Raw genomic sequence first — 144179 nt, 5'->3', positions numbered from 1 at the left:
AACCAAGAATGTGAAAGGCCTATATAATGAAAACATAAAAATACTCAAGAAAGAAATTGAGTAGTTGAGAAGATGAAAAGTCCCCCATGGTCCTGGATAGGTAGACTTAATATTGTGAAAATGGCAATTCTACCAAAAGCAATATACAGATTTAATGCAATACCAATAAGAATACCAGCCCCATTCTTCAGAGCAATTGAAAAAAAAAAAAAAAGATCTCAAAATTCATATGGAGGGCTGGAGAGATGGCTTAGCGGTTAAGCACTTGCCTGTGAAGCCTAAGGACCCCGGTTCAAGGCTCGGTTCCCCAGGTCCCACGTTAGCCAGACGCACAAGGGGGCGCACGCGTCTGGAGTTCGTTTGCAGAGGCTGGAAGCCCTGGCGCGCCCATTCTCTCTCTCTCCCTCTATCTGTCTTTCTCTCTGTGTCTGTTGCTCTCAAATAAATAAATTTAAAAAAAAATTCATATGGAATGGCAGAGGGCCTCATATATCCAAATGTATCCTCACCAGAACAAAAAAAAAGAAAGAAAGAGAGAAAAATCTCTGGCAGTATCACCATACCTGATCAAAAGGTGTATTGTAAAGTCATAGTGACAAAAATAGGATGGCACTGGAATAAAAATAGAAACATAGACCAATGGAACAGAGTTAAAGACCTTAGGTCATGTAACTACAGATGCTTGATCTTTGAGCAACATGCCAATAATGTAGACTGGAGAACAGACAGCATTTTCAGCAATTGATGTTGGACAAATTGTAAGACCATATGTAGAGAAATGAAATTAGACCCATTCATTTTTCCATACACAAAATTCAAGTCTAAATGGATTAAAGACATCAATATAAAACCTGAAACTCTTCAACTACTGCAAGAAAAAATTGGAGGTACTTCCTACAATATAGGACTGAGAAAACACTTCCTGAACAAAACTCCAGTAGCCCAGGAAATTAAACAAGCACTCATCCAGTGGGATCTCATGAAGCTAAAAAGCTTTTTGCACAGACAATTATACCATAATCAGAGCCAGTAGATTACCCACTGAATAGCAGAAAATCTTTGTCTCCTATACCACGGACAGAAACCCAATATCTAGAGCCTACAAAGAACTCAAAGAACTAAACAATAAAAAAATCAAACATCCCACACCAAAAGTGGGGCAGAGAACTAAATAGGGAGTTCTCAGAGGAAGAATTACAGATGGCTAACACACACTTAATAAAATATTCAACATCACTAACCATTAAGGAAATGCAAATTAAAACAAACATAAGATTTCAACTTACCCAAGGAAGGATAGCAAACATTTTAAAAATCAAATGAAAACAAATGTCATTGAGGATGTGGAGAAATAGGTATACTCATTCACTGTTGGTAGGAATATAAGCTGGTAATACTACTATGGAAATCAATATGGAGACTCCTGAAAAGGATGAATATAGAGTTACCAACAGGCCCTATTATTCCCTTGTTGGGCATTTACCATAAAAGCTCCACATCTCAGTACAGATATATTTGCTCAAACAATTTTATAGCTGCTCATTTTATAAAAGCTAATAACTGGAATCAACCCATCATTAGATGAATGGATAACCACAATGTGGTATATCTACATGATAGAATTCTACACAGCAGTAAGAAAAAACTGACACAATGAAATTTGTAAAAAAAATGGTCGAACCTGGAACAGATCATTCCATGTGAACTCATACAATCACAGAAAGACAAATGTCACATGATCTCATTCATCTGTGGTTCCTAACCTGGACCAGCCTGAGTGGCTGACATACCTGAATGTCAGACATAGGCTGGGCCCTGGGTAAAAGCAAACTTGGTCTCATATGAAGACCCCAGGCTTGAGAGTGGTCTTAACAGTCTGAATGACAGGACAAACCTCAGGGCCCAGACCAGCAGGGGAGATCCTCCCCCATTCTCAGGGGTTGCAGTGAGCAATGATCCTCCCCCCAATTCTTGGGGGTTGCAGTGGCTGGAGGCCTTGCACACCCATTCTACCTCCCTCTCTCCCTTCCTCCCTCTCCCCCCCTTCTGCTGCCTCTTTCACTTTCTTGTTCTCTAAAATAAATAATTAATTAATTAAAAATATCAAGCCTTGAGATATTGCTTAGTGGTTGAGGATCTTCTCTGAAAAGTTAAATGACCAAGGTTCAGTTCCTCAGTACCCACATAAAGCCAGATCCACAAGGTGGCTACATGCTTCTAAAGCTCACTTACAGTGGCTGTAGACCCTAGTGCTCACTTGCACACATTCTCTCTCTCTGCCTGTTTCTTTCTCAAATAAATAATAAGCAAATAAATATTATTAAAGATGACACTTTTAGTCCAAACTAAGTCTAATAAAAAACATCAATGTTACAATGGTTCCTTACCCCCCACCACAAAAATTCTCTTTATTATCAAAACCTTCAACCCATGAATAAATCCTGTGGCATACAACATTCAATTCTTAATGTCCTTGTCCTTTCCCCCTTGGATTTATGAGTGAATATAAAACCCCTGAAAGGAATATTTCCACACCATCTATTCTATAATCCCCATCTTTGCAGTAAAATAACTTGTAGAATAACTCACCAAGACAATAATGTACAAAAACCCATTGCAAAGTGTGTCCAGTTTATGAAACCATTTAGTCCACTGCTGATAGAAAAAAAATGGAGATAGTCTGGGCATGGTGGTGTACATCTGTAATCCCAGTACTTGCTAGGCAGAAGTCAGAGGATCGTGGCCATGAATTTAAGGCCAGCCTAAGACAACATAATGAATTCCAAGTCTGCCTGGGTTAGAATGAGACCCTACCATTAAAAAACAAAACAAAACAGAAATTAGTATAAGATGAAGTACTCTATTAGTCATGGGCTTATTCAATTATTTTCAGTACCTGAGTGTGTTTTTCTTAATGTGTAATCACATGCTTTTCTTTGTTGTTGGTGGTGGTGTTTGAGGTAGACTCTTGCTCTGGCCCAGGCTGGAATTCACTCTTTAATTTCAGGAATTCACTCTTTAATTTCAGGGTGTTCTCCAATTCTAGGCAACCCCCTGATCTCTGCCTATCAAGTGCTGGGATTAAAGGCATGTACCACCATGCCTGGATTAATGTTATTTTTTACAAAAATAATTATTTATTTGACAGAGAAAGAGGGAGGAAGAGAGAGTGAGAATGGGCACACCAGGGCCTCCAGCCACTGCAAAAAAAACTCCAGACACATGCGCCCCCTTGTGCATCTGCCTACCATTGGTCTTGGATCATTGCACCTGGGTCCTTTGTCTTTGCAGGCAAACACCTTAACAGCTAAGGTCTTACTGTTCTTTTAAATAAATATTTATTTATTTAAAATAATTTTTAAAAAGACAAAAAGCTGGATCAGAGGGAGATGACCTACATCCTAATGGGAGGTCTTTATTTAAAGTCTCTTTCCCCCCATAATGTCAGCCAACTCCTCACTGCTAATTACTGCATCTAAAAGGTCACAGGGTCTCTTGTTGCTGAAGGGGTCTCCACAAAGATGGAAAAGAAAATACTCTTGTTTTCCCCAGGTTTTTGTTTTTCTGTTCAAGGGAACCCAGCCATCCATGGCAGACATGTGCATGTGCACATGTACATGTGTGAACACACACACACACACACAAACAGAGGAAGTTACAACAATGCATCATCCAGAACTGGAGAGATGGCTTTGCAATTAAAGTGCTTGCTTGCATAGCCTAAGGACCCATGTTGGAATTTCCAGATCCCACATAAACCACAGGCACAAAGGTGAGGCAAGGACAAGGTTGCACATGCCTATAGGTGGTGCATGTGTCTGGAGTTTGATTGCAGCAGCTGAAGCCCTGGTGCACCAATTTTCTCTGTTTCTTTCTTTTTCAAATAAAAATAATGCATCATCCATCCAATGCCACTCTAACTGTCAAAGCTACCCACTTCTAATGACACCTAATGACTAATTATGTCATGAGAAATTAAGCAAAAGTGATAGCAGAGATATTGCAAACAGACACCCTGGACAGGTTTTATGTGCACACCGAATAGATGCACATATAAGTGAAATAATAATTTTAAGAAATAGCCTTGTATATCTAGAAGTTCTCATTACCACCAGGCTTGGTGGGCCACTCCTTGAATCTCAGCAGATGGGAAGCATAGGTAGGAGGACTACATAGTGAATTCCAGGTCAGCCTGGGATAGAATGAGAACATACCTCAAAACAATAAAATCATGAAATGTTTATGGGGCTGAAGAGATGACTTACCAGTTAAGGCACTTGCTTATGAAGTCTGAAGACCCATATTTGACTCTCCAGGTCCCACATAAGCCAGATGCACAAGGTGATGCAAGTGCACCAGGTCACATATCTGTGTGATGCATGCGTCTGGAGCTCAATTATAGTGGCTAGAGGCCCTGATGCAACAATCCTCTTCTCTCTCTCTCTCTCCCACTCATAAAAAGGGAGCAGTCTTTTGGGCTTGCCTCAAAAAGTGAGTCATATACATACATGTATGTATGTGTATATATATATATACACACACACACATACATATATACATGTATGTGTGTATGTATGTATATATATATATATATATGTATGTGTATATATATATGTAAATATATGGATACAAAGAATATATATGCACATCTGTATGGGTAAAACCTGTATGTGTAATGTCAAGAAACCAAAATATGAATACATCACTGACACATGTATAAAATCAAGATACATGTTGGGCTCAGCTCAGCATTGTGGCACAGCCTTTAATCCCAGTATTTGGAAGAAGACAGAGTTAGGAGGATCACTGTGAGTTTGAGGCCAGCCTGAGACTACATATTGAAGTCCAGAATTCCAGGTGAGCCTGGGTAGAGTGAGACCCAGCTTGAAAAATCAAATAGAAAAATTGAGTCATATGTACATATATATGTGTGTGTGTGTACATATGTGCACATATATGTGTGTCATATATATGCATGTACATATGTGTGTGTATCTTTATAAATATATATGTAAGTTATATATTAATAAATTCATACACACACACACAGACATCAAGATATCTGTTGGTCCAGCACTTGGGAGGCAGAAGCAAGAGGATCACTGTGAGTTCAAGGCCATCTTGAGAGTACATAGTGAATTCTAGATCAGCCTGGACTCCAGCAATACCCTACCTAAAAAAAAATATATACAAATTGAGGATTCAGAGAAATAATAATAATAATAATAATAATTCTTCATTGCTTGGATATAAGTAAATTGAATCAGGCACATATGGGGAAGGATAGACTGTAATTGGCTTATGGCATCCACTCCCCATATCTCTGGGTCATGGTATGGCATGTTGATGCAGATGATCATCATAGTCAGCTAACTGGCATTTCCATCACTTCAAACACACATGATGTCATTATGTCATTGTTTTGGGGTCATTGAAAATTCTCTCTGCTAGCTATCTGGGGAAAAATGGAATTAATTGGCCAGTGAAATTGTCACAGCAGATGGATCATCACAAGCATGACCACACTCTTTTTTTCCCTCTCTCTCTCTCTCTCTCTCTCTCTCTCTCTCTCTCTCTCTCTTCCTTTCTACTTATTTACTGATTTATATATGAAAAAGAGAGAGATAATGGGAGTGCTAGAGCCTCTAGCCACTGCAAACAAACTCCAGATGATTGTCCCACCTGATGCATTTGGTTTTACATGGGTACTGGGGAATCAAACCTGGGTCCTTAGACTTCACAGGCAAGCTCCTAAACCACTGAGCCCAAAGTAAAACATTTCAAATGCTTTTAATTTCTTCTGAAACTACCAGATTTATTTTAAAAACATAGAAGCTACCTTCATTTTCTCCAACATCTGACATTTCATATGAAAGAGATTAAGCCTCATTCTTGCCACGCCCCCACACAACAAAACACAGTGAAAATATGAATTTTGAACAAGCTCATTTGTTCATCAAGGTAATCATTTTGTTCCATTTTCAGTGCTTCCTCCCTTTTATTGCTACTAAGAAATGAAAAACAAATAAGTATAGGAAAGAATTTAGTGTTCTCCACAACTTCACTTCCTAATTCTCAATGAATATAAGAATAAATAAATCAAGTTGGAAAATATAAAACGTTGAGCTCATTTCACTGATAATATGGCAATTTAAACAGTTCTTTTAAATGTCCAAAATATATTTATTTTATTTACTTTTCAGAGAGAGACAGAGACTATGGGTTTGCCAGGACTTCAAACCGCTGCCAATAAACTCCAGATACATGCACCACTTTAAGTGCCTGGCTGTGCATGGATACTGAGGAATTGAACCCTGGGCTGACAGGCTGTGCAAGCAAGTACCTTAAACTGCTGTGGCATCTGTCCAACAATGTTTTCATATATGGTGGGTGTTGCAGTCCGGTTCGCATTGCTGGTAGAAATCACCTAACCAAGAGCAGCTTCTGGGAAAAAGAGTTTTGTTTTGGCTTACAGGCTCGAGGGGAAGCTTCACGATGGCAGGGAAAAATGATGGCATGAGCAGAGGGTGGACATCACCCCCTGGCCAACATAAGATGGAATACAGCAACAGGAGGGTGTGCCAAACACTGGCATGGGGAAACTGGCTATAAATCCCATAAGCCCGCCCCCAACAATACACTCCCTCCAGGAGGCATTAATTCCCAAATCTCCATCAGCTGGGAACCTAGCATTCAGAACACCTAAGTTTATGGGGGACACCTGAATCAAACCACCACAGTGGGGCAAGTGCAAGGTCACACATGCCTGTTAGGTGGCACAAGCATGTGGTGTTTGACTGTGGTGACAGAAGCCCTGGAATTCCAATTCCCTCTCCCTCCTCCCATCCTCCTCCTCTCTCTCTCTCCCTCCCTCGGATTTTTTTTTTAATTTAAGAAAAGAATTTCTACAAAAAAGAGACCACATAATATGTGCTGAAAATGTATATAATTTTGCCTTGTCCATATGCTCTGGTCATGGTTGTGCAATGAGCCAGAAACATGTAGGAAAAAATGGGAATGGTAGTAGAAATATTACTCAGTGGATAAGGTGCTTACCTGTAAATCCTAAGAACCCAGGTTCAGGCCCCCAGTGCCCATGTAAAGCCAGATGTACAAAGTGAAGCATTCATCCAGACTTTGTTTGCAGCAGCTAGAAGCCCTGGTCATCCCTTTCTCTACACCATCGCCCCCCCACCCCCGCAACACCTTAGAAATAAAAACAAAAACTGAGACAGTTCAATGGTTACAGTGCTTGTTTGCAAAGCCAAAGGACCCAGGTTTGATTCCCAGGATGCACGTATGGCCAGATGCACAAGATGGTACATCTGGATTTTGTTTGCAGCAGCTGGAGGTCCTGGTGCAACTACTTGTTCTCTCTCTCTCTCTCTCTTTCTCTTTTTCTGTCTTTCCAATAAATAAAAATTAAATTCAAAAAGATGTGCACAATGGAATTCTGCTTTGTGGTAAGGAAAAATGAGATAGTGAAATGTGTAAGAAAATGGATGGAGTTGTTAAAAAAATCATTCTAAGTAAGGTCACACAGACACAGAAAGACAAACACATCATGTACTCTCTCATCTGGGTTCCTAACTGGGATGAGTTGGAGATGAGTTCAAATGTCATCAACAACCAGGAATATGGGCATAAAACTAGAATGAGTCCAGGGGAGAGAAGAAATAGGGAGAGAGGAGAGGAGGCATCATTTGGCAGGTTAGGGGGACAGATTATCAGAGGAGGGAAGACTTGGAGGGGTAGTGGGTAGAAAGGGTGGGGAGAAAACTACACAAAAGTTAATGCAACATGAATCAGTTCCATAAAAAGAGGCTAGCTTTATGTAAGATATACCATCAATAAAGATGGAGGGGACACACTCTGGACAAAAGGTATAAACTTCTTAACCTGATAACCATGGACTTGGTTAGTGACTCTGAAGCCAAGAATATGGTTTTCCCCCACAGAGAACTGTTAGCTAGGAAAACCCATGAAGTCCACAAAACAATGTAGACCATCGTCAAAGCACTTGTATACCTGCCAGAGCTAAAATGTAAGACATGACTGCTGAAGATACCACAGGTGGGGGTCACAGAACATTGTAATACCCTTTTGGAATGGAAAAGGAAATTACCTCCCTCCTGCCTAGTCCTTATAGTGCTGGAAAGTCCTATGGGAACTGCTGGAGGACAATGGTCACCAAAAGCATGACTAAGCAGGAGAGCCTGTGAAAGTATACACTTGGGCAGTAGTGGCACAAAGAGTCTGTGGGTAACTGTGGTGGTTTGAATAGAATAGATGGCTCCCAATATACTCAGTTCTTTATTGTTTGTTGTTTGCTGGCTACCTGGCTGGAAGCAATGTCACTGGGTGATCTTAAGGTGTGGTGGTGGGTTTCAGGTTTCAATCTCAAGATATGCAAAGTGTGCCTAGCAGGAGTGCCTGAAGTGTGCTGTGGCTTTTTAGCTTTTGGCTTGTACTTCTCTCTGTCTGCTTGGTTCTGTGAAGGCAGGCCAGCTTCTTCTGACATTATGGAACTTCCCCTGGATCTGTAAGCTTCAATAAATCCCTTCCTCCATAACTGTGCCTGATCTGGAAGTTCATCTCAGTGAACTGCCAGAGCCTGCAGCCTGAAAGGGTTCGAGACTGATGGGGAGTGAGGATTAAGGAAAGACAAAAGAAAGAGTGAAAGCATGGACTCCAGTCCAGGGCTGAAGCAAGGCCTCAAGCCAGGACTGAAGACATGGTTTATTTCACAGCATTCCTTTTTATATCTTTTTACAAACAGTTTTTCCATAGACAAAGATTTTATGAGCTTTACAAGTTCCTATCAAAAAACCTTCCTGTTACAGTTTTTGCATTTCAATCATTTCTCAGTACAAAGGACCAGCCAAATGGCTGAAGATACTAATCTTGCTTACAGGTAGGCTGCTATAGTTTTGCTAATACCTTGCTGCCAGACAGCTTCCTGACACTGAAGATACACAATCTTACTTGCAGGAAGGCTGCTATAGTTTTGCTAATGTCTTGCTGCCAGAAGCCCAGAGCTATGGATACAAGTCCAGCCAAAATGGCTCCCGACAGTGAACCTGAAGCTGTCTGCTGCAGAAAAGAACAGCTCTTTGACTGCACATGTGTCCCGCTCAGTGGGAGAAAACTCCTATATGGCACTGGAACCCAAGTCAGAATCTCTCACATAACTGTAAACCCTCTTTAACCCAAGCTCCCAAGCTGCTCTCATTCATGGTTGGAGAAGCTGCTTAATTTTACAGATGACAGAGAAAAGAGAGGAGAAAAAGATCTATTCATGAGACAAGAACATAGCTTACTCCTCAATGAGACATTCCATCTATACTACATCTGCCAGGGCCCAGAAGAAATTGTGGAGGAAGTGTCAAGAATATTGCTCTTACTGCTAGGGTGACATCTAGCTCCAGAGTAATGTTGGCAGACATGTTGATCATATCAAAGCAGAAATCCAGAGGCTACAGAAAACACAACCCTAAACTGGACTGCTAATGGGCCTTCCAAGGCTCAGGGAACATTGCAGATGAGGGGGATGGAAGATGGTAAAATCCACAGAATGGTTAGAAACATCCTGAGGCATTGTAGCCCCTACCCCACCCTACAGGGACTGACTGATACCTTCATGATCCACAGTGAATACCATACTCCCCCTGAGGAGTGGCCCAGGGTAATCACAGCAGGGAAAAGGGGTATGATAGCTGTTTTATTTAAGAGCTGATATTTTAAAAGTAAAAAAATAGTGGGCCTCAAATTTGACGTGATCATAAATGCTCTTGATATATCAACAAAATTGTGGTACATGCCTTTATTCTCAGCACTTGGGAGGAAGAAGTAGGAGGAGTGACATGACATCGAGGCCACACTGAAACTACATTGTGAATTCCAGGTAAGCCTGAGCTAGATGGAAACCCTACCTCAAAAATCATTTAAAAAATAGAAATCGAAAGTAAAACAGTGGTTTCTAAGAATAGAAAGGGAGGTAGCACACAAGGAGCTATTTGAGAAGCACAGATAGTCAGTTCAGAACAACAACAAAAAATGTTCTGGAGATGTATAGTAGCAATGGTTACATACAATGTTAATAAGCTTAATATCAGTGAATGATATACTTAAAATTTTTAAATGTAAAATTTTGTGTTATATATATTTTATCATAATTGTTAAATGGTATTTAATGCTACATATTTAACTTGATTCTTACAAATTGTATAATTTTGAGTTTTAAATAACAGTAGTCATTTCAGTTATATGACTTTCATAGTAGGAAATCTCAAGAAAACAAAGTTACAGACTAAAATAATAATCACAAATTTAAAAAAATGTACCAATGTAAAAATAGAATAAAAATAATTAACATTGTAACTGGTACTTTTTATGACATTCATTAAGAATTTAATGCTAGAACCAAGATGGTTCAGCAGTTAAATATGCTTACTTGCAAAGCATAATGGCTTAGGTTTCATACCCCAGAATGCACATAAAGTCAGTTGTACAAAGTGGTTCATACATTTGGAATTTATTTCTCTATCCCTTGCTCCTCGCTCCATAGTTCAATTTTTAAAATATATGTTTCAAAAGGATTTCAAGGCTGAGGACCTGGCTGAGTGAATAAGAGAATTTGCTACATAAACATGAGGACCTAGGTTTCATCCCAAGTGCCCACAAAAGCCAAATGTGGCCACAAATGTCTGTAGCTTCAGAGGGGCGGAGAGAGGAAAATTTCTAGGACTTTCTGGTCAGCCAGACTGACCTAAAAAGGGAAACTCTGAGCTCAGTGAAACCCTCCATTTCAATGAAATAAACTAGAAGAGTGATAGAGGAGGATACCAGATGTTCTCCTCTGGCCTCTGCACACATGCACACTGTACAAGCAGCACACACACACACATACACACACACACACACATACACACACATACACGAATTCATTAGACTCTTACAGTGTTCTGTCTTACATAAAAACATAAATTGAAGAAAATCCTCCACAGGAAATGGTGACACACACCTGTAAACACAACACTTGAGGATATTTAGAACTTAAGGTCATCTTCAGCTACATAATTCAAGGGCATCCTGGGATACAGGAGACCTTCCCTCAAAACAAACAATAACAATCAAATAAAACAACAAAAAGGACTACCAGGTATAGTGGCACCCATCTTTAATCACAACATTTAACATTTGGGAGGGAATGTTCTAAATGTGCACTGTACTGGTTGCCCCTGTGAAGAATAGGGCCACTAGACCAGAGTACATGGAAATATTTTCTAAAAATTCTAAGTCATTTCACCATTCTAAAGATAGGGATTTTTTCTTTTCCCATGTAGGTTTTGTGTTAGCGTAAGCATCTGGTATTCACTATGAAGCCCCAGAGAGGTCTCAAACTCACAGTAATCCTCTACCTCTGTCTCTTGAGTGCTGGATTAAAGGCATGAGCCACCGCACCTGGCCTGAGATCATTTTTTTAAATACCTGAATTTATTTGTTTACTTGAGAGAGTCATGCAAACATTGGGCATACCAGGGCATTCAGCCACTGCAAACAAACTCCAGGGGCATGTGCCACCTTGGGAATCTGGCTTACATAGGTCCTGGAGAATCAAAGCTGGGTTCTTTGGCTTTGCAGGCAAGTACCTTAACTGCTAATCCATCCTTCCACCCCAAGATCATTTTTTTCACAAATGGAGTGTGAGATGTTTACCTCTGTATAACAAAATTTGTTGTAACTGTTAGAATTTTATGCATTTATATTTATAAACGAAGGAATGCAGATCAACAATTATTATATTTCTTACATATGTAATACCTGCATAATTATTAATGAACACGGAGTCATTAAAGGGAGATACTATTCCTTATGAAAAAACTATATTCTACAGTATACAAAGTCCTGGATGGCTGATAGATGAAACAGGTGGAGCCAACGCTGCCCAGGCCAAGGAAACAAGGAGAGCAGTGTGCAGCTCTAAAGCATGCTCTTTCTCAGTGCAGTGACACAGTCTTCATAAGAAAACTGAAAGTAAGTCATTATGGCAGGATTTGGTGGCACACACTTTTAATACCAGAACTTATAGGGTAGAGGTAGGAAGATCACTGTCAGTTCAAGGTCATCCTGAGACTACATATTGAATTTCAGGTCTTTCTGCAGTAGAGTGAGACCCTACTTCAATCCTCACCCAAAAAAACAGAAGTCACTATCAATTAGGCATCAAACAAAAACAATTGACTAAAATAATGAACATTGCTTAAAACAAAATAGCAGAAACCTACATGTCCTTCAAAAGTTCTAACGTAAAAAATAATCAAACTTTTTGTGTATGATGGCCCTTGGAAAGTGGAGGATCATGAGCTCAGCATCATCCTTGATGACATAAGAAATTTTATGGCCAGCCTAGGCTACATAAGGCCCTATACTCCAACATAAGGGAGAGAGGGATGGGTCAGTGCTTAAGAGCACTTTCTATGTATGTACAGGGGCTGGACAAGGCCTGAGAGACCACTCGAGTTTGCATCCCATGACCCATATGAACAGCTAGGTCTGGGACACACACAACTATAGCCCTAGTCTAGCAGGGGGGCAGAGATTTAAGACTCACCAGAGCACAGGAAAAATGGTTCGCTCCAGGGTCAGTAAGAGACTCTGGCTCAAATCGGAACAAGCACATGGAGAAAGCCACCTAACATTCAATTCTGGCAACTGCAGGCAAGTGCACACCACCACAGGAGAACAATAGAACCCCACAAGGGCAGGCACAGATACACACATGTACCACATGCACAACCCCACCACACACACAGGAAAACCAAAAGCACCTCCTTTTTTCTCTCATATATAGAATCTTGATATGTGTGTGTGTGTGTGTGTGTGTGTGTGTGTGTGTGTGTGTGTGTGTGTGTAGGTCATGAACCTAGAAAGGGGAGGGAAGAAGACAAGGGAATACTTGTGACATAAAAACAGAAAGGACTAGTTGGGGAGAGGAAGAGCATCAGAAAATGGGGTTGAAGGGAGTAAAGACCGTGAAGGAAGAGGGTGAATAAAAATAAAAGAAAACTTAAGTACTTAAGTACTGAAGTCAATATTTGGACTAAATTTCTTAATGAAAAATTAAAAATGTACATTAATGGTTTTAATAATGAAACTTCAGTATCACAAAGGATACTGTGGAATGCCAGAATTGATTTTATATTCATAGCACAAACACAAGTATATGAGAAGCAAACACATAAACATGGTACTTGTTTTGATATTACTTTATATTATTGTACAAATATTGTATTTTTATGACAATTTCATTCATGTATATAATGTACTTTGATTGTATTCACACATAAACCTCTGCTGACCTCATCTTTATGATGATACCCTTCTTTTTCCAAAACGCCCTTACCTTTTCCTTTTTGAAAATATTTTTATGTATTTATTTTCAAGCGTAAGGAGAGAAGAGAGAGAAGGAGAGGGAGAGAGAGGAGAGAGAGAGAGAGAGGAGAGAGAGGGGAGAGGGGAGGGGAGGGGAGGGGAGGGGAGGAGAGGAGAGGAGAGGAGAGGAGAGGGGAGGAGAGGAGAGGAGAGGAGAGGGGAGGGGAGGAGAGGAGAGGGGAGGGGAGGAGAGGGGAGGAGAGGAGAGGCGAGGAGAGGGGAGGGGAGGGGAGGAGAGGAGAGGAGAGGAGAGGGGAGGGGAGGAGAGGAGAGGAGAGGAGAGGGGAGGAGAGGGAGAGAGAATCGACATGCAGGGTCTCTTGCCACTGCAAACATACTCAGACACATGTGTCACTATGTGCCTCTGGCTTACATGCATAGTGGGGAATCAAACCCAGGCCATCAGCACTTACAAGTAAGTGCCTTCACTGCCGAGCCATCTCTCTAGTGCCCCTTTTACATTTATGTTATATATCTTTGATTCAGTTTATGAGAAGCAACATGTGATATGTTTTGGCTCTGGCTTATTTCACTGAACACTGACTGATATCCAGTTTCACCCATTGTCCTGAAAATTACATAATTTTACTCTTTATGTAGCCAAACAAAACAACACTGTGTGTATTGACATTTTCTTTTCTCTGTTGCTGGACACCTAGGCTGATCCAGACCTTAGCTATGTACAACAGTTATAAACATGAATGCACACCATCTGTATTGTGCACTGTCATAGACTCTTTGGAGCATATATCCAGGAGTTGTACACCTGGTTCTAGAGCAGATTCATTTTGAACTTTCTAAGGAATCTCCATGCTTGTTCCTGTAATTTCTCAACTAATTTACATTCCTACCAGCAGTGAATAATGGTCCCTAACTATCCTCTCTACATTCTCCCCAGCATTTGTTAGTGTCTTGATAATCATATGTCTTATCTTGTTGAAATAGAATCTCCCTATAATTTACAGCTCCGTTTTCCTAATGGTAAAGATCACTGAACATTTTTTTCGTGAACTTATTGGTCAATGGTACTTCTTCATGGAACGTTTCATTTGCCCATTGTCTTGATTTTGGTGTTTAGTTTTTTGTTTGTTTTAATTTGAGGGACACTTTTTTTTTTTTTACAAGTTAAAAGTTTTAATAAAATATTTGAGTCTATTGGGGGAAATAAATTCAAACTACCACAGTATGATACCATGGTAAGAGTTTCTGTAAAAAAACAAACAAACTAAACTTTGTGAAATGATTTTCTAAAAAAAAAAGCTAAAATGTAAAACTATTGTAATTTATTAGTTTTCTATTCAGCAAATACAGGCAGTTTGGTACTATTATTAGGCTCATCCATGACCTACCCCCTACCCATTTAACCCTCCTTGTTGAGGTATATGGGTCATGCATTGTGGAGTTAGCCCACAGTTATTGGTACTATAATTGTCTCTGTATATCCTGACCCAACATGTGGCTCTGACATTCTTTCCGCCCCTCTTCCTCAAAATTTCCCTGAGCCATGTTGGGTTCATTTTTGGTCTGCATCAGTGATGAAGTGTTGGGGGCCTCTGGGGCTTTGGCTCTCTGATTTGGTAAAAGTTGATTTTTCTCTGTGTTGGTCTCCTTCCCCCTTGTGCTGGTATCCAGTTCATCAGGAAAACAGCACCCTTGCTTGTTTCACCAATTTTCCTTAGTTTCAGCTGGGGCCCTTTTGAGGTATAATGGGGTGGCTCTCTCCTTGGGATCTGCAACTATCTGAAAGAGAGAAGCAGATTATCCAATGCAGAGTAAGTTAGCTCCAGGACAAATGAAATAACCCTTACTTTTTTTTTTAATAGAGTGTTTAATAGGTGTAGGTTCTCTTGTACCCCATGACTGATGGTATCTTGATATTGGAGAGAGGGCTTATGTTTGGATATGATTCTGACTTGTTTCCCAGCTCCAGCTATGGATCCCGAACCCCTGAGGGGATCAGTTAGCCAAATCAAGAGCAGTTGGTTCCCCACCATGGCTGTGTACCACTATTGCACTTGTGTGGGCATCACACCAGGTTAATTGTAGGTTAGCCCATGAGATGCTTGGACAGATATTGGCCATTTTTCCCAGTAGTCCATTTAGGACCTTCTGGCACTAGATATGCTGAAAACCTGGGGACTGACTCTCTCCTGGCTTCCAGCCATGCCATTCCATTTTATGTGTCAGCAACATACAGTGTCTTCAGCAATAGGATCTTACCACTAACCTTTGGTGGGTCATCAAGTACTCTGACAGAAATCTGTCATTCTTTTAGAAAATCTTGTAGGTTTCTCTGATCAAAAGCTCATGCGGGTACCGGGAGTTACAGGTCAGTGCCCACTAAGAAAATGAGGAAAAAGATAACTAATATACAAGAGTTAGAGAGGAGATAGAGGGGGAGGGAGGGAGGGAGGGAAGATGTAGAAGGCTTAGGTTAGATTTGATCCTACCCTCTCCAGTGTCTTGTGGTTCAGGTGTTTCCTGTAATGGCCTGGTGAAGGTTCAACCATTTGGTCTGCCTTTTAGGAAGTAGAATTTTATGGTACCATTGCCATTTGGGTCTAGATTAGTGTTTTCCAGCCCTTCGATGCCCTCCCTCACTCCCATCCTAGTATCTATAGTCCATGAGATGCTTGCTGGGTATGTAAGATATCTTTGATAGATTCAGGTTAGTTGCTGTAGATGAGTGAGAGTATGTGGCAATTTTTTTTTTTTTTTTCTGTGATTGGGTAAGTTCACTGAGAATGATCTGTTCCAGGTTCACCCATTCTTCCTCAAATTTCTTTGTGTCATTTTTTCTTACTGTTGTATAGAATCCATTGTGTAGATATACCACATCGTAGTTATCCATTCTTCTAGTGATGGACATCTAGATTGATTCCAGCTCTTAGCTATTACGAATTGAGCCTCTACAATCATGGTCAAGCAAATGTCTCTGGCCTGTGGTTTGAAGGTTTTAGGGTAGATGCCCAGTAAGGGAATAACTGTGTCTGTTGGTATCTCTATAGTCAGCTTTTTCAGGAGTCTCCATATTGCTTTCCAAACTGGTTGTACCATCCTACATTCCCACCAACAGTGGATTTTCCACATCCACGCCTGCATTTATTTTCATTTGATTTTTTGATATTTGCTATCCTTATTGGGGTAAGGAGGAATCTCATAGTTGTTTTAATTAGCATTTCCCTGATGATTAGGCATGATGAACATTTTCTTAAGTGTGTGTTTGCCATTTGTGTTTCTTCGTCTGTGAACTGCCTGTTCAGCTCTTTGCCCCATTTTGTTAGTGGGGTGTTTGACTTCTTACTGTTTAGATTTTTGATTTCTTTGTAGATTCTAGACATTAGGCTTCTATCAGTTGGATAACTCGCAAAAATTTTTCCCATTTTGTGGGTAATCTTTTGGCTTTGCTTATTGTATGCTTGTCTGTAAAGAAACTCTTCAGGTTCACACATGGAACTGTTCATTTGCCCATTGTCTTGATTTTGGTGTTTATTGTTTTTGTTTGTTTTAATTTGAGGGACTCTTTAGATATCCTGGATATAAGTGCCCTGTCAGATGAAAATTTGGCAATGATTTTCTCCCACTCTGCAGAATGTGTCTTCACTCTGGTACTTGTTTCCTTCATGGTGCAGACGATGATCACATTCAGTACAATTTATTATTTCCTGTACTATTAACAGTCCCTTCAGATAACTCCTTGCCCATGCTTGCAAATAAAGAAATAAAAAAAAAATTTTAGGGCTGGAGAGATTTCTTAGTGGTTAACATGCTTGCCTGTAAAACCCAAAGACCCAGAATCTATTCCCTAGAACCAATGGGGAGATGGTTTAGCAATCAAGGCGCTTGCCTGCAAAGCCAAAGGATACAGGTTCAATTCCCTAGTACACACATAAGCCAGATGCAAAAGGTGGAGCATGCATTTGCACATTGTTTTCTATGAGAGACAAACATGACTATCCTCTCCTAGAAACCTTACCAATGAGTAAAACATGGAAATCACGTGGGTACTAAAGGGACAAAAGAAAGGTGTTATGTGTGGGATAAGAGAGAAGACTTGATGGTGTGGTAGCACATGTTTTTAAACCTAGCACATGGAGGACATGGAGGTAGGAAGGTTGCTGTGAGTTCAAGGCCAGCCTAAGACAGAATAGTGAATTCCAGGTCAGCCTGGAATAGAGTGAGACCCTACCTCAAGAAAGAAACAAACAAATGAAAAACAAATAGACAACAACAAAAAAAACAAAAAAAACAGACAGAAAATTAAGGGAAATAAAATAAAAAACATGATATGAAAGTGTCAAAAATGCAAACCAAATAATTGTGTTCAACAAAATGGCCAGGTGTGGTGGTATACATCTTTTATCCCAGCTCTGGGGAGGCAGGAAAAGGAGGATGGCTGTGAGTTGAGGTCAGCCAGCAACTACCTAGTAATGAATTTCAGGTTAGTCTGGGCTAGAGCAAGACCATTTGTCAAAAAATAAAATAAAGATATTAATTAAACTTTGACACATGTATGAAGAGGAAAAATTACAGTTCATAAAAGGGTACAAGCTTCAATTTTAGTTGTCTATTTTTAATGTAAAACATTTAACATTTTTGATCTATATATCTATGTATATCTATATCTGTATCTGTATCTATCTCTATCTCTGTCTCTATCTCTATCTATCTCTATCTCTAGCTATATCTATGTATACATTCACATATTTCCCTATGCATATATATATGTGTGTGTGTGTGTGTGTGTCTTAAGGCCTTAGCAGCCAAAAATACTGGGATAATTTTCAAGTTTCTAAATAGGGTAAGATCCTGAGGACTGAAGTTTGGAATCCCCAGAACTCAAATAAAACTGGATGGAATAAGGCTTGCATCTGTCATACAAAAGTACCTACACCAATGAGTGACAGAGTTAGGAGAAACCCGAAGCTTGAAGGGGTGGCTAGCTGGTGGGTACCACAAAAATCACATCTCTCGCTCTCAAAATTGGTGAATGATGAGGCCTGACATCCCAAGACTATCCTCTGGTTCTGAGTGCTAGCAGTCCCCCTCAGTGGCTGGAGGCCCTGGTGTGCTCATTTTCTGTCTCTCTATCTCTCAAACAAATAAATAAAATTTCAAAAAGAATTGAAAGGTGAGAAAATCAGACATTTATTTATACTTGTTCTCAGCCTCTAATACAGACTGAGATGACTTAGTGGTTAAGGCACTTGCCTGCAAAGCCTAAGGATCCAAGTTCAATTCCCCAGTAACCACATGAAGTACGATGCACACATGGGGTATTTGCCTGGAATTCATTTGCAGTAGCTGTAGGCCCTGGCATGCCCATTCTCTCTTTTTTTAAGTAAATAAACTAATTAATTAAAAAGGGCCTCAATGAGAAAAACTTGGTGCCAAGGTCAGAAAACTGAATAGCAGAGCAAAAGTGGAAGAACCTTAGGAACCAAGACTTGCAAAACAGAATTGTCAAGGTGAAATTTCAGTCTCCTTTTCTTCCTTACTATATTTTCCCCATATGAATTGCGTGGTAGGGTTGGAGAGATAACTCAGAGGTCAAGACACTTGCTTGCAAAGCCCAAGAATCTGAGTTTGATTCCCCAGTATTCAAGTAAAGCCATATTCAGAAGGAGGTGCTTGCATCTGGAGTTCATTTTCAGTGGCTGGAGGCCCTGGTGTGCTCATTTTATCTCTTTCTAGCTCTCAAACAAATAAATAAAGTTTTGAGAAAATCAGGCACTCATTTACTCTTGTTCTCAGCCACTATGAACTTTGAGATTAATTGAAGAGTGTGAGATGGGTTCTGACTTTATATGTGTTCACAGGTTGTAATGTCATGCTGTGTGTGTGTGTGTGTGTGTATGCACTCGTGCACAGATGTGCATGTGTGTGGACACATAAATGTGTCATGACCTACTCATCTCTTCCCTTATCAGGGACTAGATGTCAAGGTCAGGTGTGTGCCTCAGGGCCTCTTTGACCTATTCTTTGAAATGGGGCCTTTAACTGAACCTGGAGGTCATGAATGGAGGTAGATGATCTGGCCACTGGATACCAAGGATCCTTTTGTCTTCACCTCGCCCACATTGTGATGTCAAGGGTGCACCACCCTGCCTGGCTTCTTATATGAGTACTGGGGCTTTGAACTTACATTCTCATGGTTGCACAGCAAGTGCTTTCCCCCATTGAACCACCTTTCCAGCCCCAATATGCTAGTCACCTTTTTTGTTGTTGTTTTTGAAGTACTGTCTCTCTCTATCCCAGGCTGATCTAGAATTCACTCTGCAGCCTCAGGCAGGCCTTGAGCTCACAGCCATTATCCTCCTACATCTTCCTCACAAATGCTGGGATTCAAGGCATGAACAACACCACATCCCACTGGGCAGTGATTTTTAATACTGAATCTTGTACAAGACTTTGGCTCATTCATAGCCTGACTTCCACTTGGGGTCCTTTTCTCTTGGCCAACCTTCCCAGATGAGGGAGATCTTTCCAGATACCACTCCAAGTGAACTGGGGTAGAGCAAGAGATCATCCCAGCAGTGCACACAAGCTACTATTGGGAACCATGGGTACCTTGTCATTTGGACATCACCTCCAACACTGTGAAGTCTGCAGATGCTACAAAGATGCCTGTAAGTAGATGTGATTTCTCTTACAAATTCGGGTTCAGGTGAGCAGACTTGACTACCCTGAGGAAATATTTCACATCCAGAGACAACTGAGTACATGTCCCCATAAAATAAATCCTCACATATAGGGAAAAAGAACAGAAAGTGGAGAGATGGCTCAGAAGTTAAGGTGCTTTTCTATATACCCAAAGGATTCAGGTTCAAGTACCCAGGACCCACAGAAAGCCAAGTACAAGGTGGCACATGCTTCTGGAGTTTGTTTGCAATAGTAAGGGCCCTGGCATGCCCACATTCTCTTTCTCTAGTTGCCTTTTTTCCCTCAATCTTTCTCTCTCTCTCTCTCAACTAAATTAAAAATAAAAAAAGGAAAAAGAAAAAAGCCATTGACTGTTAACAACATAGATGTGTGACATCATTTTATCTAAAACTGGGTTTCTAGATAGTTGAACCTTTAGAAATTTTTGAAATTAATAAAGGATAAATCTGTATTTCCAGGTAGGAAACTGCAAAAGCTCTTCCTTATTTAAAATTATCTGGGGGAACTGGAGAGATTGCTGAATGGTTAGGGTGATTGCCTGCAAAACTGAATATTGGCATTTGATTATCCAGTACCCATGTAAAGCCAGATACACAAGGTGCATTGGGATATTGTTTGCAGCAGCTAGAGGCACTGGGGTGTCTCTTGCTCTCTCTCTCTCTCTCTCTCTTTCTCTCTCTCTCTCTCCTCTGCTTACATATAAATATATATATATTTTTTACAAATTATTTAGAGGACTAGAGAGATGGCGTAGTGGCTTAAATACTTGCCTAGGAAGCCTAAGGACTCATGTTCATCTCTCCAGATCTCACTAAGGCAGACACACAACGATGAGGCAAGCACAAGGTTGCACATGCCCAATATTGGTGCAAGCATGTGCAGTTTGATTTCTGTGGCTGAGGCCCTGGTATGCCAATTCTCTCTCTCATTCTCTCTCACTCTTACTAACAATTAAAAAACAACAGAGGACTTCCGACCAAGATGGTGACTGCCTAGCTGCACTGCAAATCCCAGGCAAGATATTAAGGGTTCACTGGGTCTTTTAGGGGAGAGCAATCTCCAATAGATTGTCAGTGGGAGGACACAGAGGGAGGAAAATAGGGAATCACGGATCCCCTCTCTGGCGGGTAGCGGAACCCTCCCCCCAAATAGCCGCCATGTCCACCACCACTGCCAACACGTGCTGATCGATCCCTACATGCAGAAGCTTAGACTGCTCTGCAACTCACCCACTTATTGCTCCAGCCACTGTGCATTCAGCAACTCCAGGCAATAACAGGGAATCACTGATTCCCTCAGGAGCGGGTAGCACACCCCTACCCGTATCCACAGCACAGCTGCGTGAAGATCGATCCCTAGTGTGGAAGTGTAGACTTCTCCGCCCACTCACTCACTTACTGCTCCCGCCACTGCACGTTCAGCAAGATCAGTCCCACAGCAACTGCCAAACAAACTCAGACTGTGTCTCTTGCCTGTGCCAGCTCAGGTGCCATCCCCTAACTGTCTGCGGCACAGGCCATCAGCAATTGTCCTGTGGCGGGTGAGCCCAGACTACTTCTGGGTCCCAGTGTTCCCAACCAGAGTTTGGGCTGCTTCAGTGCCTGGTACCTCAGTGTCCCTCCTAGCTTGAACACAGGCAGCTTTGGCACATTACTGCTTGAGAATTCAGGTGACTTTGGCATCCCAAACAGGAGATATGTGGCTTTGGCAAGTGAAAGCCAAAGGCCAGGCTGCTTGGCAACTGCCCCAGGCTGCCTCAGATTCCCATTTTACTTGAGCCCAGGCTGATCCACCCACCTACATGCCCATACACTGTCATGGGAAGACCAGAGCACAAAAGAAATAACATGAAAAATCAAATGCAAGAAAATCCAGTTAAATCACCCAGTCAGTCCTACAAAGAATACATCTAACTAAAACATAGAAGAGTCATTAGGATCAGAACATCAAATTGAAGCTATGAGCAATGCAATCCTGACCAACCTACTGGTAGAACTTGCAGGAAAGGAACAAAGGACTGATAATCATGTAGTTGCTACCATTACTAAACTAGAACTAATAGATAAGAAATTAGAAGGAGTTCAAAGACAGTTAAGAGATTTCAAGGAGAGTGAAAATAAAGAACCCCTTAAAAATCAGCTGGCCATGCTCAATGAAGACATAAAGAAAGGCCAGGATGAATTCCAAGAATCATCAAGAAAATCAGAAAAATTATGTGAAAAGGGACATTGACAAAGGGATGGAAATTATACATGGAAAAGTAGTAGAAAATGCAAACTTAAGTGAAAAAGTACAAAATTCTCTAGAAACTCTCAAGAATACTGTCAGCCAAGTGGAGGATAGAAACCCTGACCTGGAAGACAAGATGGAAGAAACAGTTCAAGAGTTCAAAAATTTCAATAACTTCAAAAGTTTCTATGACCAGAACATAAGGGAATTGTGGGATCCATGTAAATGTCCTAATATCAGAATCACTGGAATACCATAAGGAGAAGAATGTTAGTCCAAAGTCATGGAGAACTTATTTAACAAAATAATTGAAGAAAACTTCCCCAGTCTCTTAAGAGAAAGGCCATCAAGATACAAGAAGCCAACAGAACTCCAAACAGATTGGACAAACGAGAAATGCCCCAACATATTGTCATTAAGACTCTAAACATTGACACCAAAGAGAAAATCCTAAAAACAGCTAGGGAAAACAGCACACCACCTTCAAAGGTAACCCCATCAGAATTACTTCAGACTTCTCGATGGAAACCCTGAAAGCTAGAAGGGCCTGGAAAGAAACACTGCAAAGACTAAGAACCTATGGCTTCCAACCCAAACAACTCTACCCAGCAAAAGTATCCCTCATAATAGATAGTGAAAGAAAAACATTCCATGACAAAACTCAACTTTACAATTATGAACACAAATCCAAACCTACAGAGAGTATTGCAGGAACTTCTCCACAGAGAAGAAACAAATAATCAAACTCAAATACCTAGAAGAAGATCACAAAAACCAAACTCAGAGTAAGCACAAAAAACTTCAAAGTCCATGAAAACACCAACCCACATATACCAACACAATATGACAGGGATCAAATCAAATCTCAGTCATTACCCTAAATATTATATTAATGGCCTTAATTCACCCATCAAGACACACAAGCTAACAGGATGGATCAAAAAATTAGACCCCTCAATCTGTTGCTTTCAAGATACCCACCTCACCACTAAAGACAGACACCTCCTCAGGGTGAAAGGGTGGAAAACAATACTCCAAGCAAATGGGAATAAAAAACAAGCAGGCATAGCTATATTAATATGGGATAAAATAGACTTCAAATCAAAAAAGACAAAGAAAGCCACTTCCTACTTATTGAGGGGATGATCCATCAAAAGGATATTACAATCATAAATCTGTATGCACCAAACACAGGGACACAACAGTTCATAAAACAAAACCTACTGGACAATAAAACAGAAATATCCACCAACACCATCCTAACTGGGGACTTCAACACACCATTATCAGTAATAGAAAGATCATCCAAACAGAAACTCAACAGGGAAGTAAGAGTGCTCAAAAAACCATAGATCACTTAGACCTAACGGACATCTACAGAACTTTCCATCCCAAATCTACAGACTACACATTCTTCTCAGCAGCCCATGGAACATTCTCTAAAACAGACCATATACTGGGTCACAAAGACTGCCTCCACATATTTAGGAAGATTGACATAATTCCCTAAAATATATCAGATCACAATGCTACATTGCAAGAAATCAACAACAAAAGACCCACCAAGAATCTGAATGGCACCTGGAAACTGAACAGCACACTTTTAAACAACAAATGGATAGTGGATAAAATAAAAAATGAATTTGCAAAATTCCTGGAATTGAATGACAATGACAACACATCATACCAAAACTTATGGGACACAACGAAGGTGGTCATCAGGGGAAATTTCATAGCACTCAATGCCTTCATTAAAAAGACAGAAAGATCCCAACTCAATAACCTAACCATCCGCCTAAAGGCGCTGGAGAAACAAGAAAAATCCAATCCCAAAGAGCTCCAGAAGGAAAGAAAGAATTAAGATCAGAGCAGAAACTAATGAATTGGAAACCAAGGAAACAATTAAGACAATTAACAAAACAAACAACTGGTTCTTTGAAAAACTAAACAAGATTGACAAACCCCTGGCCAATTTGATCAATAAAAAAAAGGAGAAACATCAAATTAACAAAATTCAAAATGAAAACGGAGAGATTACAACAGACATAAGTGAAATTGGGGGAATCATCAGGACTTATTTCCAAAATCTCTACTCCACAAAACTGGATAATGTGGAGGAGATGGATAAATTCCTGGATTCATATCATCTATCAAAGCTAAAGTCGGAGCAGTTTAATCACTTCAATGAACCCATCACACTGATGGAGATTGAAAAAGTAATGAAAACCTCCCCCAAAACAAGAGTCCAGGACTAGATGGCTTCTCAGTGGAATAATTTCAAACATTCATGGTAGAACTAAAACCAATCTTCCTCAAAATGTGCCACACAATTGGAGAACATGGAAAGCTACCCAACTCCTTTTATGAAGCAAGTATCACCTTAATTCCAAAACCAGGCAAAGATGCCACAAGAAAAGAAAACTACCAACTTATTTCCCTGATGAACTTCGAAGGAAAGACCCTGAAAAAATCCTCGAAAACTGAATCCAACAACACATCAAAAGCATTATCCACCTTGGGCTGGAGAGATGGCTTAGCAGTTAAGCACTTGCCTGTGAAGCCTAAGGACCCAGTTCGAGGCTCGGTTCCCCAGGTCCCACGTTAGCCAGATGCACAAGGGGGCGCATACATCTGGAGTTTGCTTACAGAGGCTGGAAGCCCTGGTGCACCCATTCTCTCTCTCTCCTCTATCTGTCTTTCTCTCTGTGTCTGTCACTCTCAAATAAATAAGTTAAAAAAAAAAAAGCATTATCCACCTTGACCAAGTGGGATTCATCCCAGGAACACAGGGATGACTCAACATACAGAAATCTGTCAATGTAATATACCACATAAACAAGGTTAAACATAAAAACCACATGATCATTTCAATAGATGTAGAAAAGGCCTTTGGCAAGATACAACATCACTTCATGATCAAAACATTGGAGAGAATTGGCGTGGTTGGTTCATATCTTAACATAACAAAGGCAATATACAAAGCTCGTAAGGCCCAAATAATACTTAATGGAGACAGACTCGAGGAATTCCCATTAAGATCAGGAACAAGACAGGGTTGTCCTCTCTCACCTCTGCCTTTCAATATAGTACTTGAAGTTCTAGTTCAAGCAATAAGACAGGAGAAGGAAATAAAAGTGATACAATTTGGAAAGGAAGAAGTTAAGCTAACTGTATTTGCTAATGACGTGATTGTATATGTAAGAGACTCAAGAGTCTCCATCCCAAAACTCCTGAAGGTGATTAACTCCTATAGCAAAGTAGCAGGATACAAAATCAATGCACAAAAATCAGTAGCCTTTCTATATGCAAATGACAAAGGTACAGAGAAAGAAAGAAGAGACATAGTCCCATTTTCAATAGCAACAACAACAAAAAATACCTTGGAATAACATTAATCAAGGATGTGAAAGATCAATACAACGAAAACATAAAAACACTCAAAAAAAAAATTGAGGAGGACTTGAGAAAATGGAAAGACCTCCCATGAAGATGGGCAGAATTAACATTGTGAAGATGACAATCCTACCAAAGGCATTATACAGATGTAATGTAATCCCAATTAAAATCCCTACAGTGTTCTTCAGAGAGATAGAAATAATGATCTCAAATTTCATATGGAAAGGCAGAAGGCCTCGCATATCTAAACATCCTCAGCAAAAGAAATACCTCTGGAGGCATCACCATACTTAATCTAAAGCTACATTACAAAGCCATAGTAATAAAAACAACATGGTACTGGCATGAAAATAGGAGTATAGACCAATGGTATAGCCTTGAGGACCCAGACTTTGGGTCAAGCAACTATAGCTTCTTGGTATTTGACAAAGGCCTGAACAATATAGCCTGGAAAAAAGACAGTGTCTTCAACCAATGATGCTGGACAAACTGGATAACCATAAGCAGGAAACTGAAACTTGAACTACACATGTCACAATGCACTACACTCAAATGCAAATGGGTCAAAGACCTCAATATAAGACCAGAAACTTGGACACTACTGGAAGAAAATTTAGGAAGTACTTTCCATGATATAGGATGGAAAAAGACTTCCTGAACAAAATCCCAGTAGCTCACGATCTTAAACAGTCACTCAACCAATGGGATCACATGAAGCTGAAGAGTTTCTTTACAGACAATTATACAATAAGCAAAGCCAATAGATTACCCACAGAATGGGAGAAAATATTTGTAGGTAATGCAACTGATAGAGGCCTAATCTCTAGAATGTACAAAGCATTAAAAAATCTAAACTGTAAGAAGTCAAACACTCTACTCACAAAATGGAGCAAATAGCTGTTCAGACAGTTCACAGAGGAAGAAATACAAATGGCAAACACACACTTAAAATGTTCATCATCCCTAATCATCAGAGAAATGCAAATTAAAACTATGAGAATCCACCTTACCCCAATAAGGATAGCAAACATCAAAAAATCAAATGAAAATAAATGCTGGCGAGGATGTGGAGAAGTAGGAACACTCATCCACTCTTGGTGGGAATGTAGGATGGTACAACCAGTTTGGAAAGCAATATGGAGACTCCTGAGAAAGCTGACTATAGAGATACCAACAGACACAGTTATTCCCTTAGTGGGCATCTACCCTAAAACCTTCAAACTACAGGCCAGAGACATTTGCTTAACCATGTATGCAGCAGCTCAATTTGTAACAGCTAAGAGATGGAATCAACCCAAATGCCCATCACTAGAAGAATGGTGAACTAAGATGTGGTATATCTACACAATGGAATTCTACACAGCAGTAAGAAAAATTACACAATGAAATTTGAGGAGAAATGGTTGAGCCTGGAACAGATCATTCTCCGTGAACTTACCCAATCACAGAAAAAAAATCACCACATAATCTCACTCATCTACAGCACCTAACCTGAAGCTACCCAAGATGCCTTACATACCCAGCAAGCATCTTGTGGAATAGACACTAGGATGGTTATGGAGGGAGCGGAGGGTATCGAAAGGGTGGGAAACACAAATCTAGACCCAAACGGCAATGGAACCATAAAATTCTACTTCCTAAAAGGCAGACCAAATGGCTGAACCTTCACCAGACCCTCACAGGGAACCCCTGAACCACAAGACACTGGAGAGGGTAGGACCAAGGGTAACCTTAATCTTCTATATCTTCCCTCCCTCCCTCTCCCCCCTTTCCCTCTCTCACTCTCTCTCTTCTAATTCTTCTATATTAGTTATCTTTTTCCTCATTTTCTTAGTGGGCACTGACCTGTAACTCCCAGTACCAGCATGGGGCTATCATCCACAATGAGCTTTTGATCAGAGACACCTAAAGTTTTCCTAAAAGACAGACAGATTTCTGTCAGAGTACTTGATGACCCACCAAATGTTAGTGGTAAGACCCTACTGCTAGTGATACCATATGCCATTGGCATGTAAAATGGAATGGCATGGCTGGAAGCTAGAAGAGAATCAGTCCTCAGCGCGTCTATTGCCAGAAGGTGCGACATGGGCGGCTGGGGGAAACTGACCAATATCTATCCAAGCAACTCGTGGTCTAAGATACTTAGCAGCAAATAACATGTTGCGATGCCCACACAAGTGCAATAGTGGCACACAGCCATGGTGGGGAACCAACTGCTCTTGATTTGGCTAACTGATCCCCTCAGTGGTACGGGACCCATAGTTGGAGCTGGAAAACAAGTCAGAACCATATCCACACATAAGCCCAGTCTCCAATATCAAGCTACCATCAATCATGGGCTAAAAGAGGGCCTACACCTACTAAATTCTCTATAAAAAAGTAAGGCTTATCTCATTTGTCCTGGTGCTAACTTGAGAATCTGCTTCTCTTTTTAAGATAGATGTAGATACTAAGAGAGAGCCACCCCATCATACCTCAAAAGGACCCCGGCTGAAACTAAGAAAAATTGGTGAAACAAGCAAGGGTACTGTTTTCCTGATGAATTGGATACCAGCACAAGGGGAAGGAAATCAACACAGAGAAAAATCAACTCCTACCAAATCAGAGAGCCAGAGCCTCAGAGGCCCCCAACACCTCATCACTGAAGCAGACTGAAATGAATCCAATATGGCTCAGGGAAATTTGCAGAAGAGAGTTTAGAAAGAATGTCAGAGCCACATGTTGGGTCATGATATGCAGAGACATTTATCTTTCCCATAACTGTGGGATAACTCCACAATGCACGACCCATATACCTCAACAAGGACGGGCCAGTGGGGAGGGGGTAGGTCACGGATGAGCCTAATAATGGTACCAAACTGACTGTATTTGCTGAATACAAAACTAATTAATAAAAAAACTACAAAAGGTACAGATAATCTCAAGTACATTTTGAATTCAGGATATTGATACAGGAACATAGCTTCCATATATAATTTATTTATTTATGTATTATTAGTTTTTTTTTTTTTTGAGGTAGGGTCTTGTTTTAGGCAAGGCTCACCTGGAATTCACTATGTAGTCTCAATTTGGCCACAAAGTCATGGCCACGATCCTCCCACTTCTGTCTCTTGAGCGCTCGGATTAAAGGTGAGCTGTGCTACCACCCAGCTCAGGTGTAAAAGGCAAGTAACTCATTATAATATGTGACTGGTATTTACATTCCAAAAACTTATGCAGACCACTGGTAACACTACAGCATCTTAACCCGTACCCAAGTTGGCCCCTTTGTCCCACATGCAAAGGGAAAATATAAGAAGAATTTCAGTGTTGCAAATGTTACTGTAGTTTTCCTAATGGAAGGAAAAATAACCCATGATGGGCCAGGTTTAGATCTCCCCCAAGGTTTCTCTGGTTGAACTAGTTACCAACATTATTGTGTATTTCAATCCAAAGGTGGTTTTAAGAGGGGCAACCTTGAAAAGAAAATATTTTTATTTATTTATATATTGAAATGAGAGAGCAACAGAAAGAGAGAGAGAGAGAGAGAGAGAGAGAGAATGAGTGTGCTGGGGCTTCTAAACATTGCAAGTGAACACCAGGTGCATGTACCAACTTATGCATCTGGCTTACCTGGGTCTTGCGAAATTGAACCTGGGTCCTGAGGATTTGCAGGTGAGTGCCTTAACTGTTTCAGCCCTGCAGGGAGGCAGGAAGGGGAGGGAAATTTTACAGTGTGATCAGTAGGAGATAACATGCCATCAAGGAGGAATCCTGGTAGATTTATAAGCATGAGGAGGGATGATAACACACAAGTGCTTTATTGTCTCCCACCATGTGACTCATGGAAGTCAGGTGATCCTGAGGAACCTGACCACAGGAAAGTCACAAGCAGGTAGATTTCCAGCACCATGGTTACAATGCCCATGTAAAGTACCCATGTAAAGCCCAGTGCAAATGAAAACCAACCTCCCCTTCTAAAGTAAATTCAAACCATATATTAGAACAAAGTATAATACAGATAATTATCATGTTTAATACTTTTGAATAAATGATTTAGAGAATTTTAAATTTATGTTTAAACTACTTATCGTCAGTATAATCTACATTAAATTTGATTTTTATTTTTTTTAACAAAAGGACAGGACTAGCATTTACATTTAAGAAAGGGCTGTCACATACATTTTCTTCTGACTTTAACCTGAATGAGGTCCCTTTAATTCCTAAGTCTGCCTTTTTTTTTAATTATTTGGTTTATTTATTTCAGAGCGACAGACAGAGAGACAAAGGCAGATAGAGAGAGAGAATGGGCATGCCAGGGCCTCCAGCCACTGCAAAAGAACTCCAGAGATGTGTCCCCTTGTGCATCTGGCTAACATGGGTCTTGGGGAATCGAGCCTTGAACCAGAGTCCCAGAGTCCTTAGGTTTCACAGGCAGGTGCTTAACCACTAAGCAATCTCTAAAGCTCTTTAGTTTCTTTTTAAAAAAAATAGTTTTTCCTTATTTACTTACTTGAGAGAGAGGCATATAGAGAGAATGGGCATGCCAGAGCCTCCAGTCATTGCAAACAAACTCCAGACACAGGTACTACCTTGTGCATTTGGCTTGTGTGGGTACTAGGCATTCGAGATTGGGTCCTCAAGCTTTGAGCAAAGAGAGGGAATGGAGGTGGGATGAAGGACATAAGGAAGGGAGGAAAGAAGAGATGAAGAAAGTGAAGTAGGGAGTGGAAAAGAAATCTCATAATGCAATATAATCCCAAATGTCAGAATACTGATCATTGAACTGATCTACTCAGGAAAAAAAAAAAAATCAAACATGGGCCTTTCTCATAGTGATCCCAAAAGGCCAATAAATTTCAAAGGCTGTTCTAAAGAGAATATTCACATAGACTCCATGAAAACATGGCCTCATTATTTATTGAAAGAAAAATAATAATAATCCTATAAAGAATGGCTTACGTGAAATCTCAGAAACGAAATAACCATTATTTAAAGAACCACAAATAACAGTACCCCTTCTTAGATTCAACTCTACAACCCACAGTGACATTTGACATAATAAAAAAATGGGTCTGAGAGATGTGTCAACAACTAAGTGCTTGTCTCCAAAGTCTAACAATGCAGGTTCCATTACCCAGGACCTACATAAAGTCAGGTGCACAAGGTGGTGCATGTATCTACAATTTGTTTTCAGTGGCTAGAGGCCCTGACATGCCCATTCTGTTCTATCTCTCTGCATCCAAATAAATAAAATAAGTACATAAATAATAAATAAAATCAAATTTAAAAAGACAAATGAAAATTTATTTTCTCAAAAACAGTATCTCAAAGCCGGGCGTGGTGGCGCACGCCTTTAATCCCAGCACTCGGGAGGCAGAGGTAGGAGGATTGCCATGAGTTCGAGGCCACCCTGAGACTCCATAGTGAATTCCAGGTCAGCCTGGGCTACAGTGAGACCCTACCTTCAAAAAAATAAAAAAAAAAAAACAAAAAAAACAGTATCTCTGTGTGTTGTATGTATGTGTTTAATTGGTTTATTTCAGTTTTTTTCTTCCTTTATTGAAAATATTTCATACATGTATGTAGTATTTATCACAAGACTTACTACATATCCCAGGCCTCTAACATGTGGAGAATCTCCTGCCTCAGTCTCTTAAATATTGAGACCACAGCTGAGCACCTCCACATCCAGCCTAAATAGTACCTTTTAAATTTAATTATTTTTTATTTTTATTTTTTTAACATTTTTTAAAATTTTTATTAGCATTTTCCATGATTATAAAAAAAATCCCATGGTAATTCCCTCTCCCCCCCCCCACACACCTTCCCCTTTGAAATTCCATTCTCCATATTACCTCCCCATCACAATCATTGTACTTACATATATACAGTATCAACCTATTAAATACCCTCCTCCCTTCCTTTCTTTTCCCTTTATGTCTCCTTTTTTACTTACTGGCCTCTGCTACTAAGTATTTTCATTCTCACGCAGAAGCCCAATCATCTATTTTTTTATTTTTTATGAGAGAGAAAGAGAAAGAGAGAGAGAGAGAGAGAGAGAGAGAGGGAAAGAGAATGGGCACACCAGGGCCTCCAGCAACTACAAACAAACTCCAGGCACATGCACCACCTTGTGCATTTGGATTTAAGTGGGTACTAGGGAACTGAACCTGGGTCCTTTGGCTTTGCAAGCAAGCACCTTAACCACTAAACCATCTCTGAAGCCCTAAATAGTATCTTATACAACTATTTATTAACATATTAATTTTAGGGCTGGAGAAATTGCTTAGAGGTTAAGGCACTTGCCTGAAAAGCCCAAAGACCCATGTTCAACTCTTCCAATCCCATGCAAGCCAGACACACAAGGTGACACTAATTTGCAAGTTCATACATGTGCACAAGATGGTACAGATGTCTGGAGTTCAATTTCAGTGGCTAGAGACCCTGGAACACCCATTCTCTCTTTCTCTCCCTCCCTACCCCACCCTCTCTCTCTCTCTCTCTCTCTCTCTCTCTCTCTCTCTCTCACACACACACACACACACACACACACACAGGCCAGTCTGTTGGGCTTGACTCAAAACAAACAACAACAAAAAGATACTAATTATAGCCAGATAAGGTGGTGCATGCCTTTATTCTCAGCACTGAGGAGGCAGAGGTAGGAGGATCACTCTGAGTATGAGGCCAGCTTGAGACCACATAGTGAATTCCAGGTCACCCTGGGCTAGAATGAGACCTTACCTGAAAAATCAAAAGAAAAAAATTATCTGTGAGCATCTGTCCTGGTCAGCTTCATTTGCTAGGATGAATCTCCAGACCAGTATATGGGAAGAAGGGAATTCACTGAAGCTTACAGACTCAGTGGAAGTGCAATCATGGAGGAAGAAGCTGGGCTCACCTTCACAGATCCACACAGAGAGGGGAACAAAAGGCAACCACCACCAGCATTACAAAGAAGCACACTTCAGGAATTCCCTAATGACAGAATTCAAGCACTTTGCATAGCTTTAGCTGGAAATAGATCTGCTGCCAAACTGCCCCAAATATCCTGGACTCCAGGATCCACCCACAGTGACACCTCCTCCAGCATGCTGGCTGGAGATCAAAATTACAAGACTGAACAAAACTCTTGCATCTATTGGGGGACATCCATTCAAACCACCATAGCATTGAACCACAACTTTATCTTAATCTTCAATCCCAATTCAACAACAGACACCCCAAATTATTATATTTTATATTATTTTTATTTATATTATACATTTTATATTTTTATATATTTATATAATGTATAATATACAATTATTGTCCATTAATTTTATTGTCAGCCTACAGTTAGTCACCAATACCACAAGCAAAGGATAATATTCTGATTATTACAAAATTCTTTAAAGAAAAAAAGGATCAGTTTTGTGTTATGTAGTAGACAAGCTATGCACTGCACAAGACATTCAGAAGGTTTAATCTGTTGAAAAATCACTGGGGGGAATTTTTTATCCATCTGCACACAACAACTTTCACAGGAGGACTGGGGAGATTGCTCAGTGGTTAAAGGTGATTGCTTGCAAAGCCTAAGGACCCAGATTTGATTCCCTAGTACCCCATAAAGCCAGATGAATAAGGTGACACGTGTCTGGAGCTCAGTTTCAGTGGCTAGAGGCCATTGTGCACCCATTATGTCTGTTTGTCTGTCTGTCTCTCTCTCACAAAAAATAAAATATTAACACTGTAAATAAATAGGAAAGGAAAGACAGGAATACTGGTACATGCCTTTAATCCCAGCACTTGGGAGGCAGACATAGGAGGATTGCTGTGTGTGAGGCCAGCCTGTCACTACATAGTGAATTCCAAGTCAGTGGGGCTAGAGCAAGACATTAGCTCAAAAGAACAACAAAAAATTAAAATAAAAAATAAAATTATTGTCTGTGTGGTATCTATGGGGCAGGACATTTAGTCTAGATCTATTTATCAGGGTGGAAATCTCTATCATGGACTTATAAGAGGGACAGACAGACCCAGTCACAGACATTCATTACAACAAGAAGCATCTTCAACATAGTTTTGACAATATACTTTCTTTCCTTTTCCTGTTTCTAAGTCAGTTTGGAGCTCTTGTCAGTGAGAACACTGTCACCATACATCATCTCAGCCATCCACTTCCAAGTAAGATGAGTTAAACCTTTCTACTTTCTGTCACATCTGTCTGCGGTACTGTGTGATTGCACTAAGAAGACAGAGTGCTATCAGCCTGATGAACACATGCTCTCAGGTAATTCGAGCTGGAGAAGGCTGAGCAGTGGTTAGGGCAAAGTCTAGCAGCCGAAGTTCAATACCCCAAGACACACGTAAGCACAGATTCACAAGGTGGTGCATGCATATGGAGTTCATCTGCAACAGCTAGTAGCTGGGTGCGCACACACTCTCTCTGTCTCTCTTCAATCCCTCTCTGCTCACAAATAAATACATAACAGTTTTTAAAGCCAGTAGAAAGAATCAAATCATGTAATACTTCCAAAGTACTGAATTTTAATTCAGTATCTGCTCATCAAGAATGCAAGGGCATGGGCTGGACAGATGGCCTAGTGATTAGAGTACTTAACTACAAAGCCAAGTTCAATTCCCTAGAACCCACATAAAGCCAGATGTACAAAGTGGCCATCTGTCTGGAGTTTGTTTGCAGTGGCTGGAGGCCCTGTTGCACCCATTCTCTTTCCTTCTTAAATAAATAAATAAAATATTTTAAAATAAAAGAAAGAGTAAAGAATGCAAGGGCAGGAAGAAAAGTTGGCTAAGAGGCATGGGCAGTACTGCAGAAGGTGAAGATGCTGTCTAGAGAGTGTGTGTGGAAAGTGGCCACACATGAGTTCTAGGGGATGCACCATCGAAGACCCCCATTGCTGGTTCAGACACACCACAACAATTCTGGCTCAATCTCTTGCAACTGCTCAGGGACAGACAACCTTCACTGAGGACAAACAGACAGACATCAAGAGAGCAAGAAAGGCCATTGGGATGCAAGGGTCTTTTGTTTGAATGAAAAGAGGGGCTTGGAGAGATTGCTTAGTTTTTATGGCACTTGCCTGAAAAATCAAAGGTCCAAGGTTTGATTCCCCAGTACCCATGTGAAGCCAGTTGCAAAATGTGGCTCAGGCATCTGGAGTTTGCTTGCAGTGGCTGGAGGCCATTGAACACCCCTTCTCTCTCTGTGTCCCCCCCTCTCAAATAAATAAATTAAATATTTAAAAGTAAAGATGGAGGAAGTGCCTGACAGGAAAATAAAGAAATATGATTCTGTGACAGTGAACAGTTAGGTCCAAGTCCTCAGACAAGCACCTCCTGGAACACAGAACCAAAAGACCCTTGCATTCAAAGGCAGACAAATTTCTCTGCCCTGTTCTGTGCATGGATCCTCAGGACTTGGATTTTTTCTTAACTTTGCCTATCAGAAAGGCTTTGCACATGTGGATATGTCCATGATTTTGAAGTGGGTGGATGATGTTGGATGATCTGGATGTGCTGGAGTTCTTACCAAGTACAGGGAGGAGAGGAGATGGGGATGGAGTAGGGTTAGGGATGGATGAGGGTTAAGGATGGAGGAGGGTTAGGAATGGGGGGGGGTTATGAATGGAGGAGGACTAGGGATGTAGAGGATTAGGGATGGGTGGATTACAAGAGAAGACATGGTGAAGAGTCACAATAGAATTAGACATGGAGGAGAGTGACAAGAGTTTAGACATGAAGGAGAGTTATAAGAGAGACAAGGAGGAGAATCACAAGAGTTAGAAAGGAGGAGAGTTGGGAATGGAGGGAAGTACCAGTGGAGGACGAGTGGGGACGGTGTAGCCTGCATCAAATGACAAGGCCTGATGGTTCCTGTACAAGCTGGGGACATGACATAAAACAACTTTGCCCAAAGGTAACAACCCCCCCCTCCTCCAAGACTTCCTCCCTTGATTTAGCTACTGAAGATTCATTTCTAGCTCCACACATGTCCCTAGCCATGCAAGCTGTTGAAAGCAGTAAGTTGGAACTGCATTGCGGAATCACTACAATGAGTAGAATGGAAAATGAATTTTAACTACCAGTACTCCCTTCTGTTTTTGTGTTTTTTGAGGTAGGGTTTTGCTCTAGCCCCGGCTGACCTGGAATTTAGATGGTAGTCTCAGGGTGGCATTGAACCCACAGCCATGATCCTCCTAGATCTGCTTCCTTAATGCTGGCATTAAAAAAATGTGTCACCGTGCCTGCTTATGTATTTATGAGAGAGAAACAGGCAGATAAGGAGACACAGAGAATGGACGTGCCAGGGCCTCTAGCCACCGCAAATGAACTCCAGACATATGTTTATGATTGCTATAAATGACTGGACTGCTATGTGAGTAGGAATAAAACTCAGTAGTAGAGGCCAGTAAGCTAGAAAGGGGATATGAAGGGAAGAGAAATGAAGGGGGTGGTCTTAATAGGATGCTTTGTTTATTTGTAAGTAAAAGAACAGATTAATGGGGGTGAAAAGGCCTAAGTGAGGTCAGGGGAAGAGAGTGAGTAAAGGAAAGGTGGGGGAGAGCTAATCAAATCTAAGATTATATAAGTAAGTCATATGGAAACCTACTATTTTGGACAATCGAACACTCAAAAGCCATAGATTGTTGCTAGAATATTTTCAGTGCCTGGTATGGGATACCTTCCAGTGAGTTTTTGGCCAGGGAGATCACCAATAATCCCAAAACATTACAGGCTACTGGTGAGGCTCTTGGTTTCCCACCATGAATAGATGGTAAGACCCTATTGCTAAAGACTCCACATACTTGGGCTGCAAGGTCACTGAGAAATCCTGCTGGAGCTGAGCTGAAAACCTCCTTTATTTAGACCAGATGACATAAAGCTGGAAAAGTCTACATTGCATGGAGTTCGATGGGAGAGAGAAATCACCAGTGGAGATACTCAACAGTACACACTGGAAGCCTTACATTTGGCCACCCAGGCAAAATGAGCAAAGGGTGTGTTGCAGTCAGATTCACATTGCTGGCAGAAATCACCTAACCAAGACTATCTTGTGTGAAGAAAAGAGGTTCATTTTGGCTTACGGACTTGAAGGGATGCTCTACAATGACAGGGAAAATGGAGGCATGAGCACAGGATGGACATCACCTCCTGGCCAACATCATATAGAAAACAGGAAAAAGAAAATGTGTTAAATACTGGCAAGGGGAAACTGGCTATAATGCCCATAAGCCTGCCCACAACAGTACTACACTGCCTCTTAGAGGCATTAATTCCCAAATCTCCATCAGCTGGGAACCTAGAACTCAGAACACCTATATTTACTGGGGACATCTGAATCAAACCACGCCATTCTGCCCCTCACCCCCATAAACTGATAACCATACGTGACACAAAATGCAATGCATTCATCCAACTTTAAAAGTCTCCATAGTTTTTATCAACTCCAATAATGCTCATACATCCCCATTGTCCAAGGAATATTAAATGAGACATTATACCAGAATATTCCCTAAAAAAATATAATAGAACAGAATAAACATTCACTCTGCAAAACATGGAATTGGGCATAGCAAAGAAATATTCAACCAATATAAGGTTTAAAGAGGACTGTGGTGGTTTGATTCAGGTGTCCCCCAGAAACTTAAATGTTCTGAATGCTAGGTTCCCAGCTCATGGAGATTTGGGAATTAGAGTTTATGGGTGTTAAAGCCAGTTTCCTCATGCCAGTGTGTGGCACACTCTCCTATTGCTATTGTCCACCTTATGTTAGCTAGGGGGTGATGTCCACCCTCTGCTCATACCATCGTTTCCCCCTGCCATCGTGGAGCTTCCCTTCGAGCCTGTTGGTTGGGGGATTTCTACCAGAAATGTGAACCAGACTGCAACAAGGACAAACATCGAATGTGGTAGCTCCATGTTCAACAACAAATTTCCATGTCCAATAATTCCAATAAGATAGTTAGTAGCCAGGAGTGTTCATGCACACCTGTAGTCCCAGCACTCAGGAGGCCAACGTGGAATGATCATCATGAGTTCAAGTCCAGCCTGAGAATACATAGCAAATTCCAGGTCAGCCTGGGCTACAGCTTGGTCTTACCTCAAAAAACAAACAAACAAACAAACAAACAAACAAACAATTATATTGAGGGTTAGAGAGGTGATTCAGGGGTTAAGGTGCTTGCCTGCAAAGCCTAAGGACCCGGGGTTCAGGTTTTGATTCCCTAATAACCACATTAGCCAAAGGCACAAGGTGGCAAATGTGTCTGGAGTTTGTCTCTTTCTCTCTCAAATAAGTAAATAAATAAATTTTTTTTTTTTTCCTTTTGAGGTAGGGTGTCACTCTAGCTCAGGCTGATCTGGAATTCACTATGTAGTCTCAGGGTGGCCGTGAAATCTCAGTGATATTCCTACCTCTGCATCCTAGGTGCTGGGATTAAAGACATGCACCACCATGTCCAGCTTAAATACTTTTGAAAGATAGGAAGTCTCAGGATGGCCTTGAACTCATACTTAAAGGAGAACAGCACAGAAATTATTCAATCAACATATAGGTTTGGATCTTTAAAAGCAGACATGGGGGGGTGCAGAGATGGCTCAACCATTAGGGCACTTCCCTGCAAAGCCAGACGATTTGCTTTGATTCCCCAGGACCCATGTAAGCACAAGGCGGCACATGTCTCTGGGGTTTATTTGCAGTGGCTGGTGGCCCTGGCATGCCCATTATTTTTGTCTTTCTTCTCTCTTTCACACTCTGCTTGAAAATAAAGAATAAAAAAATATTTTTAGGCCTTAGGATTGCTTACTGGTTAACACACTTGCCTATGAAGCTAAGGACCCAGGTTCTCGTCCCCAGGACCAATGGAGAGATGGTTAAGTAATGAAGGTGCTTAGATGCAAAGCCAAAAGATCCAGGTCAGCCAGCAGCTACCTAGTAATGAATTACAAGTGAGTCTTGGCTACAGAGAGGCCTCAGGCCAAAAAAATAAAACAAAAATAAAGAAATTAATTAAACTTTGTCTGATACATGTATGGAGAGGAAAAAGTTCACTTCATATAAAGGCATTGTACCAGCTCCAATTTTAGTAGTCTATTTCTAGAGGTTTACATTTAACATTTTTGGATCATGACATATATATATATACACACACACACACACACACACACTTTCCTATGCATATGTGTGAATATATATATAAGGAGAGAGAGAGTCTTATAGCCTTAGCAGCCAAAAATACTGGGACAATTTTCAAGTTTCTTAATAGGGTAAGATCCTATGGATTGAAGTTTGGAAGCCCCAGAATCCACATAAAGCTGGATGGGATAGGCCTGCGTCTGTCATCCAAATTATCTACACCAATGGGTGACAGAATTAGGAGAAACCCAAAGCTTGCAGGTATGGTTAGCCGGTGGGTACAACAAAAAATCACATCTTTCGCTCTCTCTTTCTCAATCATGGTGAATGATGAGGCCCAACATCCCAAGACTGTCCTCTGAGCACTAAATACACACTGTGACATGTGCATTTCCCCTCACCACCACACACACACACACACAAACACAAACGCTGTACTCTTCAACTTATTTTACCCTTTTTTTTTTGAGGCAGTCTCCCTCTGGCACAGGCTGAGATGGATTAGTGGTTAGGGCACTTGCCTGCAAAGCCTAAGGATCCAAGTCCACTTCCCCAGTACCCAGCTGAAGTCAGATGCACACAATAATGCATGTGTCTGAAGTTAATTTTTAGTGGCTATAGTCCCTGACATGCCCATTATCTCTCCTCTCATAAATAAACTACTTAATTAAAAAGGGCTTCAGTGACAAAAACTTGGTACCAAGGTCAGGAAACTGAACAACAGAGCAGAAGTGACAGGAACTTAGGAACCAAGAATCACAAGGCAGAAGTGTCAAGGTGAAAGTTCAGTCTCCTCCTACTTCCTACTTACTATATTTTCCCCATATGAGTTGTGTGGTAGGGTTTGAGAGATGACAATGTGGTCAAAACACTTGCCTGCAAAGCCCATGGACCTGAGCTCAGTTTCCCAGTAACCACATAAATGCACAAGGTGGCACTTGCATTTGGAGTTCATTTGCAGTGGCTACGGCCCTCCTGTGCCCATCCTCTCTTTCTCTGTCTTTCTTTCTCTCAAAGAAATAAAACGTCCAAAAATTAGTGAATGGTGAGAAAATCAGACATTCATTTGTACTTGTTTTCATCCACCATGAACATTGAAATTAAGAGTATGGGATGGGTTCTGGGTGTATATGCTCACATGTCTTAATGTCATGCAATGTGTGTGTGTGTTCGTGTGTGTATGCACTTATGTGTGCATGTGTGTGGACTCATACGTGTGTTATGCACCTGCACATCTCTTCAAGTGTCACGGACCAGATGTCAAGGTCAGGTGTTTCCTTCAGGGCCTCTTTGACCTGTTCTTTGAAATGGGGCCTCTCAATGAACCTGGAGGCCATGGATTAAGCTAGATGATCTGGCCAGTGAGCACCAGGGATCCTCCTGTCTTCACTTCCACATACTGGGATGACAAGGGTGCACCACCCTGCCTGCCTTTTTACATGGGTACTGGGGCTTAGAACTCACATTCTCATGCTTGCACAGCAAGTGCTTTCTGCATTGAGCCATCTCTCCAGCCCCAATATGCCAGTCACTTTTTTTGTTTTCCTGAAGTAGAATCTCACTCTATCCCAGATGACCTAGAATTCACTTTGTAGTCTCAGGCTGACCTTGAGCTCAAAGCCATGATCCTCCTACCTCTTCCTTCCAAATGCTGTGATTCAAGGTATGAGCAACACCACGTCCCACTGGCCAGTCACTTTTAATACCATATCTTGTACAAGACTTTGGCTCACTCATAGCCTGACCTCCACTTGAGGGTCCCTTTTTCTTGGCCAAGAGAGATCTTTCCAGATACTTCTCTGAGTGAACTGGGATGGAGGAAGAGATCACCCCTGCAGTGCACACAAGCTACTACTGGGAACACTGGGGCCCCTGTCATTTGGACATCACCTCCAAGACTGTGAACACTGCAGATGCCACAAAGATCCCCGCATGTATATATGATTTCTCTTAAAATTCAGATTCAGATGAGCAGACTTGACCACTCTGAGGAAATACTTCAGATCCAGAGACATCAGAGTACATATTCCCATAAAATAAACCCACACATATAAGGAAAAAAAAGCAGGGGATGGAGAGATTGCTCAGTAGTTAGGTTCTTGCCTGTAAAGCCAAAGGATCCAGGTTCAAGTCCCCAGGACCCACAGAAAGCCAAGTACACAAGGTAGCACATGCTTCTGGAGTTTGTTTGCAGCAGTATGAGGTCCGTGCATGCCCATACTCTCTCTTTCTCTCTATTTGCCTTTCTTTCCCTCTCACTCTCAACTAAATTAAAAAGAAAAAACCATCAACTCTTTTATTTTATTTATTTATTTTGTTTTGTTTTTTAAGGTAGGGTCTCACTCTGGCCCAGGCTGACCTGGAATTCACTATGTAAACTATGGGTGGCCTCGAAGTAATGGTGAATCTCCTACCTCTGTCTACTGAGTGCTGGGATTAAAAGCATGCATCAACATGCCCTGCTCAATCACCAACTCTTAATAACTTAGATGTGGGACATCATCTCATTTAAAAATGGGTTTTTAGATAGTTGAACAATTGGGACATTTTAAAATTTAATAAAGTGTAAAGCTGTATTTCCAGGTAGGAAACTGCAAAAGCTCTGCCTTGTTTAAAATTATCTGGGGGAACTGGCGAGATTGCTCATTGGTTGGTGTCATGCCAACAAAGCCAAATGAATGGGGTTTCATTCCCTAGGTCCAAAATAAAGCCAGATGCACAAGGTGGTGCATGCTTTGGGATATTGTTAGTGGCAGCGAGAGGCACTGCGGTGGTCTCTCTCTCTCTCTCTCTCTCTCTCTCTCTCCCTCTCCTCTATGCTTGCATATAAATAAAAAGTCTTTTTAAAAACATCTAGAGAGCTGGGCATGGTGGTACACACCTTTAATCCCAGCACTTGGGAGGCAGAGGTAGGAGGATCACTGAGTTCAAGGGTACCCTGACACTATCTAGTGAATTCCACATCAGCCTAGATTAGAGTGAGACCCTACCTCAAAAAAACAACAAAATTATCTGGAGGACTAGAGTGACGGCTTAGTGGTTATGGTGCTTGCCTATGAAGGCTAAGAACCCATGTTCATCTCTCCACATTCCACATAAGGCACACACACAAAGGTGAGGCAAGTGCAAGGTTGCATATGCCCACTAAATGGGGAAAGAGTCTACACTTCAATTGTAGTGGCTAGAGACCTGACATGCCAATTCCGTCTCTCTGTCTCTCACTCTCTAAAATAATAATAATAAAAAAACACAAGAAGACACAGTTAATCTCAAATACTCTGAGAATTCAGCAAACTGAAAGGAAGAGAGCTTCCATATGTAATTTATTTATTTAGTTTTTTTGAGATAGGGTCTTATTTTAGGCCAAGCTGACTCTGCAGTTTTAGGGTGGCCACAAACTCATGGCCATGATCCTCCTACCTCTGTCTCTTGAAGGCTGGGATTAAAGGTGTGCTGTGCTACAGCCTCCAGCTCAGGTGTAAAATGTACAAGATGTGACTGGTAGTTACATTCAAAAATTTATGCAGGCCATTTGTAACCCTACACCCTCTGAACCCATACTCAACTTGTCCCCTTTGTCCCACTTGCAAAGGGAAAATGTAACAAGAATCTCAGTGTTGCAAATGTTACTGTACTTTTCCTAATGGAAGGAAAAACATCCCATGACGGGCCAGATTTGTTTTGCCTCCAAGGTTTCTCTGGTTGAACCAGTAATCAACATTGGTTATCTCAATACAAAGAGAGTTTTAAGAGGGGGCAACTTTAAAAGTAAAGATTATTTATTTATATATTGAAGAGAGGAAGAGAGAGAAAGAGAGAATGAGTGTGCAGTGGCCTCTAAGCATTGCAAGTGAACTCCATGTGCATGCACCAACTTATGCATCTGGCTTACCTGGGTCTTAGGAAATTGAACCTGGTTCCAGAAGCTGCGCAGGTGAGTGCCTTAACTGTTTCAGCCTTGCTGGGGGGAGAGAACTTTTACAATGTGGTCAGTAGGAGATAATATGCCCTCAAGGAAGAAATCTGGTAGATTTATAAGCATGAGGAGGGATGATAACACACAAGTGTTTTATTGTCTCTCACTATGTGACTCATGGAAGTCAGGTGATCCTGAGGAACCTGACCACAGGAAAGTCACAAGCAGGTAGACTTCTAGCACCATGGTTACAATGCCCATGTAAAGTACCCATGTAAAGCCCCAATCAAATGAAAACCAACCTCCCCTTCTGTTGCAGTCAGGTTCACATTGCTCTTATAAATGACCCAACTAAGAGCAGCTTCTAGGAACAGGAACTTTATTTTGTCTTACAGGCTCAAGGAGAAGCTCCATGATGGCAGGGGAAGATGATGGCATGAGCAGACAGTGGACATCATGCTCTGGCCAACATAAGGTGGACCATAGCAACAGGAGAGTGTGCCAAACACTGGCATGGGGAAACTGGCTATAGCATCCATAAACCAGCCCCCAACAATACACTCCTTCCAGGAGGCTTTAATTTCCAATTGCCTTCAGCTGGGGAAACTAGCATGCAGAACACCTAAATTTATGGGGGGCACCTGAATCAAAATACCACCTTCCACCTCTGGCCCCTATAAACTGATATCCATACATCATATAAAATACAATGCATTCAGTCCAACTTTGAAAGTCTCCATAGCTTTTATCAATCCCAATGATGTTCAAACATCCCCATAGTCCAATATCTTTATTTTTCTTTTCTTTTTTTAAATATTTTATTTTTATTTACTTATTTGAGAGAGAGAGAGAGATACAGAAATAGGCAGACAGAGAGAATGGCGCACCAGGGCTTCCAGCCACTGCAAATGAACTCCAGATGCATGCACCCTCTTGTGCATCTGGCTAACGTGTGTCCTGGGGAGTCAAGCCTTGAACCAAGGTCCTTTGGCTTCACAGGCAAGTGTTTAAATGCTAAACCATCTCTCCAGCCACCCCCCCCCCATAGTCCAATATCTTTTAACAGAGCCATAATACCAAAAAGTAGCCTCAAAAACCCCATAATGTACAGAATAAACATTCACATTGCAAAAGATGGCACTGGGCATAGCAAAGAAATATTCAACCAATACAAGATTCAAAAGAACCAGGGCAAACATCAAACTCTGTAGCTTCAAGTCCAACAACTGTAGGCAGTGACAAGTCTCCAAGTCTGATAATTCTAACCAGCAACAAGTCTTGGTATTCCAATTCTGCCCTTCCAGCTAGGCTGCTCATAGTCCTGGAAAACGTCATTGGGGCCAGCAGCTTTCCTTGGCAACCATGTTGTGGTCCCACTTGCATCTCCACTGCAATCCACGGTTCATCCTTATGGCCCTATGGGGGTCTCCATGCAGATATCCAGCAAACCTGCTTCACACTTTCCATGGCCATTTCCAAAACACAAGACCATGTTGCAAACTCAATGACTCTCCAGCATTTCTTACACTCCACAATACCAGGCAGGGTGCCAATTTGTTAATCCGGGCATAGGAATAAAGCAGACTTTAAAGAACAGGACACTTGAGAGCATTCAGGCCCCTTCAAAGGGGTCTATATTCTTCCTGTTGCCCCAGTGCAGGTCAGATAGCCTAATCTGGAAGGTTGTAATCTCTCAAACAATTTGCAAGTGAAGGGGCAGCAATTTAGGCCCAAAGATTTTTCTTTCTGTGCCATATCCCTCTACTCACACCAGTTCATTTCTACTCAAAGCAACCCAACACAACATCTCAGACACGGGCATAACAACAAGCCTCACACAACCTGCTAGCCCAGTCCAAGCAAAGCTCTTTCTCACCCTCATAAGCCAAACCTCACAGCCCATAGTTCTTACTGCACTTAGGTCTTTCAACTCTGACCAGAATAGTCCATCAATCTGTACTTACAGCACTGCAAGGCATCTCTTAGGCCAGGGTTTCAAATCCTTCCACATTCCTCTTGAAAATCAGATCCAAAAGGCCAAAGCCACACAGTCAGGTGTCTAGCAGCAATCCCACTCCTCAGTACCACTTTACTGTTGCAGTCAGGTTCGCATTGCTGGTAGAAATCACCCAACTAAGAGCAGCTTCTGGGAAAAAGAGATTTATTTTTGCTTACAGGCTTGAGAGGAAGCTCCATGATGGCAGGGGAAAACGATGGCATGAGCAGAGGGTGGATATCATGCCCTGGCCAACATAAGTTGGACCATGGCAACAGGAGAGAATGCCAAACACTGGCATGGGAAAACAGGCTATAACACCCATAAGCCCACCCCCAACAATACACTCCTTCAGGAAGCTTTCATTAACAATTGCCATCAGCTGGGGAATCTAACATTCAGAACACCTAAGTTTATGGGGGACACCTGAGTCAAACCACCACACCTTCTAAAGCAAATTCAAATCATATATTAGAAGAAAGCATAATTCAGACCATTACTATGTTTAATATTATTGAATAAATGATTTAGAGAATTTTAAGTTTCTGTTTAGAGTGTTTATCATCAGTTTAATTTGCATTGAATTTGATTTTTATTAAAAAAAAAAAGGTCAGGATGAACATTTACATATAATAAAGGCCTGTCATTTACATTTTCTTCTGAGTTTAACCTGAGTGAGGTCTCTTTAATTCCCAATTTTGCCTTTTGCTTTCCTTCCTTTTTTTAACAGAAATATTTATCCTGACCATTGTGGTGGCACATGCCTTTAATACCAGCACTCTGGAGGCAGAGTGGGAGGAACACCATGAGTTCGAGGCCACCCTTAAAGTACATAGTGAATTCCAGGTCAGCTTGACCTATAGTGAGACCCTACCTTGGAAAACCAATACACACACACACACACACACACACACACATACATGCATATACTTATTTCCTTACTTATTTGAGAGAGAGACAGATAGAGAGAATGGGCATGACAGGGCCTCCAGCCACTGCAAACGAGCTCCAGACACAGATGTCACCTTGTGCATCTGGCTTACATGGGTACTACGGAATGAGACTTGGGTCCTCAAGCGTTCAGAAGAGAGGGGAAATGGAGGTGGCAGGAAGGGAGAAAGGAAGAAAATAAGAAAGGGATGAAAGAAAGGATGAAGGAAGGGAAGGAAGGAGAAATCTCACAATGCAATATTCCAAATATCAGAATACTGATCACTGAACTAATCTGCTCAGAAAAAATAATAACAAATCAAACATGGGCCTTTCCTACAGTGATCCCACAAAGCCAATAAATTTCAAAGGCTATTCTAAAGAGAATATTCACATAGACTTCACAAAAACATGGGCTCATTATCTATTTTATGAAAGAAAATTAATAAAAATTCTATAAAGAATGGCTTGCATGAAATTTATAAACCAAACAACCACTATTTAAGGAACCACAAATAATAGTTCCTCTTAGATATATTAGATACAACTACACACACCCACAGTCACATCTGACATTAAAAAAACATGGGTTGGAAAGATGGTTCAGCAACTAAAGTGCTTTCCCACAAACCCTAACAAGGCAGTTTCAATTACCTAGGACCCACATAAACTCAGAGACACAAGGTAATGCATGTTTCTACAGTTTGTTGGCATTGGCTGGAGGTCCTGGCGTGCCCATTCTGTTCTATCACTCTCTGCTTCCAAATAAACAAACAAATGTTAAATAATTAAACCAAATTTAAAAGACAAATGAAAACTTATTTTCTCAAAATATAATCCTTACCAGTATCTCTGTATGTTATATGCATGTTTCATTGGTTGGTTTAATTCAGTGTTTTCTTCCTTTATTGAAAATATTTCATAAATGTATGCAATATTTATCACAAGTCTTACTACATAGCCCAGGTTGGCCTCAAAGCTGTGAAGAATCTCCTGACTTAGTCTCCTAAATACTGAGACTACAGTTGTGTGCCACCATATCCAGTCTAAATAGTACCTTTAAAATTAAATTTAATTTTTATTTATTTATGAGAGAGAGAGAGAAAGAAAGAAAGAGAGAGATAAGGAGAATGGGGGCTCAAGGGCCTTCAACCACTGCACACAAACTACAGATCCATGTACCACCTTGTGCATATGGCTTTAAGTGGGTATTGGGGAATCAAGCCTGGGTCCTTTGGCTTCAAGCAAGCACCTTAATCACTAAACCATCTTTCCAGCACTAAATAGTATATTATACAACTGTTTACTAACATATTAATTTTAGGACTGGAGAGATTGCTTAGTGGTTAAGGCACTTGCCTGAGACACCCAAAGACCCATGTTCAACTTTTCCAATCCCATGCAAGCCAGACACACAAAATGATGCAAATGCACAAGTCTGTACGTGTGCACAAGGCAATGCACATGTCTGGAGTTAAATTACTGTGGCTAGAGTGCCTGGAACACCCATTCTCTCTCTCTCTCTTACACCCCCCCCCAAACACACAAAGCCCAGTCTGACTGGATTGCCTTAAAAAAATAAAAAGATACTAATTTTAGCCAAGTGTGGGGGTGCATGCATTTAATCTCAGCATTCAGGAGGCAGAGGTAGGAGGACCACTCTGAGCATGAGGCCAGCCAGAGACCATATAGTGAATTCCAGGTCATTCTGGGCTACAGTGAGACCTTGCCTCAAAATACAAGAAAAAAATTTTTTAAAAGACTATCTGTAAGCATCTGTCACGGTCAGCTTCATTTGCTGGGATGAACCTCCAGACCAGGCATAGTGTATGGGAGGAAGGGAATTCACTGAAGCTTACAGACTCAGGGGAAGTGCCATCATGGTGGAAGAAGCTGGGCCCACCTTCACAGATCCACACAGAGAGGACAAAAAGGCAACTGCCACCAACATCACAAGCAAGCACACTTCAGGAATTCCCTAGTGACAGAATTCAAGCACTTTGCATTTATCTGAAAATAGATCTGCCCCAAACTGCCCCCAAACCTGCTGGAGCCTGGGATCCACCCACAGTGACACCTTCTCCAGCAAGCTGACTGGAGATCAAAATTACAAGCACCTATTGGGGGGACATCCATTCAAACCACCATAGCATCAAAACCACAACTTTATCTCAAACTTCCATCCCAATTCAACAGAGCCCCCCAAATTATTATACTATATGTTATTTTTATTTGTATCATATATCTTATATTTTTATTATATTTACATAATGTATAATTTACAATTATTCACCACTAATTTTATTGTCAGCATACAGTTAGCCATCAATAACACAAGCCAAAAATAATGTTGTAATTATTATGAAATTCTTTAAAGAAAAAAAGATCAGCTTTGCGCTACACTGTAGACAAGCTATGCAGTGCACAAGACCTTCAGAACGTTTTATCTCCTGAAAAATCACTGTGGGAATTTTTCTCTCTCTCTCTGCACACAAAAACGCTCATTTGAGGATTGGGGAGATTGCTCAGTGGTTAAAGATGATTGCCTGCAAAGCCTAAGAACCCAGGTTTGATTCCCCAGGACCCACCTACAGCCAGATACACAAGGTGGCACATGTGTCTGGAGTTAATTTGCAGTGGCCGGAGGCCATTGTGCACCCATTCTGTTTGTCTTTCTGTCTCTCTCTCGGTCTCTCACAAATAAAAAAAACAAATATTGAAGCCGTAAAAGAAAAAAAAATAGGAGAGAAAAGACAGGCGTAGTGGTAAACTCCCTTAATCCCAACATTTGGTAGGCAGACATAGGAGGGTTCCTGTGTGTTTGAGGCCAGCCTGACACTACATAGTAAATTCCAAGTCAGCCTGGGCTACAGTGAGAAATTACCTCAAAAAGTGAAAAAAAAAGTGAAAATTTAAAATAATAAAGTACTTATCTGTGGGGCATCTATGGGGTGGAAACTTTAGTCTAGATTAATTTATCAGGGTGGAAATCTCTATCGTGGACTTATAAGAGGGACAGGCAGACCCAGAACCAGACATTCAGTACAACAGGAAGCGTCTTCAATATATTTTTGTCAGTGTACTTCCTTTGCTTTTCCTGTTTCTAAGTCAACTTTGAACTCTTGTCAGTGAGAACACCATCACCATACATCATGCTCCGCATCCACTTCCCAGTAAGATGAGTTAAACCTTTCTTCTTTCTGTGGCATCCGTCTGTGGTACTGTGTGACAGCACTAAGAAGACAGACTTCTCCAAGCCTGAGGACCACATGCTCTCAGATAATTAGAGATACAGAGGGCCGGAGAGATGCTCAGGCATTGGGGCACTTGCCTGCAAAGCCTAACAACCCAAGTTTGATTCCACAGAACCCACATAAGTATAGATGCACAAGGTGGTGCATGCATATGGAGTTCATCTGCAGCAGCTAGAAGCTTGGTGCGCACACACACTCTCTGTCTTCAATCTCTCTTTGCTCACAAATAAGTACATAACATTTTTAAAAGCAGATAGAGAGAATCAAATCATGAAATACTTCCCAAGTACTGAATTTTTATTCAGTATCTGCTCATCAAGAATGCAAGGGCATGGGCTGGACAGACTGCCTAGTGATTAGGGCACTTAACTACAAAGCTAGGTTCAATTCCCTAGAAATCATGTAAAGCCAGATATACAAAGAGGCTATATGTCTGGAGTTTGTTTACATTCGCTGGAGGCCCTGTTGCACCCATTCTCTCCCCCTCATAAATAAGTAAATAAAATATTTTAAAATAATAGAGAAGGGCTGGAGAGATGGCTTAGCGGTTAAGCACTGCCCTGTGAAGCCTAAGGACCCCAGTTCAAGGCTCGGTTCCCCAGGTTCCACGTTAGCCAGATGCACAAGGGGGCGCATGCGTCTGGAGTTCGTTTGCAGTGGCTGGAAGCCCTGGCGCGTCCATTCTCTCTCTCTCCCTCTATCTGTCTTTCTCTCTGTGTCGCTCTCAAATAAATAAATAAAAAAATTTAAAAAAAGTGTTAATAAAATAATAAAGAAAAGAATGCAAGGGCAGGAAGAAAAGTTGGCCAAGAGGCATGGGCAGTACTGTAGACGGTGAAGATGCTGTCTAGAGTGTGTGTGTGGAAACTGGCTACACATGAGTTTTAGGGGATACACCATCTAAGACCCCATTCCTAGTTCAGACACACCACAACCATCCTGGCTCAATGTCTTGCAACTCTCAGGGACAGAAGAGCTTCACTGAGGACAGACAGACAGACATCAAGGGAGCAAGAAAGGCTGTTGTGATGCAAGTGTCATTTCTTTAAAAGAAAAGAGGGGACTGGAGACATGGCTTAGTGGTTAAGGCACTTGCCATCAAAGTCAAAGGACCTAGGTTTGATTCCCCAGTACCCACATGAAGCCAGTTGCACAAGGTGGCTCATGCATCTACAGTTCAGTTACAGTGGCTGGAGGCCATGGTGCACCTATTCTCCCTCTCTCCTCTCTCTCTCTCTCTCATATAAATAAATAAAATATTTAAAATGAAAGATGGAGAAAGGGCATGGGAGGAAAATAAAGAAATCAGGATCCTTGTGACAGTGTACAGTAAGGTCCAAGTCTTCAGACAAGCACCTTCTGTAACACAGAACCAAAAGACCCTTGCATTCAAAGGCAGACAAATTGCCCTACACTGTTCCATGCGTGGCTTCTCAGAACTGGGATTTTTTTCTCTACTTTTCCTATCAAAAAGGCTTTGCACATGTAGATATGCCCATGACTTTGAAGTGGGTGGATGACTTTGGATGATCTAGAAGTTCAGGAGTTCCTACCATGTACAAGCAGGAGAGGAGATAGAGATGGAGGAGGGTTAGGAATGGGGCAGGATTAAGGATGGAGCAGTTAGGGATGGGGAAGGTTTAGGGATGGAGGAGGGCTAGGGATGTAGAGGATTAGGGAAAGGAGAGGATTACGAAAGAATAAGACATGGAGGAGAGTCGTGAGAGAGTTAGAAATGGAGGAGAGTCACGAGAGAGTTCGACATCAAGCAGAGTCACGAGAGAGAGACATGAAGCAGAGTCACAAGAGACACATGGAGGAGAATCACAAGAGACTTAGAAAGGAAGAGAGTTGAGGATGGAGGGAGGCTAGGAGTGGAGGACAAGTGGGAATGGTGTAGCCTGCATTAAAAGTCAAGGCATGGGCTGGGGAAATGGCTTTTCAGTTAACAAGTTTGCCTGTGAAGGCTACAGACCCTGGTTCGATTCCTAAGACCCATGTAAGCCAGATGCACAAGAGGATGTATGTATCTGGAGTTTGTTTGCAGTGGCTGGAGGTCCTGGCACACCCATTTTATTTCTCTCTGACTCTTTATCTGTCTCTCTCTCTCTTAAATACATAAATGTTTTAAAAAGAAAATCAAGGCAAGATGGTAACTGTCCAGGTGAGGAACATGACATAAAACAATTTTGCCCACAGGCACCAACTCTTCTTCGCCAAGATCTCCTCTCTTGTCTTAGCTGCTTAAGACTCATTTATAGCTCCGTGCATGTCCCTAGCCATGCAAGCTGTTGAAAGCACTCAGTTGGAACTGTACCGGGAAATCACTACTCTAAGAATGAGTGAAAGGAAAATGAATTATAACCACTACTATCCCAGGCTGACCTGGAATTGACTTGGTAGTCTCAGGTGGCCTTGAACTCACAGCCATAATCCTCCTACCTCTGCCTCCTGAGTACTGGGATGAAAGGAATGTGTCACCACACCTGCTTATATTTTATTTACTTATGAGAAAGAAACAGGCAGGTAGACAGAGAGAATAGATATGCCAGGGACTCTAGCCACTGCAAACAAACTCCAGACATATGTGGATCCTAGCTACAAATGATTGGACTTCTATGTGAGTAGGAACAAAACTCAGTAGTAGAGACCAGTAAGCTATAAATGATATATATATGGAATAGGAAGGGAGAGGAGACTAAATAGGATGGTAGTGTATATATGTAAGTAGCATAACAGATCAATGTGGTGAAAAGGCCCAAGTGAAGTCAGGGGAAGAGATTGAGTAAAGGAAAGGTGGTGGCAGGGCTAATTAAAATCTAAGAGGATATAAGTAAGTCATAAAGAAATCTACATTTTTCAGACAATGGAACACTCAGAAGCTATAGACTGTTACTAGAAACTTTTCTTAATTTTCATTGTCAGGGTTGGGATATTTGCCAGCGGGTTGTTGGTCAGGGAGCTCACTGATACTCCCCAAACATTACAGCTACTGCAGAGGTTCTTGATTTCCTACCAGGAATAGATGGTAAGACCCTACTGCTGAATACTCCACATAGTTGGGCTGCAAGGTAACTGAGAAATCGTGTTGGAACTGAGATGAAAACCTCCTTCACGTAGACCAGATGACAGAAAGCTGGAAAAATCTACATTGTATGCAGTTCAATGACAGAGAGAAATCACCAGTGGAGATAATCACCAGTAGGCACTGAAAGCCTTACATTTGGCCACCCAGGCCAAATGAGATAATGGGTGTGTTGCAGTCAGGTCCACACCGCTGGCAGAAATCGCTAAGCCAAGAGGACATTGTTGGAAAAAAAGAGATTTATTTTGGTTTACAGACTTAAGTAGTGTTCCATGCTGGCGGGGAAAATAATGGCATGACTAGTGGGTGAACATCACCTCCTGCCCAACATCAGGTGGACAACAGGAAGAGCAGAGTGTGCCACATATTGTCAAGGGGAAAGTGGCTATAATGCCCACAAGCCTGCTACAACAATATACAGCCTCCAAGAGGCATTGATTCCCAATTTTCCATCATCTGGGAAACTAGCATTCAGTATACCTAAATGTAAGGGGAGCACCTGAATCAAACCACCACATCCCACCCCAACCCCCATAAACTGATAACCATACATGATTAAAATGCAATGCATCCATCCACCTTTAAAAGTCCCCATAGATTTTTTTTTTTTATCAATTCCAATTGTGTTCATACATTCTCATAATCCAAAGTCTATTGACTGAGTCATAACACCAAAAAACATACCCCCCAAACCCATAATGGCACAGAATAAACCATCACCCTGCAAAAAATGGCATAGGGCATAGCAAAGAAATATTCAACAATACAAGATTTAAAGAGGGCAAATATCAAATTCAGTAGCTCCGTATCTAACAACAAGTCTCCAAGACCAATAGCCAAACACAAGTCTTTGGAGCTCCCATTCAGCTCCTCGAAATAGGCTACTCACAGTCCTGGAAAACTTCATCTGGGACCAGCAGCTCTCCTTGGTGGCCATCTCATGATCCCAGCATCTCCACTGGGTCTCCATTGCAACCCACAGTTCATCCTCATGGCCCCATGGGGGTCTCAATGGAGGCATCCAGCAAACCTGCTTCATACTGCCCATAGCCATTTCCCAAACACATGATCATGTTGCAAACTCAGTGACCCTCTCTTTCCTAAATTTCTCATACTCCACAATGCCAATATGTTAACCCAGGAAATAATAAAGCAGACTTTAAAGAACAGGACACTCCTTGAGCACTCAGGCTCCTTCATTAGTCTATGTTCTCCCTGTTACCCAAGTGCAGGTAAGCTGGCCCAATCTCAAAGGTAATAATCTCTCAATTTAAGCTGAACAGGCAACAGTTTTGGACTAAATATTTCTTTCTGTGCCATATCCTTCTGCTCACACCAGTCCATTTCTACACAAAACAACCCTGCACAACTTCTCAGGACATGGGCACAACAGCAAGTATCTCATACAAACTGCTGGAACAGTCCAGACAAAGCTCTTTCTCACCAACATAAGCCAAACCTTACTGTCCATAGTTTTTATTGCATTCAGGTCTTTAACTTTGTGCATATCAATCTGTACTTAACAGCACTACAACGCATCCCTTAGGCCAGTGTTTCAAATCACTTCACATTCCTATTGAAAATCAGCTCCAAAAGGCCAAAGCCACATAGTCGGGTGTCTAGCAGCAATCTCACTCCTTGGTACCACTTTACTGTTGCAGGCACATTCACATTGCTGGTAGAAATAACCCATCCAAGAGCATCTTAAGGAGAAAAAAGAAGTTTATTTTGGCTTACAGACTCAAGGAGATGTTACATGATGGCAGAGAAAATGATGGCATAAGCAGAGGATGGACATCACCCCCTGACCAATATCAGGTGGACAATAGGAACAGGAGAGTATGCCAAACACTGGCAAGGGGAAACTGGCTATAATTCCCATATGCCTACCCCAGACAATACACTGCCTTTGAGAAGCATTAATCCCCAATCTCCATCAGCTGGGAACCTAGCATTTAGAGTACCTAAATTTATGGAGGACACCTGAATTAAACCACCACAGGGTGCAATAGGGGTATGTCTGTTATGGGAGAAATGAACTGCCATATAATTGGACTTGAAGCCCAATCCGTGGGAGAGAATACATCCCTGATACTGAAAACATACTACAGGGGTGGTCATGAGCCCTAGGGGTGTAACATCTGGTGGTGTCTGGGTAAATATACATATACTATGCTCATGAAACTGTCCAGTAAGCACTTCTCTTACTGTTCATACCCATAAATTAATGTTACTCTCCCTTTTCGTTGGAGGAACTCCTCTTTCCAAATGACATTGACCTTAGGATGACTCAGAAGTCACCAGATGCTAAGAAGTGACAGAGAAGTGTTCAGCACTGAAATATCTCAATCACATCTTTCAAGGCTCAGGATCCATTGCAGAAGAGATGGCAGAAAGAATGTCAGAACCACAGGAAGGGTAGGACTCTCAGTTTTTTAAAATATTATTTGCAACATGGTTCCCAGACTGCCTCAATTTCCATAATTGTATACAATATCCTATGGTAATTCCCTCCCTCCCTCACTTGCACCTTTGAAACTCCACTCTCCATCATAACACCGCCCTCTCCAAATCAGTCTCTTTTTTACTTTGATGTCATCATCTTTTCCTCATATTATGATGTTTGTGTGTAGGTAGTGTCAGGTACTGTGAGGTCATGGATATCCAGGCCATTTTGTGTCGGAGAAGCACATTGTAAAGAAACTCAGTCATTATATCACTGAATGGCATTTTAGATCTCTCATTTCAGTTTGTAAACCCTATACAGAAAGTTCAAGGGTATGGAGGCTCAAGCTTGTAATCAAAACACCCATAAGGCTGAGGGAGGAGGATGGAGAGTTTTAGGCAGCCTGGAAACCATGTATCAAATAATTTTTAAAAAATCAGGGCTGGAGAGATTGTTTAGTGGTAAAGGCACTTGCCCACAATGCCTAAGGATCCAGGTTCAGTTCTCCAGGACCCAGGTAAAAGCAGGTGCACAAGGTGGTGCATGCATCTGGTGTTCGTTTACAGTGGCTGGAGGTCCTGGCGTGCCTATTCTCTCTCTCTCTCTCTCTCTCTCTCTCTCAAGTAAATAAAATAAAACAAAAAATTCAAAGATATTTCCTGACTTTGTTCTTCCATGGTCCATACAGTTTTGTTTTGTTTTGTTTTGTTTTAGGTAGCATCTGGCTCTAGCACAGGCTGACCTGCAATTCACTCTGTTGTCTCAAGCTGGCCTCAAACTCACAATGATCTTCCTACATGTCTCTGGAGTGCTGATATTAAACATGTTTGATACCATGCCTGATGTAAATTGCAATTTTTAAATGTTTGCTTTGTGTTGAAAATCAATACTGGGGCCCAGGGAAGAGGCAGGGTGGGTTAAGACCTGGCTACACAGGAATGTGGATCTGAGTTTGAATATACAAGAACAATGTGAAATGCTAGGAGCATTGTTGCATATCTGTCATACAAGTGCTGGGGAAAGAAGGAATCCTGGTGTTCATAGGCCAGTGAGTCAAGGTGAAAGAATGAGCTCCAGGTTCAGAAGACACCCTGACAGTAAGAATAAGAATGTCAGAGAGATGGCCTAGCAGTCAAGCATTTGCCTGAGAAGCCTAAGGACCCTAGTTCAAGGTTTGACTCACAGTACCCATGTAAGCCAGATGAACAAGGTGGCACATGTGCCTGTACTTCCTTTGCAATGGCTAGAGGCATGGTTCACCCATTCTCATCCCCCCCATCTCTCTCTCTCTCATCAATAAGTACTGATTTCCTTCTCCTGACTATGCACTTGATATCCTGTATCCTATAGGATTTGTGAGAGGAGCTGTCACATTCGGAGCTGGGAACTGTGTTTGGAGCTGAACTCCATGCAATGTCTAGTTCAGGAACAGCTCATCAACCTCCCCCCCCCAACCTGTCATAAATAAATAAAGTCTATAAAGCATTTTAAAGAAGAATGTCAATCTCCAGCCTTCACTCATATGCATATCCCACATGGATGTGTGCAGCACACATCCAAGCTTGTGTACCACACACATATGTGAGCAATCCAAACAATCAAAAAAAGAACTAGAGCTTGAGAGATGACTCAGCACTTAAGGTGCTTGCCTGTGAACCATAAAGACCCAGGTTTGAATCCCTACGACCCATATAAGCCAGGTGCAGAATGTGGTGCATGCATCTGGAGTTTGTTTGCAGTGGCTGGAGTCCCTAGAATCCACATTTTCTCTGTCTCTCTGTCTCTTCTATCTTTCTCTGCTTGCAAATAAATAAATAGAATACTTTAGAAAAGAGAACTGGGCATGGAGAGATGGCTTACTGGTGAGGATCATTGCCTGTGAAGCTTAAGGACCCATTTTCAACTCTCCAGATAAAAAGGTGAGACAAGCACAAGGTCACACATGCCCACTAGGTGGTGTACTCATCTGGAGTTCAACTGTAGTGGCTGAGGCCCTCATGCACTAATATTCTCTCTCTAATTCTTTCTCTAATATAAAATAAATAAGAACTACACTTGATGTGTGATTTTAATTCTTGTTTAAATATTTAATTTATTTGAGAGGGGGGCAGATAGAGAGGGAGAGACAGAGAGAGAGAGAGAGAGAGAATGGGTGCATCAGGGCCTCTAGCCAAGGCAAACAAACTCCAGATTCACATGCCACCTTGTGCATCTGGCTTACATGGGTACTGGAGAAATGAACTTGGGTCCTTAAGAATTGAAGACAAGTTACTTAATGACTAAAGACATCTCTCCAGGCTATTATTATAATTTCAAATGTGAAAGGATGGGGACATTCAGTTAATGGTTTGTGGTACTTTCAAAGCTTGGTTCCTTAGACTGAGATATTTTTATTTATTTATCTTCAACCAGAGAGAGACAGAGAGAAGAGAGACACAAGTAGATGGAGAGGGGGAGCAGAGAAGGGGTATGCCAGAGTCTCTGGCCTCTGTAAACAAACTCCAGATGCATGTTTTACCTTGTGCATCTAGTTTTCTGTGTGTCCTGGTTAATCAAGCCTGGTCTTTGGTCTTTGCAGGCAAATGCCTTAAGTACTAAGCTATCTCTCCATCCCAACTCAGGAAATTTTATTAAACATCCTGCTAGAACCCCTAGCCTGTAGATCCCTGATACAGGGGTCATGTCACTGGGGTTGAACTGAGTTCAGCCCTAAGGTGTGTTTGGGGGCAGATATCCAGTTAAGCCTTCCTAGGTATGTGTACAGCCATTTGAGCTCTGGGGGTTCAAGCTTGCTTGTGGTAATGGCTGTTGGTGATGTCTCTCTGCTTGGATCTATGAAAGGAATCCAGGTTCTTGTACCACTGATGCTGTTCCCCTGGGCTCTATTAGCAAGAAATCAACCCCTTCCTCCTCTATACTGTGTCCTGTTGGATGTTCATCCCAGCATCATGGAACTATAAAAGAACAATATGCTAAGATTCACTTCAGGAGGTAGTATTGATGCACTGACTTTATGAACGCAACATGTTCATCACAAACCACCCTCCCATGCTCAAGACAGGATCAAACCTGCTCTGAAGAAGTGTCTCAGTTCTTGAAGGCATCTGATTTAAAAACTTGATGATCCATGTTTTATTTTCCAGTACAGACATAAAGCCAGATGCACAAAGTTTGCTACGAATGTTAAAGAGGGCTCGGTGTATTCATTCATTCATTATCTTTCTCTACTGAATAAAGGATTATTAGCCATACCTTGAGAAAGAACTTTCCAGGCACAGAGAGGATGGGAGCAGCTGCTCAGCCTTAAGGGCCATACAATTTCTGGAAAAATGACCTGGATGTTTGCAATTAAAACAAGTTTTGAGCTTGTCCCCCTGGGTAAAATCTTAAGGGCCACTCCTATGGCTAATCCAATGCTGTGGGATGCAGGGTCTACATCAGCACAGAATTTGATAAAGTCAGAAATATTTTTGCCATGGTGATGGGGGCATATAGCCGCTTGGCAGGCTGAGTTAGCATTCTGAAAGGCAAGATGTCTAACAAATTATCTGTTTCCTCCTTTCCCATGAGGCACTCAACAGCCTCTGTAAGACGGCCGATAAAATCACTACAAAGCTCTTGTGGACCCTTCTCAGTTTAGCATGAGAGGTGACAGCTGACCCTTTAGAGAGAAGGCTCTTCCAGGCTTTAAGAGCTGCATGTTGAATTTGTGTAAGTAATCCTGGAGGAAATTTGGTTTTTCATTCGTATAGTAAGGACAGTTGCCCAAAAGTTTATCTAGCGTCCAGGTTTTGGAGGAACCACCAGCGGCCAAATTACGGTCGGCAGCATCCTGGCACCCCTCAGTGTAATCAGCTTTCCATAGAAGAAAGTCACCCCTAGTTAAAGTAGCTTTAGTTAACATCACCCAATCATTACAGTAAGTAAGTCTTCACTTAGAGATTCTAACAGCGAGAGAGTGAAAGGAGCAATAGGACCATACAAACTAACTGCATTTTAAAACTCTTTTATATGTTTAAACTTAAGACAGCGATATCTCTCGGCTTTAATGAGTAGAGTTTCATCCCCTTCCTCATTCTCAGTGCTTTCTGACCCAGCAGGTTCCCTTGTCTCAGATTCTCCCTCTCCCTCTTCTGGGCTATCTGGATCCTGTGGCTCAGCCTCATTAGTTTTTCCTTCAATAGGTTTAACTTGGGAGCGAGTTACAGGAAAGGCATGGAGAGCTTTACTTTTGGTTTTAGTTTTCTGAACAGGGTGAGCGGAGGGGGAGCGTATTTCTACAAGATCGCGTAATTGCTTGAGCAGCTGCGACTTTCCCTTTTTGGCTTGGAGGAGTGTCTTAAGAGACTGTGTCTCCCAGGAAAGTTTAGTAATGGCTTGTCTAGTTATTTCTTCTAGATCAGAGGGAGCATCAAGCGCTGGGGCAGAAGAAGGGGATGCTACGTTATAGGGTGGTGACCGTATACCCAAAAGTGTCTCGGGGGGCCAATCAGGGTAATGATATTTAGTAGCTTCATCCTGCAATTCACCTTCTCCCTCAGCTTTATTTGCCTCTTTCTCAGGGGGAAAGGGAGTCTTCATTAGGATTGGTGGTTTGTAAGTTAGACAGAACTGGATCGATAGATTACGGGAGAGGGCTACTAGGCGGGGATGGGTTATTAGGTGGCGGATCATCAGCATTTTCTGGAATAGGAATGATAATAGAGGAGCAATTAGAGCCTTGAGAGAAAGGGCAGGTTTTTGGCCCACAGCACAGCATGGAGCGAGAGCCAGTGCAGGCGGGGTAGGGATTCTCTGGGACTTCATTCTTAGGGAGGGAGGTCTGACTACTGGTGAATTTATTTTTAAGGAAATTCTCATTATCTGTAACTACTTTTGAAACATCAGGGTGATAGGGGCAGAACTGTAATATGTCATTAATGAGATTCCAATAAGAAAACACCTGCACTGGAACCTTTTCAGGACCATAAGAATGGTAGTAGTCCTTTAGGCAGTCACCAACACGATGCCACCGCTTCTCATCTATAGTTCCTTCCTGGGGGAACCAGGGACAGACATCTTCTAAAAAGACAAAGAATTTCACTAAATCTTTTTTCTTAACCTGTATTCCAAGTGTCTTGAGAGAAGTTTTAAGCCCTTCAACAAACAATTCATGCTTACTTAATGCTTGTCCCATAATTGCATCGCTTTTCTTACCTCTCCAGATCTGTATCACAGGCGGGCACTCCTGCGGTGATCTGCATGCGGATCTTCACTCACTGATGAGGTGGTGATCCAATGGGTGTGATGACGTACACTTGAGCGACATCCAGATCACATTTTGTACCTCAAGCCCCACATTTGGGCGCCACTTCCCTGGCCAGCGAGGAGTTAAACAAGGACATGAGGGGAAAGTAACCTGGATGGGAGACAAGAGACACAAGAAGGAGACCAAGTCTCTATTCTGATCAAGGTCTCAGATTTATTCAGGCAAGCACAAGCTTATCTACAGAAAGTAAAACTTTCCAGACAGTGCCTACATGCCTAAAGTCTGCTCCACAAATGCCTCTCTTTCTGAAGACTGTTTGCCAAGGCCGTATGATGAGGTCTCTGTGCCCAGAGATCCCAAAACAGCTTCAGTTCTTATGGACAAAGAGCAGCTACAGCTCCCAACACTTTGTCTGTCTGTCTGTATGTATCGCTCTCTCCATAAAAGAAAAAAGAATAAATAAAATAAAATAGTTCTGGAGAGATTTCTCAGTGGATAAGGCACATGCCTGCAATGAAAAATGACCTGGGTTTGATTCTCCAGTACCCATGAACAGCCAGATGCACAAGGTGGCTTGAGACCCAGGCATAACCATTCTCTGTCTCTCTTCTCTTTATATCTTTCTGCTTGCAAATAAATTAATGATATTTTTTGGTGTTATCTGTGACCTTACTTCTAATAGTGTTTGTTTGATGAATTTGGGAGCCCCTGTGTTACGTGCATATATGTTTAGGATTGTAATGTTCTCCTGTTGGAGTGTGCCCTTAATCAATATAAAGTGACCTTCCTTATCTTTCTTGACTAATGTTGGACTAAAGTCTACCTTGTTAGATATTAGGATAGCAACCCCTGCTTTTTTTCTAGGCCCATTGGCTTGGAACACCATTTTCCAACCTTTCACCCTAAGATAATGTCTATCCTTTGTAGAAAGGTGAGTTTCTTGGAGACAACAAATTGTAGGATCCTGCTTTTTAATCCAGGCTACAAACCTGTCTTTTCATTGGGGCATTGAGGCCATTGATATTAAGAGATATTATTGAAAGGTATGCATTTATGTTTGCCTTTTTGTGTGTGTGTGTGTGGTTCCGGTTCTACCTGTGCTCTCTTGTGTTAACTAGTATTTGAGTATTGCTTGTTTTTCCTAGGTTCCTTATATGTGTGCTTTTCCTTTTCTTCAGCATGGAGGATTCTATCAAGTATTTTCTGTAGAGCTGGTTTTGTCTTCAAATACTCCTTTAGCCTACTTTTGTCATGCAATGTCCTTATTTTTCTGTCTATTTGAATGGATAGCTTTGCAGGATAAAGTAACCTTGGTTGACAGTTGTTATCTTTCAGAAGTTGGAATATATCATTCCAGGCCCTTCTGGCTTTTAAAGGTTGTGTTGAATAATCTCCTGTAATCCTGATGGGCTTACTTTTGTAGGTAACTTGATTTTTCTCTCTAACTGCTTTCAATATTTTTTCTTTGGTTTGTGTGTTTGGAAGTTTGATTATAATATGGTGAGGAGAGGTTCTTTCCAGGTTTTGTCTGGCTGGGGTTCTAAAGGCTTCCTGTATCTGCATTGGCACCTGTTTCCCAATTTAGGGGAAATTTTCTTCTATGATTTTGTTGAAGATGCCTACTATGCCTTTGGAGTGGAATTCTTCTCCTTTTACTATGCCCTGAATTCTTATATTTGATCTTTTATAGTGTCCCAAATATCTTGAAATTCCCACTCATACTTTTCTATAAGTTTATCTTTCTGTTTGTTGGACTGTATTAGATCTGCCACCTGGCCTTCTAGCTTAGATATTCTGTCCTCTCCTTCATCCATCCTACTGGTGAGATTTTCTACACAGTTTTTTTATTTCATTAACTGTGTTCTTCATTGCTAGTAATTCTGACTGGTTTTTCTTTATTATTTCTATTTCCTTATTAATGTCTTGTATTGCCTTCTTTATTTCATTAAATTGGTGTCTTGCATTTTCTTTGATTCTTTTGATTTCCTCCTTGATTTCCTCTTTGATTCTTTTGATTTGTTCTTTGACCTCTTTGAACATATTTACAGTCATTCTTTTGAAATCTTTCTCAGGCATTTCCTGTAACTCGTTCTCACTGGAGGTCATTTCTGATGCATTAATACTTTTAGGTGGATTTACATCGTCTTGCTTTTTAGAGTTTCTTGTGTTATAATGTATATATTTTTGCATGTTGGATTAAGTTAATGCTCGGATTTTCTAGCTAGCTGGGTATTCTTAGCTGTATCAATTGATATGATGTTATATATTTTCAGGGTAGGAGCTTAAGGTGTTAAGTGTGGCTCTTAAGACTCTCAGAGTATCTACAAAGGTGTCCCTAGGGGTTGAGTTTCCCTGCTGTGGGAGAATTCAAGTAGGTTGAGTGGAATAAAGTACAGGTAGATTCTAAAAGTTAACTAAACACTGTACACATTCAATCAAAAACAGCTCCAAGTATGTATGCAAGAGTAGTTATTATAATGACCAGATCCTCTATCAACAAAGAGATTAAGATTTCTGAGAGATGCAAGTCAGCTTGCGACCAAGTGAGACCCTTCCCTGGTGCAATCCCAGTTAGCTTGGATGATTTTGGTCTCAGTCAAGGTACTGCCTCGATCGTTGGGCTGCTGTTCTGATTTCTTGAGCTGGGCACTGGCTTTTCCTGTGGGGCAAACCATGCCTGACAAGTGTGGCCCTGCAGATCAGAACCCCCGCTGCTGGAACTGCTGCTGCAAAAGCTGCCACTGCTGGGTCTGTTGCCGCTGCTGCTGAAGCTGCTGCTGTTGGGTCCACCGCTGTTGCTGCCCCTGCTGCTGCTGCTGTAGCTGCCACTACTGGAGCCAAAGCTGATGCTGAAACTGCTGCTGCTGGGTCCACTGCCACTGCTGCCACTGAAGCTGCTGCTGCAAGATCTGCTGCTGATGCCTCTGCTGCTGCTGCTGCCACTACTGGATCTACTCTTGCGGGGGCTGCTGTTATCAGTGCCAGAGCTGCTGATGTTGCTGCCGGACTCTGCTCCTGCTTGGGTCCTGCTGTCAGCTCAAGTTGGCGGGGCCAGGTCCTGGGACCGCTGCTCTGTTCGCTGGAGCTGAGCTCAGGCAGTGGGGGAGGGGAGAGAACCGCAGCTGCTCTAGTTCTCTCGCTGTTCCATGTGTTCTTCTACCTCATGGTCTGCTCCTCCATTGCTCACTGCCGCGATCCCTTCATGTTTCCTGAGTTGCAGAAAGCTCTGGTGTTAGTGGATGCTCCCTTCACATGGCTTTTCCTACAGCTGGAGCTGAGCCTGGCAGCTTTCTGGCGTGGCGCCGCTGCCAAAGTTGGTGGAGCTGCCAGGGCCGCTTGTCCAGGCCTGTGCAGTTTCTGGATGCTCTGGATCTCTTCTACTTCTCTGCTGCTGCTTCAATTTCCTATACACCTCCCTTTTTAGTATAAGTGTGTATTTTGCTGAGGTTTTTTTGTCTTTTTCCCCCTTAGATTGCTTTGGCATGGTACCTACACCGCCATCTTAACCAGAAGTCCTAATGACATTTTTTAATATAAAAAATCATACAATAGGATAAAGGATGGATTGCCAAACATCCTTGCAAAGACTCAAATAATAAATAATTCATGCTCAGCTGACCATTCATTTCTCTGGAGCAAGCAGTGAATCCTGGCATTATAAAAGAACCGTAAATAAAAATGGTAATGGGGGACTGCAGAGATAGCTGGGCACTTAAGAAGCTTGCCTGCAAAGTCCAAGTACCAGTATTTGATTCCCCAGAACCCTTGTAAGGCTAGTTGCAAAAAGTTGCTCATGTGTCTGGAGTTTGTTTGCAGTAGCAGGAGGCCCTGTTGCTCCTATTCTACCTGCCTCTTACTCAATCTGTCTTAAATAAATAAATAGTTTAATAAATGGGAATGGAAGGGTGTGGTTGCTTTCCCAAACCATGTTATTAATACAAATGGGTTTGTAAACTTACTGGTCCAAACCACCTTTCCATTAAGTGGGGCATATATATGATATTGCTATTTAATAAAGGTTGACATTAAGTTTTGATGTTCAGAGTATCAACAAAATTAATTTATGCATAGATAATAAGGAATCAATAGAAGGTGGTACATTAGGGAGATACATCCCCCATCCTAGTATATAAAACCAACATAATTAAACCATGAATAAAGCGGAGACACTTCAATATATTATGGATTCAAGGTAAACATCAATTTTAGAAACATATGAATGGGGAAGGATGGTCATGCCTCTCCTATACAAATATCTACGTCCAGTGAACGTGGGACTGCAAAGTCATTTAAAAATTTCTGTATCTCAGCCAGGCGTGGTGGCACACGCCTTTAATCCCAGCACTGAGAGGCAGAGGTAGGAGGATCACCGCGAGTTCGAGGCCACCCTGAGACTCCATAGTGAATTCCAGGTCAGCCTGGACCAGAGTAAAACCTTATCTCGAAAAAACCTTTAAAAAAAAATTCTGTATCTCACTCTAGCACTGTGAAACTATATATACTCAGTCACAACTCATTCTCATCAGCTGTGCCATTCAGAGCTCAGAATAGATTGTTTTAATAAAAGCAGTGGAGACCATATTAACATTTCCAGGGGGCTTAGCAGCTAATTAACTCTTAAAAGGCAATGTTTTCATTAGGTGTGAAATAACTGGGTCACCGTTAGCAATATATTGCCCCCTTGTGTGAGGAAGCAGGAGGTTTTATTCTTCACTAGAAATTGAAAATAACTGACTTAATCTTTTCATCCTCACCTTCTTTCTTCCGTCCTCCCTCCCTTCTTCCTCCCCTTCACAAGAGTGGTTTAAAACATTAAATATTTCTTGAAATTTACAGATCAAGAAGAAGTTCCATAATGGCAGAAGCTAGCCTGCTTTCACAGGTCCAAACACAGAGAGAGAAGCCACAAGCCCCATAGTCACACAGCACACTTCAGGATCTGCAGGTACATATAGCCACTTTGAATATCTTTACACTGGAAGTTCAAACCAAGTACCACACCTTAGGGCTGGACCCTACTATCCACCCAGTGACACTGCCTCCTGCCAGGTGGCTGCAGATAGAAACAACAAACTAATAAAAACCTGAATATATTGGGGGCCATCTATTCAAACTATATATATATATATATATATATATATTTGTATATAAGATATACATTCACATACATATGTGAATATATATAATATATATAGAGAGAACAGAGTATATATACACACATATGCTATATACATGAATGTGTGTGTGTGTGTGTGTGTGCGTGTGTGTGTGTATCCATCCATCCCTGCATTTTGGAGACAAATGTAGGACAATCACCACAAATTCAAGTCTAGGCATATATATATTTCCTGTGAACAATAAATGTCTCCTTAACAAAAATATATAGGAACCATCATCAGTAAGCTTGCCCTTGTGAGAACACATACCTGGATCCCTCCAAGAAGGAGCTTCCAATCTAGAAGTTCTAGCTCTAGGAAGTAAGATCCTGGGGGAAGTGGAGAAAAGACAATGAGGCAGGAAGTGACCTCACAAAGCAGGGGAGTTGAAGTCTCACTTCCAAGAGCTTCTGAGATGTGTTTGAGGTGGGATACTACCCTCACTTCTGGAATTTTTATGCCCTTCTTTCTGACTTGACTGCACCATAGGTTCTACCACATAGATCAGTATTTCAGTGAGAGATTCCTTTCTATCTATTCACTTAAAAAATTTACTTGATTATTTAATTCATTAATTTATTGGAGAGATAAGATGGGCCTCCCAGGGCCTATACTTACTACAAGCAAACTCCAGTCACATGCTCCGCCTTGTTCATCTGGCTTTACATGGGTCCCGGGAAATCCCACCAGGGTCTTTAGGTTTGCAGTTAAGTGCCTTAACCACTCAACCATCTCTCCATCCAGCCTTGTGGGATTTTAACAGACCTAAGGGGAAAACTTGTTCAGCACAGCTATGACCTTCCATTGATATTAAACAACCTTTAACTTAAAGCATAATAAACAAAATGTAAGATAGATGGACTTTTGTTTTCAGTCAACTAAAAAAATGTCATGGATGTCAGGTGGGGTAACTCATGTCTATTATCCCAACACTGGGGAGAGTGAAGTAAGAGGATGGTCATGAGTTTCAGCCCAGCCTGGGCTTCAGAGTGAGTTTCAGGTCAGCCTGGGACATAGTGACATCTCCTCAAAAAACAAAACAAAACAAACAAAAAAAAAAAAACCAAAAAAATCACCGTTGCTTGTTTCACCATTTGTCCTTAGTTTAAGTTGGGCCCCTTTTGAGGTATGTTGGGGCAGCTCTCTCCATAGGATCTGCATCTATCTGAGAAAGAGAAGCAGATTCTCCAATGGAGAGTAAGTTAGCACCCAGAAAATTGAAATAACACTTACTTTTTTGATAGACAGTTTGTTAGGTGTAGGCCCTCTTGTACCCCATGATTGATGATAAGTTGATATTGTAGAGTGGGCTTGTGTTTGGGTATGGTTCTGACTTGTTTCCCAGCTCCAGCTATGGGTCTAGTACCACTGAGTGGATCAGATAGCCAAATCAAGAGTAAATGGTTCCTCACCATGGCTGTGTGCCACTGTTGCACTTGGATACTAGCACAAAGGGGAAGGAGACCAACGCAGAGAAAAATCAACTCCTACCAAATCAGAGAGCCAGAGCCTCAGAGGCCCCCAACACCTCAGCACTGAAGCAGACCAAAAATGAACCCAACGTGGCTCAGGGAAATTTTGCGGAAGAGGGGGCGGAAAGAATGTCAGAGTCACATGTTGGGTCATGATTTGCAGAGACATTTATCATACCAATAACTGGGGGCTAACTCCACAATGCACGACCCATTTACATCAACAAGGAGGGTCCAATGGGAGGGGGTAGATCATAGATGAGCCTAAACAATGGTACCAAAATGCCTGTATTTGATGAAAAGAAAACTAATAAATCAAATTTAAAAAGAAAAAAAAATCAGGGCTTGAGATATGGCTCAGAGGCTAAGAGTTTAAAAGCCAAAAGACCAAGGTTCAATTCCCCAATCCCCACGTAAAGCCCCATTCACAAGGTGGCTGCGTGCTTCTGAAGTTCACTTGCAGTGGCTGGTGGCCCTAGTGCTCACTCACTCCCACACATTCTCTTTCTCTACCTATTTCTCTCCTCAAATAAATAATAAACATATAAATTAGTCAGAACTAAGTTCAATAAAAAGAATGTCAATGTTACAATTGCTCCCTTCCCCTACTCCCACAAAATTATCTTTATTATCAGAACTTTCCACCCATGAGTAAGTCCTGTGGCATACAACACTCAATTCTTAATGCCCTTGTCCTTTCCCCCATGGATTTATGAGTGAATACAAAAACCTTGAAAGGAATATTTCCATGCCATCTATTTTGTAATCCTCAAGCCATCTTTGCAGTAAAATAACTTCTAGAATAACTCACCAAGACCATAAATATGCAAAAACCCTTATCAAAGTGTTGCTTTAACACAGGTTACGAGAACCTTTAGTACACTGCCAATACAAGAGTTGAAGATAGGCCAGGCATGGTGATGCACATCCTTAATCCCAACACTTGGAAGGCAGAAGTCAGAGGATTGTGGCCATGAGTTTGAGGCCAGCCTGAGACAACATAATTACAAGTGAGCCTGGGCTAGAGTGAGAGCCTACTTTACAAAAAGGTAAAGAAATTACTATAAGATGAAATACTCCATTAGTCATGTGTTTAATCAATTATTTCACTACTTGAGTATGTTTTATCTTAGTTTGTAATCAAATGCTTTTCTATTTGTTGTTGTTGTTGTTTGAGGTAGAGTCTCACTCTAGCCCAGGCTGACCTGAAATTCACTATTTAAATTCAGGATGGCCTTGACTCTAGGCAATCCTCCCTCCTCTGCCTCACAAGTTCTGGGATTAAGTGCATGTGCTACCATGCCTGGTTAATGTTCTTTTTTAACTTATTCATTTGACAGAGAGAGAGAGAGAGAGGAGGCATGCCAAGTCCTCCAGCCACTGAAAATGAACCCCAGACACATGCACCACTTTATGTGCCTGGCTTTATGTGGGTACTAAGAATTGAAACCTGGACTGACAGGCTGTGCAAGCTAGTACCTTTTAACTGCTGAGGCATCTGTCTGGCCTGTTTTCATATATGCCAGGTTGCACATGGCCACTAGGTGGTATAAGCATCTGACATTTGATTGTGGTGGCTAAGGCCCAGGCATGCCAATCCTCTCTCTCTTTCTCATTCTCTCTCTCTCTCTCTTGTGTGCTCTCTCTCAGTTATCTTAAATAAAATTTAAAAGAAAAGAATTTCTCCAAAAAAGACCATATATGTTTCTGCCTTGTCCATATGCCCTGGGCATGGTTGTGTCATGAGCTAGAAACTTGAAGACAAACCGGGAAGTGGTGGTGGAGAGAATACTCAGTGGTTAATGTGCTTGCCTTCAAAGCCTAAGAAACCAAGTTCAGTTCCTCAGTACCCATGTAAAGCCAGATGTACAAAGTGGTGCGTGCTTCTGACTTCATTCAGACTTTGTTGGCCGCAGCTAGAATCCCTGGTGAGCCCTTCAAAATAAAAACAAAAACTGGGCTGAAGAGAGAGTTCAGAGGACAATGTGCTTGCTTGCAAAGCCCAAGGACAAAGATTTGATTACCAAGGGTGTGCATACAGCCAGATGCACAAGATGGTGCATCTAGATTTTGTTTGCACTGGCTGGAGGCCCTGGTACACCTACTTGCGCTTGCGCCCTCTGTCCCTCCCCCCCCCTCTCTCTCTCTGTGTCTCAAATAAATAAAAATAAAATTATAAAAGATGTGCACAATGGAATTCTATTCTGTGGTAAAGAAAAAGGAGATAGTAAAAACTTAAGAATTTGGATGGAGTTGTAAATAAATCATTCAAGGAAGGTCACACAGACACAAAAAGACAAATAATTCATATGCTCTTTCATCTGTGGTTCCTAATGGGGATCATGTGGAGATGTGTTGAAATGGAAGCAAGCACCAGGAATGTGGGCATTAAACTAGGATGAGACCAGAAGAGAGAAGAAATAGGGAGAGAAGAGAGGATTGGCAGGTTGGGGGAGGGAGATTATCAGAAATGGGAGGACTTGGAGGGGTAGGGGATAGAAAGGGTAGGGAGGGAAATACACCAAAGAATCAGTTCCTTAGAAAGAGGTTAGCATTATATAACGTATAACCATCTATAAAGATTGAGGGGAGCCACTCTGGACAAAAGGTAGAAAAATCTTAACCTGAAAAACATGGACTTGGCCAGTGAATCCGAGGACAAGAATATGGTTGTCCCCTCCACAGAGCTGTTGGCTAGAGAGACCCATGAAGTCCACAAAACAAGGTAGACCATTGCCAAAGCACTTGATTGCCTACCAGAGCTAAAATGTAAGACCCAGCTGCTGAAGGTACCACAGGCTGTGGTCACAGAACATTGGAATACCCTGCTAGGAAAAGGAAAACTGCCTTCCTCCTGGCTAGTCCTCACAGTACTGGAAAGCCCTATGGAGCTGCTGGAGGACAATGGTCACCAAAAGCATGACTAATCAGGAGACCCTGCAGAAGTATACCCTTGTGCAATAGTGTACATAGTGTCTGTGGGTAAGCAATGGTTCTTTGACTGGACATTTCTCATACTCCACAATACCAGGTGAGGAGCCAGTTTGTTAATCGGGGGATGATAAAGCAGATTTTGAAGAACAGGGCAATCCTTGAGCATTCAGGTCCCTTCAAGACTACATTCTTCTTGTTTGTCAATGCAGTCAGCTAATCCAATTTCAAAGATTGTAATCTCTCATATAATTGCAGCTGAACAGGCAGAAGTTTCAGCCTAAAGATTTCATATTTACATGCCATATCCTTCTGCTCATAGAAGTCCATTCCTGTGTAAACCAACCCTGCTCAAGTTATTAGGACATGGGTATAACAGCAAGCCTCTCATACAAACTGTGTCTAGGCCAGTCCAGGCAAAGCTTTTTCTCACTGTTCAAGCCACACCTAACAGTCCTTAGTTCTTACTGCATTCATGTATTTCAACTCTTACCAGAATATTCCATCAAGTTGTATCTATTGCATTTCAAGGCATCTCTTATGCCAAGGTTTCAAGTCATTCCACATTCCTCTGGAAAATCAGCTACTAAAGGCCAAAGCCACACAGTCTGGCAGCAATGGTACTCTCAGTACCAACTTTACTGTTGTAGTCATGTTCACATTGCTGACTGGAATCACCCGACCAAGAGCTGCTGTGGGAGAAAAGTTTTATTTTGGCTTACAGACCCTGGGGGAAGCTCCATAATGGCAGGTGTTGCAGTCAGGTTCACATTGCAGGAAGAAATCACTTGATCAAGAGCAGTTTCCAGCCTTTCAAATTTATTTAGAGACAGGAAGTGAGAGAAAGACAGAGAAAAGTGGCACATGAGGGCTTCAGCCACTACAACCAAACTCCAGATGCTTGCAGTATATTGTTAGGGGCAGGCTTATGGATATTATAGCCAGTTTCCGCTTTCCAGTGTTTGGTGCACTCTCCTGTTCCCGTGGTACATCTGATGTTGGCCAAGAGGTAATGTCCACATGCTACTCATGCTATCGTTTACCCCTGTTGTTTTGGTTTGATTCAGTTGTGCCACAAACTTAGGTGTTCTGAATGCTAGGTTTCCCAGCTGAAGTCAGTTGAAAACTAAAGCCTCCTGGGAAGCAGTGTATTGTTGGATGTGAGCTCATGGGTGTTAAATCCAGCTTCCCTGTTCCAGTGTTTGGCACACTCTCTTGTTCTGGCTTTCCAACGTTGTTGGCCAGGGGGGTGATTTCCATCCTCTGCTCATGCCATCATTATCTCCTGCCATCATGGAGATTGTCCTCAAGTCTGTAAGTCGAAATAAACCCTTTTCCCCAAAAACTGCTCTTGGTCATGTGACTTCTTCCTGCAATGTGACTGCAACACCTGCCATTATGGAGCTTCCCCCAGGGTCTGTAAGCCAAAATAAAACTTTTCTCCCACAGCAGCTCTTGGTTGGGTGATTCCTGTCAGCAATGTGAACATGACTGACTACAACAGGAAAGTTGGTACTGAGAGTACCACTGCTGCTAGACACCTGACTGTGGGCTTTGGCCTTTAGTAGCTGATTTTGCAGAGGAATGTGGAATTACTTGAAACCTTGGCATAAGAGATGCCTTGAAATGCAATAGATACAACTTGATGGAATATTCTAGTAAGAGTTGAAATACATGAATGCAGTAAGAACTAAGGACTGTTAGGTGTGGCTTGAACAGTGAGAAAAAGCTTTGCCTAGACTGGCCTAGAAACAGTTTGTATGAGAGGCTTGCTGTTATACCCATGTCCTAATAACTTGAGCAGGGTTGGTTTACACAGGAATTGACTTCTATGGGCAAAGGAATATGGCATGTAAATATGAAATCTTTAGGCTGAAACTTCTGCCTATTCAGGTGCAATTATATGAGAGATTACAATCTTTGAGATTGGATTAGCTGACTGCATTGAGAAACAGGAAGAATGTAGTCTTTTGAAGGGACCTGAATGCTCAAGGATTGCCCTGTTCTTCAAAATCTTCTTTATCATCCCCCAATTAACAAACTGGCACCTCACCTGGTATTGTGGAGTATGAGAAATGTAAGAAAGAGAAGGTCACTGAATTTGCAATGTGGTCTTGTTTTGGAAAAAGCCTTTTCCAGTGTGAAGCAGGCTTGCTGGATGCCTGCATGGAGACCCAATGGAGCTGTGAGGGTTTCAGTGGAAACCCACTGGACATGTTTGGACTATGAGACGTTGTGCTAAGGAGAGCTGATAGCCATGGATGAAGTTTTACAGGACTGTGAGTAGCATAGCTGGAGGGGTGGAATGGAAACTCCAGTGACTTGATGCTGAGTAGGATTATTGGGTTTAAAGATTTGTCACAGACTAGAGTTCTTCAACCTGGTGCTACAGAGGTTGATGTTCACCTTGTTTAAATCTTGTGTTGGCTGAATTATTTTTTGTTATGCTCAGTGCCATCTTTTGCAGTTTGAGTCCTTATTCTGTAACATTATGTTTTTGGAGGAGTTTTGCTATTACAGCACTGTTAAAAGATCTTGGACTATGGGCATGCTTGAACATCATTGGAATTGACAAAATTGTGGAGACTTTTAAAGTTGGACTGAATGCATTGTATTTTATATCATGTATAGTTATCAGTTTATGGGGGCTATGGGCAGAATGTGATGGTTGGACTCAGGTGTCCCCCATAAGCTTACATATTCTGAATGCTAGGTTCCCTGCTGAGATTTGGAAATTAATGCCTCCTGGAATGTGTTGTTTGGGGAGGACTTATGGGTACAATAGCCTTAGGTAATTTCTGGCAGCAATATAAACCTGACTGCAACAAGCATATTGTTTCAAACTATCACACCTTATGAGCCAACCCTATAATGGTGGAATCTAGCCATACTGGTATCACAAGTGATATTTTGGATGTATTCTTGCATCTGTTTGGAAGGATTTTGTTTAAAACTTTTGCTTCTATGTTTAAGAGAATGGCCAGAAAATGTTACTGCTTGTTATAGACATGTTTAAATTAGTAGCAAAGTCTCTGTTTAAGACACTGGCTGGTTAAATATACCTATACCAAGTCTTGCCTTGAAGGCAGAGATCAGCAATTCAGCTAGACAATGTAAATAATCAGATCTAGGATTCCTTGTATCCTTCATTTTGTTAGAATTACACACATGGACAACCACAATAAGTATTGTGAAATGTTTCACACATTTACTTTTCATTTTTAAGGAGAAAGAGAGATACATATATAGATCGTGAATGGCAGGACCTTTATGAACTCAGGATGAATGTGACACTCTCCTTATGTCTTCATGTAGGTCCTGGGGAACAAAACATTGGTCACTGGGCTTTGCAGGCAATGCATTAATCACTGAGTAATTTTGCCAACCCCACAGCCATCATTTTTTCATGGGAAATGGGGATGCAAAGGCACTCTCTCATGTTTGTATGGTGTTCACATTACCCAATTAACCATCTCCCCAGTCCTTTAAATAATTTTTAGTAGTCATATATCAGATATTAGTCTTATGTTCATTACACATTACATCAATTACATACATTAAAATTTGAGTAACAGCTGGGCATAGTAATACATGCTTTTGATTCCACATTCAGAAAGCAGAGTTAGATGGATCAATGTGAATTGGGAGCTGGCCTTAGTGTACATAATGAGTTCTAGGTAAGCATGAATTGAAAAGAAACATAAGGCTAAAGGAGAAACACTGCATTCAAATATCCAAATTTTGATCCTAGACCCCATAAACCCATGACTATTTTATGATTACATAGGCATTCACTATGATGTAAAACTCTCCAGTCTTTAGCAAATAGAAAACTGCTAAAAATCCCAGCATCTCAACTGAGATACCAGAAAGTCTATTAATTTTGAGCTTTGTTAACTTACACTACAGTTACTATTTCCAACACATAGTAAACAATACATTACAAAAAGAAGATACACCAAGGAAATGGTGAAGCAATAGAATTAGAAAAAGACAGGACAAACTTCAACCCTTACACCGTTACCTAAGGAATCTGAGGGGGGAAAAAAACCACCTGTTCTCAAAATCTAACCCCTCCACCCCTGAAAGCTAGCTTTATGGGGAAGTTAAATAATGCCAGCATGAGCAGCATTCCTTACAAGCAATTCCCAGAAAATCTAAGCAGCTACACTGAAACATTTTTCATCCTCACAGCTCTATTTTTTGACATGATATGGTTTCCACACAGGAACTTGGACATCCCTTCATTGCAAAGTGGCAATGTGAAGGCTTTGTGTTCTTCCTGACTTCTCTTTCTTTCCTGTATTTATTCTACTTCCATAGCAATATAAATGGAGTCACCCAAACAGAACAGTAATATCCTTTAACATTGTCATTACAGACCTCTCCTATTTTCAGACTCATTCTGTTTTAATACATATCAGTATTCTGATCCTCAGACTGAAATCTCTGAAAGAGTTGCAGTTCAAACAAATGTTTCTATGTCTTGAAATTCAAAACTTCTAGAAATTTCCTCTGCAAGACAACAGATGACTGGTTTTATATTCAACATTCTTCAAGTTCCCAGGAACTGGTCAGAACACAGCAAGTAATCATCACAAAACACTACTGTCAAAATTTCTTATACCCATACTTCGTTCTGCTTTTAGTTTTCCAAACATCACAATTGGCCATTGAGATTTGTGTACATCACTGCATGGCTCTTCAAGTGCAAGTTCCTAAATCAACCCATATACTTCCCACAACCAAGTTAAAAAAGAAAACTGATATATTTTCAGAAATTCACTAGAGTATGACTTAAAGAACAAAATGCATGCTTTTCAGATTCATGAATATTATCTGCAAGTTCTCAACATTCATATGATTTCTAAGTTACATGAACTCCCTCATACATAGTAGTATAACATGAACAAATAAAAGCCTTTACACATTTCTTACATTTACATAGTTTTTCCATCTGTGTGAGTTCTCTGATGTACATTGATCTGTGACTGGGAGATGAATGTATTTCAACAATTACATCTACATAGATTCTGTTTTCCCTCCTATGTAAATCCTCAAATACAAAATTTGGTTTGACTTCTACAAGAAACCTTTTTTAATTTATTATATTAAACTTATTTCTCACCTGTGTGTGTTCTCTTATAATTCTTGACTTGTGACTTCAGTAAAAAGATTTTCTCACTTTTAGTATATTCCTTTGGCTTTTCACCTGTCTAAAGATGCACACTGAGTTGTGACTTCAGGCAGAAAGCGTTCTCACATCTTTTACATTAATACCCACTAGGAGTTGAATGTGTTTCCACATTCATTATATTTATATGGTTTTCCAGTGTGAGTTCTGTGATACATAGTATGCTGTGATTTGAAGAGGAAAACTTTACCACACTACTATATTCATATGGATTCTCACCTGGGTGTTCTGTAATGTTTAATAGCATTTGATTTAGCAATAAATTCATCATATAACTTCTCACCTTTATGAATTATCTGATGATTACAAAGATCTGACTTGGCAAGAAAAGCTCTACCACATTAAGCACACTCATATATCTTTAAACCTGTGAGTTCTCTAGTGCAGAGTGAGATTTGTCTTGAAGATGAAACTATTACCACACTTAAAATGGTCATGTGAATTATTTCATGGTTCGTAAGGTCTTACTTTACAAACAAAACTCTCCCTCATTCATTACATCGATAAGGGTTTTCACCTATATGAATTCTCTGATGAATTGTTAGCCATGACTTGGAGATGAAAGCTTTTGCACATTCAGTACATTCAAATGGCTTCTAACCTGTGTGAGTTCTCTGATGTTCTGTGAGATGTGACTTGGAGATGAAGGCTTTCCCACATTCAGATCAAGCACATGGCTTTTCACCTGTGAGTTCTCTGATGCCTATTAAGATGTGACTTGCTGATGAAAGCTTTCCCACAGTCAGTACATTCATATGGCTTCTCACCTGTGTGAATTCTCCGATGCCCATTAAGATGTGACTTGCAGAGGAAAGCTTTCCCACATTCAGTACATTTATATGGACTCTCACCTGTGTGAATTCTTTGATGATTTGTATGATCTGTCTTGTGGATGAAGCTTTTTTCACATTGAATACATTTATATGGTCTCTCACCTTTGTGTGTCCTCTGATGATTAGTGAGCTGTGACTTGGAGATGAAGGCTTTCCCACATTCAGGACATTCATACGGTTTCTCACCTGTGTGTGCTCTCTGATGCATAATAAGATGTGACTTGGTGATGAAAGCTTTCCCACAGTAAGTACATTCATATGGCTTCTCACCTGTGTGAATTCTCCGATGCCCATTAAGATGTGACTTGCAGAGGAAAGCTTTCCCACATTCAGTACACTTATATGGCTTCTCACCTGTGTGAATTCTCTGATGATTTGTAAGATCTGCCTTGCGGATGAAGCTTTTTTCACATTGAATACATTTATATGGTCTCTCACCTTTGTGAGTCCTCTGATGATTAGTGAGCTGTGACTTGGAGATGAAGGCTTTCCCACAGTCAGTACATTCATATGGCTTCTCACCTGTGTGCGTTCTCTGATGCTTGATAAGCTCTGACTTGCAGAGGAAAGCTTTCCCACAGTCAGTACATTCATATGGCTTCTCACCTGTGTGAATTTTCTGATGCCTATTAAGATGTGACTTGTAGATGAAAGCTTTCCCACATTCAGTACATACATATGGCTTCTCACCTGTGTGACTTCTCTGATGATTCGTGAGATGTGCCTTGCGGATGAAGCTTTTTAAACATTGAATACATTTATATGGTCTCTCACCATTGGGAGTCCTGTGATAATTAGTGAGGTATGAATTGGAGATGAAGGCTTTCCCACATTCAGGACATTCATATGGTTTCTCACCTGTGTTGGTTCTCTGATGCGTAATAAGATGTGACTTGCTGATGAAAGCTTTCCCACAGTCAGTACATTCATATGGCTTCATACCTGTGTGAGTTCTCTGATGCCCATTAAGCCGAGACTTGCAGATGAAAGCTTTCCCACACTCAGTACATTTATATGGCTTCTCACCTGTGTGAATTCTCTGATGTTTTGTGAGATCTGCCTTGTGGATGAAGCTTTTCCCACATTGAATACATTTATATGGTCTCTCACCTTTGTGAGTCCTCTGATGATTAGTGAACTGTGATCTGGAGATGAAGGCTTTCCCACATTCAGGACATTCATAGGGCTTTTCACCTGTATGAATTCTCCAATGAATCGTTAGGTATGATTTACAGCTGTAAGCTTTCTGACACTCAGTACACTCATAGGGCTTTCCACCTGTGTGAGTTCTCTGATGACTCATGAGATGTGACTTGGAGATGAAAGCTTTCCCACATTCAATACATTCATATGGCTTCTCACCTGTGTGAGTTCTCTGATGCGTAGTAAGAACTGACTTATAGAGGAAGCCGTTTCCGCATTCAGTGCATTTATATGGTTTCTCACCTGAGTGAGTTCTATCATGATTAGTTAACTGTGACTTGTGGAGGAAGCCTTTTCCGAATTCAGTACATTCATATGATTTCTCTTCTGTGTGAGTTATCTGATGATTAGTAAGTTGTGATATGGAGATGAAAGTTTTCCCACATTCAATGCATTCATAAGGGATCTCATATGTCTGATTTCTCTGATGCTTATTAGGATCTGAGTTTGTAATGCAGGCTTTCCCACATGCAGGACATTCATATGGCTTATTAAGATGTGACTTGGACAGGAAAGCTTTCCCACATTTGCTACATTCATATGGCTTATAACCTGTATGAGATTGATAATGCACAGTGAGTTGTGAGTGGGTGAGTTAAGCTTTTCCACACACATTACAGTCATAAGGTTTCTTACCTGCTTGAGTTCCCTGATGATTAGTGACGTGTGACTTAGAGATAAAGGTTGTCCTACATTCATACAGCCTGTCACCTGTGTTTGTTCCTTGATAACAAGTCTGATGTAACTTCTGGTAAACAGTATTCTGGCATTGTTTAAAATCATCAGTCTCTATCCAGTGCATTTTCTGTTGAGTTTTTAATTCTAAGAAATAAAAAGAAACTTAATATATTCAAAATACTAAAGAAAAATTTGACACACAAGGCTTCCTATTATTTGGGAAAGTATTACAATTTACAAAAAGATGCCACACAATAATTATATTAATACAGCTTTTCATTTGACTTATTTTATATTCCCTATGGAGAGTTTCTTGACATGGGGCATGTCTTACACAACAAAGTGCAAGCTCAGCAAATGCTTTCCTATTTACCAGAATTTATTAGAGAATTCTAAGCAAGATGACTTCTTTGTTGTTTGGTTTTCTTGCTTCCTCAATAAGATGTGGTCCAATTTTTTTTTGAAGACAGCAATTCTCTTGGATAAAGTTTCTTTAACAATTTAATTTTCAGAGAAATAACCTATTAGGTATAAAGAAAAGTTTTTCTTATTTTCCACTGGTGGTTAGTTGCCTAAGTGTTTACACATCATGTTAGTATATGTTGACTGGATGTTTTTCTCTATAGAAATTTGGTTTACTTACAAAGACTAGGGCCAAATTCTACTACAATAACATAAGGTATGATTTTTTGGTTGCAGTCTCTCTACTACCACCTTTCTCCATGGAACATATTCATGATTTTTATTATTATTTTTATATGTTTATATGTGAATATCTGTTTGTGAGTTTGGAAGTATGTGATCAAATGCTTGCTTTCTGATAACAAGTTAAGCTTGGGTGCCAGTCATTGCCTTTAACTTTGTTTAAAAATGCCTTCTGTTGTAAAATACTGCATAGGCAATAATTATGCCCTATGAGATTTAAGGGATTCTCAGTATTCAGGTTGATTCTGGGAATCTGAACTCATGATTATGCAAAAAGGATATTAACACACTGAGTGAGCTCCCCAGTGGACATGATTGTTTTATTTTTTAATACGAATACCTAATTATAATAGTAGATGGGTATGTTTTTCAATCATTATCGTTCTGAATGAAGGAGAAAACAAGAAGGAAGATGAAGAATTAGGATATAAAAGGAAAATAGCAATGAAAATAAAAATTAAGAGTAAAATATGAATATGAAAAGTGTCACAATATGAGTAAAATGAAAACAAAGATGTTAATGCCGAAAAACAGCTGAAAAATAAGGAGAAAAGAGCAAATTGGAGAAAAGCTATATTCATTCTACAAGTGGTTGTTGACAGAAGTCATGGTGGTTTAATCTGTAGACTGATACAGTCATTATGTGCTCACTGTTGATGTTGGTGGTATATATGCATTGATGGATGGACCCACAAGTAACATTAATGGCAGGTCTGCAGGCAAATAAAATTTTATTGTCATATAAAAAGCCACTAGAAAACCTTGAGATTGACATAACAGGAGGAGTCATTTATTCCACATACAGGCAAAAAAACAAGGTCTCTCCATTGTCAATCAGACAGTAAAAAACAAGAAACAAGGATTCTTAGTTGGGGATTTAAGTGCCCAAGCAAGAATCAAGTACATGCGGTAAGAAGAAGGATCCACTCAAATAATTGGCCCGGTTTTATAATTTTCAGAGTCATTTTACAGCTAAACATGTGACATTATAATGAATGTCTAAAGGCCAAACAAGATAATCAATACAGGCTTAACATTCCCTATACTGTGAACATCAATAAACAATATGGTTGACCAAACTCCAAAATTTCCCTCCTTGGAGTCTCTAATGCAAAACTTGATCAGCAATTCTCCATTTGATCCTTCAGATCATGTACTTTTTCTTCTATCCATCTCCCAAACATAAATATTTAATGTGTAAAGACTCCCTGGATTACGAATGTTTTTAAGTTTCAAAAATTTCAAATGATTAATTCTAGCATTTATCTAGTGAGAGTCTTCAGTTACAGAGTGAGTGATAGCCATACTGATCTGAATATCTAGACTTAACAACTGCAAGAAACACATATTTCTAATAACACTACAGATACCACTCTTGACATAAGAGCTCTTTGTACCGTCTGTTCTGATGTTGTACCTGTGGCTTTAAATTTTATTTTCATCTAGAACATGACAATGGACTATTTCTTACTTTTATTTGTATTGTCATTTAAATTTTCCTTCTTCAAGGTCCCAAATGTTTATTTATAAATCCCTGACACTCTTCCTATATTTCACAAATCTAATATATTTTTGTCACCCACATTCTCATGCCCATTGCACAGACACGTTCTAATTTCTTTTTTTTTTTTTAATATTCTTTTTGTTCATTTTTTTATTTATTTATCTGAGAGTGACAGACACAGAGAGAAAGACAGGTAGAGGGAGAGAGAGAATGGGCGCGCCAGGGTTTCCAGCCTCTGCAAATGAACTCCAGGCGCGTGCGCCCCCTTGTGCATCTGGCTAACGTGGGACCTGGGGAACCGAGCCTCGAACCGGGGTCCTTAGGCTTCACAGGCAAGCGCTTAACCGCTAAGCCATCTCTCCAGCCCACGTTCTAATTTCTTATCGTGGGATCTCTGATGCTATCTTTTCTCAGTTACTTCTAAATTTCATAGGCAATAGTAAATGTAATTAGGTTAAACACTTTCTTTGTGTCAACACTGTAAGCAAAACCACCATTACAGAATTGTATACCTGTATAAATATTTTTCTTCCTTAAGGTGTTTCTTCTAAGGATTTTGAAGCAGCAGTGAAAGTGACTGATGGCATTATACAGAAACATACAGAGAATGGCCAGTTAACGACATAGTATAACATCTAACATACATTTTCCCAGACCACCTAAACAGGGAATTAAATTTTGGAATGCAAAAGAAAGCATTCTTCAATATCAGAAAAAGAGTAGAATTTCACAATAATACCATTTATCATGACAATTCCTTATAAGTTCTCATCTCACTGAAGTATGTTACACATTATGCATTTACTTGCCTGGAAGCCCCTGAGTTGATCCTTCTAATACACTCCATGGTGCAAATCCATGCTCCAACTTGAAGATCAAATACGGTTTGGTCATACAGTTCCCTGTCATTGGGAAATAATGTACAAATTGTGTCAATGTGTTATATCAGGTGGACTTTTGTAAGAGAAAATCTGCATTTCTACAACTTATCTCTACTAGATGAACTGCAAAGTTGGGTTAGAGACAGTTTATACTCCTGGTGTTTGTTCATTAACCGGAATATTTGCCTAAAGTGACATTGAAAATATTTTCCTCAAGTGACTTTGAACAGCACATAGAATACAATGATTTCTTTTTTAGAATATGGACTCAAACTAGCCAAGGTTGGCCAAGAACAGATACTATAGCCTGAGACTGGCCTCATACTTGTGAAAGTCTTTCTACCACAGCTTCACATATTTTGGAACAAAAATCGTAAACAATGATTAAAAATATATGTATATTAAATGAATAGAGAATAATGGAAGGGGAACATAAGGAAACTAGAAAGACAAATGACATTAGTGATAAGTGGAAATAAGAGAAAGTGGTCATAAAAAGAAAGAGAGGAATATTGTGGGAACAGAGTTCAATTAAATAATTTAATTTAAAAAATTAAGTAAAATGGGGGATGCAGAGATGCCATAGCAGTTAAAGAGCTTGTGTGCAAAGTCAAAAGAATAAGGTTTGATTCCCCATTACCCACACAAGCCACATGACCAAGGTAGTGCATGCATCTGGAGTTTGTTTGCAGTGGCTGAAAGGCCAGGCACACTGATTCTGTCTATCTGCCTTATCTACTCTCTCTCCCTCTCAAATAAATAAACATTTTTTAAAAAGTAAAACAGAAAAGAGGACTCACAAGTAAATTGTTAAAGCTAGGCCAAAAATTGCACTATTTAAAAATACCTTAGGCAAATGAAGAAATCACAAGGAATATTAGGAAAGGGCCTTGGGATTTATGATAATTGCCCTTGAGCAAGTGAATGTATATAATAACCATGTTCTAGAGTAAAACAATGAAACACAAATAATTTGAAGAGTGCCATTTAGTAAAACACATGAATATCCTTACACACAAATGCACACACACACACACAGAAGAAAAAGAAAAATTTCCAAAAATCAACACAGTATTATAATGAAACAAGTAAAAGTTACATATAACAGAGGGCCTCAATGTACTTATCCTTCACTCTTCAAGTATTAGTGATGAAAAACAGTTTAGTACTAGAACACTTTTCCAGGATGTATAAACAACTAAGCTCAATTCAAAGCATAAAGAAACAAAAGGTAAACTTTAGCCTAAGATATTATCAGTGCAATAAATCTAGTCCATACAAATCACAAGGGAGTCTAGAAAAATGCCCTTGTCTGGAGGTCAAATGTATACATATACAAAGAAAAAAAAAAAAGACTCTTAAGGAGAAATGGATCCAGGTGTGGTGGCATACTCCTTCACCACAAACAATTGGGTACTTGAAGTAGGAAAATCACTAAGATTTTGAGGACAAACTTGGTGACAGACTGCACTCCAGGATAATCTAGGGTAGAGTGAGATCCAGTCTCCAAATCAAAAGAAAACATTAACAATGGTGGCATGAAGATAATTCTAGGGTAGTATATGAAGTAGTAAATCTATTTCCTCTGGTTATGAACTGACTGTCATCAACTTAAAAAAAATCAGCTCTACTGACCTCCAAGAGATTTTCACTATCAATGAAATAAAAAATGCTGCAACAATCAACAACCAGAAATAAATGCTATAAATTTCTCACTTGATATTCCAATTGGTAATGTGTAAATAAGCAATAAAAACAGATTATGGTTTTGATTTTTTTTGGCAGTAAAACTGTGTATCATAGAAGCATTTGCTTTCTAAGTAAGCCAATAAGCTCACTCAGAAAGGGGAATTTGTAATATTTTCCTAGGGCTTTCACATCTCTTTATAATTGGAGTAAATTGGTGTGATTTCAGTCCCCCCACAAATTCATGGGATATAAATGAAATATGACAAACACAAACAAAAAGCCTGCATGTTCTTTTACACTTATACTTACAAGTCCAAGTTTACATAATAGAGGTAGAAAACATAACAAGTAATTACAACATGGAAAATGACTAGAAGAAAAGGGATAGAAGGAACATAGAATTAACTGGGTACATTTGGAAGAAATAACTTATGTTGTACAGCACAGAATTAAGTTAGTATTCTTCAAGCAACACTTAATTAGTATTTCAAAATAGCTACTAGAATATTTTCGTGTTACCCACACAAGTAATGCCTCATCTGACAGAATCTTGTCATTATAAATATGTGTACTGTAAATTCACTTTATTTTATATAATATGTTCCATTAAGTATGTCAGTTTAAGAGTAAAATATCAAAATACTACTAAATGTTAGTAATAGTGACTATACATATCAATCAAAAAGGAAGGAATTGCTACTCTGAAGCTCACGGGAATTTAGCTCACCCAAGAACACCAGGCTGCTGTAGTTCTCCAGCATCACATCTCTGTAGAGGTTTTGCTGAACAACATCCAGGTGCTGCCACTCTTGCCAGGTGAAGTCCACAGCGACGTCTTCAAATGACACCAATTGCTATAATGAGATACTTTTCTTCAATCCAAGACTACAAAAGAGGGACTAGTAACCTGGACTTCATGCTTCTATGTGTCTCTTGGTAGGGAATTATTCACTACACACAAATTTTATATGCTATATCGTGGAAGAAAGGACTCAAGACTAATATCATTCCAATATATTGTTATAATGATTCAAGAAAATAAGGATTTTGTTGCTGTTGTTTGTTTGCTTTGTTTTGTTGGATTTAGGGTTTCAATGTAGCTCAGGCTGACCTGGAATTCACTATGTAATCTCAAGGTTGCCTCAAACTCACAGCAATCCTCCTTCCTCCGCCTCCCAAGTACTGGGATTAAAGGCTTGTGCCACCATGCCTGGTGTAAGATTACTGGTTTTTGTTTTTTTTAAATGAAAATACAATGCAATGGAAAGGCATATATTAAGGCTTGTATCACAACATTGTGGTACACTGCCTGCCCAGAAGATACAAGGCCAAGGGTTCAATTCTAACACTAATCATGGAATAGAAGCTCTTAATAAAGTTGTGGGTTTTACTCCATATACAGTCTGATCATCAATGTTGAGGTCATAATAAATATGGCAAAACTGAAAGGATTCTCTCCAAACAATAACCAAATATTAACTCAAAATCAAATATATTATAAACAATAAATTAAAGGTGTTTTGCCACCAGTCTACCATGTTGCATCAGTCAACTTCACTGCAGTTCATGTTGGGAATCCATACAAGCACACTGCACTGTGCATGCCACTATGCCATGCAACTCCAATCCAGTGAACACACATAATCCGAAACATCTTGGCTCAAATATATGTTATAAATAGTTGTAATAAAGTAGGACATTTTCTCTTCTCTTGAACCCTAAGGGTACTTTAGATATAGATATTGTTGTACCCAGAAGCAATGCACTGTTATTAGAAAAATTCAGGGCCAGGGAAGGTTGTCTTCTACTGACTGGTAGCCATAAATAGACAACAGTTACCAGGTCATTGTGTCTGCTCCCTTGCAATGGTGTGAATGGAAAATAAAGGAGGAAAAGGAGAAACCTGCCAGCACTCAAAAACGTGGAGGAAGGGCACATGGGCCAATATCACCCAGTAACTCTGGGAGAGCATCACCTTTCCTGGCCCATCTCAGACAGACCTTGTTCAGGTGACAGCTGTGGGTCCCTGGATCCTCCAGGCAACCATAGAGAGCAGGGTCTTGAGACCAGCCAAGTGCTTGCAGAAAGAACACTTTCAGTAGACCCTGGTGAACAGCTCAGTTTATTGTTAGGGAAATGGGTTTATAAGCTGTTGAGAGCAAAGGCTGCTGGCTGTTAAGGAGTTTCCTAGGCAACTAGCCAATGGTCACAGACCTATGAGCAAAGCCTAAGTTCGGGTGTGCTGGGCTTGGAGAAGGGATGGTCTCCTATAGCCCGGGGTTCCTTAGCCATGCCTGGTAGCTCAGGCCCATCTCCTGAAGGCTCTAGTTTGTGCCTGACAGTATCCAACAGGCACCAAGTTTGTGCTGTAGCCACCTTCTCAATTCTTGGATCAAGCATCAGACTAAAAGCAGATTGTGGCAAGAAAGGGTTGATTTTAGCCTAAAGTACTAAAGGGAAGCTTCTTGATAGTAGGGAAAAGATAGTAGAGCAGAGGCTGGATGTCATCTTCTCATAAGCATCTGGTGGAAAACAGCACCAGGAGATTGAGGCAAGTTTCTCAAGTTGGAACTGTCTACTATAGCCCTAAATCCAATACCAACAACACACCTCCTCCAGCAATTATCCAGCACCCAAAGTTCCATGATCTTGGAACAAATCTTGCAAATGTGATGTTTATAGCAGTTATCTTCTAACTGGAAACTTAATCCAAACCACAATGCCAAAAATGACATAATTATTTGCCCTGAGTCCATCATATTGCCAAAGATAATCCAAGTGATACTGCTATGAGTATTTGAGGCACTTACTGGGTCACAAATTGAGAGACCAACACTCGAATGAAGACGGTTTGTCAAGGCAAACTTTATTTCTGCACAGAACAATATGTACACATCACAAAGCTGGTATAACCAAGCATACCAAGCTGGAAGACCACCTACCTTTTAACCACAAATGAAAAGGAGCCCTGACTATCATTTCATTGACTGATGCTTAGCCTTACAATATACACCAGGCTGGTTAATTTGAAATATTTATTTTGTTTGAATGAGAGAAAAAGAAGCAGATATATAGAGAGGATGGTCTGGCCAGGGCCTCTAGCCACTGTCAAGAAACTCCAGGAGCTTGCACCACCCTGAGCATCTGGATCATGTGGGTAGTGGGAAATTGAATCTGGGTCCTTATGCTTCACAGGCTAGCAACTTAACTGCTAAGCCATCTTTGCAGTACCAAGTTGATTAACTTAAATGGCACAGATAAACACTGGAGGTGAGGGAAAGCCCAGTGGTAAAGTTAACAGCTAACATGCTACAACATATAGGTATAATGCCAAAATCATTTTAAGAATTCCAGGAAGAAAATTTCATTTGACTGTCCAAGCAACTCTTTTCAAAATTAGATTGACTAAGAGAGGGGTCCACAATAGTTATATCTATTTGACAGAAAAGACTAGACTACTCACATGAATTATAAGAATAATGACCACAGACCTATATGAGAAACTCAATTAGAAATACTGACCCTATTGCCTTGACATTCAGAATGAATGTGAGGCATTTTTTTATATTGAAGTGAACTTAACTGAATTGCTGTTTTGTTTTTTTTTTTCAAGAAAGAATGATATACTTTATCTACACACCCTAGAAATCCATCATTCATATTAGTCAGTAAGGGGATAGAAAGACTGCAAAGTGAAAAGGATGGTTGAGAATAATGTGGACCATTCTTTTCTAGATAGGTCATGGTCATTGCACTCATGACCCTGCAGAGACTAATGTTATCTGAACAGGAGCTGCTCAGTATTGGGCCTACCAACTTTCTGTATAGAATGGTGAAAGAAGATTTTAAAAATTCATCAAAACAGTATGCAGGGATACAGGAGAGATTTCTCTAGGTAGTTCAACACACTTGCTTGTGAAGCCAGACAGCCTGGGTTTGAGCCTTCCAGTACACACAGGTGACTGAATTAAGACAAGAATGGATAAGTGAACATTGATCATGATTGATTACATATGCATAACATTCATTATTTAAACACAAATCTTATATCTGGACCCTGAAAGTAAATTTTGAGGCTACAGGGTAACTGATCTTGATATTACAATTTTCCTCAATGTGGTCATATTTTTTTTTCTTTAATTGAAAAATGTAAAGACTTCCAGGCAAGATGGTGGCATAGCAGCCATGCCAAAGGCAGCTAGGGAAGAAAATAAACAGGAAAAAAAAATGCACTCTTCTACCAAAAAGTGAATGTATACCAACTATTAACCACAGCAGAAAAGCAGGAGTGACTAAAATCTTCCAGAAAGGAGGAAGCTGACTGGAATCCTTCCTAGAAACCAGTGGCCTCAATCCACATGCCCACTCACCCACCCAGCACATAGCTGCAAGTGCAGAAACCAGGTGAAGGGATTTTCCAATCTCACTAGCTTCCTTGAAAAGTCAAGAAACCTGAAGGAGAAGACAGCAGGGACCAGCTGAGCAGCAGCTGAAGGAGAACAAAAATGGAACCAACTGAGCAGCTCCACTACAATTCCAGGCATCTTGCATTGCCTGCCATCACCCATCCATCAGAGAACTCATTCATCTCTGACCACAGAACATCTAGCACAGATGGTCAGAACACTAGATCCACAGTGCAACAGAGAGGGATCAAGGCAGGCACTCAGTATTGGTGTGATTGGAAGCCATACCAAAATCTAACAGGGCCTAACACAAAGGCAGGTATATTGGCTTGCACTGGAAGTAGATTCTCTCTTTTCATGTTAGGGCAGATGATGGATGAAATATTCTTGGTTGCCTTTATCATTGTCAAATAGGTGGTATTTGGGTGTGAACTACTGTTGTCTTTGATGCTCCCTGATTCATAAAACCTTTGTCTTTTTATTCTGTCATTATTGGTGGCAGGGTTTGACTAGGTACCAAGCTGAACTGGAACAAAAATCTCAACTTCTCAGTTGACAGGAATAAGGGTGTGGGGCAACACACACCCCTAGTGTTGTTGGATCTTTTAGGTTATCTGCTAGTTTTAATCCCTACTGAAGGATTTATGAATCACTGCCCTTGCTGGAAAATTCTTTCAAACATAAAACTGGTAGGTGTAAAGGTGCCTAGACTCCTAGAGTTTTTAGGCCACTTATGAAACAGAACTAATCCCTTCTCAGTTGGTGATTAGTAAACCAAAGAAGAGCTTCTGTCTTCCCAATATTCAGTCCCAAAGAAAAGTAAACAGCAGATAGAGACAACCTAAAGTTTGTATAACCCTATCCCCACTTTCCCAAACTCAGGCTGTCCTGAAGCCTAATTCCTTAAGATCCCCAATGCCCACTTGAGGGGTCTGCTGTTCTCATTTCCCATTGGAGAAGGCTGCCTCTGAGTATATTCCATTAAAGTCTGTGCTGTTAAGGTTGGCTCTTCCCTGTGTCTTGATTACTCACATCACTATGGTCAATCCTGAATTCAAACAACTGGTGCTGAATCTGGCTCTCTCCAGGCAACTCTATCCTCCCTACATTCAGCCTGCTGGTCTGCATGGGGATTGGCAGCATGCTTGTGGAGGGTAAGGACTTTCTGGTCAGGGCTACTCTCTGACAAAAGTCCAAAAACCCTTGGAGCTTACCCAGACCTCTGATGGTTCTTTGCAGAGATGTCCATAGGACTGAACTCTCCTCTTACTCTCTCTCTCTCCCCTCCCTAATCTTCCCCCTTTCATACTGGGTTTCATCAAGAGCTCAAATGTCTGCCATATTTTCTACAAAGGCCAGTACGCTAACTGAAACTTTGGCTTTTGCAACTTTTGTCTTTGCAAGTGGTGCAGGCCCCATGGAATTGGGATCTTATTGACACTTTTTTAAAAAATTTTTTTATTTATTTGAGAGCGACAGACACAGAGAGAAAGACAGATAGAGGGAGAGAGAGAGAATGGGCATGCCAGGGCTTCCAGCCTCTGCAAACGAACTCCAGACACATGCGCCCCCTTGTGCATCTGGCTAACGTGGGACCTGGGGAACTGAGCCTTGAACCGGGGTCCTTAGGCTTCACAGGCAAGCGCTTAACAGCTAAGCCATCTCTCCAGCCACTTATTGACACTTTTGAGGAAACTTTTCCCTCAGTCTTTGACCCCCCCTCAAGGCTCCCTATTCACTTTTCTATCCCCTCCACTTCCAGCACAGACATCACTTGCCATTTGATCTTCCATCCATCCAACACCTCACCAAACACCATTAAGGTAAGGCTCAAATGCAGCCCTAGACTGTTGTCCTTGTCCTCTTGGACCACAGCGGTCCTCTAGCTCTCTTCCCTCCAGCTTTATGCCTCCCAGAAGGAGAAGATTAGGGACATCATCCTCTATTCCTGGGATCTCTGTTCACCTCAAAAGTCTCCAATTTATCTTAATATCATGTGACGACTTGATAGTAAGATCTGGCACTGCCTTACCTATCCTTAAATTGACTTCTAAGCTCTCCATTCCCAAGGAAAGTACCTTGGATTACCTAAAATCAAATTTAAAATCATCAGGCCTGACTGACCTCAAAACTAGTCTTTTCATTCAGACTTCCCCTCAAACATGGCCACATCAACTGGATTATAATCACACCTGGTTCCAATTTGGAACTTTCAATTTACAAGGCCTCACTGATTTAGACAACTTCCTAAGATGAATTGGCAAGGGATCTGAGGTTCCTTATGTAAAAAAATTTTTTTTTTCACTTGCATGCACCCCTCTTTGTCTAGATTGCTCAGCCAACCAATTTTTTTCTGTTATGTCCTCCTCCTCCTTCTTCTTGGTCAACCACTGTCCCCAATGCTCCTTCTCTACTATCTACATTTTGATCCTGCAGAAAAGACCCCTCCTTGTCCTCATCCCCATACCTCTTCCCCTTTAGAACGGACATCCTCTCCTTGCAGAACACACCACCAACCTTCACTTTCCATCCTCCCTAGACTCTAACCTCTTCAAAACCCCCTTCTTCCTTCCTGTAGGCCTTGTCACCAGACACCCCAACCATTCCCACTCTCTACCCCCACCCAGTATCCACCAACTCTTCCTCACCCTCATAAATGATTCTCTACCTTCCACCCTCAATGCCCAACTCCTCCTGACCCACTCCAAAACTGTCCTCCCCTAACACCTTGCCCCCTTATACCCATTCCCAAACACACTGCCAACATCCCACCTCAATGCTCCCCCAGTGATAGGAGGGTGCCCTCCCCAAGTTCTTGTCCCTTTGTTCCTCTCTGACATGGGTCAGATTGAGGAAAAATTAGGCTTCATATCTTCATTGTTTCATCCCTCTAACCAAGCTCTATTTTCTTTCCTTCAAAACCACACCTTCTTTAAACCCTTGGACAGACAATTCATCAAGGCTCTTGCAGACTCATGTGATATCTGCCATAGAGCAAACCCTAACTCCAACATCAAACCCCTCAGACCTCTACCTACCAGATGCAGTGCCTTCTACCATCCATGGATTTGCAAGCAGTCTTCACCCATATGCCTCCGGTTAAATGATGCAAATATCTCTTAGATAGTGTGGATACCTTTTCTGGATATGTAAAAGCCTTCTTCACCACAAACAAGAATGCTAACATAGTAGCTTAGATATTGAATACAGAAATAGCGTCCCAATTTGGCTTGACTTCCTCAATACAATCAGACAATGGCCCAGAATTCATCTCCCAAAATATTGCCAGGTACTGACAAATCCCCTGGAAGTTTCACATTCCCTACCATCCCTGATCTTCTGGCAAGGTTGAGAGAACTAACCATAGCATGAAAGAAACCCTCATAAAGCTAACCCTGAAACTAAAATGGGGTTGGATTAAGCTTTTACCTATACAATTACTTAACTTACAGCCCTACCAAAAAAGCCTTCCATGATCAGCCCCTTTGAACTGGGAGGCCTATGTTTCCCCTGGACTGTCTCCTGAGACTCCACTACTCATTCCTTACATATCTACTACTGTCCTTCCTTCCTCAGAACAGAACTGTGGAGAAAAACTAACACCACCCTCCCCTCTCTCTATCCAGAGGCTCCTCTTCCTAACTCAGATAGGAGATATGGTTTATATTTCTGATCGCATCTAGCAATCTGTCTCCAAAATGGAAAGGGACCAACAAGGTCATCCTACTAATCCACACTGCAGCCAAGTTCCAGGGCTTCCAATCCTGGGTCCATCTCTCCCACATGAAAAGAGCCCCATCATCCCCTTATCCCCTCCTCGCTCTTTCCTGATGACACTCACTAGCCCCACCTCTTTAAGATTACTAAACTTCCTCCTACACCTGAACAGGGCCACCTCAAGCCAGACCTGCCAGATGGCACTAACTCTCCAACAATTTCTTCTGTTCCTCACTCATATACAGGGGGACCTATGATTGATGCTCCAGCCATTCTCCACATTTGATGAGCTCATTGATGCAATAGAAGAACTCTGGTTATAAGAAATTTCCATTCTCTTTGCACCAGAACAGATATTTATCATTACCCTATACCCTCTCCACTTCCTCTAAGAGCCTAGTGGATACCGTGCCACCCGTCCTTTTCATGATACTACTCCCTTATTGACAGAACTAATAATTGTTAATTTCTAGAGTGTTCTCACACCAAAAAGCCTTCTTAATGCTCCTACCCTGGGTATGCTTCCTTATGGTCATTTTTCTAGGTTTCATCTATTCTTTGACTCCTAAAGATGAAACATAACAAGCTTATAGCCCCTCTTCCCATTACTATATACCTAATAATACTTATGGTCACTCATGACATATGTATCCCCCAAATAGAAGGCCCAAATAGGACCTGCTACCACAGGCTCTATACTGAACTGTACCTTTGTGCCCTGACATTATACTTGGGCCTCTGGAGTACTTAAATTCTCAAAACTCATTATATTTGGGCTCTCGGGAGTCCTTAAGTACTCAAAACTTCGGGATTCAATTGGCTGTTGATACCATGAGCAAACATTCTTTTAGAAAAGAGGGTTAGGGTACTTAATAGGTTGATATTGTATATATGTAAGTACAATGATTGTTATGGGGAAGTAATATGATGGAGAATGGAATTTCAAAGGAGAAAGTGGTGGGGAGGGAGGGAATTAACACGGATTTTTTCTATAATCATGGAAAATGCTAATAAAAATTTTTTTAAAAAAGGAATAAATAAATAAATAAGTAAAACGAGGGAAACTCAGTCCACCACGGTTAGCTAATAATCCCAGAGGACTATTATTAAGAATAGTGAATATGTTATTTTAACTGGAGTGAGAATTTCCAAACAAGGTCATCCCGTGCTCCTACAGAATCATCACTCTCAGTCACCGTACTTGTTCAACAACAATGCCTATGCATCAATTGTAGGCCCCCTCAACCACCTCTTAAACCACCTCAACCACCTCTTAATTGCTCTATTGAACAAAAAATCCCCCTGCCCACCAGCAAATTGGATGAGTCTTCCTCTGTAATAAAATGGCATTTCAAGCCCAGCCTGCTAACTTCTCTAGAATCTGTTTTATTGGATGGATCTTTCCCTTACTGCCAGCCCTAACCCCTTCTCACTGGAATAGTTGGAGCATGCACTCCCACTGTGATAATAAATTAATCCTACTAGATCACAAGCAGGTAGCAGTAACAACAGCTTTTATCTTGCCCATTCCGAGCCTAGTGATAGGGATATAAAAGGAAGTACCTAAATTGGCCTTCATCTTTAGCAAAACTGCTAATCTCAACACACGAGTTCTGGCAGAAATTAACCAAGAAATGAACGAACTTAGTATCTCAATATTGTAAAATAGAGCCAATATTATATACATATACATACATATATATGTATGTGTGTATATATATATCCCCCCCGCCAAAGTAGAGTCTCACTTTGGCTCAGGCTGACCTGAAGTTAACTATGTAGTCTCAGGGTGACCTCAAACTCACAGCAATCTTTCTGCCTCCCAAGTGCTGGGACTAAAGGCGTGCGCCACCACAACCGGTTTTATTTTATATTATTGAAGCATCAATAGCTGTTAACAATTCCCTGGAATGTGTTGTTTCAATATTACAGATAATTCCAATATTATACAACAACAGATAGACAAAATGAAATAAGATGATAACAAAATGCATGAGGGCAATTTTTGGTCAGGTTTAGGAAAATGGTTCCAGTGGTTATGCTCTTTACTGGGTCCTTAGATCAGTATTCTTCTCATCATAATCATAGCTCCCATCTGCTCAACTGTCTACTCTGATTCATCAAACAAGAAATCATTTCTGAAAAAAAGAAGTACTTTAACTCCCCATGCCCATGACAAATCACCCATAATAATCTGCTTCTTGCCCCCTGTCCTTCTCACAGGGCTGACATTGAAAAGGAGACCAAAAGGGAGAGAAACCAGACACCAGGCATCAGACACCCAGAATATCCCGAGTTCAAAGGAGAACCATGACTAAACCCAGATCCTGGAGACAGAATCACCAGCCCCAACTTCATTCCATTGGTCAGCAGCAAAGACAATTACATTGATCCTGCTCTCTTTTTCTTGTCTTCAGGGTCTGAAATGAAGGATTCATGAACCACAGACCTCAATTCTTTTACATCATAAAACTGACAAGCTTAAAGGTGGCCAGACTTCTGGAGTTATCAGGCCAGTTAAGAGCCAGCTGTAGTACCCTCTCCGTGGGTGATTAATAAACAAAAGTAGAGCCTCTGTCTTCCCATTATTCACTCCCAAAGAAAAATAAACAGCAGATAAAGGCAACCTAAAGTCTATTTAACCCTACACCTGCTACCCTCATCTCAGGCTGTCCTGAAGCCTAACTACTTAAAATCCTCAATGTCCACTCAAGGGAGCTACCATTCTCATTTCCTGTGGGAGAAGGCTGTCCCTCAGTATACTACATTAAAGTTTGTGCTGTTGAAGTTGGCACTTCTCTCTGATAATCCTCATATCATATGGTCAATCCTTAATTCTAACACCACTATGGTTCTTTGAAAGGATAAACACTTAGCAAACCTGACCAAAAGAAAGATGAGACACAAATTTATAAAACTAGAGATAAAAAAGCACCATTTCAACACACAGAAAGTCAGATAATTATAAGGACCTACTTTAAGAATATATATTTTACTAAGTTTGATCAAATAAACGTATGATCTAAAATAAATGTATGATCTCCTTGATCTACATGACCCCCCAAATTAAATCAGGATGAGTTAAACCATGTAAATAGACCCCTTACAAATATGGATGTACAAGCAGTTATAAAAAAGACCCCCCAAATAAAAAAATTCATGCCCAGTCAGATTCCCTGCTGAATTTTACCAGACCTTCACAGAAGAACTAACACCAATGCTTTGCAAGCTTTTCCATAAACTAGAAAATGAGGGAACTGCACCAAACTTCTTCTAAAGCCAGCATCACCCTGATAACAAAGCCAAACACAGAACAACAACAAAACAAATTACAGACCAATCTGCCTCATGAATATACATATAAAAATTCTCAAAAAGATACTGGCAAACAAAAAACAATATATTTTTTAAATTTTTTAAAAATTGTTTATATTTATTTATTTGAGAGAGACAGACACAGAGAGAAAGACAGATAGAGGGAGAGAGAGAGAATGGGTGCACCATGGCTTCCAGCCTCTGCAAACGAACTCCAGACACATGCACCCCCTTGTGCATCTGGCTAACGTGGGACCTGGGGAACCGAGCCTCGAACCAGGGTCCTTAGGCTTCACAGGCAAGCGCTTAACTGCTAAGCCATCTCTCCAGCCCAGAAAACAATATTATATCAAAAATATCCTTCACAGTCAGTCATGGTGACACATGCCTTTAATCCCAGAACTTGCAATGCAGAAGTAGGAGGATCACCATGAGGTTGAGGCCACCCTGAGAATACAGAGTCAACTGCAGGACAGCCTGGGCTCTTTAAAAACCAAAAAGATCATTCCTTCCCCCGCCCAACCAAGTAGACTTTATTACATAGATCCATAGATGCAGGGATAGTTCAACATAGTCAAATTGATATATGCAACACATTATAAATATGGACTAAAGGACAAAAACCACACAATCATCTCAAGAGATGCAGAAAAGGCATTTCACAAAATCCAATATCCCTTTATGATAAAAGTCTTACAACAACTGGAAACAGAATAAACATATCTCAACATAATAAGGGCTTTTTATAATAAACCTACAGCCAAATGGATCAAAGACCTTAATAGCAGACTCAAAACTGAAATCATTAGAGAAAAAAGTAGGGGAAACCCTTCAACATATTGGCATATTCAATAACTTTCTGAATATAACCACAATTGCTCAGTAAATAAAACCACTAACCAAAAAACTGGGATCCCATGATTTACAAAACTTTTGTACACAAAGGACACTGTGAATAGAGCAAAAAGGAAACCTACACAATGGGGGAAAATCTTTGTCATCTGACAGAGGATTGATATCCAAGCTATACAAAGGAGTCAAAAAATTAATAAGAAACCAAACAACTGAATTAAAAATGGGTTATGGAGCTTGTAGCAGACAGCTTCGGGTTTACTGAGATGAATTTCCAGACCAGGCAAAGTTAGTGAGGAAGGGATATTTATTGAAGCCTACAGATCCAGGGGAAGTTCTATAAATGTCAGAAGAAGCTGGCCTGACTTCACAGGACCAACCAGAGAGACAGAGAGAAGCACAAGCCAAAAGCCAAAAAAAGCAACACAGCACACTTCAGGCTAGGCACACTTTGCATATCTTTAGATTGAAATCTGAAACCCACCACCACACCTTAAGATCACCCAGTGACAATGCCTTCAGCCAGGTGACTACAGATGCAAACTACAAACAACTGAATATACTGGAGGCCATCTCTTCTATTCAAACCACCACATTCCGCCCCTGGCCACCAATAGATTTATAACCATCACACATTGTAAATTATACTCAGTTCAGTTTCAAAAGTCCCCACAGTCTCGGCCAATTTAAGATATTAAGACCTGTAAGACCAAACAAGTTAAGCATTTCTAACATATAAAGGCACAGAGTAAACATTTTCAACTGCTATAAGACATAGCAAGGAAAGACTAAATGCAAACACAACCACCATCAAACAAACATCAAACTTCTGCAGTTCAAGTCCAACATCACCAAAGACTGACAGTCTCCAGATTTTCCAATTCTGACTCTCCAGCTGGGCAGAGTAGCAGAGAACACTTCCATCTCAGGCCAACAGTGCATTGTATGGTAGCACTTGCATAGGCCTGGTATATCCAAAATATCTTGAGGTCTTCATGCAAACCATGGTCCATTTTCCAAAGGCTCTTTCAGCCTATCAGGGCATCATGCCCTGCCTCATGTCTCAGCAGCAGCTCCTGGAACCATATGCAATTCATGACCACTCCTCATATTTTCCATAGGCACTTTCAGCCTATCAGGGCATCAGGCCCTCCCTTATGCCGCATCTCAGAGGCAGCTCCTGGAAGCATGTGCAACTCACAACCACTCCTCACATTTTTCATGCTTCTGAAACCAATACTAGGTGTACAGGACACAGCCATATTCTTAATTCAGGGATGAAACAAATCATAGCCTTGAAAAGCAGGTTCTTTCTCCAGTCAACTCTTTCCAAAAGTGTTTACATTTCTATTATAGTCTTTCCTCAGGCATCCTTTCCATGGTAAAGTAATTGGACCATCTTCCTTTAAGATTACTAATGTGTTTGACAATAGCAGCCTTAGTAATCTAAAGCCAGTTTCTGTGCCAGTAAATTTAACTTGCTTACAGTTTTCCAGCATAAAATCATAAGTCAGTCCAGTATGTCTAGCCAAGTACATCAGTCAATTACAAATTTAGCCTTGATCAAACTCTCTGGGCCTGGGCAGCAGGATGTAGCCAGCCCTTATGCCAGTAGCCCAGTTCCAACAAAGTCCTCTGCAGTCTTTTCTTCCCCCTAGAAAGCTCATAAGTCAAGCCTCGAAGTTCAATGCTGTTTTCAGTTAGCCTTCTCAGACTCTCATCAGAATAGTCCATACAACTTGGCTTACCACTCCAGCAGACATCTTCAGTTGCAATCATCAAGTCCATGCCTATTCCTCCAAAACAAAGGTTCCAAAAGATCAACATCCACACAAGTCAGGTTCATCTCAGCCCACTCCTTGGTACCAAGTTCTGCAGAAGACAGCTTCAGGTTCACTGAGATGAACTTCCAGACCAGGAACAGTTAGGGAGGAAGGGATATTTATTGAAGCCTAAGATCCAGGGGAAGTACCATAAATGGCAGAAGATGCTGGCCTGCCTTCACAGGACCAACCAGAGAGAGAGAAGCACAAGCCAAAAGCCAAAAGCCAAAAGCCACACACTTCAGGAACTCCTGCTAGGCACACTTTGCATATCTTCAGATTGAAATCTGAAACACACCACCACACCTTAAGATCACCCAGTGACACTGCCTCCAGCCAGGTGGCTTCAGATACAAACTACAAACAATCAACTGAATATATTGGGGGCCATCTATTCTATTCAAACCACCACAAAGCTAAATACAGAGTTCTCAAAATAAAAAATACAGATGGCGCCGGGCGTGGTGGCACCTTTACTCCCAGCACTTGGGAGGCAGCGGTAGGAGGATCGCTGTGAGTTCAAGGGCACCCTGAGACTACATAGTGAATTCCAGGTCAGCCTGAACCAGAGTGAGAACCTACCTCAAAAAACCAAAAAATAAAAATAAAAAATACAGATGGCATATAAACATCTAAAAAGATGTTCTACATCCTTAGTCATCAGAAAAATGCAAATTAAAGCTACTATGAGATTCCATCTCATTCTTATCAGAATGGTTACAATCAAGAAAACAAATGAGCTGGGCGTGGTAGTGCAGCCTTTAATCCCAGTACTTGGGAAGCAGGGATAGGAGGCCATCCTCAGACTACATAGTGAACTCCAGGTCAGTCTAAACTACAGTGAGCCCCTACCGCAAAAAACCAAAACCAAAAAAAATAAATAAATAAATAAAAAGGAAATATAAAAAGAAAACAAATGAGGACAGGAGAGATGGCTTAGAAGTTAAGGTGTTTGTCTGTGAAGCCAAAGGACCAAGGTTTGATTCCCAAGGACCCATATAAGGCAGCTACACAAGGTGATGCATGTATCTGGAGTTCATTTATAGCAGCTGAAGACACTGGCACACATGTTTTCTCTCTCTCTCAAATAAATAAAATAAATATTTTAAAATACTTGAAAAGAGAAAGAAAACAAACAAATGACAATAAATACTAGTGAAGACATGGGAAAAGAGGAACCCTTCTACACTGTTGGTGGGAATGTAGGCTGGTACAACCATTGTAGAAATAAGTGTGCAGGTTCCTGAGGCAGCTAAAAATAGATTTACCATATGACCCAGCTATTCCATCCCTAGACATATATCTTAAGGACTCATTGCACTACTGTTGGGAGCCACAGCTGCTCTTTTGACCTTGAGAGCTAAGGGTGTTCTCTTATCTCTTACAAAGGAGATCTCTAGATCTGCACCTGGACTTTGACATTGGGTGGGCACCTGATAGAGTGATTAACCTGGATTAACCCTGGTGAAACTGACCTTAGGCATGTGAAGCATTGTCAAAAAAGTTCTATCTTCTATATATAAGCAATGGTTGCCTGAATAAAGCTGAGCCTTGATGAGTACTTGTCTTGGCTCCATTCCTTGTGTTCTTGTCTCAGGTTCATTCCCACTCCCTCCTTTGAGGCCAGTTTCGATCTTTGTGCTGCAGGCTGGCACATCATGGCGCCTGGAACAAGGGACCTGAATACGAGGGACTCAGTGAGGAATACCAACATCAATTCAGGATCTACGGAAGAAGTGAAATTTAAAAGAGGACTGTGGTTGCCCACTCAGTCTTCTGGAATAAGGGAAATTGGGGCAATTATGGGACAAGCAAAGAGTAAAAATGAGCAAATTGCTATAGTAAAAGACACTTTAAAAGCACAAGGAATTGGGAGATTGCATCAAGTTCTTAAGCATTTTTTTTTATCTTATTAATAAAAACAAGCCCATATAGCCCATATAGCGCAGGGAAATTTTGATTCAGATGTTTGGGATAGGGTAGGGAAAGAATTAAATGTCTTTTTACAAACTCATGGTCCTGGTAAGGTTCCGGTAATTGCTTTTTCCTATGGTCCTTGATAAAGGATGTCTTGGATTCAGGTACAAAAGATAGTTTAGTGAAGCAAATGTTAGATCACACTCTAGATGTTATTGAAGAAATTAAAAATCAAAGTCCTGAAAAAGGGACACCTGTAACTCACAAAGAATTGAATAAAATATTACAATCCTTACAAATTTTTAAGGAAAATAGTGATGAGGAAGAGGAGGAATTAAAAGAAGCGGCAGAATTAAAAAAAGAGGCCACTAATTATCATGCAGATTGGGACCCACCGTGTCCCTCTGCCCTTGTGCCCCCCACACAAGTATATGTAGCAGAATTAAACAATCAGGTAGCAGCTTTAAAGAAGTAAACCTAGAGAAAGAAAAAAGAAGGTGAAAAGATGAGTTAGATAGTATTATTAAGAAGCCTTCTGAAATTGTCCACACATCTTCATTGCATCCTACTCAGCCTGTTTTTAATTGATCCCCCTTTGAAAGGGTGATACAGAAAGCCATGGAAGAAGGTGATGAGGAAGCACAAGCTTTCCCATTGGCTTATCCAGTAACTGAATTTCGACAGGGTGATCAAATGATGAGGCAATATGCTTCCTTTAATTTTAAAGACATAAAAGAATTAAAAACAGCTTGTGCACAGTATGGACCTACGTCACCATATACTATGTCAATTATAGAATTATTGGTAGGGAAAGTTTTTTTTTAAATTTTTTATTTATTTATTTGAGAGCGACAGACACAGAGAGAAAGACAGATAGAGGGAGAAAGAGAGAGAATGGGCACGCCAAGGCCTCCAGCCTCTGCAAACGAAGTCCAGACACATGCGCCCCCTTGTGCATCTGGCTAATGTGGGACCTGGGGAACCGAGCCTCGAACCGGGGTCCTTAGGCTTCACAGGCAAGCACTTAACTGCTAAGCCATCTCTCCAGCCCGGTAGGGAAAGTTTTAACAGCAGATGATTGGAAATCTATAAGCAAAGCTTGCTTATCAGGAGAATATTTAATTTGGAAAGTAGAATTTTATAACTGATGCAAAAAGACTGCAATGTTGAATCAACAGGCAGGAAATGATAATTGGAATGTTGATATGCTTACTGGGGAAGGAAAGTATGCTGGGAATAACAAATTGCACACCCCCCTACTGTTTATCAACAAATACCCACAGCAGCTCATAAACCATGGCTTAATCTTCCTTCAAAATGAGAAGCTGTGGAGGAGAATTTAACTAAGATTATACATGGTCCTGATGAGAGTTATACTGGTTTTGTAGGTAGATTGATAAAAACGGCAGGGGGAGTATTTGGAGATGCTGGCGCTTGTAAAACAGCTTGCTTATGAAAATGTAAATAGTGCTTGCAAAGCAGCTATACGGCCTTATAGAAAGAAAGTTGATCTACAAGGATATATTAGACTATGTGCTGATATTTGCCCTAGCTATATGCAGGGGATAGCCATGGCTGCAGTGTTGCAAGGAATTCCTTTTCAAATGGCCGCCACTGCAGCAAGATTTGGCAAGTGCTTTTCTTGTGGGAAAATAGGACATATGAAAAAAGATTGTCCTATTAAAAGAAATAATGGAAATTCCAATAATTAATCTTCTGGTCTTTGCCCAAAGTGCAAAAGAAGAAAACACTGGGCAAATGAATGTAGATCTAAAACAGATACAGATGGCAACCCTATTATCCAGCAGCAGGGAAACAGGAGGAGGGGCCAGCCCCAGGCTGCTGTAAAGACAAGTTTATGGGGCAATACAGTTTTTTTCCTCAAACAGCCAGTTACAGCCAGTCTCCCAACTTCTCCGAGCCACCCCAGGGAGTGCAGGACTTGACCTCAGTTCCTCCACCTACACAGAATTGACTCCAGAAGTTGGATTTCAAGCACTGCCTACTGGAGTATGTGGCCCACTGCCAAAGGACAGTATAGGCTTAATCTTGGCGAGAAGTAGCAGTGCTATGCAGGGATTACAAGTAGCACCTGGAGTTATTGACGCAGACTTCACAGGAGAACTTAAAATTATGGCGTCTTCTCCAAAAACAATTTTTACAATATTGCCCAGTCAGAGAATAGCTCAATTGTTGCACCTTCCAATGATAAGAATGGGAAGGGTCACTAATGTTCAGGGCCGAGGGACTAGAGGAATTGGCTCCTCAGGTGCTTACTGGGTTCAACCTATCAGTAAGGAACGTCCAAAATTAACTTTAAAATTAAATGGGAAACATTTTGAAGGGTTAATAGACACTGGAGCTGACATTACTATTTTGTCTGGCAATCATTGGCCTGCTTCTTGGCCTAAGCATCGTAAAGGGACTCAATTGAGAGGTATTGGACAATCCTCTTGTCCTGAGCAGAGTGCTGCAGAAATACTTTGGGAAGCTGAGGAAGGAGATAGTGGGTATTGTGAACCTTACATTATAAACAGTTTTCCTTTAAACCTGTGGGGAAGAGATGTTTTGAGTCAAAGAAAATTGTTAATGTGTAGTCCTAATGAAGTTGTTACTGCTCAAATGCTTAGACAGGGTTACTTGCCTGGTAAGGGTTTAGGAAAATGGGGACAAGGTGACTTATTACTTATTCAAGTACCTTCTAATGCAAATCATCAAGGGCTGGGGTATTTCCCCTAGTGGCCACTTGTCAGACCATGCCGCCCAACACAGAGCCTATTTGTTGGAAGTCTGATGATCCTGTAAGGGTGGATCATTGGCCTTTGACACAGGAAAAACTGATAGCTGCTTAAACATTGGTTCAAGAGCAATTACAAGCAGGGCATATAGAGGAATGATCTCCACCCTGGAATACTCCAATTTTTGTCATTAAAAAGAAATCAGGAAAATGGCGGTTACTACAGGATCTGAGAGCTGTAAATGTTACTATGCATTTAATGGGAGCACTGCAACCCAGTCTGCCTAGTCATGCAGCTATTCCAGTGGACTTTTCTAAAGTGATTATTGACTTGAAAGATTGCTTTTTTACTATACCTTTACGTCCACAAGATTGCTGCCATTTTGCTTTTAGTGTTCCTTCTAGTAATTCTAAGGAGCCTATGAAAAGATATCAATGGAAAGTTCTCCCTCAAGGCATGGCAAATAGTCCAACATTATGTCAGAAATTTGTGGCTAAAGCTTTGGCTTCTACAAAAAGCAAATTTCCTCAAACATATATTATTCATTATATGGATGATTTTATTAGCTGGAAAGGAAAAGACAGATGGTTTGACTTGTTTTTCCTACATGAACAACAGCTCACTATATGGGGATTTAAAATTGCACCTGAAAAGGTACAAGATTTCCCTTTTTCTTATCTGTGGTTTTATTTATTTCCAAAACAAATTAAACCATAGAAGTTACTCTTAAAACACAAAATCTTACCACTTTAAATGATTTTCAGAAATTTTTAGGAGATATTAACTGGATTAGGCCTTATTTAAAACTTACTACTCATGAATTAAAACTTTTATTTAATATACTACAGGGGGACTCTAATCCTTTTCATTCTCTTACACCTGAAGCTTCTAAAGCATTAATTACAGCACAAAAGGCTATAGAACAACAATTTATCACTTATATTGACTATAGTAAAGAGTTGTGGTTACTTGTATTTCCTTCCCCATATACTCCAACAGGATTGTTGCAGCAAGGAGCTCCTATACCATGGGTGCATCTTGCATCTTCTCCTCCAAGAACTGTCACTCCTTATTATGACGAGGTTGCTAAAGTAATGATGGAAGGAAGGGCTGAATCTATTGAATATTTTGATAGAGAACCACAGGTTATCTGTCAGCCTTATAATTCAAAACAGGTTTCTTGGCTTTTTACTTTTTCAGATACTTGGGCATGACTCACGGCAGGTTTTACAGGAAGCATTGATAATCATTTCCCTAAACATAAGTTAATTCATTTCTTCATGCAACATCAAGTCATTTGTCCTTGCAATACACAATTTTCTCCTATCAAGGATGCTATGTTGGCCTTTACAGATGAATCTTCTTCTGGCCTAGCTGCTTATTCTTTAAATGCACAAACATATACTTTTAATGCTCCTTATAAGTCTGCAGTTTGTAGAACTGGCAGCCTTTAAAGCTTTATTGCAACATACTGCTACTATATCTGTTAGTATTTACACTGATAGCCAATATATTGTTCACTCAGTTCCTTATTTAGAAACCTGTAGTAGAATAAGTCCTTCTTCTGTTTATAACTTGTTTGCACAGGTTCAAGTTTTGATTCTCCAACGCTCAGCACCTTTCTATATAGGACATCTTCATGCTCATTCTGGCCTCCCCAGAACCTTAGCACTGGGAAATGCTATTACAGACAAGGCTACTAGAATTTTTTCTGTGGAAGAAGCTATTAATGCTCATAAGCTTCATCATCTTAATGCTAACACTCTATGTCTTTAATATAAAATTACACATGAACAAGCACGACAGATAGTTGAAAACTGTCAACAATGTCTCACATTTTTACCTGTGCCACATCATGGCGTCAATCCACGAGGTTTGACTCCTGGCCACTTATGGCAAATGGATATAACTCATGTTCCTAAGTTTGGAAAAATGAAATTTATACATGTTTCTGTTGACACTTATTCTGGTTTCATTTGTGCTTCTGCTCAAATGGGAGAAGCTGCTAAACATGTTATTGCTCATTGTGTTCACTCTTTTAATATTTTAGGAGTACCTAAACAACTGAAAACAGATAATGGCCCAGGATATACAAGTACAGGACTTAAGCATTTTTGTTCTTCCTTTAATATTGAGCATGTTACTGGAGGGAAAGGTATCATTGAATGAGCAAATAGAACATTAAAAATCTGGTTACAGCCTGGAGTGGTGGTGCACGCCTTTAATCCCAGCTCTCGAGAGGCAGATGTAGGAGGATTGCCATGAGTTCAAGGCCACCCTGAGATGACAGGTTAATTCCAGGTCAGCCTGGACCAGAGTGAGACCCTACCTCAAAAAAAAAAAAAAAAAAAAAAAAAGGTTACAAAAACTAAAAAGGGGGAAATTACAGAGGGATCAGTAACAGAATAGTTAAATCATACTTTACTTATTTTAATTTTTTTACTTTTGGATGCAAAAGGGTTTTCTGCCACTGACCATTTTTGGCATGCACAAACCAAGACTAATTATGCTAAAGTAATGTGGAAAGATCCATTGACTAACAAATGGAGTGGACCTGACCCTGTATTAATATGGGGATGAGGATCTGCTTGTATTTCTTCACAGAGAGAAAATGGAGCCAGATGGTTGCCAGAACGCTTGGTCCAGTATGCAGGCCACGAGATCAAACAAGAGGACACTGTTGATCCTGATAATATGGAGCCATCTACATCTTGCTTACAGTGACCTCTACTGGACCTATATTCCTGACCCTCCTGTATTAGACCTGATGACCTGGGAGAAAAAAGAAATCATAGTTCTAGTCAATAACACTTAGTTGCTAAGCATGCCACCTAGTTAAAATATAAAATTACATCAAGTAATTATGAGTTCATATTCAGGGCATGGTCTAGGCATTCCACTGTGTTTTTCTAAGACCAGCATAGTGAGATGTTTTGAATTAAAGGAAAGAAACATTACTGTAAAGCATGTACAAGGGCACATACAAGGTACGAAGAAGATAAAGCAGATTCAAATGAGTAGAAATTCTATTTGGCTCCCTCAGACCTTATACTAATTCTCCCTAAATTTATCCGACTGGTAGTCAGAGACGGGTAAGGATGTCCTTCTGCCTCTGACAACCTAAGACAGGCACAGCACTTCCTTTAAAAAATTAAGAGGAGAAGAAGAGGTATGCATTATAGAACATGTCCTTGACTTCCCTCCTTTAGGAGCTGCATAGGATTCAGACCTATGCATATCAACTCAAAATAAAGTGAGTATGGTATGGGCACCAACATGGGTGCGAGGCAAAGCACCGCAAGGGAAGGTCACTTTCTGACCACTTCTGAATTCCCTGAGAGTAAAACCTGCCTTGCATGGAGGTTGGTACCACACCTATTATGATCACATAGGCCCTGCCTCCCCTCCCCAAAAGGTACCAAGGGCCAAGATTGTGGGACAAAAAAAATGACAGCCCACGGGAGGAGTCAGGTCACTACTCACCCAGTTGGTTAAAAGCCCAACGCTGAATAGCGAGTCTCCCACTCTTTAGTATAAAATGAAGGGAGGAGATGTTGGGAGCCTCAGCTGATCTTTTGACCTTGAGAGCAAAGGGTGTTCTCTTATCTCTTACAAAGGAGATCTCATGATCTGCACCTGCTCTTTGACCTTGGGAGCTAAGGGTGATCTCTAATCTCCTAATCCTAACCATTGTTTAGTATACAGCCTACATAGAGTAAGCACCTGATCCTAACCATTGTTTAGTATATAGCCAAGATAGAGTAACAAGATAGAGTAAGCACCTGATCCTACCCATTGTTTAGTATACAGCCTAGATAGAGTAAGCACCTGATCCTAACCATTGTTTAGTATATAGCCAAGATAGAGTAAGCACCTGATCCTAACCATTGTTCAGTATACAGCCTAGATTGAGTAAGCACCTGATCCTAACCATTGTTCAGTATACAGCCTAGATAGAGTAAGCACCTGATCCTAAGCATTGTTTAGCATACAGCCTAGGCAGAGTGGGCACCTGATAGAGAGATTAACCTGGATTAACCCTGGTGAAACTGACCTTAGGCATGTAAGCACTGTCAAAAATGGTCCACAACACTAGGTCCACAAGGGGCCTGCACTGTCCCATCCAGCCACTTCTTCCTCTACCAGTCAGAACCATCCGATCCTACTGACAGCTACCTGCCTCCAAGACCACCCAGTCAACAGGCTTCTCTGCCCAGCTCACCACCAGGTCTCCAGGTCCCCACTCTGGCAAGAATATTCCATAAAGCTGTAACTACTGTACTGCAAGGTGTCTCTAAGGCCAATTTTTCAAATCCTTCCACATTCCACTTGAAACTCACCTTCCAAAGGCCAAAAACATAGTCATGTGTCTAGCAGCAATTCCACTAGTCTGGTACCACCTTTACTGTTGCAGTCAGGTTCCCACTGCTGACAGAAATCACCTGACCAAGAGAAGCTTTTCTTTTTTTTATTATTTATTTATTTATTTATTTGAGAGCGACAGACACAGAGAGGAAGACAGATAGAGGGAGAGAGAGAGAACGGGCATGCCAGGGCTTCCAGCCTCTGCAAACGAACTCCAGATGCATGCGCCCCCTTGTGCATCTGGCTAACGTGGGACCTGGGGAACCAAGCCTCGAACCAGGGTTCTTAGGCTTCACAGGCAAGCACTTAAGCGTTAAGCCATCTCTCCAGCCCAAGAGAAGCTTTTGAGAAAACAAAAAGGGTTGTTTGGTACAGATTTACACATGTAAAAATATCAGTCTTTTTTTTCAAAATAATCACTTATCATTTTGTTTTTATTCATATGACTGAGTGCACTTCTGGGTCACAATAGTTACAGCCTGTGTGACCATCTTGGGGCCAATATCTTGCTGCTTTGTTATTAATGTTCTTTTGCATAATTTGCACCTTGTGATGGTGATAATTCTACCATTACACTTTTTCCACTAAAATCTCTTTGGCCACTGCCTACTCAAGGTCAAGCCAGGAAGTGGCAATCCTGATCCCAGGCCCTGACCAAGTGGTCCCAGGTCTTTAAGAAAAGTCTTCAAAAGTAATAGGCTCTGAAAACAACTGAGATACTAGAGACAGATGAGCCAGTGACAGTACATAGTGCAGTCACACCCATACACTTATACTAGGAGAGTTAAAGAGAGTAAAGAGATTCAGAGCCACAGAAATCATAGATGCTGAGGTAAATGGCCCCTTATGAAGCAGAAGCACACAGCAGGCTTCTGACTGGGCTGTGGCCTTGAGCTCAGGCTGTGCCTCCCTGAGGGGATGCAAGAGGGTTCAGGGAACAGAGGAAGGATCAGCTTCCCTGAGGAGGAGGCTTGACAATCCAGGCTAACCAAAGTCCCTTCCATTCAGCTCTGACACTATCTGGTTAAACCAACTTCCCAAGCCACCCTACACTTCTGCTGCAGTCATCATTTCCTAAAAGCCCCATGACCAGGCATTAAGTTACAGTCCTACAACCATGCACATAAATTACAAGCACCCATGAATCTGGATCCATAACACCACAGGCTCCAACACTAAGTGTCACCCTGAAGCCTTCCTACACCTCTGCTTGATGACGGAACATGCCCCCAGACCAGTGACAGATTAGCCACGGCATGGTGAGTGGCACCCTCAAGGCTAGTGGCAGGTAGAGTTTAAGGTAAGCAATGTTGAAAATAACTTAGGTTCAAATTATTAGAGTGCTACTTAGAGAGGCGAGAGAACTCAGATTTATTATATATTGGCAGAAGAGAGTTAATACTCCAAAATTCCACATCCACAACCTCTGGTGGATGTGAGTTTTTACAGGCCTTTTAGTGGGTAGTCTGACATCACTTTGAGTTCTTTGCATTGTTGGTGGGCTTTAAGTTTCACAGTGAGTCAAATCCTACCTGAGGAAATCCCCTTCTGTAGGCACTGACCTTTAAGCTGGGTCCCTTGTTTTTAACTTAGTCTCCCATACCTTCCTTCCCACCATGACTTCTTCCATTTACCTATAAGGCCTGCATTGCTCACACAGATCCTCTATCCACAGACCACTTAGTCCCTCATAGCCATCCTCAGAGACTGCGGAGCACCACTGGCCAATGCCTCTCCCATGTGTTTTAGAACCTGATGTGCACAGTAAAGACACAGCCCCCTGGAACATGTGATTATCAAGAAAGTGGCCTATTTTCCCATGGTGGCAAGCAATGGGGAACTCACACAATAAATACACAACTCCTGGCATCAGTTTCCCTTACTATGCAGCAAACTAACCCTTCCCTTATTCCACTCTTATTCTGGGTTTCAGAGTCCTAGAGGAGTCCTATATAGCAGCTCTGCTCTTTACAATGAAACTCCTCACACTTGCCTTGCTGCTGTTCACTACACTGGCCATCATGTAGGAGCATCATTCTATTTGTGAGAAGGGAAAAAAATGACTAGGGCTGCAAGGATGACTTAGTAGTTAAGGCAGTAGTCTCCAAAGAAAAAGGACCCAGGCTTGATTCCCCAGGACCCAGGTAAGACAGATACACAAGGTGGTACATGCATCTGGAGTTCATAGGCAATGGCTAGAAGCCCTGACAAGCCCAATCTCTCTCTCGTTCCCTCTATCTCATGTAAATAAAAATTTAAAAAATATTTTAAAAGAGGGGAAAAAAAAACATAATTTTAGAGTGAGAAATGCTTTGTCTGAGATGCCACAAAGACTTGATGGGAATGAACACAAGGCAAGGGCCTTGTTAAAGATGTGCTCTGTAACAGGATGTTAGGGGACCATTCAAGTCCATGAACACCAAACGCTAGTTTACTTCTAAGTTTAATCAAAAAATTGAGTAAAAAGGACTATGGTGCTGGAGAGATAACAGAGTGGTAATGGTGCTTGCCTGTAAAGCCTGAGGACCTGAGTTCAACTCCCGACCTCCTACGTAAACCAGAAACACAAAGTGACACAAGCAAGCAAGGTCACACAAGATGGCACAAGCATATGGAGTTCAATTACAGTAGCTGCAGGCTCTGGCATGCCAACTCTCTCTCACACACACTCTTGCTCTCAGTCTCTTGAAAAAAAAAAATAAAGAGGCCAGTCTTTGGCTAGTGTCATTTAAAAAAAAATAAATAAAAGGCTGAGAAATATAACTGTTAAATTATTACATATGTTGATGGAAGTAGAGAGCCAAGGAAAGGCAGCCACATGGGTAGAGGTACATGGAGCGAGGAGGGCTGGAAAAATTGAAGAGAGAGAAAAGAAGGTTCAAGGAGTTCCTGCCATGTGGGGAGCTGGAGGGGGTAAATGAGCCCATGTGGAGAGTAAGAGCTAGGGTGGTGGGCTGTCTTCTGGTCAGGTGAACCAGAGGGACAGCTGGTTCATAAGGGCTAGGGGCTGTCTCAGGAACAGGCTAGCCCTGACACCAAGTTCCTGGCACCGAACTTGACCAACCACAATGTTTAAGTCCTATGAAAGACCTCCCGCCCAGGATCGATCCTGGTTGTTTCAGGAAAACAGGTGTAGAATATTAGGCAAGAGTAAGAAGACAGATCATTCTTGATTTCTATAAAGTGAAGACTTTCCTGGCCCCCCTTTTCTTACTTTCAGGGGTCCAGTCACCCTAACTGTACCCCTTTCAGTTATATCAGTGAAATGTACACAACTGTTTTTTGTTTATTTCAAAGAAGAGTTTCACTAGGTGCCCAAGTTGGCCTTGAAATATCTCTAGACCTGGGCTGGTCTGTACCTTGTGGTTGTCTCTCCTGAACCTCAACAGGGGCTGGGTTATGAACCTGCAGCACCATGGCTCGTTTGGAAGTGAGACTGAACCCAGGTCTTGGGCCTCTCCCATGTTTCACCTTAACAGGACATGGATGGGGGAACATCTAGGAGGATCAGAAGGGAGACAGGAAGAGGTGAGACCTATAAGCACAGCTGACCCTAATTTCTTCATTTTTTGTATTCAGTGCTAAGCATCTATTTGAGTGGGGTCCAAACCAGCACAAGTGCATTCCCAAACAAGACTTCACACTGATTTTTATTGTCATACATGTAAGCCATGGAGAACAGAGACAGAGACAGATATGAGGAACAAAAGGGGTCAAGGACATGGACCACGTGTGTAAATATCAGTAATGGAAGGCAAAGTGAGAGGATTGATGCAATCCTCATGCAAGTCTGGGCTGTGAGCTCCAGATAAATCTTGGCTATAGAATGAGACACTGCTCCTCCCCCCACCCAACACATAAACAGGGAAAGGATTAAGGGACTAATATCCAGAAGCACTGACATACCCAGAGAACCAGAGAAGGTCGCATGTCCCCTGGGAAGGTGTGGGTTGAATGCCTTATTCCTCTGTCCCTGATTATCCAAAGCCTTCCCCTGTGACCTCTGTCACTTAGTGAAAAGCATTCAGCCCCAGCATCAGCCCTGTCTACAGCGAAAACGAGGAAAGCCCCAAGACTTAGGCCTGTGCTTCAGGCAGGGGAAGGTCAGAACCCAATTACCATTTCACAGGTTTGCTTTGTAAGATAAGGCATAAGTGCTTGCTTCAACAGCACATATACTGAAATTAGACTGGAACAAACAAGCAAAACACTGCACAAAACTGACAGAGTGCTGGTATTAACAGAATATACCATCATGCTTGACTATCACTTAAGATCTTTTAAAAAGTTAGAACTTTTAGCCAAACACGGTGGCGCACACCTTTAGTCCCAGCACTCGAGAGGCAGAGATAGGAAGATTGCCATGAGTTCAAAGTCACCTTGAGACTACAGACTTAATTCCAGGTCAGCCTGGACCAGAGTGAGACCCTACTTTGACAAACCAAAAACAAACAAAAAAAAAAAAAACATTAGACCTTTGATTCACTTATACTGAGTGAGATAGGGATCACATTTCAGACTTGTACATGTCAATAAATAATCAGTTTTCAAAGTACAGTCTTTTTTGAAAAGCCTTTCTTTATTTCAAAATAGATGGTTCATTACTTTGCTTATATATATATATATATATATATATATATATATATATATATATATATATATATATATATATATGGCACTGTTAATCTTCCTCAGGGTCACAGTAATTCTAGCCTAAGTGACTGTACCTGATGATGTTGGGGCTAACATCTTTCTTTTTGTTAATAGTGTACTGTTGAATAGTTTGCACCTAGGTATAGTGATAATTCTAGAATTACACATCTTACACAAAATCATTTTTGAAACTAGATCATCAATATAAGGTTTATAAGCATATTTTCACTTTTACATAATAAAATAGATGCTTTCTAAGTATTCAAATTTATACCAATAAGTTAATGCCGATAAACTTGTTCTTACAGTGAGCAGCATTTAATGCAGAGACTCGAGACTTTTCAAGATTCTGGGAATAGGTGACCTCTGTGACCTCAGCCCTAAATAGAATATGTATATCACTCCCTCCAGGAAGCAGGGCACATCATGCAAGAGGGAGAGGAAAGAATTTGAGAATCAGAGGACCAGGAGTTCTGTAGAACACTGTCATCTGGACAAGGCACCCACTGTGCTCATGAACACACAGGAGCTATGGAAACCTGCACAAGATTAGCTCATCAATATTCCATCACAGAGAGGGAGGGATTCAAGTAACCCAAACCTCCCTGAGGAGCTAGTGACAATCAGTGATTGTTGATGGACAGGGGTTATTTTCTGTAGTCGTTGCCATGGGTAAATTGCTGGTGCTCCAGTATGCACTCATTAATCCACACTCATGGAAACAACTCTAATCCAATGCAGTGTGTCACACAAAATACATAAAGACAGAGACCTGGTGGGAGTTTCCAGCCAGCCTTTCCTACAGAATTACATTATGCCTCAAAAGCTAAACAAGAAAAGTGTCGTAAATATATAAAGGGATCAATTTGCAGAAACTCCCAAAGAACCTAGGGCTACATTTTCCACAAGCATGGTTTGATGTGAAGTCCACATTCCCTTATCTCCTTGATTCTCTAAGCCTATGGCTTCCCCTGCACCAACCCTAAGTGACCTACACTCAAGTCCAGCAATGGACCTGTTGTCAAATCCAGCAGTAGTCCTGTCTTCAGCCAAATCTAGGACAGCCCCTTGCATCAGGACCAAGCCCGGGAGTTAGTGCAGGGACTGAAGGAAATAGCCTCAGCACAATCTTCCCAGCTTCTGAACCATATCTCCAGATGAACCCAGCATTTTCTCTATACACCAGACCAAAGAAAGATGTGAAAGAAAGTGCCCAGTCTTATGGAAAGTGTAAAAACATATCTGACACCTGGAGCTGAGAGAAGTAGGGGAGCAAAGGGATTTCACCCTCCCTGCACACACTGACTAGCCTTGGGGCCTACCTGTAGTCTGAACGTTTACCAACTGTGTCTTATTATCCACATCTGTTACCAACTCTGAACCTCAAGTCTATAGGTGTCTCTTTTTCTCCCCCTGGGAATTCTTTATTTGTGCTCTGGGACTCTGGATGCATGCAAGGACCCTAAAGTGGAGACCCATTGAGCAATACTGTGCATGCTCCCACAATCTGTCACTGAGAGTTACATGCAAGGGGACAAGGTGGAGTAAAGAAGGCAGAATTGCAGATAGTTCCTTGGCTCATGCCAAGTGCCAGGCTCAGCCTGAGCTTGGCAGTTCACTTCCCCAAAGGCTACTGAGCCGGCACTGAGAGTACACGGCTATAAATCAAGATGCTTTGAGGTCAGACCAGGCTACAGAGTGAAATACTGTCAGGAAAAAAAAAAAAAAAGGGAGGTGGAGCTCGCCCTCTCAATCCTCCAGCTGGCTCTCCGCATCCTGGCCCTTCCTGTTTACGTGCTCCATTTTCTGGGCTTGTGGAGCTGGATATGCAAAAAATTGTTCCCCCACTTCTTGTCATGCTTCACGGTGATGTACAATGAGCAGATGGCCGGCAGGAAGTGGGAGCTCTTCAGCAACCTGCACGAGTTCGGGGGTCCCTCCGGGAAGCTCTCCCTGCTGGAGGTGGGCTGTGGCACCGGGGCCAACTCCAAGTTCTATCCGCTGCATGGTGGCGTGTGTTGACCCGAACCCCAACTTTGAGAAGTTCTTATTCAAGAGCATTGCCGAAAGCCGGCACCTGCAGTTTGAGTGCTTCGTGGTGGCGGCGGGGAAGGACATGCACCAAGTGGCCAATGGCTCCTGGTGCTGTGCTCGGTGGAGAGCCCGGAACAGATTCTGCGAGGTGCTCCGGGTGCTCAGGCCTGGAGGGGCATTTTATTTCATGGAGCATGTAGCTGCTGATCACTCCACATGGAATTACTTCTGGCAACAGGTCCTGGATCATGTCTGGTACCTAGTGTTTGATGGATGTAACCTCACCAGAAAGAGCTGGAAGGTCCTGGAGCAGGCTGGCTTCTCTGAGCTCAGGCTGCACACATCCAGGCGCCCCTGTCCTGGGCTCTGGTGCGGCTGTGAAGTAGCTGCAGGTGGCAGCAGAGAGCTGAAGTTGCCAATGGTTTAAAGCTGCAGTTTTACACTGACAAACTAATCGGGAGAAGGCAAAACCTTGTTTTTAGGGTACAGTTGAATCTATCCCTGTTTTTTTTTTTTTTAGTTTGTTTTAAAGTAATTACTTTTATTAAGCATACTTCCATATGATGATGTAGATAGAAATCATGAATGCTACTCCAATTCCCATCCACCTAGCTGCACATGAGTAGCTTAGGTTCATGGACATTAAAACATAACACAGCATCTGTGCAGACTTTTTACAGAAGAGGGCCATGTGCTTATTATTATTATACATGGCTGGTTTTTCTATATCCTGCTTAGCTGTTTTCTGTTGCCTCCCACAGAATCAAACATGAAACAAGCCAAAACAGCTTTGAATTCTCCCCTCAAAGAAACAGTGGTCTTTCATAATTGAAATCTGGTCTTTATTTAGTGACTTCCTTGAATATTCTTCTAGTTATACTATTTAAATTGCTCCCCAACAGATTTTAAGTTCACTTCCTCTTTGAGAAGCAGTTAAATCACTTTAAAATAAGACTTTATGCCGGGCATGGTGGCACATGTCTTTGATCCCAGCACTGGGGAGGCAGAAGTAGGAAGATCGCTGTGAGTTCAAGGCCAGCCTGGGACTCTACAGGAAGACACTACATCGGAAAGAAAAAAAAAAAAAAAAAACACTTTATAAGGGAAAAAATGAAAAAGTCTTAGCCGGGTGTGGTGGTGCATGCCTTTAACCCAGCACTCTGGAGGCAGAGGTAGGAGGAATGCATGAGTTTGAGGCCACCCTGAGACTATATAGTGAATTCCAGATCAGCCTGAGCTAGAGTAAAACCCTACCTCAGAAAAACTAAAAAAGGAAAGAAAAAAAAAGCCATAAATAAATAAATAAAATAAATCCTAGCTAACAGAATATCCAAGTAACAAAGAATATTCTGGAAGAGAATCTGAACCTGTTTGTTATTCTTGGTGTCACTGGTTTGGCTTTTAGCAGTAGTTGACCAGGGCTGCCACATGTAGTTCGAAACAGTGTGATGTCTTATTTCCACATTCTACCACAATTTCTTTTCCTGCCTTCCAGTCTTCAGCTCTTAAAATATCACACTTGGCTGAGTGTGGTCACACACTTCTTCAATCCCAGCACTTGGGAAGGAGGCAGAGGTAGGAGGATTGCCAAGAGTCTAAGGCCACCCTGAGAATACATAGTGAATTCCAGGTCAGCCTGGGCTAGAGGTAGACCTACCTCAACAAAACAAAACAAACAAAAAATCACATTTTGACACATTAGTGTATATGGGACACTTAAGATTCTTGGGTCAGTTTTCATCATTATTCAACACATACTCTGCTAGATATAATAGATTGCAGGCAAGGAAAGGCACTGTAGCTAGGAAATTCTTCTGTGATTAGGTACATGGTGTGAGAATCCTCAGAAAGCATCTGCAAGGCTGTAAAACAGTTGGCAAGTATTTTTCTTCTAAGATTCTCATCAAGCTCCACTTTCATTCTAAAATGACTTATTTGGTTGGGAAGCCATGAAAGGCAAGTCTTAGGTAGACCTATGCAAGAACTTAATAAGATTTTCAGCAGTAGCTTGTATGTATCTTAACAAATGTCTATTTTCTGAGATAATTTTACTATCTTTTAAATATTAATAAATTCTTGTTCCTTTTAGAAATGGAAATAAAAAACGGTTTATGTAAAAATAAAGATATTTAAGAAATAATAACACTGCAGTGTTGCTAAGACAAAGTGCATGTAAAATAGGCAAAAATTCCCAGGTGCCATCACCAGTATCCTTGACACAAGAAATGGGTGAGAAAGACAAGTGCCTGTCAAGGTGTGAACGTGAGTTCCCAGGAAAGCACTGAACGTGCTACATCTACATCCAGCAAGGTTGAAAGGAATGATCCAACTCCTGTGATCATAGAGAGATGAAATGTTGCAAGTCAGAGCCAAATTACCTTGGTTTAACTTTATTTACCCATCACTTGCCCTTTCCTGTGTCTGAACTAAAATCCTGGTGACTATCAGTTGATCAGGTGCAGTCCTTTGGGGAAAGCAAGAATAGACTTCAGCTTCCATCAAACCAAGGGCTAAGAATGTCATCAGACAGCATCTTAGGCCTTGGTGGAGATTTCCCACTTTGTTATAACCTGCCTACCTGATTGTCAGGCACAGTTAAGGACACAGGGCCACTGGAGGTTTAAGCAGGCCTGAGCTGTCAGGCAGGGCTAAGTGCCCCAGCCCACAGGAGGTTGCAGCAGGCCTAGACACAGATAATCTCACCTCAAGACCAGCAGGAGTGAGGCCTCTCCCTCCCCCTGCCTAGGGCATATGGACATCCTGGTAAGACTTAAATTTCATTCTCTTTCACTCTCTCTCCCTTGTGTCTTTCTCTTTTTCAAATAAACAAACTATTTAATAAATTCATAAAAAATAAAGTAGTTTTAAAAACTTTGGTTCTGGTTTCCTCGTGGCCATGTGACCATTTACCACTCACCTGGAAGTTCTATATTTTATATTTAACCCTATATTTTAATTTGGTATCAGTGGGCAGCCCTCACGCACCCAATCCCCCCGTGACCCATATCCCGTACCTTTTCCCAGGCCACAGGAGATTGTAGCAGGCTTAAACCCCAATAATCTCACCTCAAGACCAGCAGGAGAGAGCCCACATCCTCCCTCTGCCTGGGGCACCCTGACTTCCTGATAAGACTTAGGTTTCATTCTCTCTCTTCTTCTGTCTCTTTCCCTCCCTATGCCTTTCTCTCCCTCAAATAAATAAAATAATTTTTAAAAAGACTTAGGTTTCAGTTTCTTCGTGGCCATGTGACCATTTACCACTTACCCAGAAGGTACCTATATGTTAATGAGGTATCAGCCAGCAGCCCTAACACAGACAATCCCCTGTGACCTGTACCCCCTTCCTTTTAAAGCCACTACATGAACACTTCTAAGCCCATTCCCAAAACAAATAAACAAGCTGTCTTCTGCCACAGTCTCCCAGGTGTTTCTTCCCATCACACTCAAGACCCTGCACCAGTGCCATGGATGCCCCTGGGAAACTGATGTGCAGTGACCCTAGGGTGGAAAGGAACCACAGCCAATGCCTGAGTAGAAACCTTCTGTGATGTGCCAGGATAGATGAGTGCTCCCCCTGAGGGACATGGGCCCCCTGTGACCTTGCCTGTATAACAGAGGGCTGGCATGTTTCTCCCTTTCCTCCTTTACTTTTGGTTCACACCATCGTGAGGGACCAAATGCAGCAAATGGGCAAATGACATCTCTTGGCTGAGGCCACACTTCAGCATTGACTGAAGGCCCCTAAACCTCTGTCTGGACCCCGACAGCCCACATGGGTGTTGGTAACAACCCCATATCTATTTCTCTCCAAAACACACAAAAAAACCAGTAATGCAATAACCTCTTAAAAACCGGTAGGGAAGTCATTGGCCTCTTAAACTTGTGGACAGGCTTGCATCCGGACTTTTGGTGAATACCCCTGGTGCTATCCAGCCCTTGGAAATGTTGCCCTTTGGTCTTGGCATCTCCACTCTTTTTCTATCATAGGTAATGTCACCACCAACCAAAAGGAGTCACAAGTCCAAGGTTTATGAACATTTCTCTTGGCTAGCAGCATTAAGCTTTCCCAGAAGGAAGCCATGTCCTTTTGGGAGGAAGTCCTCCAGATAGACCCGTGGATGATTTCTGTGGATCCATATGACCCAGACATGTGGACCTTCACAGCTTATCTGGCCAGGAGATGTGAAGTTCAGAAAGGAGTCCCCTCCTTTCTCTTTTCTCCCAGTTATAAAGGCTATTAGACAATGTATTGGTCCTTCTAAGACAACCACATGCCAAAATCAGATGATGACACTAATGAGGAGGGTCCCAAGGACTGGCCAGTGGTGGACCTCAGTTCCCTTGAAAAGGCTATAGAATAAATTACAAAGAAAATTACCCTACACTCCTCTATGCCCACCCCTCTTAATCCACCCCTATCATCCTGCCCACCTCCTGATCTGGGATGCCCCCCTCTGGACACATGTCACACAGGGCAAGAGAATCCCAACATGATAAATTCTTCTGATCAAGACCACTCTCCATTCACCCCCCGACTGACAATGACACAACTACTATGCAAGCTCTAAGATAACAGTACAAACACATACAATCAAGGAGTCACAGCTTTTCCTATTAATGCCCAACCAACATGGGATTGGCCCATACAATGGTATGCATATCAGGTCAAGGACCTTAGAAAACTCAGACAGGCAGTCAGGGAGGATGGAATCCATGTGCAATGGACTATGTCCCTCCTCCAGAGCCTATGGGGCTCCCTTAACACCCCTTAGGACTGGTGTGATATCTGCTGATCTGGGCTGCCTAGCCTCTATTCCTTCAATGGGAAGCCCTCTACAGAGATGGATGCTTCCAACAGATAAGACCAAGAAGGTATTCAAATGGAAGGACCTGGATGGAACCACATGTCTTATTAGACCTGTAATGGCTAATGTAATGACTAACCTTCTGGGGTGGAGGGGAGGAGGAGACATCCTTGAGGCCCTAGATGTAGTCATTGCCAGCAATATAGAGGGAAAGTACACTGAGATTGGCTATGACAGCTACCTTCACTGGTATCTCCTCCAATCCTAAAGACCACTGTTAAATGCAAAGCTCCCTAGAATGGCTCTTTGATGAGCCAACCGGGGTCAAACAGTGGTCTCTGCCAAACTTGAAATCTTAAATCAGTTAGTAACAGAACACCTCCACCTTCAACACATCTGCCCCTCACAAAGTCCATGGAATACTCTAGTGTGCATAATGCAAAAGGGCTCAGGAGGATGGAGGTTACTACAAATCTCAAGGCCATCAATAAAGCTATGTTCATCTGGGGCACCCCTCAATGGAGACTGTCATCATATCAGCTATTCCAGCTAACACCCACCTTCTTGCTATCGACATCAAGAATTGTTTCTTTTCTATCCCCCTGTACCCCCAAGACTGACCATGGATATCCCGGATAGCACCAGGGGTATTCACCAAAAGTCCAGATGCAAGCCTGTCCACAAGTTTAAGAGACCAGTGACTGCCCTACAGGTTATTAAGAGGTTGTTGCATTACTGTTTTTGTTTCTTTGTTTTGTTTTTTTGTGTAGGAGAAAAATAGCATTCTCAACCCACTCTGTCAATAATTCAGGGCCAACCAAACACTCTGAATGGAAAGTTCTGCTACAAAGTATGGCCAATAGCCCCAATATGCCAAGAGGCAGTTGTTGTAGCACTAAAGCCACACTTAGATAGGAGCCTTACTATCTATCATTACATGGATGACATCCTAGTATGGAAAAACATCTCCACATCACCAGCTGAACTAAGGGACCAATTAATACCTTCCCTCACTGATCCAGGGATCAAAATTTCCCCCAACAAGATCCAACTTATTCCACCCACAACCTTCCTGGGTACAGAACTCTGCCTCACTTCTCCTTGGCCTCTTAAACCCATACTCTCCTTCCTCCAGAAGCTTACACTGGCCTCACTTCAGAGTTTCTGGGAAACCTCAGTTGGCTCCAACCATGGCTCCCTATCCCCACCAGGGATATACAGGCATGATTTTACATGGGTGTTAGCATGGAATTTGTTAGCTTCCTCAAAGGTGGCCATGAAGATGTCTGTTGAGCCTCCAAAGGAGGCCAGCCTGTCTGCTAATGTGTTCCCCTCAGGTAAGGGGCTGTGAGGTCTTATGTGTTGTAAAAGTGGTAGGGGCTTCTTTTGCATATGAGATTGGAGACTTTTATCAGCAGTGGTGAAAGAGGGTTTTCATCTACCTGGCTATGTGAGTGGGTGAGGCAGGGGAGCAAGTTAATGGCATAAATACTATCTGAAAAGCGATTAAAAGGGCCTTCTTCCTCTAGGAGTGCCAGAGAAATAGCATACACTTCCTTTTATTGTGGGAATATGCCGGGAAGCTCCTTAAAGTGGATGGTGGGAGGCCGGTCCCCTGGGTAGTAGAGGACAATAGCTGCTCACCTTTTCCCTCCATCTGTAAAACTGAGGGGAGGGGGCTCCAGCGATGGGTTTTCTTGAAGAAAGGTGGGGTGGAAGCCATGTTAAAAGAGGTATTGCAGGGACCCATTTTTCATTAGGTAAGTGGTTGCCAATTTGACCAGGGAAACCTATTAGGCTGATTGCAAATCAGGAATGGTTTCTCAACATTTGTGGGATATCAGAGAGGGAAAAGGGGGCTATGACAACATCAGGTTTCTTGCCTAACATTTGGAGGGCGTGGTCCCTCCCGGATTTGATCAAGGGCATCAATTTGTGTCATTATTCTTGGGGCACCACTACCAACAGTGGTATGGAGCCATTCTAGGATCCCCTGAGATTGATAGAGTGCTCCTATGAGGGTCACGGAAGAGTTAAATATCATGAGTTAAATTGGCCTGTCTGGCAACTATCGGGCAAGAACCATACGAGAAAGCATGTTATTGATTTTGGTTGGTGTCTGTTTTGCTTCTGAGCTCTTTGTAAGAATAGATATATACTCCTACCTTATATGGGCCACAGCACAAACAGGAGAGAGCTCAAAAACAAAAACAAAAAAAAAAAACCTCATGCATGATATGCTCTCTACCTTCGCCATCATGGGCCTTCCCCATCAAATAAAAACTGCTAATGGCCTGCCCTTTACTAGCTCTTCATTCAAAGCCTTTTGCATACAATAGAAGATTGCTCACCATACAGGAATCCCACATAACCCACAAGGCCAAGGTGTAATAGAAAAGACACACCAAACCTTAAAAGCCCAACTTAAAAAAAACAGCCCAATACCTACCCACCCAATCTTCAGCTGATTGTGGCCCTGACTACCTTAAACATTTTCAATATATACAAAAACTCCCAAGACCCTCCATCGCCCTCCACTGGCATACACCAGAGATTGCCCCTCCCATCCTGGTGTGGTGGCAAGATCCTTTAGACAGAATATGGAAGGGACTAGAATCCATCCTCACTATGGGAAGCGGATTTGCTTGTGTCTTCCCACAGAACCCGCCAAAGCCCATTTGGGTGACAGTCCAAAATATCTGATTCAATCCCACCAAAGAAACAGATGGCCCGCCTGATGCTGACTGATCAAGGATGGAGGAAACACCACCCCCATGGACATCACCTGAGTCAGAAAAATGGAGAGACATTAATGAGCTTGTGGACACAGCCAAAGTCATGTGCCTGCCACAGGCATCCCTCTCTGCCATCTTGTTGGTGGCTTTTACAATCTTACATTCCAATGCAAGTGCCTCTCTCACTGCTCCTCCCCCTAATACTTACCAGTGTCATTTTGACACACGAGAGACCTATCAAGGGGTCAATAAAATCACTGGCACAGGATACTGCCTCCTTCAGGGCTGCCAGGCCACTGTCAGCTTTCCTGTCTATCCTAACTCTACACCCTGTACTAATCAAGTTTTCCATGCTTTGCCTATCATCAAGAGAGAAAAGAGTGTCTTGTAAACCAGGAATATTATAGGGGATGCCAATACAAACACAGAGTCATTGAAACCAAGTGGTGTGTGGGAGGAGATGCTCTCTTCACCAACTTCACCTCTATATTTCCTGTGCCCTCTGGGTTCAGCTATTTTTGGAACAATTCTTGTTTCTGTGTCTACTCTCCCTTTTAGGATTTAATCTATATTCCGCTAAGGCAATGTTCATTTTTCTGCAAATATTTTGTACACTTTCCATGAAACTGGGTAATTACTGTATTCTGCCTTTCACATCTTTTATTTTGTTTCTCATCTTTGATAAACCCAAAATTAACTTCTCCATTTCCTTTTCTGGCCCTGTCTCTCCCTCTTTTCTTTGCATTCTTCCTTTGCAGAGAGACAATGAGTGTGTGTGTATGGAAGAGCTAGGACCCCTTGCTTCCAAAAACTCCACATCCATGCACAATTTGTACATCTGGCTTTACATAGTTACTATGAAATTGAACCTGGGTTAGCAGGTTTTGGAAGAATGCACCTTTAACCACTGAGAAACCTGTCCAGTATCCATTCATTTGTTTTTGTTTTAATCTTTATAACTTCATTTCTTTTCTTATTTTATTTATCTGAGAGAAAGAGAGACAGAACAAGGACTTTCGCTTAATGAAAATGAACTCCAAACATACATGCCAATGTTTGCACTCACTGTCTAATCTTTGACTCAGTTACCAAAACTGAACCACAAGGACTGGGTAGATGCATCAGTGTTATCAAGTCTATAGGCCCAGGTTTGATTCCCCAGCACCCACTTACAGCTGGATACAAAAATGGCTTGTGCTTCCAAAGTCTCACTGGGCCTTGGCCAATGGGAAGCATAGCCAGGAGAATCCAAAGCCCTTGGATTAGTCACTCAGCGTGAAGCACAGCTGCTTTGAGGTCTTCTGTCCTCCACAGGCACATAGGTGTGCATGTGCACACGCACACACACACATACGTGGGATTAGAGAAACATACGTTTTAATTTACTTAACTAATATATTTATTTGAGAGACAGAGAGGTATATAGGGAAGAAATGAGTGCCCCAGGGCCTTGAGCCACTGCAAACAAACTCCAGACATATGTGCCACCACGTGATCTGAATTATGTGGGTACTGAGGAATCAAAACTGGGTCATTAAGTGTCAAGGCAACTGCCTTAACTGCTAAGCTGTCTCTCCAGCCCCAAATAAACAGATTTTTAAGAGATGCAAATAAAGGAAAATCTTCAAAGCCTGGTGTGAGTACCCCACTTAATGTTGGAGACAGGAGGAGGGCACCTCTGCTCCACCTTTCTAGCTACAGGACACTTGATTCAAGTCCCCATAACTGATGACTTGTTAACTTCCTCAACGTAGCAGAATATCTGCGGGAGAAGGCATAAACCCTTGAAGTTCTGGGTGATTTGGGTTCTAATCATGGCCTTCTGATCTGTCTGTGCCTCTTATCTATTTCCCTCTGTTTCTTGCCTTCTCTGCACCTGTTGCTCCAAGACTGTGGTTATATGCATCTGGAATTTCCCAGCCACCACCTATGCTCGAAGGCTCAGGCTGTGAATAAGAACCCCAAAAGGAGAGACTCCTCTCCAGAAATACCACTAAGAACTGCATGAAAAGACACAAGAGGAAGAATGGCCAATGACAGCATAAACAAAGGACAGTAGAGAACAAACAGATAGATGGGGCCAGGCAGAGACAATCACAAAGATTCAGAAAGAGAGAACTCACAGAGATTTGGACATAAAGACACAACCCCAGAGTTGACACAGCTGCACAGGGAGACTGAGGCTGGGGTGGGACCAAGATCTCTGATTCCACACTCAGGGCTTCAGTCCAGTAAACACTGGGGCACAAGAGACAGGGCCCTCATAACAGTTGGACAAAAGTTTCTTCAGTTCAACTTGCCTCCGTGTACTTGGAGAAATCACCTTCCTGTGCCCCAACACACTATGTCCACAGTCTCCATCTCCTTTCACACCCTGCCCCATAGTCCACATGGATGGGTTACAAGGACTCTAGTGCCTGTCCACCAAGACAACACCACAGCTCCCAGTAAACATTGTTGTTCCTTCAGTGCTCCATTATTCCCAGCCTCAATCGAGCCTATAGACAACCATGGCACTAACCACCCTGCTGTCTTCCAGAGCCTTTCTGTCTGGCAGCTAAAGCTTGCTGATGGTGCTTAGGTTGAAGACAGGCCTGCTGTCTCAGAAAATGTGCCCTCCTTAGAGTCAGGGTTTGACTGGGGCTACATAAGAAGCCAGAGTCCACAGACAGAGCTCAGAACACAACTAGATGAAGATTGTGGGTAGCTGGCAAAGAGAATTGAACATATTGTCCAAGAGACAGACATAATTTAGCATTCCCTTTTAGTGCCAGACCATTGCAGACATAGAAACAGTGTCACAGACAAAGCGACAAAAGCAGACACATGTCTGCAGGTAAGTGGTCAATTATATGAATCCCCATGTTAGCAAGCTGAGGCAGGAGGGAGTCTTTAGTAGCATTACACTTGGACAGCCAGATACAGTTAACACTGAGACCACTCATGAACTTCAAGCTTGAAACTGTCTCTCTAGACCCACTCCTGGCACCACAACCGGTATTAGTCAGAGTTCTGTATGAAAGTGAATCATAGAATGAGTATATATTACAAGGGCATTTATTTGTAAAATTGGATTACAGGCAGTCCAGCAATGACTGTCTGCACACTGGAGAGTCCGAGAACTCTGCTGCTGCCCAGTGCATGAGACTGGACACCTCAGCAGTCCCAGTCTGGCACTGGAGGTCTAGAGGATTCCTGCGGAACTTCTGGTCATCAGTCCATGGTGAAGGGCTGATGAAGAAGGGTTCTGGTGTCCATTAAGGATAGCAACAAGGTAGATTCATGTACCAGTAAGTAGCAAAGGGAACCACACCAAAGACCTTTTTTATTTTGCGGGGTGGGGTTCTTTTTATATAGTCTGTCACCTGAAAGGCTGACAACTCTGAGGGAAAGTCTTAATGTATTCCTTAATCATTCCTGGAAAGGCCCTCATAACCCACCCAAGAAGTGTGCCTGTTAATTCCTTATAGGATCAAGTTGACAGTAGCCTTAAATTGGCACACATGTATGTGACATTACACTTCATTTGTCCTCCCCTCCACACAGCACTTTCCTTGTCTGGCTGGATCCCTTTCTTTCCCCCAATGCTATCAACCTGGCATTCCTGTCTGATAAGTTCAATGTTTGAATATATTTTTTAAATTTTTATTTTTATTTATTTGACAGAGAAAGAGGGGGAGAGAGAGGCTAAGGCATCTCTCTAGCCCTAATGTTTAAATATTTTCCTTTTAGTATTAGAAGCAAACTTGACAGATGAAGTTGATCAGAAAAAGTAATCACATCCAAAACCAAAACCAAACTGTTTTTGGTTGTTTGTTTGAGATAGGGTCTTGTTCTAGCCCAGACTGACCTGAAATTCACTTCATAGTTTCAGGGTTGCATCAAACTCATGGTGATCCTCCTAGCTCTGCCTCCCAAGGGCTAAAACTAAAAGCATGTGCCACAATGCCTGGCTCTGCATTTTTCATTTCTGATTGCAGGAGAAATTTAAAATTTTGTATAGCAGTAGTAGTAGTAGGCTACTCTGCCAATAGGCTTGACTTCCAGGCAAGCATACAAAATGTATAGGAGAGGTCCAACTACTGGGGCCTTGTTCACCTGGATGACCAAAGTCCCTTTTACTCAGGAGGGGTAGAGCACTGACCAAACCACCCTTTCTGGCTGCTACATGGCCCCAATGGACTCCAAGATCCATGGTCATGGTCCTTTGACCCTGAGTATCCAGCCCAACAACACAGCAGTACAGGCACCAGGCAGCCCTCCCACAAGCATCTAGGAGGCCTTCTCTGGAGCCTGAGAGCTCAGAAACACTGTGAAACTGCCACCCTTCAAGGCTCCTACATGAAGTCGGCTGCTCACAAGTTGGCCACAGACCTGGAACCAACCGTGCTGTAGACATAGGGTAAAAGCTTCCTTCACTTGGCTCAAAGGCCCACACACCATTCTAGGACAAATCCAACCACAGAGTGTGACAGCCAGGATTTGGGTCCCTACACAAGGCAAGACATGAGCCAGGTTATTGGACAGCCCAGCCCCTGCCACACAGCCAGAGGAACAAGGGCAGGATGGCCCTAGAGGGGCATTTGGGCCTGGGAATTCAGGAGTGGGAAATGGGGAGCAGAGACCACCCATCCTGATCATCCCCTCAGATTATCTGCCCTGGGTCATGACAGTGTACTCACCATTTCTGGCTTCCTGAACATCCTTCTGCTATCCCTGAAACAGGGTGGCACATCTCAGAGGCTAGAACCCCAAATTCCCAAACTCCAGGGAAGTTAATGATTCTAGAGGTAGATCCAAGGTGACAGATAGGTAGTGTGATTATGCACAGAGGTCCTGGACTGCAGAAGCCTGCCTTCTGCATTCTCTGAGTGTCTGACTGGACACAGTACATGCCATTGAACAGTGCTTCAAGTCCCAACTACTTGGGTCCTCACTGACAGTAGGAAATGATGAGTGAATGAACCCACAACAACTTCATTGGTGACAGAATCAGGCTCACTGCTAAAATTTCAGCATTTGGGAGGCAGAGATGGGATAATCAGCAGTTCAAAGCCAGTTTTGGCTCTATGAGACCCTAGAAAAACAACAAATTAGAAAGATAGATAGATAGATAGATAGATAGATAGATAGATAGATAGATAGATAGAACGAACGAACATACATACATCGACAGACAATAGAAACACACACACACACACACACACACACACAGACATATATTTACAAAAATCCCACATTTAACTCAGCATGATGGACTACACCTTTAATCCCAGCACTCTGCAGATACAGGAAGGAGGATCAGTGTGTGGAATGGGGAAATCAAACCTGGGTCTTTAAGCTATGAAGCCAAGTGCCCTAACAGCTGGGCAATCTCTCCAGCCCCTGTCAAACGTTTAAAAAGGGAGTGAGATTGATACACAGAAGTGTGTTGAATATCAACATAGGGACCCTGACATGGCATCTGAATCCATAGAGGCTCTACCTTGGAAAAGCAGACACTACCGACCAGATGGAGTGAGCCCTTCTCACTGATCAAAGCCAGTGTGGTGGTTTAAATGTACTATGTACCTCATAGCCATAATTATGTGTTTGTGATTAAACATCCTATTTAATCTTCAGGTGGAGTTGGAGGCATGCTGGAGAACAGAAATCACTCAGGTTGGTGTTGAGGTGTATTTCTTCACAATGCCTCTCCTTCTATCCCTACTGAGGTGTGATGTAACATGAAGTTGTCTGATCCTGCTATGCATTCTTCATCATGATAAAGGAACCCTTCAATACTGTAAGCCAAAATGAACCCTTTCCTTCTATAAATGGTATTACTGTTTTGTCCAGCAACGATAAGATACCTGTTATAGACAGGGTGTGGACTCCAGCAGCCAGGGCTATCTGTGACCAATTATTTGCTACTGGACAGACATGTGTTATCCTGGTACCTCACCTCTTCTTAAGTTCTGTTTAGACAGTTATATGCACTGTCTATCCTTGTTAATCCTAATACCTCAGGGCACAAGTGCACTAGGGAGAGGATGGCCAGCCTCTGAACAAAGAGGAGAAGAAGTACTACTGGAGCCAAGTAGGAGGCTGAGCTGTAAACCTCTCCCCACTTCTGAATCATTTAAAACTTGCTTCAGGATGAACTGCTTCATACATGTGGTTCTTCCTGGTAAGCAAGTATAAATGAACTATGAAGGGCTTTAGAAGTACTTTAAGAAACAGGCAGCATGCACTGGGAGCACCATGAGCCAGCTGAGGAGCGTCAAATGGTGGAGAGACGAGAAGTGCTCCAGGGTCCCAGAGTGTGAGCACTTGTGTTGCATAGAAACATATGAATGTTAGCTGTAGGGTTTATAAGCTGCAAAATTTGAAGGCTTCTCCAAATCTAAGGTTGTCAGACTTAGGAAGCACAGACAATGCATGCTCTGCTGAAAGCCCTCAGCTCAGTCAGAGCAATGTGCATGCAGCCACTGACAAGAGAACTCAACCGTCATGGCTGTTCTCTGACAAAGCTTTACTCTGACCCCTCATTGTGCCCAACCGTGCCAGTGATTATTTAGGTATTAACCTTAAATAATATGAAAAACAAAACAAAATGGGAGCTGGGTGTGGTGGCACAGCTCAATAATCCCATCTACTCATGAAATAGGAGAATGAAGATTTTAATGGGAGCCTGGGATATCTAGAGACCTTATTGCAAAAAGCAAATTATAAACAAGGAAGAAAACATGGAAAGCGTAATTTGTCATTCCATTAGCACACTGGAAACAGCTTAATGGTCTGCAATTCATTGACTTAATTTTGTTGTTATTGTTGTTTGCTTGTTGAAACAATATTTCTATAATTTAGGGCCCATCCTTCTGCCTGAGACTCCCAAGTGCTGAGATTATAAACATAAAGCCATCATTCTCAACTAAGAGAACAAATTTGGACTAGGGTCAGAAAGAAAGAACAAAACAGCTGCAGGGCTTCCTGCCTGATCCTGCCCTGCCTTGTCAGGCCCTGGTTCATGGGCTGGAAACTTCCAGGAGAAGGCAACAGCCCACAGCAGAACACCAACCATGATACCCAACCAAAAAAGCTCGTTCATCCTCCACTGTTGTAATGCGTGTCGATGGAACCCTATAATCTCCTAGGTTCCTTTTAAGCCAGCTGTTTATCGTCTCTCACTCTAAGCACTCTTTTTCTTGTGTGAGTGTGTGTGTGTGTGTGTGTGTGTGTGTATGTATGTGTGTGTGTAGAATTTAATAATGTGGCTTGCTTTGTGTGGTATGTGATGTGTTGGGTATATGCATGTGTACGTGCCCATGAGGCATGATGGGTGCTGGAGTATACCCAGTGGTCACCAGTGGAATGGTTATGTGTCCCCATCCATTATTTTCCCACACATTCTGACTTGACCTGGAGTCTATTACTGATCCAAGAGCTTGCAACTACTTAATGTAATGTGCTTCTCCAGACTTTGCTTTGCACAACTGGAGTTAAGGATGGGCACAGCCATGTCAATGTGTTTATATTGGTCCTGGGCATGGAACTTGTAGTCAGGTTCGCATTGCTGGCATAAACCAACCCACCAAGAGAGCTTTTGGGGAAAAGGGGGGGGGGATGTTAATATGGCTTACATACTTGGGAAGCTTCATGAGGGCAGGGGAAAAGATGGCATGACGAGAAGGCAGACATCACCCCCTAGCACCCATAAGAGGGACAGTATCAATGAGAGAGTGTGCCAAATACTGGCATAGGGAAACTGGCTATAACATCCATAAATAAGCTAAGCCTCAACAACACACCACCTCCAGGAGACTTTAATTTTCAATTGCTATCAGCTGGCGAGACGAGCATTCAGAACACCTAGTTTCTGGGGGACACCTGAATGAAACCACCTGTTGGGCCCTGAAAGGCCCAGGCGTGAGGCCTAGTGGAACTTCCTGAGCCTAGCTAAAGTTTGGCGACCTGTCTCTGGCCAGCTATGACTCAGCAAGATGCCTAATGGCTTCTGGCCTGCTACCTCTGCACGGCAATTGTAATTACCATTTCAATAGTTAAAGTTTACTATTGGCCCTTACCTCTTCCCCCATCCTAACATCCCTGCCTTCATCCCCAACATGATGTAGGCAACTGCTCAGAGTAATAAAACGAGTTGTTTCTGCATGGAAAAGACTCCCGACTCAGTGTGTTTTTTCTCCGGTGGTCAGGGGAGGCTTCTGAGTTGTCCGAGGCTCATCATCCCCTCAAACCCTAGGGAAGAACCAGCAGGCCTGGTCCTTCCCTCAGCACTACCTGAGCGGGAAGGAGCCCCGCAACCACCATATTCTGCCCCTGCCCCCATAAACTGATTACCATGCATGATGTAAAATGCAATGCAGTCAGGCCAAATTTAAAAGTCCCCAATCCTAATGATGTTCAAATGTCCCCATAGTCCAAAGTCTTTTAATTGAGACACACACACACACACACACACACACACACACGCACACACAACCGATATTCACCCAGAATGAACACTTGCACTGCAAAAGATGGCACTGAGCACAGCAGAGAAATATTCAACCAATACAAGATTGAAAACAACCAGGACAAACATTAAACTCTGTAGCTCCAAGTTCAACAACTCTAATCAGTGACAAATCTCCAAGTCCAGTAATTCTCGCCAGCAACAAGTCTTTGGAGTTCCCATTCCACCCCTCCAGCTAGGCTACTCACAGACCTAGAAAACTTCATCTGGAAACAGCAGCTTTCCTTAGCATCCATCTCATGGTCCCGGCATCTGCACTGGGAATCCTCTACAAGCCACAGTCCATCCTCATGGCTTCATCATATCGTCATGCAGACAATCCTGCTTCACACAGCTACGGCCATTTCCAAAACACAAGACCATGTTACCAATTCAATGACCCTCTGTTTCCTGCATTTTTATACTCCATAATACCAGGCAGAGTGCCAATTTGTTAATCCAGGGGAGAATAATGCAGACTTTGAAAGAGGAGAGTTCTTGAGCACTCAGTCCCCTTGAAGAGTGTCTACATTCTTCCTGTTTCCCCAGTGCAGGTCAGATCGCGCAGTCTGAAAGAACGTAATCTTGTATAATTGTAGCTGAACAGGCAGAAGTTTCCACACAAAGGTTTCATTTCTATATCCCTCTACTCACACCAGTCCATTTCTATGCAAAACAAGTCTGCACAAATTCTCAGGACAGGGGCATAACAGCAAGCTTTTCACACAAACTGCTGTAGCCAAGTCCAGGCAAAGTTCTTTCTCACTCGCATAAGCTACATCTCACAGTCCATAGTTCTTACTGCATTCAGGTCTTTCAACTGTGACAAAATAGTCCATCACGCTGTATGTACAGCATTGTAAGGTATCTCTTAGGCTAAAGTTTCAAATCCTTCCACATTCCTCTTGAAAATCAGCTCCAAAAGGACAAAGCTACACAGGCAGGTGTCTAGCAGCAAATCACACCACTCCTCAGTACCAGCTTTACTGTGGAAGTCAGCTTCATATGCCTGGCATAAAATCAACTGATCCAGAGCAACTTTTTGATGAAAGGGTTTATTTTGGCTTACAGACTTGAGGGGAAGGTCCATGATGGCAGGGGGAAATAATGGCATGAGCAGATGGTGGACATCAACCCCCGGCCAACATAAGGTGAACCATAGCAACATGAGAGTGTTTCAAACACTGACAATATACCTCCTCCTGTAGGCTTTAATTTCCAACTGCTATCAGCTGGGGAGACGAACATTCTGAATACCGAAGTTTATTGGGGACACCTGAATCAAGCCACTGCACAACTCAAATGGTCTCGTGGGGATCCTCACATCCTCATGCTTCCAAAGAAAAGATTCTGTTGAGCCACCTCTTCAGATTATGTCTTCTTTCTACACACTGAGGCTCTGGTGCCACGTCACTCACCCCATCCACCAGCCCTCAAATCTGGACCCTTGATGTCTTGAGGTTCCCCTTGTCCCCACAGTGCAAAGAAGATCCTGAAGTGGGACCCTCCACTGTGAAAGGAGCACAGCAGAAACTTTACCTTCACATAAGGCAAATGCACAAAGGGGTCCATGTGTCTAGAGTTTGTTTACAGTGGCTGTATGCCCTGGTGCACCCATTCTCATTCTCTGTTTCTTTCTTTCTTTCTTTCTCTCTCTCCCTCTCTCTCTTTCTTTCTCTCTCTCTCTCTCTCTCACATACACACACATTCTCACCCAAACTGAATAAATAAAAATTAATTAGAAAAAGAAATTCTGCTTTAAATAATCTCCATAGTAGAAAAGTTATGATATAAAAGTGATGTGTATTTTATCAGTAAAACTAGTTGCAAGCTAGACATAGTGGCATGCTTTTAATCCCAGTGCTCAGAGGGCAGAGGTAAGAAGATCGTTGTGAATTCAATGCCAGCCTGAGACTAGAGTAAGTTCCAGGTCAACCTGGGCTAGAATGAGACACTACCTCAAAAACAACACAAAAAGTAATTTCATAAAAATAGAATCCCTCTGGTGGTCCTCCACCTGCCCTAGGCATGAGGGGGGGAGGCAGACACATCCACCATTCCTAACTGAAGAGGGAAGTGGGACGCAGCTGTACTGAAGCAGAGACTTTGCAGGTCACAGGCTTCTTTCCTCCCACCTACCCATAGAGCAGATGCAGGACTCCTGGGACCTGAGGCAGCCTCATGGGACCAGGTGACTCCTGGCCAGAAGATCACACATGCCCACTGTGTGTGCCTGACAGCACCATGGTCAACCCACAGGCACTGACTGCACTTCCTTTTCCCTTTGTTTCTACCTTCCTTCATTCTCTCCCACTCTGCCTCATTCCTTCTTTCCTTACGTCCTTCCACTTTTCTCCCTTTTCCTTCCTTCTATTCTTCTCTTGCTTCTCTTTTTCCTTCCTTCTTTCTTCCTTTTCCTCCATTTTCCCTCTTTTTCCTTCCCATCTTCATTCTTTCCCTCTATTCTTCACCCTTTCTCCTCTCCCTTCCTTTTCTCCCTTTTCCCCCCAATTTCCTTTAGCCCGCTTTTCTCCCTGTCTCCCTTCACTCTTTCCTTCCTTTCCTTTTATCTACCCCTCGCCTTTTCTTTTTGCTCTTGTGTTTTGAGACAGGATCTCTGTATGATGCACGCTTGCCCTCAATCCTAAACCCTCGTATCTCGGCATCCCACTGGGGTTACAGGAGCGCACCGCAGCCAGCTTTTGGGGGAGGAGGCATGAGTGCGCGCGTGTGCGCGTGTGCGTGTGTGTGTGTGTGTGTGTGTGTGTGTGTGCCTCTGTGGTCTGTGTGGATGGATTCAGGTTCCAGGGCGGAGTCCGGAGCTCGGCGTGGCAGGCAGCCCGCGTCCTGGGCTCCTCGCAGCGCCTCCAGGGCAGCCCTGAGCCGGCGCGGTCCTCCTACCTGCGGCGGGAGCGCACAGACCCGCCATGGCCGCCGCCTCCGCCTCCCGCAGGGCGGCCTCAGGAGAAGGAACTCCGCCGCCTCCTCCGCACCGCTCTCGCTTTTCACTTTGCAGTTTGCTGAGCGCTTTCCCCGGCCCCAGACACGCCACGGCCGCTGCCGCCCCGCGAGCTGCTGGAGAGAGGTCCAGGAGGAAGAGCCCCTCGCGCCGCCTTCTCCACATGCGCACGTCCCTGAGCCTGCTCTGCGGGAGCCTCGGCCCTGTGACGTCACGGAACGTTCCACCGCCCTGTGGTGCGGGGGAGGCCGGGGCCGTCCACCGGTCAGGAGAGGAGGAAAAGGAGTGGGGTGCAGCTGTACTGGAGCAGGGAATTTGCAGCTAATAGAGTTTGTGCGCCCCCCAAGCACTCAGAGAGCAGATGCAGGGACGCCTGAGACCTGAGGTGCAGCTGCGTGTACTGACAGACCACCAGCTTCCACCAACCCAAGGACTAAGAATGTCTTCAGATAGCATCTGAAGGCCATGGTAGAGATTCCCCAGCTTTGCTAAAACCCACCTACCTGATGGTCAACCAACGTATTTGATTGAGGATTAATATCTAGGATATACAAAGAACACAAAAAATTAAATAATAAGAAATCAAACAACCCAATTAAAAGAGGAACCTTTCTATACGGTTGGTGGGAATGTAATCTGGTCCAGCTATTGAGGAAATCAATGTGGATGTTCCAAAGCTAAAAATAGATCTAATATATGACCCAGCTACAGCACTCCTTGGCATATATCCTAAGGACTCATCTCTTTACCTTAGAGATACTTGCTCAACCATGTTTATTGCCACTCAATTCACAATACCTGGGAAATGGATCCAGCCTAGGTGTCCCTCAACTGATGAATGGATAGTGAAGATATGGTACATTTATAGAATGTAGTTCTACATAGCAGTAACAAAAATGAAGTTATAAAATTTGCAGGAAAATGGATGGATCTGGAAAGGATTATACTAACTGAGGTAACCCAGCCCCAGAAAGCCAAACATCACATGTTCTCGCTCCAATGTGGATCCTAGTTAAAGATGATTAAACTCGTGTATGAGTAGGAAGAAAACCAATAGCAAAGGCCAGTAATCTAGAAAAAAGATATAAAGGGAAGAGAAAGGAAAGGAGGGGGTACTTAATAGGATGGTATTGTATATATGTAAGTAGAAGAATAGATTAATGGGTGAAGGGGCCCAAGTGAGGTCAGGGGAAGAGACTGAGTAAAGGGAAGGTGGAAGGAGGGCTAATCAAAATCTAAGAGCATATAGATAAATCATATTGAAACCTACTTTTTTGGACAATGGAACACTCAGAAGCCATAGATTTTTACTAGAAATTTTTTTAGTGCCAGGGATGGGATACCTTCCAGTGAGTTATTGGCCATGGAGGTCCCTGATGACCCCAAAACATTACTGGCCATTGCCAAGGCCCTTGGTTTCCCACCCGGAATAGATGGTTATATTCTATTGCCGAAGACTCCACATACTTGGGCTGCAAGGCCACTGAGAAATCCTACTGGAACTGAGCCTATAACCTTCTCCATGTAGACCAGTTGACAGAAAGCTGGAAGAAGCCATTCTGCATGCAACAGGAGAGAGAGAAATCACCAGTGAAGATAATCAACAGAGGACACTGCAAGCCTTATATTTTCCCAGCTAGGCAAAATGAGCCAGGGGGTACAATAGTGGCACATCTGTCATGGTGGAAACCAACTGCCCTCTAATTGCACTGGATGCCTGTTCCATGGGAGGGAATACATCTCTTATTCTGAAAACCCAAATCAGGGGTAATCATAAGCCCTAGAGATGTAATGTCTGCTGCTGTCTGGCAAAATGTATACACAGTAAGCAGTTCTCTTAATGTGCATACCCATATATTAGTGCTACTCTCACTTTTGGTAGAGAACCTTGTCTTTTCAGATGGCAGTGACCTCAAAATGACTCAGAAGGCATCATGGTGCTGGGAAGAAGTGACAGGAGTGCTCAGCATTGCAATATCTCTATCACATCTTCCAAGGCTCAGGGTCCATTGAGGAGGAGGTGGCAAAAAGAATGTAAGACCCAAAGTAAGGGTAGAACTCCTTACAATGTGCTCCTCCAAATAGAAAATGCCCTGGATATCCATGACCTCACAGTGGTTGATACTACCTACACAACACCATCATTGCATTTCCAGCTGCTTTTCTTTGCCAAGCTCTTTTCACCATGGCCATCCTTGAACCTTTAAATTTCCCTGTCATCACTGTTAAATAGTAGTGAAGCTGGGACCTCATTGCATGATAAAGGGCTCTCTGAACCCTTTGCATCTCCTCAGTGATTTGGGAATAACTGTGATCATACAAAAGGATCATACACCATAGACCTGAGGATTTTTTTTATATTTTATTTATTTATTTACTTATTTGGGGAAAGAGAGAGAGAGAGAGAGAGAGAATGAATATAGGAGCACCAGGGCTTCCATCCACTGCAAACGAACTCCACACATATGCACCAACTTGTGCATCTGGCTTTACACATATTCTGGGGCAATAAACTCCAGTCTTTAGGCTTATACAGGCAAGCACATTAACTGTTAATCCATCTCTCCAGCCCCCAAAGAATAATTTAATGACATTTAGAGAATCCCCTGGAATATCTGCACATCAAAGCTCTGGCAATTTTTGGAAAATCATTTATTAATGCAGGAGGTCTATTTTGTATGTGATAGCACAATCCCACTATGCTGGGATTCCAGAAGACAAAAATCATAAAAAGAAAAAGACACCATGTACCACCATGTACAGAGAATTCTCTCACTCCTCCCTGGCTACAAGTGCTTTAATCTGATGATTTCTATTTATTTATTTATTTAAGACAGAGATAGAATGGGCATGCCAAGGCAACTATCAAATGCAAACTCACTCCAGATGCATATTCTGTCTTGTGCATCTGGCTTTACAGGAGGACTGGGGAATTGAACTTGGGTTATTAGGCTTGGCAGGCAAGTGCATGACCCCTGAGCCATATCTCTAGCCCTCAGGTATTTACTCACTATGATGAAAGGGGAAATCCCCATCAGGTAAAATGTTCAAGGAAAGTTGAAACCAGGCTAGTGAGATGACTCAGTGTATAGAGTAAATGTATAGTGTATTAGTCAGGGTTCTCTAGAGGAACAGAATTACTAGAATGAATTATTTTATAAAGGGAATTTATTGGATTAGCTTACAGTAGTCCAATAGCAGTTGCAGGCCCGAGAATCACTGAATCTGGTAGCTGCTCAGTCCACGTGGCTGGATGCCTCAGCAGTCCCGACCCGGCACTGCAGATGGCCCGGAAAGCCTGGAGGCTTCCTGAGGAGCCGCTGGGTTTCGATCCACGTGCGTCTTCAGTTGAAGTTGGTCTTTAGTCCGTATTGGTCTTCAATCCACGCTAGAAGGTAGGGAGCAGCTCCGGCAGCCAAGTGGAAGGAAGGAAGGAAAAAAGGGAACTCTTCTACCCAGAGCTTCCTTATATCAAGTCTCTCTCTGAGCGGGGCCGCCCACTCTGGGGGAAGGGCTTACCCTGGGAGAAAGACCTCCTCCTTTAGTTGATCCTTCCTAGAAGCAGCCTGTGGATTACTAAACAGATCAAGTTGACAACACCTTACTATCACAAGTCCACCCCTTGTCAACTTGGCATCAAACCATGTCTCCTTACATCATACTTAATTTCAAAATGAAAACAGTAACAAGCTCATAATTCCGCCTAACATTGCATAACTATCCCACGTACAACCAGAACCGCAAAATCTTCCCCCCAACACAAGCTTAGTCTCTAATACAATGGGTCTAATATAAATTCAACAGTTTAGCTAATGATACAATCTTAATATTGGTGTAGATACAAACACTCTGTTATCAAGGCAGGACAGAAACATTGCAATCACAGTCCTCGTTTCTGTAATTGATCACGTGGCCTTACTGATATTTGTAACTGCCTTCTTCTACTACCCTTTCTGTATTCCCTCCACCTTCAGCAAGCACCTCGGCAGGTCTTGGCTCTTTACCTGGAGGGGTAACCCATACCTTCATTCCTGAAGGATCTGGGCCATTTATCACACTACTTCTATTGGGTTGCTGCAGTCGTCCATTGACTTTGACAACAGGACATGGTAACACTAACAGACGCCCTAAAGAATCTCCTGCACTCCAGGCATACTCTTCCTTACCGCCATTGTGGAGGAGCAGCCCAATTTCCCCCTGGTAATCTGGATCAATCACCCCTGCAATCACTGTAACTCCTTTCTCAGCCTGTTCACTCAAGGGCATTAGGAGCCCAAAGTGACCAGGGGGGAGTCTTAGCTTCCAGTTCAATAGAATGTTCTTTGTGTCTCCTGGCAAAAGCACTTCCCCCTCTGGGACCAAGACTTGTAGCCCAGCAGAGCGTAAGGTTGCGGGAACAGGAAGAAAAAATCTAGCTAACGGGTCACTTGGGGTGATGGCAAGTGGGACCATTCCCATTTCCACCCCTTGATTCCTGGACCCGTGAATCCGGGCTATAGGAGAAACAGTACCATATATAGGACGCTGATTCAGAGCATATACAGCCTGCTGGAGGACACTCCCCCAGCCCTCCAAGCTGTTGCCACCTAGTTGGCACTGTAGCTGTTTCTTCAAAAGGCCATTCCACCATTCTCTCAAGCCAGCTGCTTCAGGATGATGGGGCACATGGTAAGACCAGTGAATTCCATGATCATGAGCCCACTGCCGTACTTCCTTGGTGGTGAAGTGAGTTCCTTGGTCAGAAGCAATGCTGTGTGGAATACCATGACGGTGGATAAGGCATTCTGTAAGCCCACGGATGGTAGTTTTGGCAGAAGCGCTATGTGCAGGAAAGGCAAATGCATACCCAGAATAAGTATCTATTCCAGTAAGGACAAAACGCTGCCCTTTCCATGATGGAAGAGGGCCAATGTAGTCAACCTGCCACCAGGTTGCTGGCTGGTCACCCCGAGGAATACTACCATATCGGGGGCTCAGAGTTGGCCTCTGCTGTTGGCAAATTTGGCACTCAGCAGTAGCTGTAGCCAGGTCAGCCTTAGTTAGTGGAAGTCCATGTTGTTGGGCCCATGCATAGTCTGCATCTCTGCCACAATGGCCACTTTGTTCATGGGCCCATTGGGCAATGACAGGCGTGGCTGAGGAAGGAGGATGACCACTATCCACAGAACGGGTCAGCTTATCTACTTGATTATTAAAGTCATCCTCCAGTGAGGTCACCTTCTGATGAGCACTGACATGGGACACAAGTATCCTTATATCCTTTGCCCATTCAGAGAGGTCTATCCACATACACCTTCCCCAAATGTCCTTTTCACCAATTTTCCAATTGTGCTCCTTCCAAGTCCCAGACCATCCAGCCAAACCATTGGCCACAGCCCATGAGTCAGTGTATAACCGCACATCTGGCCATTTTTCTTCCAAGCAATATGCACAACCATATGCACTGCCCGAAGTTCTGCCCATTGTGAAGACTTCCCTTCACCACAGTCATTCAGAGTTGTCCCAGAAAGGGGCTGTAATGCTGCAGCTGTCCACTTCTGGGCAGTGCCGGCATAATGTGCTGAACCATCTGTAAACCATGCCCTAGATCTCTCCTCCTCAGTCAGTTGATCATAGGGCACACCCCATGATGCCATAGATGCATGCTTGGGGACAGAAGGCATTGCAACAGGAGTAGCAACCATAGGCATTTGGGCAATTTCCTCATGTAACTTACTCCTACCTTCAGGGCCTGCTCGAGCCCGATCACATATATACCACTTCCACTTGATGATGGACTGCTGCTGTGCACGTCCAACTTTATGGCCTGGTGGGTCAGACAACACCCAGCTCATAATGGGCAGCTCGAGTCGCATAGTAACTTGATGGCCCATTGTCAAATGTTCAGTTTCCACTAAGGCCCAATAGCAGGCCAAGAGCTGTCTCTCAAAGGGAGAATAATTGTCTGCAGATGATGGCAGGGCCTTGCTCCAAAATCCCAAGGGCCTCTGCTGTGATTCACCTATGGGGGCCTGCCAAAGTCTCCAAACAGCGTCCCTGTCTTCCACTGAAACCTCAAGTACCATCGGATCTGCTGGATCATATGGCCCAAGGGGTAGAGCAGCCTGCACAGCAGCCTGCACCTGTTGAAGAGCCTCCTCTTGTTCTGGGCCCCAATGAAAACTAGCAGCTTTCCGAGTCACTTGGTATATGGGACGGAGTAAGACACCCAAGTGAGGAATGTGCTGTCTCCAAAATCCAAATAGGCCCACTAGACGTTGTGCTTCTTTCTTAGTGGTAGGAGGGGCCAAATGCAACAACTTGTCCTTCACCTTAGAAGGAATATCCCTGCATGCCCCACACCACTGAACTCCTAGAAATTTCACTGAGGTGGAAGGTCCTTGAATTTTGGATGGGTTTATTTCCCATCCCCTGATGCGCATATGCTGTACCAGCAACTCCAGAGTGGTTGCCACCTCCTGCTCATTTGATCCAATTAGCATTATGTCATCAATATAATGGACCAACGTGACACCCTGTGGAAGGGACAGGTGATCAAGGTCCCTGCGAACTAAGCTATGACACAGGGCTGGAGAGTTAATATAACCTTGAAGTAAAACAGTAAATGTGTACTGCTGACCTTGCCAGCTGAAGGCAAATTGCTTCTGGTGGTCCCTATGGACAGGTATGGAGAAGAAAGCATTTGCAAGATCAATAGCTGCATACCAGATGTGTTAATCTGCTCAAGTAAAGAAACCACATCTGGTACAGCAGCTGCAATTGGAGTCACCACCTGATTAAGTTTCCGATAATCCACTGTCATTCTCCAGGATCCATCTGTCTTCTGATCAGGCCAAATAGGAGAGTAAAAGTGAGATGTGGTGGGAACCACCACCCCTGCATCCTTCAAGTCCTTTATAGTGGCATTAATTTCTGAAATCCCTCCAGGGATGCGATATTGTTTTTGATTCACTATTTTCCCTGGTGGTGGGAGCCTCAATGGCTTCCATTTGGCCTTTCCAACCATAATAGCCCTTACTCCACAAGTCAGGGAACCAATGTGGGGGTTCTGCCAACTGCTAAGTATATCTATCCCAATTATGCATTCTGGGACTGGGGAAATAACCACAGGATGCATTCAGGAACACAGTGGACCCACTGTCAAGTCTAACATTCACCAAAACTCCATTGATCACCTGACCTCCGTAAGCACCTACTTTAACTGAAGGGCCATGGTGCTTTTTGGGGTCTCCTGGAATCAATGTCAATTCAGAGCCAGTGTCCAGTAGGCCCCGAAAGGTCTGATTATTTCCATTCCCCCAGTGTACAGTTACCCTAGCAAAAGGCCGCAGGTCCCTCTGAGGAAGGATAGGTGTACGTTTAATATTGAAACTTTTGGCAGTTGTAGGGGGGTCCTTCCCCAAGGGAACCTGGCCAACCCTTCAATCAAAGGGCTCAGGATCTGTAAACAGGCTCAAGTCTGGAAACTGATTAAGAGGCCTTGATTCTCTGTTGCTATAATTCAAAGTGGCTTTATGTCCCCTTGCTGTGGAACTTTTCTGCTTATACAGATCAAGAAGAAACTCAGTAGGCTTCTTATCTATTTGACTTGTGGGAACACCATGATTAATCAGCCAACACCAAAGGTCCATACGGTCATACCTTTATGTGCATAATTTTGCTTATGCTGTCTATTATGAAAAACACGTTCACCCCGCCTTTGGCGATTCAGTGCTGCCACTTGGCCCTTGTTACCCCGAGATCCAGTTATGCCCATTGCATCTAAATCACCTAATGCAGCAACTGCAGCTCCCACTGTGAGGCCTTCTTTACATAAAAAAGCAATGATAGAGGACTTTAAGTATGCTGGCGCTCCCCTCACAAATCCGTTTCTTATGGTCTTAGTGAAGGGTACATCTTCTGGTCGCTCCCATTGTGGGGGCAAAGATGAGTTTACATGGCAAATCCACTCCAGCATTCCAAGTTCTCTGAGCTTTTTAATCCCTTCATAGACATTAAGCCAAGGGATATCAGGCAGCTCAAGCTCATTCACAGTAGGCCATCTTTGGAGCCATACTTCAGTCAATCAATCAAATAAACTCTTGGTACCCCTTCCAACTGCACGAGCTACATTGTTAAATCTAAGATCTCTGCTCAATGGGCCCATTTCAGTAAATTCAGCCTGATCTAATCTTATGTTCCTTCCTCCATCATCCCATACCCTTAAAATCCATTAATCCATTACCACACATATTCCCCATGCTTCTGCCTGTACAAGTTAGAAAACTCCTGAAGTTCTTTAGGAGTGTACCTCACCTCCTCCTGTGTCACACTTTCTATCTCACCTTTAGGAGTTTGCCTAGCCTTTCCTCTGGTTATAGGCCTAGAGGCAAATATGGGTGGGAACTGAGAATCATCAGCATTTCCTGCTGATTCCTCAGACAAAGAAGGATGAATTCCCTCAGGCAAGGGTGGGGAGGATAATACTTCAGGGTGTGGGGGTGGGGATACAACTAGTGCTAAAGGAGGGCAGGTCATATTTTCATCCAAAACACCTTCTTCAGAATCTAACACTTCAATGTCCCCAGGTTCTTCAGGGTCTTCCCACACATCACCATCCCAAGTCACAGAATCCCACTCTTTTCCAATCAGTGCCCTCACTTTAACTTCTGATGGTTGGTGAGGCTGGGATTTAAGCTTATGTTGCAAGTTAGCTAATCTCACAATGAGAGGTTGGGTTTGGTTTTCTTCAATTTGAGCCCTGTTCTGGCTAGAGAGGAGACTCTCCTCCAGGGCTCCCTTAGAAACCTTCAGATCATGTATATGGGTCTTAAGCTTGGAACTTTCCTTTTTGAGCTTGTGCTGTTCCCTCAGTAGTTTGTCCAGAGATGCTAAAAGCAACCAACCAGCCTCATCATTGGTCTTACTTTTCCACAAATATTCAAATGTTTCAAATACAGAGTCACTAAATTCCTTGCTCTTCACAAGACATGAGTCAGGGTCAGCAAACACATCTATCTCATGGAGTTCTTTAAATAGTTCACACCATGGATTATTAGAGCTCTCCTTAACACCAGTAGGGCCTTTAGTACTACTGAAATTGGAGAGCCAACCCCAGATAGCACTAAGCCCACTAGAGAAATACATCCTTACAATTCTGTTTCTCTAGAACCACTTCTGGTACCAAAATCTGTATTAGTCAGGGTTCTCTAGAGGAACAGAATTACTAGAATGAATTATTTTATAAAGGGAATTTATTGGATTAGCTTACAGTAGTCCAATAGCAGTTGCAGGCCTGAGAATCACTGAATCTGGTAGCTGCTCAGTCCACGTGGCTGGATGCCTCAGCAGTCCTGATCTGGCACTGCAGATGGCGCCGGAAAGCCTGGAGGCTCCCTGAGGAGCTGGAAAGCCTGGAGGCTTCCTGAGGAGCCGCTGGGTTTCGATCCACGTGCGTCTTCAGTTGAAGTTGGTCTTTAGTCTGTATTGGTCTTCAATCCACACTAGAAGGTAGGGAGCAGCTCCGGCAGCCAAGTGGAAGGAAGGAAGGAAAAAAGGGAACTCTTCTACCCAGAGCGTCCTTATATAAGTCCCTCTCTGAGTGGGGCCGCCCACTCTCGGGGAAGGGCTCACCCTGGGAGAAAGACCTCCTCCTTTAGTTGATCCTTCCTAGAAGCAGCCTGTGGATTACTAAACATATCAAGTTGACAACACCTTAACTATCACATATAGCAACACCAGGACCTGAGTTTGAATCCCAGCACCCACATAAAAAGTTGGGCATGGTGGTGCAGTTATCATCCCTGCATGGGGGAAGTATGGAGACAGGAGGGTCCCTGGGATATATTGTCAATCTAAATCACTGAGCTCCAGATTTGCTGAGATAACATGGCCCTCACATACATGCACACAACTGTCTATCAATCCTCATGATGGGGAATGGCCTCATGTGCCCTTCCTGCCCTCCCTCCATGATAGAAAGTAAATGGGGACTTCTGGTGAAGATGGTGACCATCTAACTGTCCTGCACCTCCCCAGGAGAGAAAGGCAAGGCATTAAGGGTTCACTAGGTTTTTAGGGGAGAGAAATCTCTAATAGATTGCCAGTGGGAGGGTGCAGAGGGGGGAGGGAAGGAATCGCTGATTCCCTTGCTCATGGGGAAGCCCATCAGTGCCCCAATTTCCCCAAACAGCCGCTGTACGCATAGTCCCAATTTCAAGATACTCTCACACTTATTTTAGGAAAGGGGACCCAAGCCAGCATAGTCCCAGTGGCCTCACTGCACAGGGGTTATTGGCCTGCTACCCCTGCCCACAAGTGACCTTGGGCATGCTCCGCCCACTAGACTGCTCTAGCTAATGCTCAATTGGTCCATCTGCCCACCACATGCGTCCCATCCATCCACTCCTGCAAGTTTAGCCTGCTCTTCCCATTTGCCTGCTAACTTCTACCCTTCCATATGCAAGCTCAGGCCATTCCACCTGCCCACACGAACTCAGGCTCACTCTGCCTGTTCCAATGTGCCAGGTGAGATCCAATACCCAGCCTGTCTGCTATGCTGGCTGACCACTGGTGTCCCCCTGTGTGTAAGCTCAGGCTGCTTCAGTATCCCAGTGTCCTGCCACACACAAGTTTAGGATGCTTCAGTGCTTGATACTTAGGCATCTGTATTGGTCAGGGTTCTCTAGAGGAACAGAACTGCTAGAATGAATTATTTTAAAAAGGGAATTTATTGGGTTAGCTTACAATAGTCCAATAGCAGTTGCAGGCCCAAGAATCACCGAAGCTGGTAGCTGCTCAGTCACATGGCCAGCTGCCTAAGCAGTCCCAACCCGGCACTGCAGATGGCTCCAGAAAGCCTGGAGCCTTCCTGAGGAGTCGCTGGGTTTCGATCCATGCAGGTCTTCAGTTGATGCTGGTCTTTAGTCCACACTGGTCTTCAATCACCACTGGAAGGTAGCGAGCAGTTCTGGCAGCCAAGTGGAAGGGAGGAAGGAAGGAAAAGGGAACTCTTTTACCCAGAGCTTCCTTATATCAAGTCGCCCACTCTGGGGGAAGGGCTCACCCTGGGGGAAAGACCTTCTCCTTTAGCTTCCTAAAAACAACCTGTGGATTACTAAACAGATCAAGTTGTCAGCACATTAACTATCACAAGTCCACCCCTTGTCAACTTGGCATCAAATCATGTCTCCTTACATCATACTTAATTTCCAAATGAAAACAGTAACAAGCTCATAATTCCACCTAACATCACATAACTATCCCACGTACAACTGGAACCGCAAAATCTTCCCTTTACTGTTGCAGTCTGGTTCATAATGCTGGTAGAAATCACCCAACCAGGAGCAGCTTCTGGGAAAAAGAGGTTTATTTTGGCTTACAGGCTTGAGGGGAAGCTCCATGATGGCAGGGGAAAACGATGGCATGAGCAGAGGGTGGACATCACCCCTGGCCAACATAAGGTGGACGACAGCAACAGGAGTGTGTGCCAAACACTGGCATGGGAAAACTGGCTATAAAACCCATAAACCCACCCCTAACAATATACTTCCTCCAGGAGGCATTAATTCCCAAATACCCATCAGCTGGGAACCTAGCATTCACAACACCTAAGTTAATGGGGGACACCTGAATCAAACCACCACAGCTCCCCTCCGTTTTCAAGCTCAGGCTGCTTCAGTGTCCCACAGTGTGAGAGCTCAGGTTGCTTTGGCATTCCACCAAGTGAGAACACAGGCTGCTTCTGCATCAGGCTTCAGCTTCATGCTGTGCATGAGCTCAGGCTGATCCACCCACCATCATTTAACTCAGGACCACTCTACCCTTCTGCTTGCCTGCCTGCTAGCTCAGGCCTGCACCCCCAAGAGGCACCACTTTCCCTGTCCATCAAGACAACAGTCCTACTATTCCTGACCATACACTGTGATGGGCAGACCACAGCACACAAAACAAACAACATGAAAAATCAAATGCAAGTAAATCCAGTAAGATCACCCAGTCCTACAATGAACCTCTAAACATAGAAGAGACATTAGGATCAGAACAAGAAAATGAAGCTATAAGCAATGCAACCCTGATCAAGCTACTCATAGAACTTGCAGAAAAGCAAAAAAGGACTGATAATCATGAGGATGCTTCCATCACTAGACAAGACCTAATAAATAAGAAAATGGAAAGAGTTCAAAGACAGTTAAGAGATATGAAGGAGAGTTGAAAAAAAGGAGGACCTAAAAAATCAGCTGGTGATGCTGAATAAAGACATAAAGATATGCAAGGATGAATTCCAAGAAGCATCAAGAAAATCAGAAAATGATGTGAAAAGGGATCTTAACAGAGGCATAGAAACTATACATAGAAAAGTAGTAGAAAATGCAAACCTAAATGAACAACACTACAACTCTTTAGAAGCTCTGAAGAATAGAGTCACCCATGTGGAGGGTAGAAACTCTGATCTAGAAGACAAGACAGAAGAAACAGTTTGAGAGTTCAAAAGTTTCAATAAGTCCAAAATTTTATGTGACCAGAATATGAGGGAATTGTGAGATACTCTTAAATGTCCTAACATCTGGATCATGGGAATACCAGAAGGGGAAGAAATTCAGAAAAAATTATGGTGAACTTATTTAACAAAATAATTGAAGAAAATTTTCTCACTCTCTCAAAAGAAAGGCCCATCAAGATACAAGAAACTAAGAGAACTACAAACAAATTGGACCAAAGGAGAAACTCTCCAAGACATATTGTGTTTAAAACTCTAAACATTGACACCAAAGAGAAGCAAAAAGCAGCTAGGGAAAAACAGCACATCACTTTCCAAGGTAACCCCATCAAAATTACTTCAGACTTCTCAATGGAAACCCTGAAAGCCAGAATGGCCTGGAATGGAACAATGCAAAGTCTAAGAACCTATGGATTCCAAACCAAACTACTCTACCCAGAAAAAGTATCTCTAATAAGAGATGGTGAAAGAAAAACTTTCCATGACAAAACTCAGCGTTACAATTATATGAATGCAAAACCAAACCTATGGAGAGTATTTCAGGAAATACTCCCACACAGGAGAATCAAATAATCAACCCCAAATGCCTACAAGAAACAGATCACAATAACCAAACTCAGAGAAGGCACAAAAAACTTCAAAGTCCATGAAAACACCAAACCACATATACCAACACAAGATGGAGAGGATAAAATCAAACCTCACAGTCATTACCCTAAATATTACTGGCCTTAATTCACCCATCAAGAGACAAAAGCTAACAGGATGCATCAGAAAATTAGACCCCTCAATCTGTTGTCTTCAAGGAACCCACCTCACTACTAAAGACAGACACCTCCTGAGGGTGAAAGGGTGAAAAACAATATTCCAAGCAAATGGGAATAAGAATCAAGCAGGCATAGCTATATTAATAGTGGATATAATA

At 42.1% G+C, this 144179-nt stretch overlaps 1 protein-coding gene and 1 long non-coding RNA gene across 2 annotated transcripts; both read right to left on the bottom strand.

Annotated features, from left to right (window-relative positions):
* Nucleotides 1-57887: 57887 nt before the first annotated feature.
* LOC123457408 lies at nucleotides 57888-65893 on the bottom strand. The gene is made up of 3 exons (XR_006635012.1): nucleotides 65492-65893; nucleotides 65144-65202; nucleotides 57888-59867 (listed from the first exon to the last, which is right to left on the bottom strand). It is a non-coding gene; the product is annotated as an uncharacterized LOC123457408 (long non-coding RNA).
* Nucleotides 65894-72462: 6569 nt separating this feature from the next.
* On the bottom strand, nucleotides 72463-124119 carry LOC123457407 (zinc finger protein 420-like). The gene is made up of 5 exons (XM_045141332.1): nucleotides 124006-124119; nucleotides 82691-82817; nucleotides 80203-80295; nucleotides 77143-77328; nucleotides 72463-77058 (listed from the first exon to the last, which is right to left on the bottom strand). The coding sequence occupies exons 1-5, from the start codon at nucleotides 124024-124026 to the stop codon at nucleotides 75152-75154; spliced, it is 2334 nt and encodes a 777-aa protein (XP_044997267.1). The 5' UTR covers nucleotides 124027-124119; the 3' UTR covers nucleotides 72463-75151.
* Nucleotides 124120-144179: the final 20060 nt, after the last annotated feature.

Source organism: Jaculus jaculus, unplaced genomic scaffold (genome assembly GCF_020740685.1).
Source record: "Jaculus jaculus isolate mJacJac1 unplaced genomic scaffold, mJacJac1.mat.Y.cur mat_scaffold_44_1_1196519_arrow_ctg1, whole genome shotgun sequence".
NCBI classification, from domain to species: domain Eukaryota; kingdom Metazoa; phylum Chordata; class Mammalia; order Rodentia; family Dipodidae; genus Jaculus; species Jaculus jaculus.
Note: the sequence above shows the minus strand (reverse complement) of the source record. Positions and strands in the feature narration are given on the sequence as shown.

Coding starts and splice junctions, on each gene's coding strand:
- LOC123457407 (XM_045141332.1), bottom strand. CDS start 124,026: ATGTTCAGGAAGCCAGAAATG. Junction 80,296..82,690: donor CAGCAGCCTGGTGTTCTTGG/GTGAGCTAAATT, acceptor TCCCAATGACAG/GGAACTGTATGACCAAACCG. Junction 77,059..77,142: donor TCATCAGGGAACTCAAGCAG/GTAAGAAACCTT, acceptor AATCTCATACAG/GTTATAAGCCATATGAATGT.